At 38.4% G+C, this 144,179-nt stretch overlaps 4 protein-coding genes and 17 non-coding genes across 21 annotated transcripts; 7 read left to right on the top strand and 14 right to left on the bottom strand.

Moving 5' to 3' along the window:
* The first annotated feature begins 373 nt into the window (after positions 1 to 373).
* On the top strand, positions 374 to 446 carry Trnaa-agc (transfer RNA alanine (anticodon AGC)). Its single transcript has one exon. It is a non-coding gene; the product is annotated as a tRNA-Ala (tRNA).
* A 6,499-nt stretch (positions 447 to 6,945) lies between these two features.
* On the top strand, positions 6,946 to 7,018 carry Trnaa-agc (transfer RNA alanine (anticodon AGC)). The gene has a single exon. It is a non-coding gene; the product is annotated as a tRNA-Ala (tRNA).
* A 2,453-nt stretch (positions 7,019 to 9,471) lies between these two features.
* Positions 9,472 to 9,544, top strand: Trnaa-agc (transfer RNA alanine (anticodon AGC)). Its single transcript has one exon. It is a non-coding gene; the product is annotated as a tRNA-Ala (tRNA).
* A 10,197-nt stretch (positions 9,545 to 19,741) lies between these two features.
* LOC140162515 (melatonin receptor type 1A-like) lies at positions 19,742 to 23,308 on the top strand. The gene has a single exon (XM_072185763.1). The coding sequence runs from the start codon at positions 20,315 to 20,317 to the stop codon at positions 21,440 to 21,442; it is 1,128 nt and encodes a 375-aa protein (XP_072041864.1). The 5' UTR covers positions 19,742 to 20,314; the 3' UTR covers positions 21,443 to 23,308.
* A 59,686-nt stretch (positions 23,309 to 82,994) lies between these two features.
* Positions 82,995 to 83,067, bottom strand: Trnaa-agc (transfer RNA alanine (anticodon AGC)). Its single transcript has one exon. It is a non-coding gene; the product is annotated as a tRNA-Ala (tRNA).
* A 4,761-nt stretch (positions 83,068 to 87,828) lies between these two features.
* On the bottom strand, positions 87,829 to 88,305 carry LOC140161673 (toll-like receptor 2 type-2). Its single transcript, XM_072184974.1, has one exon. The coding sequence runs from the start codon at positions 88,303 to 88,305 to the stop codon at positions 87,829 to 87,831; it is 477 nt and encodes a 158-aa protein (XP_072041075.1).
* Positions 88,306 to 89,892: 1,587 nt separating this feature from the next.
* On the bottom strand, positions 89,893 to 89,965 carry Trnaa-agc (transfer RNA alanine (anticodon AGC)). The gene has a single exon. It is a non-coding gene; the product is annotated as a tRNA-Ala (tRNA).
* Positions 89,966 to 90,183: 218 nt separating this feature from the next.
* On the bottom strand, positions 90,184 to 90,256 carry Trnaa-agc (transfer RNA alanine (anticodon AGC)). Its single transcript has one exon. It is a non-coding gene; the product is annotated as a tRNA-Ala (tRNA).
* Positions 90,257 to 104,897: 14,641 nt separating this feature from the next.
* Positions 104,898 to 104,970, bottom strand: Trnaa-agc (transfer RNA alanine (anticodon AGC)). The gene has a single exon. It is a non-coding gene; the product is annotated as a tRNA-Ala (tRNA).
* Positions 104,971 to 105,466: 496 nt separating this feature from the next.
* Trnaa-agc (transfer RNA alanine (anticodon AGC)) lies at positions 105,467 to 105,539 on the bottom strand. The gene has a single exon. It is a non-coding gene; the product is annotated as a tRNA-Ala (tRNA).
* A 204-nt stretch (positions 105,540 to 105,743) lies between these two features.
* Trnaa-agc (transfer RNA alanine (anticodon AGC)) lies at positions 105,744 to 105,816 on the bottom strand. Its single transcript has one exon. It is a non-coding gene; the product is annotated as a tRNA-Ala (tRNA).
* A 502-nt stretch (positions 105,817 to 106,318) lies between these two features.
* Positions 106,319 to 106,391, bottom strand: Trnaa-agc (transfer RNA alanine (anticodon AGC)). The gene has a single exon. It is a non-coding gene; the product is annotated as a tRNA-Ala (tRNA).
* A 7,542-nt stretch (positions 106,392 to 113,933) lies between these two features.
* Positions 113,934 to 114,006, bottom strand: Trnaa-agc (transfer RNA alanine (anticodon AGC)). Its single transcript has one exon. It is a non-coding gene; the product is annotated as a tRNA-Ala (tRNA).
* A 217-nt stretch (positions 114,007 to 114,223) lies between these two features.
* On the bottom strand, positions 114,224 to 114,296 carry Trnaa-agc (transfer RNA alanine (anticodon AGC)). Its single transcript has one exon. It is a non-coding gene; the product is annotated as a tRNA-Ala (tRNA).
* Positions 114,297 to 114,775: 479 nt separating this feature from the next.
* Positions 114,776 to 114,848, bottom strand: Trnaa-agc (transfer RNA alanine (anticodon AGC)). The gene has a single exon. It is a non-coding gene; the product is annotated as a tRNA-Ala (tRNA).
* A 3,208-nt stretch (positions 114,849 to 118,056) lies between these two features.
* Positions 118,057 to 120,051, top strand: LOC140161672 (E3 ubiquitin-protein ligase TRIM45-like). The gene has a single exon (XM_072184973.1). It carries the CDS (start codon positions 118,057 to 118,059, stop codon positions 120,049 to 120,051), a length of 1,995 nt encoding a protein of 664 aa, XP_072041074.1.
* A 3,605-nt stretch (positions 120,052 to 123,656) lies between these two features.
* Positions 123,657 to 123,729, bottom strand: Trnaa-agc (transfer RNA alanine (anticodon AGC)). The gene has a single exon. It is a non-coding gene; the product is annotated as a tRNA-Ala (tRNA).
* Positions 123,730 to 124,640: 911 nt separating this feature from the next.
* Trnaa-agc (transfer RNA alanine (anticodon AGC)) lies at positions 124,641 to 124,713 on the bottom strand. The gene has a single exon. It is a non-coding gene; the product is annotated as a tRNA-Ala (tRNA).
* A 3,641-nt stretch (positions 124,714 to 128,354) lies between these two features.
* LOC140161671 (uncharacterized) lies at positions 128,355 to 130,835 on the top strand. Its single transcript, XM_072184972.1, has one exon. It carries the CDS (start codon positions 128,355 to 128,357, stop codon positions 130,833 to 130,835), a length of 2,481 nt encoding a protein of 826 aa, XP_072041073.1.
* A 3,350-nt stretch (positions 130,836 to 134,185) lies between these two features.
* Positions 134,186 to 134,258, top strand: Trnaa-agc (transfer RNA alanine (anticodon AGC)). The gene has a single exon. It is a non-coding gene; the product is annotated as a tRNA-Ala (tRNA).
* Positions 134,259 to 137,660: 3,402 nt separating this feature from the next.
* Positions 137,661 to 137,733, bottom strand: Trnaa-agc (transfer RNA alanine (anticodon AGC)). Its single transcript has one exon. It is a non-coding gene; the product is annotated as a tRNA-Ala (tRNA).
* Positions 137,734 to 144,179: the final 6,446 nt, after the last annotated feature.

Raw genomic sequence — 144,179 nt, 5'->3', positions numbered from 1 at the left:
TCTCATTTTATTAATTTTTCTTGCAACTTTTGAAGCAATAATCTCGCCCTCTGGTGCTCAATGCTCTCTCTGCACAAGCTAAACTGTCTTTTGCTTTCTTTTTTCTTTTGCCTTTATATTTCTCATTTTATTAATTTTTCTTGCAACTTTTGAAGCAATAATCTCGCCCTCTGGTGCTCAATGCTCTCTCTGCACAAGCTAAACTGTCTTTTGCTTTCTTTTTTCTTTTGCCTTTATATTTCTCATTTTATTAATTTTTCTTGCAACTTTTGAAGCAATAATCTCGCCCTCTGGTGCTCAATGCTCTCTCTGCACATGCATGTGCTCAGGCATTGGGGCTTTGGAAGCAAGTTCGTCGTAACACAGCTGAGCAGGGGAATTAGCTCAAATGGTAGAGCGCTCGCTTAGCATGCGAGAGGTACCGGGATCGATACCCGGATTCTCCACATTTCTGCTTAGGAAGTTCGTCGTTCGCGGTTTTTTTTGTTTTTCTTTCTCTCTTTTAATATTATATAATTATATTGCTTTTGTATTCCCGTGTTTCTTCCCTAAGCTGTCTTTACCTTTCCTTCTGTTTTGATAGTTTCCTTTTCCTATCACATTAGCACATCATTTACAATAATTGTGCTAAAGTGAAAATAATCTAAGTGAAGGCTCACTAGAAGTGCTATTATCGCTAATAGCGTATGATAGCACCATGGTCCCTATTAGCGCTAATATCACATTAGCACGTCGTTTGCAATTGTGCTAAAGTGAATTTATATTCTAAGTCTGTGAAGGCGCGCTAATAGCGTATGATAGCTATAAGCAAGTTCGTCGTAACAAATATTAAGAGGGGAATTTATAGCTCAAATAGTAGAGCGCTCTCTTAGCATGCGAGAGGTACCGGGATCGATACCCGGATTCTCCACATTTGCTTAGGAAGTTCGTTGTTTGTTTGTGTTTTTTTCCTCTCTTTTGATATTATATTGCTTTTGTATTCCTGTGTTTCTTCCCTAAGCTGTCTTTACCTTTCCTTTTGATTCCTTTCCCCTTTTCCTTGCCTGACACCAATTTCCTATAATACTTTTCATTTTTGTTAATTTTTCTTGACACTTTTGAAGCAGCAATGAGGACTTGGAGCCCAGACGCCCAATAAACTCAGCCTCTGATGCTCAGTGCTCTCTCTGCACAAGCGCAGCATGTGCTCAGGCATTGGGTTTTGGAAGCACGTTATAACACATATTAGGAGGGGAATTAGCTCAAATAGAAATGGTAGAGCGCTCGCTTAGCATGCGAGAGGTACCGTGATCGATACCCGGATTCTCCACATTTTTGCAGAGGAAATTCGATGGTTTTTTCTCTCTTTTGATATTTTTATATATTATCATATTGCTTTTGTATTCCTGTGTTTCTTCCCCAAGCTGTGTTTTCCTTTCCTTCTTTGTTGCGTCCTTTCTTTTTTTCCTTTTGCATATATACTTTTCATTTTATTCAACTTTCTTACAACATTTGAAGCAATAAAGAGGACTTTGAGTCTAGACCATACTGCAGTTACTGTCCGTTTTCCTATACACAATACACAGTGCTCTCACCATTGACGCGTGACCTCTACAAATGATGTACGTTGGAAGAATGGGCACTTGTCTAGTTAACATCACTGTGTGAAAAATAACCAGCAAATATTTTAGCTATTCTCCAAACTTCTAGCAAATATATTTCTCTAACATGACCTAAAATTACAGCTACGTTAGATGTTCAGAAATAGTCGCACTTTTGTAAAATATGAGTGAGGGCAAGGCATAGCTAGCCAACTCCCCGTGTTAATTGAATGGAGATTTGACCGAAAATATTGGTATCGGACCGCTCACTTCTGAAGGATGCCACAAAAAACGGTACAAGCTACATTTTAACTATTCTAAATAGGTTCTAGAAAATATAGTTTTGTAACATGTCCTAAATTTTTAGCTAATTTAGATGTTTGGAGAGGGTCGCACTTTTGTGTTTTAGGAAGGATATGTAAACGACAGATAACACCAAAAATATGAAGAAATTATTTCCAAACCGTGTTAAGTCAACAATCATTATGTTGCTCATTTTCAAGAATGCTGGTTTACAAAAAGCACGCCATTGTCTCATTTCGTTAACAAAGCCACACATACCATTGTTTCCTTTCGTTTCCTTTATAATCGGTTACCCAACTGAAGCTATGAATACCAGCTTTATTGCGATATCGCACATGAAAACAGACACTTGTGCACAACCAGAGAAGATCCGATTTAATCAGTTGAGCTGTTTCAATGAGTGTTATCTTGGTTTAATAGCTTTTAATGGGGTTAAGTCCTGCAAACGTCGAGATGATTTCTACTGTAGACATGACTGCATCATGCGCCCAATAAACTCAGCTAGTGCTCAGTGCTCTCTCTGCACAAGCATGTGCTCACGCATTTGAGGTTTGGAAGTAAGTTCGTCGTGACAATTAACACACACTAGCAGGGGAATGAGCTCAAATGGTACAAAATTATGTGGTAGAGAGCTCGCTTAGCATGCAAGAAAATTTGGAATTCTCTTTTGATATTTTTCTATGATAAATATATTGCTTTTGTATTCCAGTGTTCTTTCCTTACCAGTGCTAACCTGTCTTTTCCTTTCCTTCTTTATTGCTTCCTTTCTTTTAACTTTGGCCTATATAGCCTAGGCCTACTTTATTTTATTAATTTTTCTTCCCACTTTTGAACGGGCTTTTGAAGCAATTAAAAGGAGCCTAGACGCCCAATAAACTCAGCTAGCCTCTGATGCTCAGTGCTCTCTCTGCCCAAGCATGTGATCACGCATTAGGGTTTAAACTAAGTTCGTCGTAACATACTGGCAGGGGAATTAGCTCAAATGGTAGCGCGCTCGCTTAGCATGCGAGAGGTAACGGGATCGATACCCGGATTCTACATATTTTTGCTTAGAGAGTTCGTTTTCTTTTTCTCTCTTTTGATATTTTTATAATAATTATATTACTTTTGTATTCCTATGTTTCTTCCCTAAGCTGTCTTTTCCTTTCTTATTTTCTTTTGCCTTTACAGTTCTCATTTTATTAATTTTTCTTGCAACTTTTGAAGAAATAAATGCGCCCACTGATGCTCAGTGCTCTCTCTGCACAAGCATGACTTGATATTTTTATACGTTTTTCATTAAGGGTCATTTAAAAAAAATCCGCCTCCACAATCAGTTATCAGGTCATACAGTTTGAATAATTTTTTTTCACTTGACTCGCTAGTATTTTGGAGATAACTGAAAATGGTTCTTTCAAATATGTTTTTGTCTTTGAATGACAAATTGGTTGAAAGAACTACATGTTTCAGAAGGTAAAGGACCATTACATCTACATATCATTAAATTATTTGAAAAACTGTGAATTTAAATGGTAAAATGTGTAGTCGAAAATTAGCAAATTTTACTGAACTAAGTGAATAAAATTTCACCCCACCACAAAATAAAGGGTATCAGATGGAAGCTGAGCCTTTCAACTAAATAAAGTTCTGTGTACGGGAAGTCCAATTTGGCTTTAGAAAGTCAATACCACACAAAATATAAAGCTTCTCAATTATAAACAGCCAAACAACGGGTCGTCATATTGAAAACAACAGTACTCTTGACTGGTTTCCTGACAGCAAAATGCATACATTACCCTGTCCTTGTGTACTACGTGGCTGACAGGTTTAAATATGTTAAGGGGGTACTACACCCCTGCCCAATTTTGCGCATATTTTTGCATTTTTTCTCAAAAAATTATAGAGCATTGATGACAAGTAAGATATGTATATTATAGGGGCAAGGACTACCAGCACAGACAACAGTTGTGGAGTTACATTCAAAAATGAGGGAAAACCAATATTTAATCAATAAATCAATAACTACTTGCCTTGAGTTGCTGAATTTTCAGTGCAGTGGTTGTAGTCCTTGCCCCTATAATATACATATCTTACTTAATTTTTGTCACCAATGCGCTACATGTATAATTTGTGAGAAAAATGCAAAAATAGGCATAAAATTGGCCAGGGGCAGCGGAAAATAATTTCCTCTCTGGGAACGCGAACTGCTGTTTGGAATATTTTCTGCGAGCGCGGAGCCGGAGCGCGAGTACGAACGGGTGGGGTCTAGGGGTGAAGCCCCAGTGAGGGTCCAGGCAGCGGCCAGCCGTTGTACGAATTACAATCAGGTAAAACATTTTGCAAAATTTATACCAAACATCTAAAAATTCAAATATGAAAAAAAATATTCTAAGAAACGTGACCATAGTTTTCAGACTTTTGGGTGGGAAAATATGTGTTTTCGGCATGTTGCCAAGCTCACCAAGTCAACTTAATTTATGAAAACAGATAATTTGTTTAAAAAGAATATTGATCTAAGACTGTTATTTCTTATTTTTTATCTTGACCCTTGACTCTCGTTCCCTGTCAAACTTCGCGAGTCTCATCAGCAAACTGATATTTGTGACATCACTTTGTTTCTTAGATTATTCTTTATTGACACCGGTTCAAATCCTTTGTATGGAGGCAATCAATAATTAAATTATGAAATTTTCACACACATCCTCTATTATTGCCCAATTATTGCCCGGGGTGATTGCACACTGTAAAAGAGCTATTTTATAATGTTCGATGAAATTATGGTTGGCGTGTTTTTTTTATTTTTTTTTTTTTAATCAAAAAAATCGATTTATTTGATTTAAATCGGATTTTTTTGATTTAAATCGATTTTTTTTATTGATTTTTTATTCCAAGAACTGCTATACCCCCATAATAAAGTCAAAAGAGACCAGTGGAATGCTAGACATATGCACAATCCTATCAGGTATTTACAAAAAATCAAAACACATTTTTAGATGTGAACATTTCAATGGAAAAATTTGGTAAAATCATGCGAAAAAACCTGCGGAATTCTGCACCTTGAAAATTATTTTTTAGCAATAGATAAAATGACATCATAGAGGTATTTAATTGTATCCAAAAGGAGTAGAAGCATTACAAATGAAGTAAAACAGTCAATTGAAGATAGAAATTAACTTAAATTTATCAAAAATGGTAAAAACTGAAAAAGTTGATTTAAATCAGTGATTTAAAAAAAATCATTTGATTTAAATCGTGATTTAAATCATGATTTAAATCAATTGATATATACATATAGGGAATGTGTGTGAGTATTACCTAATTATAATAGGGGCGTATCCAAAAATGAACTCACGCCCCTTTCAAATGTCGAGACATACTGCTAGCCTTATGTTGGGTTTTGGAAGCAAGTTCGTCGTAACACATATTAGGAGGGGAATTAGCTCAAATGGTAGAGCGCTCGGGAGCGCTCGCTTAGCATGCGAGAGGTACCGTGAGCGTGATCGATACCCGGATTCTCCACATTTTTGCAGAGGAAATTCGATGGGTTTTTTTCTTTCTTTTGATATTTTTTATATAATCATATTGCTTTTGTATTCCTGTGTTTCTTCCCCAAGCTGTGTTTTCCTTTCCTTCTTTGTTGCGTCCTTTCTATTTTTCCTTTTGCATACTTTTCATTTTATTCAACTTTCTTGCAACATTTGAAGCAATACAGAGGACTTTGAGCATACTGCAGTTACTGTCCGTTTTCCTATACACAATACACAGTGCTCTCACCATTGACGCGTGACCTCTACAAACAGTGTATGTTATAGGTATATGGGCATTGCCTAGTTAACATCACTGTGTGAAAAATAACCAGCCAATATTTAAACTATTCTCCAAACTTCTAGCAAATATATTTCTCTAACATGACCTAAAATTACAGCTAGGTTAGATGTTCAGAAAGGGTCGCACTTTCGTGGAATATGAGTGAGGGCAAAGCATAGCTAGCTCATAGCTAGGCAACTCCCCGTGTTAATTGAATGGAGATTTGACCGAAAATATTGAGCTATATTGGTAACGGACCGCTCCGTTTTGAAGGATGCCACGAAAAACGGTACAAGCTACATTTAAACTATTCTATGAAATTCTAGAAAATATAGTTTTGTAACATGTCCTAAATTTTTAGCTAATTTAGGTGTTTGGAGAGGGTCGCACTTTTGTGTTTTAGGAAGGATATGTAAACGACAGATAACACCAAAAATATGAAGAAATTATTTCCAAACCGTGTTAAGTCAACAATCATTATGTTGCTCATTTTCAAGAATGCTGGTTTACAAAAAGCAGGCCATTGTCTCATTTCGTGAACAAAGGTACACATACCATTGTTTCCTTTCGTTTCCTTTATAATCGGTTACCCAACTGAAGCTATAATACCAGCTTTATTGCGATATCGCACATGAAAACAGACACATGTGCACAACCAGAGAAGATCCGATTTAATCAGTTGAGCTGTTTCAATGAGTGTTATCTTGGTTTAATAGCTTTTAATGGGGTTTAAGTCCTGCAAAGGTAGAGATGAATTCTACTGTAGACATGACTGCATCATGGTCTAGACGCCCAATAAACTCAGCCTCTGATGCTCAGTGCTCTCTCTGCACAAGCATGTGCTCACGCATTTGAAGTTTGGAACTAAGTTCGTCGTGACAATTAACACACACTAGCAGGGGAATGAGCTCAAATGGTACAATGTGGTAGAGAGCTCGCTTAGCATGCAAGAAAATTTGAAATTCTCTTTTTATATTTTTTCTATGATAATTATATTGCTTTTGTATTCCAGTGTTCTTTCCTTACCAGTGCTAACCTGTCTTTTCCTTTCCTTCTTTATTGCTTCCTTTCTTTTAACTTCGGCCTATATAGCCTAGGCCTACTTTATTTTATTAATTTTTCTTCCCACTTTTGAACGGGCTTTTGAAGCAATTAAAAGGACTAGAGTCTAGACGCCCAATAAACTCAGCTAGCCTCTGATGCTCAGTGCTCTCTCTGCACAAGCATGTGATCACGCATTAGGGTTTGAAACTAAGTTCGTCGTAACATACTGGCAGGGGAATTAGCTCAAATGGTAGAGCGCTCGCTTAGCATGCGAGAGGTACTGGGATCGATACCCGGATTCTCCATGTTTTTGCTTAGAGAGTTCGTTTTCTTTTTCTCTCTTTTGATATTTTTATAAATAATTATATTACTTTTGTATTCCTATGTTTCTTCCCTAAGCTGTCTTTACCTTTCTTTTTTTCTTTTGCCTTTACAGATCTCATTTTATTAATTTTTCTTGCAACTTTTGAAGAAATAAATGCGCCCACTGATGCTCAGTGCTCTCTCTGCACAAGCATGACTTGATATTTTTATACGTTTTTCATTGAGGGTCATTAAAAAATAATCTGCCTCCACAGTCAGTTATCAGGTCATACAGTTTGAATAATTTTTTTTCACTTGACTCGCTAGTATTTTGGAGATAACTGAAAATGGTTCTTTCAAATATGTTTTTGTCTTTGAATGACAAATTGGTTGAAAGAACTACATGTTTCAGAAGGTAAAGGACCATTACATCTACATATCATTAAATTATTTGAAAAACTGTGAATTTAAATGGTAAAATGTGTAGTCGAACAAGTAGAAAAGTGGTCGTACGTAGAACAGACCACAAAATAACTTTCCGTACATACAAAATAGGGGTCACGTTACTAGCCATAGCCATAAGTCGAGATACCTCCAACTTTGAAATATATAATGATGTCATTTTGATCAGAACAGAATTCTACATAACATATCTGAAAATGACTCAACATTTCAGGTCTACTTTTTGAGAAAATTAGCGCTCTATAAATCAGCTAGATTCTCCTGTGTGGTATCCGACTGCTAACCGTGTTTTGACATTGTGTGTTCATGCGCAAATAATCGTGTTTTCATTTCAAATTTGTAGAGATCACATTCACAAGTTCTAGCAAACACACAAAGTTCGCAGAAATATATTTTACAAGAGGTGGTGTTCACAGAATATTTTCAGATCTGCAAGCAATTGGTATTAAAAGATACGAATGTTTCAAAATATTTTTCCCGTCTTGGTTTTTTTCTGCGACTATGATTTTTTTTTCTGCATGATGCAGTCATGTCTACAGTAGAATTCATCTCGACCTTTGCAGGACTTAACCCCATTAAAAGCTATTAAACCAAGATAACACTCATTGAAACAGCTCAACTGATTAAATCGGATCTTCTCTGGTTGTGCACAAGTGTCTGTTTTCATGTGCGATATCGCAATAAAGCTGGTATTCATAGCTTCAGTTGGGTAACCGATTATAAAGGAAACGAAAGGAAACAATGGTATGTGTACCTTTGTTCACGAAATGAGACAATGGCGTGCTTTTTGTAAACCAGCATTCTTGAAAATGAGCAACATAATGATTTTGACTTAACTCGGTTTGGAAATAATTTCTTCATATTTTTGGTGTTATCTGTCGTTTACATGTCCTTCCTAAAACACAAAAGTACGACCCTCTCCAAACACCTAAATTAGCTAAAAATTTAGGACATGTTACAAAACTATATTGTCTAGAATTTTAGAAGAGTACTTTTAATATTGGCCGGTTATTTTTCACACAGCGACGTTACTAGGCAATGTACTATTACCTATAACATTAACTAAAACACCAAAGTACGAATATTTCCAAACATCTAAATTAGCTAAAATTTAGGACATGTTAAAAACTATATTTTCTAGAACTTTAGAAGAGTACTTTTAATAATGGTCGGTTATTTTTCACACAGCGACGTTAACTAGTCATATCCCCATACTTTTAACGTAGGGCTATTTGTAAAGGTCACGCGTCAATGGGAAAGAGTACTGTGTATTGTGTATAGGAAAACGGACAGTAACTGCAGTATGGGGAACGCCGGTACCACGATACCGTGTATTTCGTAGCCATGCCCCCTTAATATTAATGGTGCGGTTTCGGGCCCATTTCCATTACATTACGGAGTCCCTCAAGGTTCCGTACTTGGGCCGGTTTTATTCGCTCTTTATTCTCAGCATTTATCAGACATTATTACCAAGCACGAATGTGATTTCCACAAGTATGCCGACGACACGGAAGTCTCGCAATCTGACTCTCCCATGAACTTTGGGCTCACCCAAACAGAAATGAAAAAACAAAAAGGAAGCCTAAGAGCATTGAAGAGGGAGGGGGAGGAATATATATTGTAACTGGTTTATTAACGAATTGCTCATCTTATTTCCACGTAAAGATGCATCAATTGCTTAAAATAAGGGCGTATAGTTACGAATTACCCTTAAACACGTAGTCTAGTTGAAATCGGGCAATATTCACTAACATTTGTTTGCCTGTTGAACCTTTTTTTTTTTTTTCCTTTTGCTTATTATACTTTTCATTTTATCAATTTTTCTTGCAACCTTTGAAGCAATAACATGAATAAAGAGGACTTTGAGTCTAGATGCCCAATAAACTCAGCCTCTGAATGTTCACTGCTCTACCACTGCTCTCTCTGCACAAGCATATGCTCAGGCATTTGGGTATGGAAATAAGTTCGTCGTAACAGGTAACGCATATCAGCAGGGGAATTAGCTCAAATGGTAGAGCGCTCGCTTAGCATGCGAGAGGTACCGGGATCGATACCCGGATTCTCCACATTTTTGCCGAGAAAATTCGGTGTGTTTTTTTCTCTATTGCTTTTGTATTCATGATATTCCTTGGTTTTTTCTCTAAGCTGTCTTTTCCTTTCATTCGCCACTTGCACGGTTCCGCCATTATGCACTATATGCGGGAGAGCCTCGAACTGGCAGCATACATGAAAGGAAGAATTACGTAACCTTACACAGAATGTTATATGACTGGTTCAATTCCCATTCATGTATGCTGCCAGTTCGAGGCTCTCCCGCACATAGTGCATAATGGCGGAACCGTGCAAGTGGCGAATAGTGCAGTTTTGTCCACGGCAAATTCACCGTGACCTTTTCAGCCATATACCCGCTTAGTGAAGATTAAACCGAAATGTGCAGTACTAAACCATTATAGTAACCGATTGTCCAATGCACATTTCTTACCACGTGATAATATTAATCCAATGAGCGATCGAATTGTCCGCTACGGTCGACTAATCTAATCGATAATGACGCTATTGACATGTACGGGTGGAGCTCCACTGACTGAGTTTTGGGGATTTTCCACCGGTTTGCTATCATTTACTCATCAAGGCGCTCCGCCGTTATTATAAGGACTATGCTAATAATTTAAAGATTGACATGTAGACAATAAACCATACTTGATTGACAGAAAGTACTAAATTTGTACCTATTACGGTTTAGTGGCACTCCTCTTCCAAACGCGACCAAGTCAGGGCGGCCCGGTGAAGCAAAATGTGCATTGGATTAACACGGGAGTTTGGATAATATGGTAGATTTCCTTTTTCATACAAATGTATGCTCCCCCGTTATTAAAGCTTGTACCGGATTAAAAATTCAGATATTTCGAAAAGAATAAGTAATTGAAACATAGAGCAAGTACTAAAATCAGAGCTTTTATACTTTTTGATATATGACGCTAACTAGTTCGTCTCATATACCCACAGCACAGCGCTACTAGTACAATAACTGCATGATGTCCTTCTGTTTTGCTTCCTTTCTTTTTTCCTTTTGCCTATATACTTTTTATTTTATTTTTTTTCTTGCAACTTTTGAAGCAGCAGAGAGGACTTTGAGTCTAAACGCCCAATAAACTCAGCCTCTGATGCTTTGTGCTCTCTCTGCACTAGCTTGTGCTGAGGCAGTTGGGTGCAAAACTTTCAACATCATGGTCATCACACATAACACAAAAACAGTAGAATTTGCTCAAGGAAGTGCATTGCTCACCTAGCATGCATGCGAGAGGTACCGCGGTACCCGGATCGATATCCAGATTCTCGGTAGATTTTTTCGAGAAAATTCGGGTTTTTTCTCAGTCGACATAATTTTTGTTTAAAATATATATTTGGGGTTTTTTTTTCATATTCATACTCGTTTCTTTCCTTTAGTGTCCATTCCTTCGTTTTGCTTTGTTTTTAGGTGTGTTTTTGTTTGTTTGTTTGTTTGTTATTGGTGTTTGTTTTTGGTGTTTTTTTGTTGTTGTTTTGTTTTGTTTTTTGTTATAAATGCAGCACTTTTAAGTCTCTTAAATTGCCCGGTTGAATAAAACAAAAAAAGATTGAATTGTCAATCTTTTGCCGTCCCGGATGCTTAATTTCTTTCTGCAACCATAATGGGCCGCAATATATAACTAACCGCATAGTCCGATGGAAGTTCCATTATTGTTAGGGTAAGGGTCTTAGGGTTAGGGTCTTAGGGTTAGGATCTTAGGGTTAGGGTCTTAGGGTTAGGATCTTAGGGTTAGGGTTAGGATAAGGGTTTATGGTTAGGGTTAGGGTTTAAGGTTAGGGTTTAGGGTTAGGGTTATGGTTAGGATTAGGGTTATGGTTAGGGTTAGGGTTAGGGTTAGGGTTAGTGTTTAGGGTTAGGGTTAGGGTTTAGGGGTAGGGTCAAGGCGAACAAGTCATTTCTATGAGTGTAGAAATCAGAATTTTCAAAAATAATGAGGGCGTCGTCGGCAAATGTCACAATATTGCATTAAATAGATATATTTTACTGGTTATAAATAATGATAAATTATTGCTTTAATTTGGGATGAAAGTTAGCTGTGTATCAGGCTCCACAATTTGTCAAATCCAAGTTATTTCTGAGAACGATAATGAATTCCGAGACGTGACAACTATAATCAAATTATTTCTCGTTATCTTACTTAATATACTAGTATAGCTACCAATTAATCATTGTGTCATCTATTCGCGGTTATTTTTAAGAATCTTTTAACGTCACTCAAATGTGGGTGGTCAAACAATCAATCTTTTAAAATCGCCAGAAAAAGTGCATGACGTCAAAACCGAATAGAGCCAATCTAACATCCACACGATTATTAAAGCCATATTGTAACATTTGCTGAAGAGGACGCCCTCAATATTTTGTAAAATTCTGGTTTTTACACGATTCTAATGTACTTTAGTAAACAAAGATACCCTGCAAAAATCAAAACTTTAGATGCCGTAGTTTTGTCAAAATCCGAGATCTTGAATAAACTGTCTCAATAAGACGGTTTATTATTACGATGGAAATATTAGTCGAACACGTATGCGATGTTCATAGCACAGTACGTACACGTACATTGTGTGCGGGACGGTCATACACACACACATCAAAGGATCTTACCGTATTACGACCGCCGGAGTAACACGCATTGACGCTGGTAGTAAATTCCAATTTTCTTTGCTCTACCTCACTTGTTCGGCTCAAAATTAAAAGGGACATAATTATCTGACAGTTAAAGCTAAGATTTTATGGAAGAGAAATACTAATCTACTTTTATCATGTTTATATAGAAATGCTACAATATGGCTTCAAATCCACATGAGAGCTGATCCGCATCAATTCGCATCAATGTGATCTCCTGTGAAAGGCATCCATAATACCCGGGCACTACACGACACTCAGATCCGCACTTGACCTGCTTGTATTTGCGTTACAGAGACTTACAGTGCGTGTATGGCTATCATGACGCGTTATCATCATCGGTGATTGAAACGCTTCCAGGAGTGCGTCCGCATAAATGCTGATCCCGCTATACGGGGGGCAGGGGGGCCGGTGCCCCCCCCCGTCATGGCCGTCGGTTCATGTAAGGCCGTCGGTAGACGGAAGGCGTTGGAGGAAAAAAAAACCTAGGGTTTAACAATAGAGTATTTTTTACCCAGGGTGACAGAAAAAAGAAAAAGGGGAGAATTGTATAAAAAAAATTGTGAATGAAATTTAATTTTACATAAAAATTTTGCGTTTTTATGTTGGTAATGGTTATAATAATCCTTTTTTTTTTTTTTTTTCTTCACTTTTTCAAACCATGCAAAAACATTTTGGGTCAACAAATCACAACTTCCGTCGGCAAAAATATTTCCGTCGGTACATTTACAAGTTGTGCCCCTCGGTTCCAAGATCCTTGCTACGCCACTGGTTGACAGGACGTCATACGCAAACTAGTCTTTTTAATTCGATCTTCAATTATAATATGCAACTTCAACTTCAACTTTATTTTCCACAATCAAACAAACAGACAAATACTTATTAGGTGCATTATTACAAAGAAAGATTAAACGAAACGATTATGGAGGGAATGATCGAAAGGCTAATAAGGCCAGCATTGACCACCCTCTTTTATAAGACAGAAAAAAGAAAAGCAAAATGAGAGACTATCACACAAGTGTCTTGTGTGATAACTTGCTCCAAGAATTAAATGTTTGATGAGAAAAGATGCAATTTGGGTTTTTTTCGAAAGTTTTCAATGATTTAGCTTCTTTGACATTTTCGTTTAGGGAGTTCCACAGGATTGGGCCTGATTATTGTTGCTGTGGATATCAGAACGTTTTGTAAAAAGTTATTAAATGAGTTTTGTAATTGATTAAGACAGTATTTGTACAATACACCTAATTCTAGGTATCAAATACTTTTAAGGGGTACTACACCCCTGTGGTAAATTTGTGACTATTTTTGTATTTTTCTCAAAAACTAATAACACACTGGTAACAAAAGTTATATATATTATTGGGGCAAGCAATCCAATTACTACACTGAAATTTCAGTGACTCAAAACAAGCAGTTCAGTATATATGATAGGAAACGAGGTACATCCTAGCGGTACCTTATTTCTGATCATAAATAACAAACCGCTTGTCTTGGGTCACTGAAATCCCAGTGTAGTAATTGGATTCCTTGCCCCTATAATATACATAACTTTTGTTACCAGTGTGTTATTAGTTTTTGAGAAAAATACAAAAATAGTCACAAATTTATCGAGGGGTGTAGTACCCCCTTAAGAAATCATATTTATGAAAAAGTGGTCCAGAATGACTCAGCGCCTTGGTTTATGATGTACTGGTGATAGGTCCAAAGTACATCGCACCAACAATAATCATAATAATGTATTGGGGACTAATATTATTCAAGTCGTGTCTGCCATTCACGTTTATCATTCGTTTCTCAGAAAGATCTACTTTTTTTCCCAAAATAAGGCAGTCAGGAAACTACACACTATAGTATTGCACAATTTGCTCAAGTTTAATTGTAATTGATCATTCCCGGACGAACATGACGATCATTTATTTATTTATTTATTTATTAAAACCATATTTATACAGGGTTACCCTTCAGATAAATCTGCTATTACAGGGGCCCTGTGACATGTCATAAAATATAAAGTACATAGTAATTGGTATAATTATACATATTAGAATGATTAAACATCCAAATAGAACCATATATCAAAATACATCAAATATCAAAAGTCATTAAAGTCATAAAGTAAAAACTTTGGCTAGTACACTTCTTTGCGTCATAAAATATACATGTATACATAAAATAATTAATAACTCAAAACATCCAAACATACATCAAAATACATCAAATAATATCTCGACCTTGGCTAGTTATTTACATATTCACTGGGTCATAAAACATAATAATTATATGTAAAATAATTATTAACACTCAGCATTCAAAATATAGAAGCATACAAAATACATCAATCTTTAAAAGTCATAAAGTAAAACTTTGGCGCATTATTTACATTTTTCGCCAGCCCATTCGGGGCTGGTACCTGTTTCAGGTTTGGGGTCAGTTTACTCAAGAGATTATATTTTAGTGGTATTGGAATGATTTTTTTTTTTTACTTTTTGTGGTTAAATTTTTTTAAATATTTTAATTCGATTTGTTAGGAAAAGTAAGTATGTTTTGCCGTTTCAACGAACGAAAACGAGTGAGTATTACCAAAGTTATGTTTGAACTAATTAATTATGACTTTACAAGTTTAAAGGCTTAAATGTAACAATAATAGTTAATATATATAGCATCATATGGTCAGCAGAAGAAAATCTGACATCACCTATGATGTCATATCAGTGTCCTTGACCGGGGTCCTTACTCCTTGACCACTGAACAGCGTGATATCATGTTGATAACAGATCTATAGAATCAAAATCTTCATCATATCCTCGGATCATATCACAGATTCTCAACAATCTGTGATCATATGGACCATATTGATGTGAAAGTAGTTATCTATCATATCCTGTGTCGTTTTATGGATAAAAATGACTCAAAATGTTATTGATGAAATGGTTGCTATCATAAACATCAGTTTTGTCTTTTCAACGGGAAAAATCCGATGCAAAATAAAGTTTTTAGGGCCTAGCTATAATATGGGCATAATTTATGCATATAGTATTGAACAATGTACCCCATTTGACATGCACTTATAGATAAATAAATTGTCTTACTTTATTAATTTAATAACTTCTTTATTATAAATAAAATGACACATAACTATTTGATTCATAAAATTACATTCAACAAAATGATTGAAGAGAAAACACACAAGGCACTAGGCAGACTTATGTAAGATGCCATGTCCATAGCTTCGCAGGAGTTTCCGACTAGCAATCAACATGATCAGCACATTCAGAAAAACACAGTTTAAGAGTGAAGATTGTAGTGAGTAACCAGTCCTTTATAAATGTGCTGGCCACTATCTATTATAATATAGTAGGCTTAAACTATACATTGCGAATTAATTAAGTTATTTTAAAATAAAATGTACATGTAAGTTAACTCAAACCGGCAGTGTATATATCGAAAGCAGTGAAATCGGACATTCCTAAGCGAAGATATTGAGTTCGTAAGTTCTGGTATTACAAAATTGGAAATTGAGATATCGTGGGTAAAAAGCTGAAAAGACAAAAAAAACCAATGACAACAACAACAACAACAACAACAACAACAAAACAAACAGACCAGAACAATTTGGAGTACATGTAATGAATTAAAAGAGTTGACATGAGATTAGGAATTAATGTTTTCTGCTGTTTCAGTGTGCATGTTCTCATCGTTGATGGTTTGGTGGACTGTCATGTAGATGTAAGCGTGATCCTAAAAATGCCTTTCACATTGACCAAAACTAATTACAAGACCTCTTCTACATTGAGGCTGGCTTTCCTTTTAAAGGGAATTTTTATCATATATACATTTTACAAAGTATTAAAAATTCAGAAATTATTGTGAAGTGCCCGTTTGAACAAGTTTGAGTTGTAATTTATTAATCTTATATGTTGTGGCATCTCATTCCACGCTGTAACACCTCGCCATTCGCCATCTGAAATAGAATAATTTTACACATGCGAAATGAAAATCATAGATTTTACTTTAGAAACCTATGGTGCCCCCTGGCAATTTTTGATGGTCGGTCCTACTCCCGGGTATATTATTGCTGGGGTCGAAGACGCGCATTTTTTATGACAGATGAAACACTTTGGTACAAACCCCTGTCCCCCTGTGTTATAGCTAGTAACTGCTAGTTCTAGGATTTAATAAAGCAACAGTGCGCTGGCCTTTCTGACGCAACCTCTCTGGAAACGGCTTGTGCCCCCTCCCCCAATCATGCCCGGTGCCCCCTCCCCATCATGGTCGGTGTGCCCCCCCCCCAATATGATGACCCACGCTACGCCACCGAGTCAGTTCCTCAGTTCCACTATAACAGACTGATGGGATGGGGTAACCATGGTAACCAAGATGCAATTTGTATTTTTTTTCTCGAAAGTTTTCAATGATTTAGCTTCTTTGACATTTTCGTTTAGGGAGTTCCACAGGATTGGGCCTGTGGTTTCTGACTGCTTGATTAGTTTATTCCTTGTTTGATTATTGTTGCTGTGGATATCAGAACGTTTTGTATGAAAAAGTGGTCCAGAATGACTCAGCGCCTTCGTTTCTGATGTACTGGTGATAGGTCCAAACCGTCCAAAGTACATCGCACCAACAATAATCATAATAATGTATTGGGGACTAATATTATTCAAGTCGTGTCTGCCATTTACGTTTATCATTCGTTTCTCAGAAAGATCTACTTTTTTTTTCCTAAAATAAGGCAGTCAGTTTTGCTCAAGTTTAATTGTAATTGATCATTCCCGGACGATCATGACGATCATTCATTCGCCTCAGCATTTGTGTTTATCAGATCGATGGTCTAAAAGTTAAAGGGTACAAACAACTTGAAGTTTGATGACGTCCTAGATGTCCTATCTATGTCCTACGTCTGACACCTTACTGATCATGCTGACAGCGCTAACTAGGCAGTGAAGGAGAAGTAGAATAATAAACGTCAAAATGGTGTGTTTATTCATTTGTTTACATTAAAATAACAAACAAGATAATAATGTAGCCATTAATACGATGATGACATTGTACACGGTACACACCGACATCGCCTGGCTAATAATTATACTTTGTCAGCAGAGATACTAAAATAAATACCCGGGATCGATACACGTGAATTTGCTATGCACGAGTTTGATATGAGAAGAAAATCTTTGGATACCGGGGTAGAAAATGATGAATATCTACCGTAAATGATTTCGTATAAAGAAACCAGATGTGGTTCTTTGCACTTGAATATATATTTTGAACAGATATGATAGTCGTTAGCTTGCATCTTGAGAGAGTAGCTTGCGTCTTGAGTCAAAAACTGACAATAATTCTGATTTATATGTGCCGAATTATATAGCGCAGTGTATAGGCCAATCGTGGAGGTAATCGGGGGTATTGTCAGTAGCCTTAGTCAGATGTCCTTCGGCCCATTATGCGACTCAAAACTATTAAACAGGTCGATACAAAATGGCCATGCGTGGCGGTGGATTCAACCTACCATGGCGATTTCTGCCATGAAGATATCGGGGCGATGACACTGTGCGGCGGGAAATCTCAGGTTCGTAATGTTTTGTGCAAGCTTCGTGTAAGTTGACCGGTAAATACTTGAATCAAACATCATCATTTGGAATCAACTAAATATATTTCAGCAAATTATATAATTATGACAATATTCGTTCTTAGTATTTGAAACATGAATTTGAAATAGAATAATTTTACACATGAGAAATGAAAATCATAGATTTTACTGTAGAAACCTATGGTGCCCCCCCCAATTTTTGATGGTCGGTCCTACTCCATCCCGTGTATATTATTGCTGGGGTCGAAGTCGTTTGAGCGTAAAGACCGCATTTTTTATGACAGATAAAACACTTTAGGGGGTTGGTACAAACTCCTGTCCCCCTTTGTTAAAGCCAGTAACTGCTAGTTCTAGGGTTTAATAAAGCAACAGTGCGCTGGCCTTTCTGACGCAACCTCTCTGGAAAGTAGTACTAAAGCAGAGCCCGAAAAGTGTGGCTAGTCAGTCCAGTGGCGTAGCGTCATAGGGGCTCGGGGGGCACGTGCCCCCCAATCGATTGCAAAATTTAGAAAATCCCATAGGAAAATGGTCGAAAAACGGCTTGTGGCCCTCCCCTAATCATACCCGGTGCCCCCCCCATCATGGTCAGTGTGCCCCCCCATATGATGACCCACACTACGCCACGTCAGTTCCTCGGTTCCAATAACAGACTGATGGGATGGGGTAACCATGGTTACGTTGTAAAAAATATTTATACGAATAGGCCTACACGTCAAACAACTTGGCAATTCCCTTCGAGTTTATGCCACTTTCACAGTTCACTTAAGGGTCTATGCTATAAGTTGGCTTTCTCTGAAAACCGACGCTTTTCAAATTAGGCTACATAATTATTTGAATGTATTCAAACCAAACAAACCGGAGCTGATGGGCCCGGCTGACGGGGGAGCTGAGGGGATTCTTTTCAGTATAACTGTTGCAATAATGTTGAAATTCATATTTAGCATGATTCATTTGTAGCTCATTGCGGATTTACAACATTGTATAATTATGTTGTAACCTTTTCGATTTTCATAGCCGATACTTGTGTTTCCAACGTCGCTGTCTAACATCCAATTGGGCTACTTCTGTCCAGAAATATTATTCGTATTTTTAATATTTCTTAGGAACCCCTGTTCAGATCTCCAAAATTTCACCCCCCCTTTTTTTTTTTTTTTTTTTTTTTTTGACATGAAAAGTATCGGTCAATCCCATATAGAAAAGCATAAACTCAATGTTCCCAGGAAAATTGTTGGTCATTTTTTCAGGAGAGTGTCAAAACTTTTTGCTGCTCGCACTTATATGCCATTTTATGTTTAAAAATTAGGATCCCAAATATTTGGCATGAGCAAAGAGGGTAAGATTTTTTGGCAGGCCAAGACAAGAGGGGGCAAGCAATTGTTGGGCCGAAAGGGGGCAAGCTTTTTGTGCCACGCTGTTTAGAAATTTTGCGCCCCTCCCTCATAATTATTGTACAGCCCCTTAGGGCGCACCATTTGATTTCATGGGGTATGGGATTTTTGGAGAAAAAAAAAATTTCGCCCATAGGCGGCGAAAAAAAGTTCCCCCGAACCCCCCCCCCCTCTCGCATTCACATGGTGCGTCCCTTATCGTCGTCAATAAATGGTGCGCTGCGAACCCCCGCCTTGCATCTAATGAGAGAGAACTGGCAACACACGTCAAAATAATTGCCATTCAGAGTGTCCAGCACGCCGGAAACCATTGACTTGTGGTTGCTTGCCTGTACTTGTACTTCAGCCGGATAAATATTTTCAACATTTTGTCATGAAATAAAATATTTCTCTGACATCATTTTACATTTAGGATGCAGTCTAGCTCAGTATACTGGGAGTATATATTGGAGTGGTAGTGTATGTTTCATTAATACTTAAGATGTTTTGAAACCAGTTGATATCGCCAAGCGATTTACAAGTACGTGTTTATTGGCCACAATTATTATCGTCGTTGAGTGCACACTAGCTGACTAGTATTATAAACCAGCCTAGAGAAGCAATACCAGACAAATACACTTTGCATGCAGTGACCGTGGTTTTACCTTTAAAAGTTGTTCAACCTCAGATCGTATCGGTTATGTTATGCACATGTCACAAAAATAGCATGTGTTTCGATGTGCTTGCTTTTACATACAATGCCTGGTTTCAATGAAGTTCTTCAAGCACGGCATCAGAACGTTGAGAGAAAAGGCTGTTAGTAGCGTTTTGCACGAGATAAACTCAAGATAAAAGGGTATCTTCTACATTTGTATATAATCTAGTTTGCACGTCGATTTGTTCAAACAACTTATTCATAAAGTTCTCGCGACAGTTCGTCTTATCCTACATGCTATTGCTAGTGTATTGCTGTAGTAAATGTACACCATTGCTGGGGAGGATTACCCTACATAGTTCAAATCGGCATACAAATCGTGAACCGAGGATTTCCTGAGTCTTCTTTTGCTGTGAAAACCATTCCAGTTGTGCTTCAACCCCGACTATAAATATTGTTTTCGTCTCAGTTATAAGTTTCGTCGCAGGCTGATGGGTGTGTGATAAGCGTCTTTCTCAATTGCCAGAAATAATAATGCCGAATTCTCTGCCATACATGAACATGGGGACTCCAACATATGTACCCGATACAGACTTCAACAACACCATGACAATGACCATGTCCACCAACAACAACACTAAAGATGAATTTGTATTCGACGATATGACTCAAAGATACATAGTTGGAATCGCTGTACTTTGTACTTCTGTATTGGGCATATTAGGTAACAGTCTGGTTATCTTATCGGTGATTTTATCGAAAAAGCTACGGATTGTCAGTAATACTTTTGTCGTTAATTTGGCAATTTCGGACCTCTGCACCTCCCTCTGCACCCCATGGAATGCAGTGGCCTTATTAAGCCAAAATGGTTGGCCTATTCGTTTAGAGGTTTGTACAGTTGCAGCTGGAATTTTGTTTGTATGTGTTGGATGCAGCCTCTTTAACCTCGCCTCTATAGCTATTGACAGATATATCGTGATAACAAGGCTATACAGGGTAGACAAAACTGTTTATCCCAAGTGGGTGCTCGCAATTTGGGTCGCACTCACGTGGATTATACCATTTTGCGTGTTTATTTTACCACCAATACATGGAATTGGAGGTCTAGGGTACAACTCCAAGTATTTTAGCTGTAGTCAATTATCCTCAGTGAAAACTTCAAACACTTATGACATCATTTCATCTGTTGGATTATACCCAATACCTCTTATCATCATAATTACGTCATACACAACTATTTATTGTCATATCTATAAACATACCAAAAACTTAATGTCTTTATCAGGAGCTGAAAAGGGCAGTAAAGAATCAAAGGAAGTGACGTCACGATTAAAACACCGCCAAGTTCAAATTACGAAAACCATGTTCTATGTCGTCTGCGCGTTTTTCTTCTGCATTACACCATATGGGATATGCCTCATTGTGGATACCAGTGACCCAGCAGTCCCGTATGCAGCAACTTTGGTATTAATGAATAGTTGTATAAATCCGTTAATTTATGCAAAACATCCTCTTTTTAAGAATGTTTATGGTAAAATTTTAACTTGTATGTGGAAAGAGGTTATAAATGAAGAGACTGAAAGTCTAATGCGCATGCGAACAATAGCACAATCAAACAGACAGTATATTTCCCTTAGAAATAACAGTAGTAGAATAGTTTGAGTAAAAAGGCTATACTGTATGCATACAAAAAGTATTTTTACACTTAAAACAAAAAACGATTTCTTAAAGATACTTGACCCTTTAAATTACAAAATAAAGTGGTCAATAGATGGGGAATTTTGATGCCTCATTCGGCACTTATATTTAAATACCAATTCGAATGAAAAAGAGAGCATTTTAAAAAAAGACAACATTTGCAGACTATCAAAACACGCAGATTATGAACATTAACAGACGTAAAACGTGTAGATTGCATTGAGCGTTAATTTGTCGCTATGGTAATGGCGGCGGTAATTGGCGGGAGAACCAAAATAATGTCAGTTTTAGAATCTACCTTTTGTCATTCACATGGTATAACTTCGGGGTATAACGTCGCATCGTGCCAAATGAAGTATCAAACTACTTACAACGAAAGTTTCCATCGATCGACTATACTTTATTTTGTAATTTGTAAGTTCAGTGTCTTTTGAGAAATCACATTTTTTGTTTTTTTGAGTATTTAAAGATATATGTTTTGTGTGCAGTATAATGTACACCAAAGAGTTTAACTTTGATATCACTATCAGAATAATATTTTGAAAAGTAATAATATTTATGTTTTAACGTTGCTATTGCCTAAAGTCCTACGTGTAAAATCAGTTATATAACTTATCGTATATTTTGGTGATGAGAGTGTTTATTCGATCAGTTAAGTCAAACAGAATGTCATTTTTTTCAACAGAAATTCAACTTGAATTAATTGGCACGTTAAATCTTTTGAAATGGTGTCAAAAGCATAATACTTTTTTTTTCATTGATACAACGATGTTTAAAAAAATGCACTTGTTTAAACATATTTTTGTCTTTCAATAAAGTAGAAGTATTTATGAAAACATAACTACAGATGCATTGAACAACGTACTGCAAAAACAGCTTGGAGCAACCCTTCGTAAACACTTTAATACGTTAATGGCTATAAGGATTAAGGTATAATATAGGTAGTGTTCATGTATTAACACTTAAACGCGTGAAACAATACGGAAGATGTTAATGTTAGACATTAACACAACGTTTTAAAGCACTCCTTTAACACTATCTTGTGTTTATAAAAATGTACATGTAAACATCTTCGTATTTTCACGCGTTTTAGTGTTAACATTTAAAATGAACACTTCCTATACCTTCATGCTGGTTTCATACTTTTCTGCCGCACTGACGACGATTTTGTTTCAAAGCGCAGTCGCATCAGAAAGGCTAGCGGTGACCAGCGACAAGCCGATATATCGATCACTCCACCGCTTTCGGGACCGGTGCCGCTCTGACGTATGAGAGCAGGACACAATTTTTGGCGGTGCTGAGCACCACCAAAATTGGCTTTCACATGCCGCTGCAGCTCAGCGGCGTGCCGCTCCGCTTGCAGAAATGTACAAGCGGCATGATGAAGCGTCACACCGCAGCAGCAACATGAGGAAGCGGCAGAAAGTATGAACTCCATTGTTGTGCGAAAGTTTTTAGTCATACATAGGCTACTCCGAATACTTGCAAAATTTGGGAATTACTTCACAAAACAAATACATGTATTGCATATCGTCAGCCTACCACGCCAATTGCCTTTTGAGAACAAAGTACAAAATATGGTTCAAGCATGCATTTAAACACATTTATTCACCAATATTTGTACAAGGACAAATGATAATGAGACAAATGAAAGGGAATAATTAGAAATAATTAGGATGATTACGTAACTGATGCATGCTTGAACCATTTTTTGTACTTTGTTAATTGACGATATTGCATTTCTAAACAATGTATTTATTGAACAAGGATGAACTCTAAGCAGCGGTTATTAATCATGATTCAATCATGTTTCACCGTAGATGTCGTCTATATTTGTCGTCTATATTTGATCAACTCGTAATAGGCGGAAAATGTTAGGCTTTTACCACAACGCCGAAAAGTAGACCCACATTTAGACTATGCCATAGTCGAATTTTATTAAAAATATGTTATTATTAGTCATGATGAACCCATTTCGTTGAACTCAAAATTATACTGATGTTTATTAAAATGAAAGTATTCAATAGTAAAATGGTCATAAAGAGTTTAAAATATCAGACGATTAGTGACAATAAAAGTAATTGAATGCAACATTATCTTGCATAATTATAACGGCTCACTTTAATACTGAACAATTCTGATTTTGGAATCTACCAGTTTATTGATAGCGAACCCCGAAATTTGGGAAGCTAACAAACAGAGGGAGTAGGGTGACTGATCAGATGTGAAAATCTATCAATTGTGCACACATTAATTAAATCAGCGTTTTAAGCTTAAATACAATATCCAGAGTATGCAATGCATAATGGGCAAGTGGACTACGGGGTAGTCTAACCCACATTAAGAGTGCTATTAGTTTACCTGTCTGGTCTATATTTTGTGTGTTAAAGAAAATAGACAAAGTATAGGATTGAAATAATAATTCGTGATGCTTCTGGCATGATATCACAAGACAATTCTCAAAATAACATATTTTGATATTAATCCGCGATGTTTTTAGCAGTGATTTTGGGCAAAAGTGGGCCCTTTTTCACCAATCCGTTTTCGGGCAAAACATTTTTTTTAAAGTTATAAAACGCGCAAAGTGAAAAATTCTTTCATATTTATGACGATTCCGTCTTACATGCAATTGTACATAATATGCTGTAAGTCATAGCTTTAAAGAAATATATTTATAATTTAATTTTTTTTTTTGAAAGCACGGTACATACCACTGTGGGTATATTTTGTATTATTGTAATTGTATTAACATACTTGGTCTATCCACATGTTGGAAGTAAATAAATGTTTGTGTATACATATGGTTTATTCAATTGATCATCGGCTTTTCATACCAGCTACATTCACTTTAAAAGGGCATTTCGTGATCCACAGCATCATCCATCACTGGAAACCTCTGGCTACATAATGTTTATGTACAAACAATTTCTTGCAGATTAATTCGTTTAGCAAAGATATCGTGAAATTTGAATTACGTTCTGGTATACCAGAACGAAATTACAACACATCATACTGCAGATACTGTCCGTTTTCCTATACACAATACACAGTGCTCTCACCATTGACGCGCGACCTTTACAAATAGTGTATGAAGAAGTATATTGCATTTGCCTAGTTAACATCACTGTGTGAAAAATAACCGGCCAATATTTTAACTATTCTCCAAACTTCTAGCAAATATATTTCTTTAACATGACCTAAAATTACAGCTAGGTTAGATGTTCAGAAGGGGTCGCACTTTCGTAGAATATGAGTGAGGGCAAAGCATAGCTAGCTCATAGCTAGCCAACTCCCCGTGTTAATTGAATGGAGATTTGACCGAAAATATTGAGCTATATTGGTAACGGACCGCTCCGTTCTGAAGGATGCCACAAAAAAAACCGGTACAAGCTATATTTAAACTATTCTATGAAATTCTAGAAAATATAGTTCTGTAACATGTCCTAAATTTTTAGCTAATTTAGGTGTTTGGAGAGGGTCGCACTTTTGTGTTTTAGGAATAATATGTAAACGACAGATAACACCAAAAAATATGAAGAAATTATTTCCAAACCGTGTTAAGTCAACAATCATTATGTTGCTCATTTTCGAGAATGCTGGTTAACAAAAAGCAGGGCATTGTCTCATTTCGTGAACAAAGGTGCACATACCATTGTTTCCTTCCGTTTCCTTTATAATCGGTTACCCAACTGAAGCTGTAATACCAGCTTTATTGCGATATCGCACATTGAAAACAGACACATGTGCACAACCAGAGAAGATCCGATTTAATCAGTTGAGCTGTTTCAATGAGTGTTATCTTGGTTTAATAGCTTTTAATGGGGTTTAAGTCCTGCAAAGGTCGAGATGAATTCTACTGTAGACATGACTGCATCATGTTGTCTATGGAGCAGTGTAATACATATAATCATGCATAACTCACAAACGTAAAATCGCAATCAACTGAAATTTTGGGAATAAGCTTTTTTCGTGAATATCTATTGAAAAATGTCATAAAAAGAGGATGCTAGGATCACGAAATCCTCCTTTAAGTACGTACATATCATTAGATTTATAAGGTTTACTTCGAGGACTGTTATAAAAGCAAAAATTTTAAAAATATCAAATTTTAATAGTTTGTCATAAAATTTGTATTATATCGCGAATTAAAAAAAAAAATCAAAATTATTTGATACCAGAAGGACGTTCTTCATATTCAGAATGCAATTCGATATATATATGATGATGTGCTGTCATGTCCCACAAAAAATACTGTCCAAACGCTCATACCAGAGCCCTTAATTTGGGAGAAATCGCTGTACAGTATTTCCTAAACACCGCGTGTAAATTCGATGATTTAAAAAGGCTACTTAATATTATTGTATAACCTCATAATTATTCCGTGTTTTTGAGTTTCAAGTTGGATTTACGAAATAGCCATAACCCGTACTTGCCTGCGTGTATGAAGTATAGCACAATGTACATTGTCCATTACTTTTGCTTGATCAAATAATTTCAGTGCGGTCCAATAATTAATTTAAACTATGCGTAAAAACTGTGTCCCATATCCAATGGCATAGTTCGACAACTCCTAGTTACCGATCATTATTCAAAATTTGACCTTTACGTGTTGGGTATGAGTTTGACATGACAGGCCAGACATATTGGGGAATAACGAACAAATGCAGAATTCAATACTGTGACGTTGAAAGTGAGAGTGATTTTGTGTTTATGATTTTTACACGGTATGACAGACGGGATCCTCGATATCCGCATTAAAATTCCTGTTATGCGTTTCAGTGTTATCGCCTCATGCCCGAGCAGACGGAATCGTGTCATGACTCGACTGCCCTAAACGCACGCGGCATCGCACTATAAATGCCCTACAGTTTGTCCACTCTGAAATACAAAGTGACAACGCGCGCGTTAACAGTGCGTAGTGCTGCGTCTCTGTTGCAGGTATGCGCATAGACATATCACCTTCAAAGTTGGCAAAATGTGTGCGTCCGCGTCGGTACTTTGTACTTCAGAGTAGACTGAGTGTACGGCTGGTATACGCACTGTAGCGTACATACAAGAAACGCACTCAATACGCGATTATTTCTCGAATGAAGATTTGAGTACCAAGTAAACACTGTCTAGGCCTACTATTGGAAATTGCATTGAAACTTGTGGAGTGATTATTTAGTTAAGGTTTGTATACCATGTCTGGAAAACCGATACACTTGAAAATTGGTTTGAGAGTCGAACTTTGGTTACAAAATAATATTAAAGGAACGAAACATGTTTGTGCCTTTGAATATTAAAGGAACGAAATATGTTTTGTGTCTTTGAATATAGCCTACATGTACACTGCTGTAGCCTACACATAATTATTTCGGCGCGCGGCATTTATTGTATTTGCCATGAGGCTAAACTGTTTACTTTTTGAAACTTAAAGATCTTAAAAGGGCATTTCGTGATCCACAGCATCATTTCGCCACTTTTCTCAAAAAAAAGTTGAGATTTTTATATCACTGGAAACCTCTGGCTACATAATGTTTATGTACAAAAAATGTCTTGCATGTTAATTCGTTTAGCAAAAAAATCGTGAAATCCCGGGCGTGAAATTTGAATTTCGTTCTGGTATATAAATACCAGAACGAAATTACAACACATTGTCTATGGAGAAGTGTAATACACATAATCATGCATAACTCACAAACACAAAATCGGAATCAACTGAAATTTTGGGAGTAAACTGACAATGTCATAAAAAGAGGATGCTAGGATCACGAAATTAGGATTAGTTGCTTATTTAGCGTTGCAACTTTTCGCGCGAGTTTACTCTCAAGCGAGAACTTTAATCACAAAGTGATAAGCTTAACATTCTGAAGTTTTTATATACATTGTACGGTAACAAACCAAAAGCTCGACGACGTCCTATAAACAAAAGCCCGTTCGTTAGGAAGCTGACCCCCCCCTCCCCTGACACGTTAGTATCAAATGTTGAAAATTCCAACCCGAAAGGTATTGATATATATTGGACTCTTTGATCCCCTAGCCCCCCCCCCCCCTTAAGGACTTTCGTTTATACAGTGTGTCCCAGAAAAAAATACCTAATGGATTGATTTGGACATAGGTTGATAACTTGAATAGACATCAGAATCAAAACAATTAATATTTGGCGTATAGCCCATATTCATCTGCATCTTATACGCTAATTTGAATCAGTTGGTTAGTTGCAAAAAAAAACACACTAATTAATGCGCGATTTTTTTCTGGAGCACACTGTAGGCTGTCATCGAACTTTTGGATTGTTCCCTACACTGCAAATTTTCCCGAACACATGACGCTTCTCAGACGCGTCCGGGGTGTTCATAATTGTCTCTTTAGAACACTAGTGTTTTTGAAAATATGATAAGCCTAGCACATTAGTGTTCTTTTAGTATAATGTAGAACACACAGTATTGATCAGACGTGTCACAAGTGTTCTGAATGATTATATTGAATACTGGTGTTCAAAAATGGAACGCATGAGGCAATGATACCGATGTGGATGAGCAGATAGAGGCGTACATGGAGAGATGCGACGTGTCAGCGAGAAATACACGGTGCTCCTTTGAAGGAGGGATATAAGTGACTACAACAACAATGGCGATGCAACGTGGAAACGCTATTCCAAACTCTCTTTTTCAAGAAGGATTTAGGGAAGAATGAAATTTTGGGCAACTCTGGGAGTCCGTATATCTATTGACAGCGATGAACAAGTATCGGAGAGACACAAGAGGGCGAGATGGCCGAGCGGTACTTATAGGCGTTGCGCTGCAGCCGGGAGATACGATCGGCGAGGGTTCGAGCATTGGGCTTGCCTTAGGTGAAAACTCTCGGATTTCATCGGAATTCTTCTGAACACCGCCATTATCTTGTTTATACTACCATGCATTTGTTTATTGTCGAGTAATGAGATGTTGAAAATGTATAAATACAGGTTGAACACCAGCATTCTGAAAATCAATGTTTGAACACGTGTCATGTGTTAAAAAACCGTTACATTTCTTTAATGTGTCCGAGGTGTTCATAGACAGTAATTTTGAACACCAGTGTTTAAAGGATTAGAACACGTTACACTAGTGTTCTGAGGTAATTACACCTGTGTTCTCTACATTAACATTAGTGTTCTCTAAATAGGTTGAACACGTGTCATGTGTTAAAAAACCGTTACATTAATGAACGTGTTCCATGTGTTCTGGCCAATTTGCAGTGTAAGTAGGCATACTATTGTGCGTGATGAATTTTCATTCCGTCGCTGGGCGGAAAAAACCCTCATAATTATGCAATGCCAAAGGTCAAATGCAAAACCTCATATGTAAAAAGTGGGCCCCAATTACAAAACCTCATGCGATTTTGCCATTTTGTGCGAGACGCAAAAGACGGTTTAAAAACATTAACAGGATTTACATAGAACATGGTGCTCTTTTGGTTATTTACAGACACTTGTGCACATTACAGTTAAAAGGAAAACACCAGAAGGTGTGTTGGGACATTTTCTTCAAGTTGACACACAAAAATAAAATTTGAGCAAAATTGCACATAATGAGGTTTTGTAATTGGGGTCCACTTTTTACATATGAGGTTTTGCATTTGACCTTTGGAATTACATTATGAGGTTTTTCTCGGCCAGCGACGTTTCATATTTTTAATATTTGTGCTATCTTTCAGTCATTACAGTATTACATGTAGTTTTAAGTTAATAAAAATGATTATTCTTAACGGCAACTTTGGCAAGCGTTTTTCCCGAGAGACAGTTTTTGTGCTTTTAATAATTTCTAGTTGTAGAAATCGACTGTAACCCCCTGAGCAGTACTGTACCTGCCGATCTAACATTGCCTCTGATTGGTCACTTACATCATATTTTTACTTAAATTGCCAATCAGAATGGAACTTTGCAAATAATTCACCCCAATTGTTTTGTGTGGTGAAATTATTCTAACAATGTTGATGATTGGGCCAATTGATAATGAAACCTTTTTTGGGCCAATCGGCAGTTAGTTCTCATTGTTTTATACGTTTCAACTTGCAAACCGTCTTGAACAATAAAAACAGGTTTATATTTATTTATATTAAAAAAGGACATTTTTGTCTGTATATACTTTTTAGTCTGTTTTACTTTATTTTTGGTTCGTTTAGTTAAATCAAACATTAGCTTTAATATACGTTTTGGGCACCCTGTATACGTTATGCTGTACTCTTTTGTTTACCCACCAAGTCATGACATTTGGTATTCATGGTATTAAACTTTACTAAACTCTGCCGTCTGCACGCATAAAAAGATTGAATTATTGAATGGGCCTTTAAACCTTAATATACGATTTCGGTCAAATTTTAATTTAGTTCTCTTAGCAAAATATTATAAAATAATTTTAGTAGAAACTGACGATGTCAGGAAAGTTTTCTGGTGATTTTAAGGGATCTAAAATGAGCGTTTCGACAGTATTTTTTGTGGGACATGAGAGCACCTCAGACGTATCGAATTGCATTCTGAATACGAAGCATGTCTTTCTGATATCAAATAATTTTCATTTTTGAAATTCACGATATAATACAAATTTTATGACAAATTATTATTTGATATTTTTCAAATTTTTGATATATAACAGTAAATAAATTTTATAAATCTAATGATTAGTATTCTTAATGTGTATGTAGCTGGGAGGAAAAGCCGACGATCAATTGAAAATTTTGACCTTTTATATTGAAGATATGGATTTTTTCCCCAAAAGACCTTTTTTTTTTTTGGTGTTTTGGGAAAAAAATCCATATCTTCAATACGAAAGGTCAAAATTTTCAATTGATCGTCGGCTTTTTATCCCACCTACATACTTTAAGTATAAATCATCACATTTATAAAGTTTACTTCAAGTACTGTTAAATATCAAAAATATCAATTTTAATGATTTGCCATAAAATGTGTATTACATTGCGAATTTCAAAAAATCAAAATTATTTGATATCAGAAGGACATTCTTCGTATTCAGAATGCAATTCGATATAACATGTCTGATGTGCTCTAATGTCCCACAATAAATACTGTCCAAACGTCCATACCCCAGCCCTTAAGCCAAACTAATGAGGTAAAATGAAAGAAAACGCACTTAGCCCCTTTTCCTACATTAATTTAAAGCAAATATCGTGCGTGTTTTTAATTCCAATAATGGATTTGTCACTTATGCCTGGATTTATTAGGGGTGTAAGTTAAAACCCATTCAGTGATTTGCTCATCCGGACGATCGTAAAAATCATCCAAATTCAGATTTTGGTACCTTTGTCATTGTCATAGATGTGCTAGCATAGCCTGCTAGTGGTTCAGCCGAAAGCCGCGTATTTAAGACAAAAGATAAGGCGTTATATATGAATTGGTAATTTATATACCAGACAGTATATTAACTACATTATTTGAATGGGGCTTCAACTTTGTCAATTCTGCTGTTTTCTTCGTTTTTTGCCAACTTGTTCATTTCTAAAATACCAAATGACATTTTTTTAATGACTTATAGGGGGGGGGGCTACTTCACTTTTAAGCAATTTATGAATATTTTTATTATTTTTTACAATTTCGCTGGGATCACTGAATGGGACTTTAATGTAAATATAATGCAGGATATCCGTACACTATGGACTACAATGGCCTCATCCTATTGACATAGTTCAATAACCTCAATTAAACAATCACAGTGCAAAATTTGACCTCAAGTTTCAGAGTATGAATTTTTGTACCAAAATTTTCAAAGTTCATTCAATGAATGTGCAAATGTATTGGGGTTAAAGAACTGTACCTTGATAGATGAGCATGTTATGGATCCTAGTGGTATTGGTTCAAATCACAGATCATGTTGTTCAAAGCACAAAACTTAACTGTGATAGGAGCTGGTTCAGAAACATGATCAGGTTAAGATTGGCGGGGCATCGGGTCGGACGGAAGTTAAGTGGTTTTTAATTGCGCTTTCAAGTTCAAATTCAACCAAATGTCTCCCATTCGCGTGCTTGTTTAAATAGCCTTGTCCTAGGCAACGTAAAATCATAGGCCTTCAAGGCCTATGATAAAATGGATGTTTCGTTTTCGTTTTCCCCTTCCTCAATTTAAGGGATTAGTCATTTTTTCTTTCTAGATTTTTCAAAAATTGATCTTGAAAGGCTTTATAAAAACTTGATGCAGCTAGATGAATAAATTTATTAGAAAACACACTTGGATCCACAACATACTCATCATGCTCATCCGGCACAGTTCTTTAACCCTAATACATTTGCACATTCATTGAATGACCTTTGAAAATTTGGGTATACAAACTCTGCAACTTGAGGTCAAATTTTGCTCTATGATTCTTTATACTGCCATTGGGTTTTTTTGTGGTTCATAGTGACAAGGATCAATATTTCAAGTCTTTTGGGGGCACTGAATATAGGAGGTTTCTCTCTCAGAATCTCTCATTTGAAAAAAGGAAAAGGGGCTGCTCGTATTCCTCGATCTTGGAAAATACCGAAAACTACTAACAATGAGGTTTTTAGATGGAAGAAGAAAAAAACACATCCCTCCCGTAAACAATTTATAAAAGTAATCCGGACGAGAAACAAAACAATAATTTAACATGGCCTTAATATTCATATATTTACAAATTTGCATTTTGTTATGTTGCACATGCACTGAATACAGATAGATAAAGAAAAACAAAAACGATCAGTTATGTTTTCCGATGAATCTATAAATTTCGGTTGTGTTTTAAGAGACATCCTGTCTTAAATACATATAAGGGGTATTTAAAAACCTGAAAGCTTTGAACCTATAAAAATGATCAAGATAAAGATGGGGTTTCACCTTTTGTCATTTTATTTGTACATTATAGGTCTACACAATTGGTATAAGAGCGAAAATGTCAATATTAAAAAGAAATTCGAGTAACACGAACTTCGTGTATTGGTATATAACCATGATATTAGTTTCAGTTTTTAAAGGGTTTGAAATTTCACTCTTTTTGGTGTCACTCCAGACATGCCAGATCACTGCAAAAAGAATGCGTGGATTTAACTCTCTAAAGGTTGGTCTTAACCTTGGAATTATGGAAACTTTTGGCCCTCAAAACCATAAATTGTTGGTCTCAAGTATATTAGAATAGCAAAGACTTGATTAATCCATCTGTGAGGTCAAATTTGGGCAAAATCCCCCAAAACGGGGGGTCGGAAAATGTAACAAAAAAATTCTTGAGTAATTTCTTGAAATAAAGGCCCCGTTTTTTTGGGGGGTTGGGGTTTTTTTGACCATCTGTTTTCACCAAATGGTTAAAAATGCAAAATTTTGCTCCAAAATCATAAAAAGTCCTTGCTTTTCGCCCAAATTTCAAATATTTTTGGGAAGTTGATCAAAATTCAAAATAATAATAAAACGGGTACTAACTGAGAATTTTAGCCCAAATTCGACCTCACATTGTCATTCGCGATATAATACAAATGTTATGGCAAATTATTACAATCAATCAGAATTAAATCAAATGCACTATGTTTAATCATTTTACTTAACCGGCAGTCTTCTTCGTGGTGTTGATTTCAAAGTTCTGATGTATGTCCCGTTTCACTTTTCCTGCGAAGTTCACTGTACAGCGAAGTTCCCTGAAGACTTTTATATCCTTTGCTTAAACTCCTCGCACAGTTGACAATCTCCAAAATGGTGCTATTTTCACCTTTCACACATTTTCTTCAGGAAAACAGGGTTGTCTTGGATCCCCGGGCTTGGATCCTCCTGTTTCCACTTACATCGCAGATGTGTTGTTTCATAAACTAGACTTCAGCAAGTCGACAGGAGAATATAAGAAATAAATTCCTTTCTAGGAAGAGGTACGCACTTTGACTTATTCTAGATCTAGCTAGCTAGTGGCTAGTAGTATATTGACTACATTAAATATTCCCGGCTCGCAATTTCCTGAGTTTGAAGGCATGTGTACTGTAAGCACACTAACGAGTCCACAACAACAGTAAACTGTGTAGAATTGTGTTTACATTTGCTTATATACCAAACATCAGAAAAAATCCTATTATATTAATAGCCAATTACTACTTTCACAATATATGATGTAATTTGGGAATTTTCAAGATTAATTATGAATATTAACCTTTCACATTACAACACTTGTGGGTATTCCCAATATGATGTCATATCCACTCTTTATTCTTGGGGATTCCCCATCCATAGTCCTGACTTTGTTTACTGTGTGATTACATAGAAAAGGGGAATCCCAGCTTTCATGAAGTAGCTTTAAATCCCGCTTTAAATAATAATAAGCAAAGTTAAATAATGACATTAAATTACTCAGGGCACATCACAACATGTATAAGCACATTAATTTGCTTTAACAGCAAGTGTTTATGAACTATATAAATATTAAAACACTTATATTTAGTTCATAAGTAGGGTGTTTAGTTCATAAAACAAAGCTAATGTATATATATAATTTAGTGTTTAAATTTGTTAATTTAGTGTTTACCTATAACACTTAGCACTGTGTTTTTAAGTGTTTCAAAGTAGATATATTGTGTTAAACAAATAAGTGTCTCAAACCTTTATAACAAATTTATTTACAGTATTTGCCCACATGTATATTCAGGATTGCTTGGTTTTAAAGTACTTTGCAAACCTGAACCGTGTGAACTTGAACAGTCGGTTTATATTTAAGTGTAGCCTTTGACCTAGTGCAACATGTAATATCCATTTGTTAAACATTATTCACCTTGCGAATGTGACAATAAAGATAACCATGATAACAGGAGCAGCAATTTAGGGACCGTTCAATATTTACGCCAGGGGGTGGAATTATAGTTTTGAAAAGGTAGCGTAATCGCTACCAAGTCAAGTCAACTGGTTGCGATTTGACGCCAGGGCATGCTAGAGAATATTGATCAGATTTTGGCAATCGGTTTCCAGCTTTGTTAATGTTATCCTTAAAAAAGTGCTTTTAAAGGGACTGTCAGCTCGATTGTGGCACATTCCGGGCATTAAAGGCCTAACATCGTTGGCCAGGCCAACTGGTCAGTTTTATGCAGTAACTAAATACCCAGCCTGAATACCATTAATTAAAAATGTTTATACTATAGTCTGTCCACATAGAAGTACAAAGTAAGTAGACCTCGGAAACTGGAGGTATGAGAATAAATATTTCAGTGCAATGCTTCTTTGGCGCGCCAACTGCTGCGCGATTTGTGCACCACGCTCTTTATGCGTCGCCTCGCGCTCGCGTGTGACGCAAAGCATCGACCCCCGATGCCACAGATTTGGTTTGTACTGGACAGTGGACAGACTGTAGGATTTGGGTAGGTAACATGGGTAGGTATAACCTCAATGTTCTTTTACACTGGTCAGGACCTTGGCGAGTTTACACTTTTATTATCATGGATTATGTTTTGCCATAAAAATGTTGAGCTTGTGTAACATTTTATGAATAAATCCAGATGTGCTGTTTTAACTCTTTAAGCATTCCAGGAATAATGACGTTGGGTCGCAAGAGGTAAAATATTCAATACAGACTGCATCAAAATGATTGGTGCCCTTCATTCAGTGGTGGGCTAGACTACCATCTAAGCGCAACATTGAACCACCTAATTTGTAGATGAATAAATTGTATAATTTAGACCATGTATACGATCCACTTATAAGAACCAAGCCTCCGAGAGTTGAGAAAATCACCGGAAGCAGCGGCCAAAACCGCAGGAAAAGTGGACCCCAATGGTCATTTCTGAAGAAGCCATCAGCCGAGATGGCGAAAGTCTAAAACTAGTGACTACTAGCGGTCACCAGTCTTTCGCGGTCACAGTCTTTTGCGGTCACCGTCTTTTGCGGTACTGATATTTTATATTCTTTCAGTGTTTGAGTTTATTTTTTACACCCCACATTGAAAGTTATGGTGTAATTTCACCTGGTGCAGCAAAATTTGAAGTGCAGTCTCAGAATAATCAAAATAAATTTACAATTTTGTAGAACACCTGCTTTCAACATGGGCCAAAATATTGTGCACAGGCACTGATTACCTGTGAGTTACGGTACTCCTATGTGAGTGACACAATATCAGACAAACCCTCTGTCATTGTCTGAGCAGGGTTCATAATTAATTATTGCACAGTCCCTTTGTTGAATAAATGTAAGACATCCAAATGCTCAGCCTTACCAGACTTGCACAAACAAAAAAAAAAAGTCACCAATTTTTTTCTTAACCATCTGTCTCTATGGGACAGGAAATTGTCAAAAGTTGCGGGAAAAATCTTCAAAAGTCCCATTTTGGCTACCAAATCGATGTTTGGCAAACCTGATTAATTTGGGTGATTTTGGAGACTTCAAAATAGTTAAATTGGATATTCTTTCAATGGTCTTTCAACACAAAAGCATCAAACACTTGACCTAATTTCATAAACAAACACTTTACTGTTGACAATAGGTTCTCCATAAAAAGCACTGACATGATAAATAATACATGTTAATTACTCAAGTGAGGTTCTCATGTGTAGGGATGTGTAATGGTATTCTATGAGTGCCCAATATCAGACCAGATATAGGATTTGCGGGTGTTCATGTTAAACAGCATGACTGTATTGTAGTGTATTGTGACTGTTTACTCAGTGTTTACTCAGTGCCTAGCATGCAGGGAGCTTTCAGTGCTTTTGAAACTAATTAACTTAATTTGACCCCTTTAACGTAAACAAAAACAAAATTCGACGTTTTATTGAAGTACGCACGACCTTGTTCTTCGCATCGCAAAAGTTCATTTTCCGAGATTATGTAAACCGTAAAGGTTTTTAGCCTTACCAATTCGCCAAACTCAGTAATTTATTATAGATTTTATGGATTTGGCAATCATACAATTTAACCAAGTTTAGATTGTATACTATAATTGCAGTTAAGTGATAAAGTCCTCGTTTCCATGAAACATGATGAAAGATCCTCCAATTCATAATATATAAAATATTTGATATGCAAACTTGAACCTTGTCATGTCAATAGAATGCCATAGTAAATTGGTTGAACTTAAATATTAAAGTCATCCGAAGTGCCTCACGCTTATTGAAACTACACTATTCACTAATGTAAACACAATTAAAATCTGTGTAAACAATGATAAAAATGCGAGATATTTCAAAGCACGTCTATAAATCACAATGGTTGATAAATTAGTAAAATAAAGGAATTGAAAGATACCATGCAGTGTAGAGGCCATATAGCCAAAAGTGCTCTATTTAACGGTTTTGTAGAACAGGCGTTTCAAATGGACAAATCATATATCAAAATATTCAGAAGAGTCTGGAGAATCGATCTTTTTCTGCCATGTCAGCTGCCATGTTGGCATATTTGTAATCCGTGCGTTAACTATTACGTTCTCATGACAACATGTACGGTATTAACGGATTTTTGTCCAAAATGTCACATTTTAATATGAAGTATTGCCTAACCCTATTAATTTACGTGAAAAAATTGCAGAGTATGAGTTTTCGTACCCAATTTTAATATGAAGTATTGCCTAACCCTCTTAATTTACCCTAACATTTTAGATACAACTCCAATTTACGTATACGTTGGGTCAATTTACAGATATCTTGATTTATATAGGTGTCATATAGAAATTGAACAGCTAATCCATCGGATAGTTTACAGATTTTAATCAGAAATATACATAGTAATATATTTTCAAATATTGTTAATTAACTAGGTGTGGATTACATTTACAATGTTAAACATTTGATATGTGTGATGAAGTGACACTTTGAACTAGATTATATTAATATCATATCAGTCAATTTTAACCTGGGATGACACTCCTCATGTCCGAAACATGTAACAGTGGTATACTATACTGCCAAAGCTGAATATTGCACTGCAAATTTAAGCATTTCTTTGTATACTTAGATCAGGTAACTTCAAACAGGAATAATAGACAAAGGGATAGGCATCCCAAGTTACGTAACCAAACCGGAAGATGTAGCCTAGGTCTAGACAATAGGCGCCATATTGCAGGAGGGTTCATAGAGGAAACGTTCATGATGCAGTCATGTCTACAGTAGAATTCATCTCGACCTTTGCAGGACTTAACCCCATTAAAAGTTATTAAACCAAGATAACACTCATTGAAACAGCTCAACTGATTAAATCGGATCTTCTCTGGTTGTGCACAAGTGACTGTTTTCATGTGCGATATCGCAATAAAGCTGGTATTCATAGCTTCAGTTGGGTAACCGATTATAAAGGAAACGAAAGGAAACAATGTTATGTGTGGCTTTGTTCACGAAATCAGACAATGTCGTGCTTTTTGTAAACCAGCATTCTTGAAAATGAGCAACATAATGATTTTTGACTTAACACGGTTTGGAAATAATTTCTTCATATTTTTGGTGTTATCTGTCGTTTACATGTCCTTCCTAAAACACAAAAGTACGACCCTCTCCAAACACCAAAATTAGCTAAAAATTTAGGACATGTTACAAAACTTTATTTTCTAGAACCTATTTAGAATAATTTAAATGTAGCTTTTACCGTTTTTTGTGGCATCCTTCAGAAGTGAGCGGTCCGATACCAATATTTTCGGTCAAATCTCCATTCAATTAACACGGGGAGTTGGCTAGCTATGCCTTGCCCTCACTCATATTTTACAAAAGTACGACCATTTCTGAACATCTAACCTAGCTGTAATTTTAGGTCATGTTAGAGAAACATATTTGCTAGAAGTTTTGGAGAATAAATAAAATATTGGCTGGTTATTTTTCACACAGTGATGTTAACTAGGCAAGTGTCCATTCTCCCAACATACATCATTTGTACAGGTCACGCGTCAATGGTGAGAGCACTGTGTATTGTGTATAGGAAAACGGACAGTAACTGCAGTATGTAAAGGTTAATAGATTAGGTCACCCAGGCACATCACTAATGTGTTCCACGAGTTGTAATACCGACAGGTAAAAACATTGATTTCGTAAAATTCTCCCGATTTTCAATTACTAAATATAAGTATAGTACTTAACAAACCATTCTTTGGTGAATCTATGCAATATGACGGTAATTTTTGAAACATCTATGCATCAATCTTTAACATCTTCATGATATTATTTTTTTGCGCATGGTCAAAGCATGCTCTTACGCTATCCACAGACTATCCGGTGCAAACTTCAAAGCAACGATCATGCGTTAATATTTACAAAATGGCGAATGATGTAGCCTAGGTCGAACAATAGCGTGACGTAGTTCCCGACATTGTTCCTATGCACTTTCAACCTCCTGCTTCAAACCAAGTGACTATCTTTTTCACACGATTATATAACAAATTGAAAACCGAATCTCCTTGCTACGAATTTTAAGTTTCTAACAAAGGGTAGAAACAAAGATATCGATAATCATGTCAGTAAAGAGCTTAGGCAGAATAATAGGAAACCACGTGACCAAAATCAAAACTAAAACACAATATTTGAAATGAGGGATTGTCTATAAGACGTATTTTTTCTGGTGCCTTTTGAGTAATTTCTTACATAAATTTGTATCAAGGAATAAAAGAATAGTAATAATAAACACGCATCTCGCATCTCTAACGGGAAACAAACATATTTCTTTTTTTGACTTCTGTCATTTCTCTGATGTTGTATGTAATGTCAAATTGTGACGATTTTCCGGGGTTTTCTTTACCTTTTGTTCATTAAAAAGCGACAGCTTCAGGGCTTCGCCCTGACCCCCACCAATGGCCTCTGCCTCCCTGGAACTCCCGTTTATGCTTTTGCCCCCCTCCCCCTAATATTCAACCCTGGCGCCGCCCCTGCAGCTAGCTGTGAATCTGACCAGGAGGGGCTGTTTAGTCCGCAGTCTGTAGTTTTGGCCTATCTGTTTAGATAGATCGCCACGCCTCTCCCCAAATTTAGTATTAAGAAAAGAACTTTTGACGACGGGCTCGCCAGTCTCCCCAATATTTATTGAAAGGGGGTGGAGTAGGGAAGGGAAGGAGAAATGGGGGAAGCTTTTTACTTCTCATCAAACATACAGTTAACTTGCAGAGCGGCAACAGTGTTACTATAGTATTTTCAAAGTGTGCCATTACTATATATTTTTGCTTGATTTATCATTGTTTATAGAGGATTGGTTTAATGGCAAAATTTGACCGCGCGACATGAGCATTAGAAAGTGCAGCTTGATACTTGTAATAATACAAAAAGTGATAAAACATTAAAAGTCACGAATACCTCGTTTGGTTCAATTAGCATCCCGTTGATGGGTATACTCATTTGGGAAACGACGTGCTGAGTAATTATGTCTAGCTTTATGTTCAACTATACCATAGGCCAATTAGGTTGGATGTTAATACCATAAATGTCGGATTTTGTTACTCTTAGGAAATGTTTGCTCGGACAAGAGGGGGAAAGGAGAGAAATGGGGAAAAGGAAAGAGGAGAAAGGTGGGAGGGTAACGAATGGGTCAAGAGGGGAATCGAGGACGAATAAAACGAGAAAAATGGGAAATGAATAAAAAACAAACGGGAAGCCTAAAAAGGGGAACTTAAGTCGCTATTTGATGTCATTTTATTTTATTTTCTTGAAAGGAGTATTTCGTGATCCTAGCATCCTCTTTTTATGACATTTTTCGGTAGATATCCACGAAAAAGTTCATTCCCAAACTTTCAGTTGATCCAGTTTTGCGTTTGCGAGTTATGCATGATTATGTACATTACACTGCTCCATAGACAATGTGTTGTAATAATGTGTTGTAATTTTGTTCTGGTGTACCAAAACAATTATTACGTTATTTTTCCTAAACGAATATTAATCTGCTCGAATTTGTTGTACATAAATATTATGAGGTTTCCAGTGGCATAAAAAATCTCAACTTTTTTTGAGAAAAGTGAGGGATGATGCTGTGGATCACGAAATGCCCCTTTTAACTGATTAAGTTGGTATAAATAATGGGTCCCGTTTTTGTTGGCACCTGTGTCACTTGATGAACATCAACACACAATTTGACAGTAGGAGTTAGTTATTGGGTAGTCTAAATAAACATGATAAACCAAGATAAGTCATAGATCATTCACGTGGCTCGTTCGATTTGTTCATGTAATATAAGCAGTTGTTGTCGAGCAATTCTAAATATACATCCCAGCAAACACAATACGTTTGGGTTTGGATTTTGGTAAAAACGTTTTAATATTCATTAAATGTCGGATTATGTTAAAATGTTAATATTATTTAATATTTATGCAAACATTTTTCGCTTAAATGCATTATAGAAAAATTATTTGCAGCAAGTTATCAAAAATGTTTTTGAATATTATGACAACGTCTTATATATGGTTTATATAACCCGACATTTAATCGTTTTCTGGCAACCTTTTCTAACCTTTTGCGAATGATGTCAAGAACGTTTTGCGTTTGCTGGGCGCAGCTATTTAATATACATCATTGGTGTTGCGGGTGGTCATGAACTATAAAGAAGTTTGCACAAGTATTTTTTCAGATAATATCATCAGATCTATAAATGCGTTATATTAAAAGAGGACACTCCGGTTCAATCACATCCTGATTTAATATTAATTTGATACCCGCCATGCCCACTCCCCACCGGTGGAGTTTCAAACTAGTTTCCCTCAGGCTAATACACTGTTAGAACACATGAAGACCTGAGCGCAAGAAGACCGTAAGTCCACTTGGCCCCTCAACATGTATACACTAAAGTTACGTATAGTTTCTTAGGGTTTTATAATGTTTAATACATGTTCCAGGGTGAAAGATTCAGTGTTTTGGCCTCTGAACATGTATAAAACATTACCGAACTGTACGAAACTATACGCAACTTTAGTGTATACATGTTGAAGGGCCAAGTGGACTTACGGTCTTCTTGCGCTCAGGTCTTCACATGTTAAAATTTTACTAATACGGATTACTAGGTGAACCACACAAAGTTTTTATACCACCCCAGGGGGGTTTTACCACCCCACCCCACCAAGATTTTTTATCCATCGTAAAACAACGCGCGTGTTAACGCCCAAACGACCTATCATACTGCAGTTACTGTCCGTTTTCCTATACACAATACACAGTGCTCTTTCCCATTGACGCGTGACCTCTACAAATAGCCCTACGTTAAAAGTATGGGGATATGACTAGTTAACGTCGCTGTGTGAAAAATAACCGGCCAATATTAAAAGTACTCTTCTAAAGTTCTAGAAAATATAGTTTTTTAACATGTCCTAAATTTTTAGCTAATTTAGATGTTTGGAAATATTCGTACTTTGGTGTTTTAGTTAATGTTATAGGTAATAGTACATTGCCTAGTTAACGTCGCTGTGTGAAAAATAACCGGCCAATATTAAAAGTACTCTTCTAAAGTTCTAGAAAATATAGTTTTTTAACATGTCCTAAATTTTTAGCTAATTTAGATGTTTGGAAATATTCGTACTTTGGTGTTTTAGTTAATGTTATAGGTAATAGTACATTGCCTAGTTAACGTCGCTGTGTGAAAAATAACCGGCCAATATTAAAAGTACTCTTCTAAAATTCTAGACAATATAGTTTTGTAACATGTCCTAAATTTTTAGCTAATTTAGGTGTTTGGAGAGGGTCGTACTTTTGTGTTTTAGGAAGGATATGGAAACGACAGATAACACCAAAAATATGAAGAAATTATTTCCAAACCGTGTTAAGTCAACAATCATTATGTTGCTCATTTTCAAGAATGCTGGTTTACAAAAAGCACGCCATTGTCTCATTTCGTGAACAAAAGTACACATACCATTGTTTCCTTTCGTTTCCTTTATAATCGGTTGCCCAACTGAAGCTATAATACAAACTTTATTGCGATATCGCACATGAAAACAGTCACATGTGCGCAGCCAGAGAAGATCCGATTTAATCAGTTGAGCTGTTTCAATGAGTGTTATCTTGGTTTAATAGCTTTTAATGGGGTTAAGTCCTGCAAAGGTCGAGATGAATTCTACTGTAGACATGACTGCATCATGTGCTAACCGTAGATCCATTATCTTTTTAGCGCCACCAAGTTTCTATAAAAGAGACAGAAAACGTTTTCGAACCGCAGAAGAATGAACGGCTCTCCAGAGTCACCAGACTTTACAAACTACCGATATGATTGGTATAATAACATTTTTACTTAGATATTCACAATTTTGAATATTGTAAACTAAAAAGTATGACGTTGGTTGTATATAAATAATATAATAATAGTATATAAATAATACTTCTTTTTAGAAACCAAGATAAAGACTGTAAATATATAATTAAGAAATTCTCAGCAGAATAATTTCTAATTTAATAGAGCAAAGTTTAATTGAGTTTTTTACCAGGTTATTACTGAAAGCAGGTATACCGTCTGTGCCTTTTATTTTTTTATAATAATGTCCCATCTGGGTCATCGTCGTACGCAAGTCTTGTTTTAACCGAAGCGAATTAATTTTGTAAAATATGTTTGTATATAATTTTTTAAGCTTAGTGTGATTTGTTAGGGTCTTTTAACCTTTTCTAAAAAACAAGCAAAAATCAAACACCGACCGACCCTGAAAAAAAGACATCGTCAGTCCGTTAGGTTTAAATGGAAAATCCGTACGTACAGACAGCTTTTTATGTAATAATAAAACGGTATTTTGCCTGGGGTATTTTGTAACTCGATTGTGTTCATGTAATATGCATGGTAAATGAATGATACGTGATATAATAGCTATTATATCAATCACCTTAATCAAATTAATAAAGCATTATCTCCTGATTATTGGACCTGTTAACTTATTAAAGCCCGGGGATATACAATGCCTTAGAACTTGAGTGTCATCACTATGCACCTAATAGATTGGATTCAATACGAGAGTGTATAAAGTGCTCGCCATCATCTTCAGTCGGCTGCGGAGCAGGCGACTACAAGTTTCTTACGATCCTGGACTAGAGATATTATGTCTGGTTGGAACTATCCCCAAGCAGGCGCTGTATGATGTAAGAAATGTATGTATGCTGCACACTGACATCGCCTGGTTAATAATTACATTGTACAGCAGAGACACTAAAATGAATACACTGGATCGATACGCGTGAATGTGCTATGCACGATTTGATATTCAGACGATAAATCTTTGGATACCGGGGTAGAAAATGATGAATATCTCCGTAATTTTTTATTATAAAGAATCCATATTTGTTTCCTTGCACTTGAACATATGTGTTGAAAGGATATGATAGTCGTTAGCTTGCGTATTGAGAAAGAGGCGTGCGTATTGAGCTCAAAAACTGACAAAAATTCTGATTTTATATGTGCCAAACTATAGCGCAGCGTAGGCTAGCTGCACTCACTCCCCGGACTCACTCGTGGAGGCAGTCTAAAAGCAGATAACCTCATGGCGTATACATGCTCACTCTCACACAGAGAGGTCGGATGTTCCTCGGCTCATTATGCGTCTCAAAACTATTAAAGTAATTAAACAGGTCGGAACAAAGTGGCCATGCGTGGCTGTGGATTCAACCTACCATGGCGATTTCTGCCATGAAGATATCGGGGCGACGATACTGTGTGCTGCCGACCTGGTCTCTTTTCACCATGTTGTGGTGTATTATAGAGCATACAATATTTAACAGGTTCGTCATCTGACATGCAGAGCACTATGATGTGCCCAAGAAAAGCTGTCGACTTCTCGCACGTTCCACGTTCCACAAGAGACTTGGTGTCGGTCATGGCTAAGACAGAGGCATTTTGTTCCATTAAAGCAATATTGTAAGATATATGAAAGAGGACGCCATCAATTTGCCGATTTTCACATAAGGGACTTTGAAGGAAATTAAAGAAGCCAAAGTGTTACAATTAAAACTAAACAGCTTTAAAATAGGATTTTATACCATGACGCTCATCCACGCGATGCGATCAAGTCAATATGAAATAAGAGAACCACGTGTTATATGTTGCCTGTCATCTTTAATAACAAATTTCATATAACCATATTATTTTAAGATGAGTGCAATAAATCACATTAAAGTTTATCGTAGACGTGTCATAATACTAATAACCTATATGGGTTTATAAAATGTTCGTAAATGTTTATAAATGTCAAAATGTGGTTGTATTTTTTACCCATCTATATAAAATTTTCGTCTAGCTCTGTTGTTCACGTCCATGGCTTACTGTTGTTTTCTCAAAATGATATTATACAGCATGTCTCAAAAAATTGTACAAGTGAAAAGCACCCTCTTTGGCAATTAGAAAATACCGTTGTGACATGATGCTTACATCAACGTCAAGGGTCGTCTTAGCTCTCAAATGCCGTTTGTTCTGTTCAATTTGCTTGTTTTAATCTCGAGATTGTCACAACAGTATTTTCTAATTGCCAAAGAGGGCGCCTTTCATTTGCACTTTTTTTAGACAGGCTGTATTACATGATATTTTACATGCATTTTACATTAAACTTTCCCAACAATTCCTTGAAGTTTCGTGAACTCAGTTAAGAACCTATCAACATTCTGAAATGTTAATGCATTGTTTTAACGAAATATGTTGCATTTTGGTTCTCTAATGTCATGAACGTGATGCATCACCAATTGAGTCAGGTAAACCGGATACCAAAATCGCTATTAAAAAAAAGGACCACCAATTCGTGGAACATCCCCGTATACCTTCAACTGGGGAAGACCCTACCCGGGCCCTTAGGATTATCCCGAGGATTATACTTTTCTGACCCTAACAAATGCTGAAAGCCCAAATTTCAACTGTGCATGAATACGCGTATGTGTTCAAATGAAAAATAACAAAGATCTTCGAAATTGTAAAAAAAGAAAAACCAAACATCCCTGAATGCAGATAAATGAACAAATTTGTGTAAGCAAGTAAATCCTAACAGTTGTGTCGGTTTACATTCCCCAGATTGTATACATGATATATCATTATCCAATGGATGCCATTTCATTCGTTAATTTGCATTTGGTCAGCTGCGATTAGATTCCAAGCATTGCTGGTGTCAACTGCCAGAGGATGAACCTCCGTAGTCCCATAATACAATGCGGTTCACACTGCAGGTTTTAGATTGGAAAAATGCCGCATTTCACAAGTTTACCTGAGCTAATACATGAACAGGTACCGTCCATAAGTTGTCAATAATTTTCTTTTTCATTCAGGAAAACGCTGGTAGGTCTAATAAGCTAGTCAAATGTATACCAATGCAACATTTGTTTACAACTCGCCTTTCTGCCGTTATGAGTTTATCTCATCAAGATAAGTGGCACGTACATGCTTCCGTAGTACACTTAAAGCCTTATTATAACATTTGCTAAGGAGAACGCCCTCAAAAAAAATTAAATTCTGTTTTTTTACACAATTGTAATGTACTTTAGTCAATAAAGATACTCTGCAAAAATCAAGACTTTAGGTGTTGTAGTTTTAAAACGATGGAACCGGCGTTTTATTATTACGATGGAAATTATTAGTCGAACAAGCATGCACAATACGTACACGGCATGCGGGATACACATACACACACACACCAAGAGGATCGTACCGTATTACAACCGCGGGAGTAACATGCATGGGCGCTAGTAGTAAATTCCAATTTTCTATGCTAATATCTCACTTGTTCGGCTCAAATTTAAAAGGGGACATATCTGACAGTAAAATCTAACATTTTATGGAAAATAAATACAATAAAGAATAAAAAGTAGAAAAACACTGGTGATACGTCGTCTGAGGTAATTACAGAATAGCCCATAACCATTCATCATTCATCTCATGCCACTATTATTTTACAGCCTGTCATCACAGACCCTGGACGTGTGCGTTAATGCGGCATACGTTTTTTGTTTTTTGTTCTTTTTTTTTCAATTCTTGGGTTCTCTGCTAATTGACTATAAATCATCCGGAAAAGATAGTGGTTTCATTTACAAGTTCACTGCCGAACAGATAATACTTTTCAAATTGCATCATGGAAGTTGAATCAAGACAACCGTCGTGTTTGAACAAAATAGGACACAGTTGTGTGATTAACAGTGCTATTATACAGAATACAAACATATCGCCTTATGAACACGACATTGGTATTAGATGTCAAATACCGCGCTCGGCCTGTGTTTTGACAAGTCACAAATGGCAGTTGCGTGTATACAATATCGCCACGAATCGCTATCAACGTCTTATACTAGTTGATAGGAATATTTACCCATCCCTTTTTAAGTTCAATGCAATAGGTTCATCTTTGAATTTGACCAATAGAAATATTTACACAGTGTTTTAGATCAAATGTCTTCTTTCTTCTTCTGTCAATCACTGACCTAACTCTGGCGTACTTTGATCGATTTTGACTCTACTTAATGTTACGTGCCCCAAAAAATATTCTATAATATTAATTAAAGGTTATATAGTTTGTCATTAGACATTAGTTTTCACTTGTTCTTATATTTATCTCCATTTGTTTGTACATGGAATGTTCTAGAAATTCAATAGAAAATACTAGTAAACAATCATACAGGGTGTCCAAACAAAAAAGGGGGCCCTCATTGCGCCCTCTTTTTCTCCTATTTCTGAAAAGTTGATTAAATATATTTTGGTATGTAAAGAAACCTTCAATCGTTAGCTTTTATAAACCAAAACAATTATTTCAATCGGCTAACAACTTTTGAAGATATGTCCCTTTGAATAAAACTCTGTCCACGGATAGCAAACAGAGTGGTTGGGATGGCTCATGCTGTGGAGTAGCCTGCACGATCACCAGACCTCACACCACTTTTTTTCCTTTGTGGCAAAATCTAAGATCTTCGCAAACGTATTACTGAATGCATTCGCAAGTATCCGGCGCAAAAGGATGGTACGCAACGCAATTGATGCAATGAGGACCAGAGCTGAAACCTGTATTCGCCAAGGAGGCAGCCAGGTAGAGGGCAGAGCAGCACAGTAAACTCAGTTCAGAAGAAACAAAGACAAACAGCCTTTTAGGGCTACCTTTTATCCTAAAAAGAGAAATGACTTACGTTGTAAATAAAAAAGAAATCAAGAAACAAGAAAGTAAGAAACATAATAAAACAAAAAGGCATAAATAACCAAGAAAAAGTAAGTAATTGCAAGTAAGGCAAAAGAAGTCCCATTCGGCATTCATTTTACCCACAAATTAATGACACTAATAACAAAATCCATTGCCCATAAACCCACCGGTAAAGCCCATTCCATAAATAAAGTTATTTTATAAAGTTATCATTGAGGAATGTTTGATATTCATGCATGGTATGTGTATTCCTTTTCAATCTTTGCAGTAGCCCAATCTTCTCCGTGGACAGAGTGAAAAACGGGTACATTTCTTTAAAAGAGCATATCTTCAAAAGTTGTGAACCGATTGATAACATTGTTTTGGTTTATTAAAGCTAACGACTCAAGGTTTTTTTACATACCAAGATATATTTGATTATGTTTTCAGAAATAGGAGAAAAAGAGGGCGTAATGAGGGACCTCTTTTTTTGGGACACCCTGTACATAATGTAAACCACTTGAATGATCATGCTTTGCACAGGACGAAGTGTAGACAAAAGAAAAAAGCGTAGACAGGATCTTGGACATTGCCGAATCTTGGATCAAGAACTGAGACCATCGTATATAGGAATCTCATCAGAAAGTCAGCCAATCAAGATCTCCTTGCTTAGTTAAGTAACCATAGCAAAAAGAAATCTTTGTAGAAATTTTCAGTTTAACTCTACTATGATTTCGTATTGTTATTTGATTGTCAGCAATACTGCACTAATTAATAAATAATCATAAAGTTGTTCTATATAACAAACGGGATGTTCGCGTGTTTGATGTTGAGTGAACTCGGTAGCAGATGATGTTGGCCTGGGTCATTTTAGTGACCGTAACAAATTGGGGGGCTCGTCCGGGATTCACACTGTAACAGAGACAGTTGATATTGAGTTAGTGAGTCTCAAAGTGAAAGATCAGTTCAGTTCAGTTTTATTTCATCAAATTCCATCCATACAAATATTTACAATTTAAAAAAGACACCGTATAATATGGTGAAAATGATGAGGATGCCACTGAAACACAGAGCGTGTTGTTGTGGCACCCTTTACAAAAGTTAGTATTAAATAATATATGGTAAACAAAATTATAGAAGGATAATATACACATTTGTAAGATATGTGCCTTGGGTTAGGTATAAACTTATTATCACAAGATCTATGCTGAAAGTACAGTATGGCGTCTAATGCAGAAGAGTTTCTTGCAATTATAACTTGGGAGAACAGATGAGTTGAAGAAGCTTGGTTTACTGGAATTTGCGAAATACTATGATCTGAAACTAAATCAACCAATAGAAAACAAGTAATCAAAAATGCCTTGATTGATATTTTGGTTGAGGAAGAGGTTTTCAGGGAATCGCTTTTCGACAAGAAAGTTGAGGTGCAGACTGAAATTGGTGGGGATGCAGTTAAGTTGAGAGAGCTAGTAATTCAGTTAGCACTGAAGAAAATAGAAATGGGCCAAAACGAAAAATTGGAAATGATCAAGTTAGAGAATGAAAAACAACAGAACAACAAAAGCTAGAAATGGAAAACAATTGCAAAAGTGGAACTTGAGAAACAAAAGATAGCTAATGAACTTCAACAATTGGATATGGAAGAAAAATTGCAAAATGGCAAAATTGGAAATGGAAGAAAATGACAAACAAGCAAAGCTTAAGTAGGCTACATTTAAAAGAAAAATAAATCGGGGCAAAATACAAATTTGAACCTGAGAAATTAGCTAAACTAGGTGACAAATACTCGAGTTCCTCCTCAAAGTTGGGCTTTGATGTTACAAAATAATTTAAACTTGTGCCTAAATTCCAAGAAAAAGAGGTAGATAAGCATTTTCAACACTTGAACAGATTGCCACAAATTTGAAATGGCCTAAAGAGCATTGGACCCTGCTGTTACAAAGTAGTTTTGTGGGGAAGGCCAGGGAGATTTATTCATCTCTGTCAATAGAGAAGTGTAATGAGCATAAAGAAGTCAAACAGGTGGTCCTAAATAAGGCCTACGAGCTGGTGATTGAAGCTTACAGACAAATAATGGTAGGTTCAAGGAAGCAAGCAGACCAAACTAATATTCTAGAAATGCAATGGAAAATGCTAGTAAATAACCATACATAATGTAAACCACTGGAATGATCATGATTGTCACAGGGTGAAGTAGTGGCGCTATTACAGTAACCATGTACACAGGTGAATGGTTTTGATTGGTTTGTGTTGAGCATGTTGAGGTAATGAGCTATTTTTAGAAATGGTGTAATATGCTGTATGCCTAATATTGCTGTAATATGCCAGAAATAGTGATGACAATTCTAGAATGGTAACAGATTATATATAACGCCCAGCCTTTCTGAAAGGTCCCCACGAAAACATTGGATCAGTAAAAATACCCAGTAGTTTAAATAGCGCCGACGCGACATGGAGCTGGCCGGTCGCCGCAAACTCGCCGCTCTGTCGCCCCCCCACCCCCCCACCCCCCGTCGGCAAGGATTGTGAGTCATCTTTGACAAAGACTATATAACGGCCTGGAGAAAAATTAAACAAAAAGCAGCAGTTACAACAGGGAACTCTGTAAAACTAATGTCAGCCAGTAGTGGCCTGGGTCATTTTACTGACCGTATTAAACATTGATCACAATGACCAACTATGACCACGTATATGGAAGCATAAGTGTATCATTTTGAGCAAAACCCAAGAATCGGTCGCTATACCCGGGTTTCGCCAGCCCATTCTTAGGTTTTGCTCCCCAAACTAAGGAATAGCCCAGCAAAACTCAAATCGGGTAGCAATTCTAGGGTTTTGCTGTCCATTCCTAAGAATGGGCAGCAATACTATGGTATAGCCGCCGAATCTTGGGTTTAGCCAGGCAAAACTCAAATCCGGGTAGCTATTCTAAGGTTTTAAAGCCCATTCCTAGGAATAGCCCGCAAAACCAGGGTATAGCACCCGAATCTTAGGTTTAGCTCGGTAAAACTCAAATCGGGGAGCAATTTCAGAGTTTTGAAGCTCATTCCTAGGAATAGCCAGCAAAACCCAAGAATGGGCTGTTGAAACCCAGGTATAGCGACCAATTCTTGGGTTTTGCTCCCCAAACCAAGGAATGGGTAGCAATACCACGGTTTGGCTCGCTACATGATACACTTGTCCCGCTAAACCCAGGTTTTGATGGCGAATCCAGGGTTTCGTGGCTAAACCCAAGAATGGGCAGCAAAACCACAGTTTTGCTCGATAATGATACACTTGTGCCGCTAAACCCCGGATTCGCAGCTGAAAAGAAGTTTTGCTCGTAAAACCGAAGGACTTCTAATTATGTTAATACGAGATACGGTAAAATTCCGCAAATGTCATGAATTAACTAACCTTGTTGTAGTGACATGAATGTTATGACGTTTAATACCATAATATAATTATGTTTTAACACATGAAGTGAATTGTTGGATTGTTTTCACGATATTGTTTTTATCATGTTCATCACTGTATTCATGCCAAAACGGCCTGCTATTTATTTAAATTCCGTTCTTTTCTTTCTTTCTTTCTTATTTATTTACGTAATAAATAAATAAATAAATAAATAAATAAATAAATAAATAAATAAATAAATAAATAAATAAATACATAAATACATAAATAAATAAATAAATAAATAAATAAATAAATATATAAATAAATGAAAATGAATGAATGAATGAATGAAGGAATGAATGAATGAATTATTTAATTAATTAATATCTGTGCCATGGATTACACCCCTCCATATTTTCTAGTGTAAACAATATTTATTTTCAAAATAGGCCCTACACTTTTTAATAGACTATTTTATTTTTACTTCAGCTCAATTTATCAGTTGTATTTTATAATTGTAATTAGATACGCTGTGCGTGTAAAAACATGATTTTAAATATTTGTATATAAATTAATAATTTAATTTTCTCTGAGGACTTGCAGTAAATTGTTTGATCTGATTATTTGTTGGTGCGGTGGTGGTGCTATGAGGATGGTCGACGGATGATTCATGATGATGATGATGATTCATGATGATGATGATGATGATGATGATGATGATGATGATGATGATGATGATGATGATGATGATGATTCATGATGATGATGATGATGATGATGATGATGATGATGATGATGATGATGATGATGATGGTGATGATGATGATGATGATGAGGATGATGATGATGATGATGATGACGATGGTGATGATGATGATAATTAATACACTAACGACAAAGAGGAACAAACATGCATGCATGCCTAAACATGTCATAATATTTTGAACATAGAAAGGTCAAATGACCTCTTGTATCCTTGCAGAATATCCCCGGGCATATCATGCTGTTCGACCGTATAAAACAACGAATACCGTATCAAATTGCACCTGATTCAGTGTTTTCAGACCCGATTCAGGGTTTCCAAGCCCGATTCAAGGTTTCCATAGCTATTAAAACCCTGGAATGGGGAGCGAAACTAGGGTTTTGCGGCTAAACCCTGGTTTTGCTCCAGGCTCGCTATTCCTAGGAATAGCCAAAAACCATAGAATCGCTTATGCTTCCACACCGATTTGAGCATTTACAAAGCTAAACCTAAGAATCGGAGGCTATACCATGGTTTGCTAGCTATTCTAGGAATGGGCTTTAAAACTCTCAAATTGCTAAGGAATAGTTTCACCAAAACTCAAATCGGGGCTATACCCTGGTTTTGCAGGCTATTCCTAAGAATGGGCAGCAATACTATAGTATAGCTCCGAATTTGAGTTTAGCTAGCAAAACTCAAATTCGGAGTAGCTATTCTATAGGTTTTGAAGCCCATTCTAGGAATAGCCTGCAAAACCTAGGGTATACCCGATTTGAATCATAGGTTTAACACGGTGAATGGGCTGGCAAATCGGGGAGCAATTCTTAGAGTTTTGATTAAACAGAGCTCGCAGCAAATCGAGCCAGCAATTACAGGGTTTTGAAGCCCATTCCTAGGAATAGCTCGCGATACCATGGTATAGCCTCCGAATCTTAGGTTTAGCTCGGTAAAACTCAAATCGGGTAGCGATTCTATGGTTTTGGGCTATTCCTAAGAATAGCGAGCAAAACCAGGGTTTAGCCGCAAAACCCTAGTTTCGCTCCCCATTCCAGGGTTTAGCTATGGAAACATTGAATCGGGCTTGGAAACCCTGAATCGGGTCTGAAAACACTGAATCAGTTATGATTCCGCAATTTGATACGGTACCGTATACATTTTATCTTGTTTATACGGTGTCAGTGTCGAACAGCGTGTACTCGTGTATATATGATACTAATCTATTTTTACAGAAATGTTATAATATGGCTTTAATATACAAATATTTAAAATCATGTTTTTACACGCACAGTATCTAATTGCAATTACAAATACAACAGCTAAATTGAGCTGAAGTGAAAATAAAATAATATTAAAAAGTGTATTTTGAAAATAAATATTGTTTACAGTAGAAAATAGGGAGGGGTGTAGGCCTAATCATTTATGACACAGGTATTTCTTTATTTCTTTATTAAGAAAGAAAGAAAGAAAGAAAGAAAGAAAGAAAGAAAGAAAGAAAGAAAGAAAGAAAGAAAGAAAGAAAGAAAGAAAGAAAGAAAGAAAGAAAGAAAGAAAGAAAGAAAGAAAGAAAGAAAGAAAGAAAGAAAGAAAGAAAGAAAGAAAGAAAGAAAGAAAGAAAGAAAGAAAGAAAAATATAGCAGGCCGTCTTGGTAGTGATGAACATGATAAAACAATATCGTGAAGCCAATCCAACAATTCACTTTCATGTGTTTTAAAAACATGTATTTTACTTGATTATTTACTAGGCATGGCTTTTTAATACACTTTTTACCACATGGTAACATTTATGTCACTACAAGGTTAGTTAATTAACCCTCTCCACGCGGGTGTCGAGTCGACTTCAGACGACAGGTATATTAAAACAAATTTAAAAAAATTTCCGAACTGTAAATTTCCATGACCATATCAGCAATCAGCATGAAAAATGCATTGAAATGAGTACAAGCAAGTCTAGTATTGGTTCAGTGGTTCTTGAGATAGCTCTTGATATTTTGAGAAAATATCTCAAAACTTGGACTTTTTATGCGGAAGGCAATGGCCAGCACGCAGAGCATTAATTACATTTGCGGAATTTTACCATATCTCGTAAACTCGTATTAATATAATTAGAAGTCCTTCGGCATGTTCGGCTTTACGAGCAAAACTTCTTTTCAGCTGCGAATCCGGGGTTTAGCGGCACAAGTGTATCATTTACGAGCAAAACTGTGGTTTTGCTGCCTATTCTTGGGTTTAGCCACGAAACCCTAGATTCGCCACCAAAACCTGGGTTTAGCGACACAAGTGTATCATTTTCGAGCCAAACCGTGGTATTGCTACCTATTCCTTGGTTTGGGGAGCAAAACCCAAGAATTGGTCGCTATACCTGGGTTTCAATAGCCCATTCTTGGGTTTTGCTTGCTATTCCTAGGAATGGGCTTCAAAACTCTAAAATTGCTCCCCGATTTGAGTTTTACCGAGCCAAACCTAAGATTCAAATGTGTTGTTTTGCTGTTATTGTATTGTTGTATTTTGAATGAAATAAAGATTGATTGATTGATTGATTGATTCGGGTGCTATACCCTGGTTTTGCGGGCTATTCCTAGGAATGGGCTTCAAAACCTTAGAATAGCTACCCGGATTTGAGTTTTGCCTGGCTAAACCCAAGATTCGGCGGCTATACCATAGTATTGCTGCCCATTCTTAGGAATGGATAGCAAAACCCTAGAATCGCTACCCGATTTGAGTTTTGCTGAGCTATTCCTTAGTTTGGGGAGCAAAACCTAAGAATGGGCTGGCAAAACCAGGGTATAGCAACCGATTCTTGGGTTTTGCTCAAAATGATACACTTATGCTTCCATACACGTATGCCATTATGACCCTCGTTATTTCGAATTTTACAGAATGGTCACAGAGGTCAAAAACATGATTTGTCAGTCCAGTGGCACTTCCTTGGTCAGTCACTGCACAAAAATGTTTTTTACAAAAGTACAAAATATCAGGCCGCCCAGCATCGGAGGGAAAGGACTTCTCACAGTGAGCATCTGCCTCCCTTGTACCACTCCCCCTGGCGATGCCACTGTACTTCTCATCAGAGTTATACTAACATGGCAAAATGTCTTTATAAACTTTAGCTTGATACTTAGACTAATACAAAAAGCAATACAACATTTAAAGTCACGAATGCCTCGTTTGGTTCAATTAGCATCCCGTTGATGGCTTTACTCATTTGGGAAACGGCCTGCTGAGTAATAATGTCTTTCTTTAAATTAACAACTCAACATGCTCAACCAGGCCGGTCAGCTAGACCAATTAGGCTGGATGCTTTTTACTATGTTAATTATAATAGTTCTGTGACATACATAGTTACAAGGGCGTAAATCGGGTGGGGTACAGGGTGACACCCCCCCCCCCCACCCCTTCAACTTGAAGTGGGGGACACAATATTAAATCCCCACACACACATGCTCGCGGGCACATTTTTGGTCCATTATCAAGTCACAAGCACATGTTGTTTTGTAGAATTATTGTAGAATAACTAAATGTTTTTAAATCACCAGATTTCATATTTCTCCCTCAGATTTTACTTGAATTTATATTGATTTTTGGATGTGTTGGATGTGCAAAATGATTGATTGATAAGCGGTGGTCAAACGAAATCAATTCTTGCTTGTACGACTCCCTGACAGTCAAAGACCAAGAAGGGGTATCAACGTCAACTTCTTCGTCAATGGCATGCTGCATTGGTTTGTGACCCATTTTACTTCTTCGAAACAAACCATGGGCAGAGTGAAGAAGACTCCGTGCACTCAGTTCAAGTGAGAGGAAGCTTAGGAAAATAGGGGATATGTTTCTTCCATCACAGCTTGCTGTGGTCATGAAAACGGCCAGAAAGCAGTGCAAGGCAAAGAGTCCTGAGAAAAGACGTGATCCATACAAGGTCAAGGAAGTCTCCACTAATGACATAATACTGGACTGGAAACTTCCTTTCAGAGCAAGTGACAATGGCCGGCCCCCGGAGGGGGTTCTCCCTGGTTGATGGTTAACGGGGATGTGCCACGGTTTTGGGGTAGGCAGCAATTTCGGTATATCGATGGGTGCAAAACTTGGTATACTGATGGGTGGCAAAAACAGCAAAAGTAAAGTCAGCACCCGAAAGTCTGCGTGGTACATCCCCGTATTTTTTTCGAAGATAACCCCCCCCCCCCTCCCGGGGGCCAGCCAATCAACTGGAAGGATTTCATGGCAGTTATAAGGTACATTAAGCTAGTTAAACTAGCTCAAGGAAGGCATCACTTCATCAATTATGAAGATATGCCAGGTCTGTCATATGAGGGACCCACTCGTTCCAAGCTTTCCGAAGACAGATACACAGATCTCATGAAACTTGTTGAAGGTCGAAACCCTGTCATCAAACACCTAGAACATTGAAGCAATCTTCCTGATGCACTCAGCACCATGGTTACATAACTGATGACCAGCTACTGTACGGCTTTATTGTTAGTCTATTTAAATGAGTTGTGTCTTTGTAATATTGTGATTTGTCAGTGAACTTGTATAGGATGTATACATGTCTACTATTATTACAGCAGCACTGTACCAGATATTTGAACTGCTTATTATAATAATTATGACAATATCTTGTTTAATTACAGAAAACAGTCACCTCTCTTTAAAAAGTAATCATTGTCCGAAGTCTCTCGTGTTCTATTATGCATTGAGTGATATTTTAACACTACAACTTAAAACTTGCCATGTTTTGACATACCGTCGCATCATTATGTCGTACGAATAAAAATGAATAAGCAGTCAGATATTGCATGTTTTGACATAATGTCGTATCAGTGTCGTATGATACACTAAGCCAAAAAAGAAACTTATAATTTTTCACAAGGTCGTATCTGAAAATGCTGTCCATCAAAATTAATCAAAATTACACACAGGATTGCCTCAATAGTCTACTCTAAACACATGTCAGTAACCAATCAGTTGGCCAACTGACACAATAGCAAAATACACTGATATGGAACAGCTTCCTGGACCACATTCACAGCCCTATTGGCACCCAGTAAACGAAATCTGTGAGAATGGCATCTTGAATCACAGGTCAAAACTTACCAACAGATACAAACAGATCACAAACTTACCAGGATCATCATATCACATGTCCAAACAAATAATGAAGTCCTTTAGTAACGGGTATGTCCACCGTGCGCTTGCACGCATGTTGTGCATCTGCTTCTCATGCTTCCAACCAAGTGCCTGATGATATCCTGGGGAAGATTGCCCAGTGCTTCCCGTTAGTTAAGGACTTCATTATTTGTTGCCATTCTCACAGATTTCGTTTACTGGGTGCCAATAGGGCTGTGAATGTGGTTCAGGAAGTTGTTCCATATCAGTGCATTTTGCGGTTGTGTCAGTTGGCCAACTGATTGGTTACTGACATGTGTTTAGAGTAGAGTATTGAGGCAATCCTGTGTGTAATTTTAGTTAATTTCGATGGACAGGATTTTAAGATATGACCTTGTGAGAAATTATCAGTTTCTTTTTTTGGCTTAGTGTATTAATACATAGGTTGTCAAATTTTGCATGTTTTGGCATTCTGTCGTATGAGTTTGCCAATTAATTACTCATAATTAGTCAATGAATAAAAAGTTCGTATTATACTCAAAAATCTTCAAAAATTGGACAAATTTAAAATGTGATTTTCTCAAAACTGCATTTTTCGTCATACGACCATGTCAAACCACCGACGACACAAAGTATCTCTAATTGTAAGCACGATTTGATGCCATTTACATTAAGTTGGTATAGATAATAGGCCTAGTTTTTGATGGCACCTGTGCCACTTGATGATCAATATAGGCACACAGATTTAACAGCGGAAGTTTAATAGTTTATGGGGTCGTCCAAATAAACCAAGATAAACCGAAATAGTTCATCGGCTCGTGCGAGCTATTCATATCAGTGACTCCGTCGAGCATTCTGTATGTATAATTTTATGTACTTAGTTATCATCAAGATACAATGCAAAACTAGTGGCAAATGGTGGTCATAGACCACAAACCTAGCTGGGGCGTGTTGGTGTTGTGGAGGTATCTGACCCCTGCAAAATGTTCCCCTGGTCATGAGGTTTGTTGTCACCGAGTTTGAGTCCCGTACTTCTTACAGATGTTCAGAAAATGTTATTTTAAGATTTGACCCCAGATGACCTTTAACCTGACCCCTACAAAATGTTCCAAAAATGTTCCCCTGTTCATCTAGTTTGTTGTCACCGAGTTTGAGCCCCGTACCCCTTACAGATATCCAGAAAATGAAATTATAAGATTTGACCCCATATAACCTTTGACCTGACCCCTGCAAAGTGTTCCCTGATCATTAAGTTTGTTGTCACCAAGTTTGAGCCCCATACCCCTTACAGATGTCCAGGAAATGCATTTCTAAAATTTGACCTCTGGATGACCTTTGACCTGACCCCTGCAAAATGGTCCCCTGGTCATGAGATTTGTTGTCACCGAGTTTGAGCCCCATACCCCTTACAGATGTCCAGATAATGCAATTGTAAGATTTTACCCCTTTAATGACCTTTGACCCCAATTCTGTATGCAAGTTATAGGCGTGTAGTATAGCCGGTGCATATATGCAAATGACATCATTGTACTATATAATATGTGGTAGAAGAAGCATTTTGCAGGTATTTGGTTAAATACCAGAAATGCCCCCTTAATGACCTTTGACCCCAATTCTGTTTAGACACTATGGGCACTGGACATAGCCGATACATATGTGCAAGTTACGTAATTGTAGGGTGTAACATGTAGGAGAAGAAGCATTTTGAAGTTTGTTGGCAGAAGAAAGAAAGAACTAGTGGCAAATGGTGGTCATAGACCACAAACCTAGCTGGGGCATGTTGGTGTTGTGGAGGTATCTGACCCCTACAAAATGTTCCAAAAATGCTCCCCTGGTCATGGGGTTTGTTTTTCACCGAGTTGAGTCCCGTACTCCTAACAGATGTCCAAAAAATTCAATTCTAAGATTTGACCCCAGATGACCTTTGACCTGACCTATGCATGATGTTCCATAATGTTCCCCTGGTCTTGAGGTTTGTTGTCACCATGTTTGAGCCCCGTACCTCTTACAGATATCCAGAAAAGGAAAATCTACGATTTGACCCCAGATGACCTTTGACATGACCCTTGCACAGTGTTCCAAAATGTTCCCCAGGTCAGTAAGTTTGTTGTTGTGGAGTTTGAGCCCCGTACCCCTAACAGATGTCCAGAAAATGCATTTAGAAAATTTGACCTCTACATGACCTTTGACCTGACCCCTGCAAAATGTTCCCCTGGTCATGAGATTTATTGTATCGAGTTTGAGCCCCATACTCCTTACAGATGTCCAGATAATGCAATTGTAAGATTTTACCCCTTAATGACCTTTGACCCCAATTTTGTGTGCAAGGTATGGGCACTGGGTAAAGCCGATGCACATGTGTAAGTGACGGCATTGTGCTATGTAATATGTGGCAGAAGAAGCATTTTGAAGATATTTGGTTATATACCGAAAATGCCCCTTTAATGACCTTTGATCCCAATTCTGTTTGCACCATATGGGCACTGGATATAGGCGGTACATATGTGCAAGTTACGTAATTGTAGGGTGTAACATGTAGGAGGAGAAGCATTTTGAAATTTTTGTTGCCAGAAGAAAGAAAGAAAGAAAGAAAGAAAGAAGAATCGGAGAGCATTACAGTACCTAGCTGGGGTGTAAACCCCCAGCTAAAGAAATCGGAGAGCATTACAGTACCTAGCTGGGGGTGTAAACCCCCCAGCTAGGTAACAACGTCTAAATTTTTTCACTAAGAGTGGCCCTGCTAGCGTGCCCGGGAGCGTGCCCCCTTAAGAGGGCAAAATTATGATAATTTGAGACTAAAACAGGCCAAAGGGAAGAAAGCACATCGGAGAAATGTGTATATTTTCTTAACATGGACTGTCGGTAGACGCGGCCCGAGACCGTTGTGTACCGATGATATGATTACCGGGGCTCCAGCCCCAACCCCCCCCCCCCCCACCCCCACCCCAGCTCCCACACTGGCTACGCCACTGATCGTCAACAACCTATAGTTTAGCCTAAAGTAGCTCCGGTCCTTAACTGTAAAGACATTTGCACAAGTATATTATGTTACGGTAATATCATCAGATCTATAAATGCGTTATGTTAAAAGAGGACACTCCGATTCCATCACATCCTGATTTAATATTAATTTGAAACCCGCCATGCCCACTCCCCACCGGCAGAGTTTCAAACTCATTTCTCGGGCTGATAATGCCATCTTTATTTTTAGAGACAATATTGGAGGCTGCTAATTGCTTGACCTTCTCTCAGAGCATAAAAAGTAGGCTATGTATGTTTGCAAAAGGCCATCATCTGAAGATGACGATTCCTTGAAAGTACACGCATATTGTAGGTATCCCAGGCAAACCTTAGTTAACACATTTACTAGTCAGCGAAATTCGCCGAAACCGGGGCCCAAACACAACAATGCATATTTACATAGAAATTTGAATTTTTTTTGAGAATAGGTCGGTGAAGGAAACCTACATAAATATGTTTTCTATACTTCACTTGACCCAAATATATGATTTTTATGGTAATAATCAAGTCGCACATGGAATTTTAGAGGATTTTGATAGCAGTTCCATTAAAAAAGCTGCTATCGCCATGAGACTAAGATCTAGAAACACCCTAAATGCCGTTTGGGGAATTTTGCTAGCAGAATCTTTTTGATGAAAATCTATCTTGGACAAGATGTAACTTTGTTACGGAAAGTGCTATGACAAAAATGTTTTCAGTTTTGTCTTTCTTTACTCAAGGGCTTTAATTTGATATGTAAAATGATGCAGTTTGATGGCAAATTTGAATTCACCTAGCATACCTACATATTTGTTTGTACAAACATGACAAAAGTTTGTCTTTGCGATGTCATTGAACTGTAAGTACGATGGCATACTATCCGAGCTCAATACCTGCTGTCATTTAAGTTGTACCGACATTGAAGTTCATAGACATAAAACAAAATTGTATTGCACCATATCATGATAAGTTGTTGGTATCATGAAGCAACATGTCGGTTTGATAATGTAATGAGATGTCGTAAATTGGGCGTCATCTGTTCATGATGTTCGATACAGTATAATTTTTCTAGCGCTATTTCTGTAACTAAAAGGATGCACTTTAATACCATAATCATCATCTATACAAGACAACATACAATTATATCATGTATATAGGCTAAAGTAATTGCGCCTTATAAATCCGTGGTTGTTGGGTTTTTTTGGAGGTTTTTTTTTGTTTTGTTTTGTTTTGTTTTTTGTTTGTTTGTTTGTTTTTTGTTTGTTTTTTGTTTGTTTTTGTTGTGTTTTTTTTGGTTTTTTGTTTGTTTGTTTTTTTGTGTTGTTATTTTATTCTTATTTATTTATTTCTTTTATTTAAAATATAAATCCGTTGCTTTTTTAATTATTTTTATTTATTTTTTAATTCTAGGATTTTGTCAATTCCTGAAATTGGACTCACCAGCATTTTATAATTATCCAAAATTATCTTTCTTAGAATATTATGTCAAAATGTGGTGAACGTCACCTTTGAATAGATTTTCCAATCACGATAAAATAAAGTTCCTGGAATCAAAACAATTGATCAACACCGATCAACTAAATGCGATATGATGATGTACTAGTATATTTTGCAGAGTGTACATGGTGTTTTTGTGTAAGCAGATCCGACACAATCATGGTAATTGCGTCAAGTTAGAAATTTTAGACATTGTTTTGTATTGTATCTTTCAGATAGTCTCATTTCATGTGAAACAGATCTTAAAAATTGACCTGACGTACAGGAGGGAAAATGCCAAAATCCGCACCTATATTTTGTTATACTGCGTGGTTAAAAAGTTTTTCATGGTAAAATTGCATGAAAATCTCACTTGTTTTCCATACATTTTCGGCAATCCAATCTGTTGCCTTTCTCAATGGTGAATGCTAATTGATCCTTTGTTGGATGATATGACGTATGACGGATAAGGTTGTTTGCAATAGCCGACCATCAGAAAAAAATGACAGCGTTAATTTCAAGGTAAGTATCAACCGCATTGAAAACGCCAAAATGCAGTCACAAAATGTTTATTTATTAGTAAAGCACCAGAACGAATGGTAACATAGGTATGCGGAAAAGGTAAATAAACCCAAAAATATCAAATTTGGGAAAAACCCCGGGGGAAAAACAGCAAACAGGAACCTTCCACAATAAATAAACTACACATTCGCACTTGGTTGCCCAGTTATTACCTGACCCAACTTGTCGCTTTCCCTCTCCAGATAACTGTACTTATAAGTTTGCCCCTATCCCAGCCCTTAACGCTCATCCACGCGAATTCTCTGGAGTCAATTCGTCGTAGAAGTGACGTAATGAGAGATTTAGCTACCATAGCAATTATATGAATACAATTTTTGAAATTTGAACAGCACAAAAATTGACTCTATAGGATTTTAAAACAACTGTAAAAGTAACTGGGGTTGGAAAAAGACAGATGGGAACAAGTTTAATAACACGTTACATTAAACAATGTTAAAATTACGTGTCTGTCCGACATGTGTTTTATACAAAACATTAACATTGCATCATTGATTAAGGTTGGTCTGGACCCTGGAATTATGGAAACTTTCGGGCCTCATAACTTCTAAATTGTTGGTCTAAAGTATATAAAAGTATACATATTTAGAATGGCAAAGACTTGGCAAAAATTTGGGCCAAAATGCCATTTTTGGCCCAAAATCCCAAAAATAACGGTCTTTTAATAATTTTTAAAAACTAGATCAAAATATCTAGGACCCGTTTTTTTTCTTTCTTTTTTTAATTTTGACCAATTTCACCTAAAAAATATTTGAAATTTGGGCCAAAATCGGGCTTTTTTATGATTTTTTGTAAAATTTAGCATTTTTTTGACCAACAAATGTACAAATGTATTGGGGTAAAGAACTGTGCCGTGATAGATGAGCATGTTGTGGATCCTAGTGTATAATCCGAGCTCAATGCCTGCTGTCATTTAAGTTGTACCGAAACTGAAGTTCATAGACATCATAAAACAAAATTGTGTTGCACCATATCATGATAAGTTGTTGGTATAATCGGGCAACACGTTGGTTTGATAATGTAATGAGATATCGTAAATTGGACGTTATCTGTTCATGATGTTCAATGCAGTATTTCCAGCGCTATTTCTTTAAAAGGATGCACTTTAAAAGGATACCGTAGCCTATATTATCTATAAAAGGCAACATACAATTATATCATATATATAGGCGAAGTAATTGCGCCACTCAAATCCGTGGTTGTTGGTTTTGATGGGGTTTTTTGGGGGTGTTTTTTTTGTTTTTTGTTTTTTTTTTTGTTGTTGTTTTTTGTTTTTTGGGTTTTGTGTGTATGTGTGTGTTTGTTTGTTTTTTGTTTGTTTTTTGTTTTTTTTTGTTTTTTGTTGTTTTTTTTTGTTTTTGTTTTTTTTTTGTTTTTGTTTTAATCTTATTCATTTATTTCTTTTATTTATAATAAAAATCCGTTGCTTTTTTAATTATTATTATTTATTTTTTAATTCTTGGATTTTGTCTATTCCTGAAATTTGACAAATCACCAGCATTTTACAATTATTATAGACCATTTGACATGTGACGTCATTGACCGGCAGTATGCGCGCGAATTATGGCAATTTCCATTGTTCTTTGCCCTGTATCCCGCCCTGTAGTGAATTCGCATCGTGTAGCGGTTCGTTCAAGCATATCGATAGACCAGTCCCTCGTCTTTGTTGATAAACAATATCAAGTGGTCTATACCCAAAAATAACCTTTCTTAGAATATGTCAAAATGTGGTGAACGTCATCTTTTAATAGATTTTCCAATCGCGTTGAAATAAAGTTCCCGGAATCGAGACAATTGATCAACATTGATTAATTAAAGTAATGCGATGTGATGATGTATTATACAGTATATGTTGCAGCGTGTAAGTAGATCCGACACATCTCAGCTAATCATGGTGATTGCGTCAATTTGAGCTAATGTAGTCTCATTTCTTTGGAAACAGTCCTGTATTAAATTTCCATTCAACAGTATTGCTTAAAATTTGACCTGACGTACTGGAGAGAAAAATGCCAAAGTCCGAACCTATATACCTATTTGTCATCACCTATAGTTTTTCTTAGAAAATTCCAAGAAAAACTCACTTTTTCATATCACACAGATTCGGCAATCCAATCTGTTTCTTTTATAATGTCAATTGATTCTTTGTTGGATAATGTGACGTTGATTGGTATGGCGGGAATCTATGTGGATTCGGAGTAAATCACAGCCAAGCATGAATGAGAGCTTTATAGTGAACGCCGACGAGGGGGCATTCCAACTTAGTCACATTTATGACCAATTAATCCAGAGGGCGTCATCATCTTCCGATGACGTCATACCATCCAGCATAGGATAAATTGGCATATACCATTGATAAAGGCAACAGACTGGATTGTCAAAACTGTATAGAAAACAAGTGAGTTTTTCTTGGAGTTTTACTATAAAAACTTTTTAATCTTTTTAATTCCTTGGAATGAATCTCTTCAATAGACTGAAGCTGATTGAGTGATATTTTGTTACTCGATTGTGCTTGTGTAATAATGCACGGTAAATGAATGATATGTGATTTGATAGCGACTGTATCAATCACCTTAATCAAATTAATAAAGCATTATCTCTTGATTTATGGACCTGTTCACGGATTCGAGCCCGGGGATACATATCAATGCGATGCCTTAGAACTTGACCGTCATCATCCGCCTAATTGATTGGAACCAGTACGACAAACAATGAGCTATTCCAGAAAATAGATGCACACCCCCTATAGAGGAGTTCGGATATCCAGACTTTTTGTCCAGTCGTGACTGTTGGAAATCCAGACTTTTAAAGTGTCCGAAGGCGAAAAAATCCAGCAGAAAAATAACCCAAAGTCCGAAATCCTGAATTTGAGAGCTCATTTTAGACATTTCCGCGATTTCTCTTTTATTTAATTGGATTTCCAAGCTTTTTTAAGCAACATTGGCAACTGGAATTCCAGTCGTTTTCATAAAGCAGACTTGGAAATCCAGACATTTCCTTGACTAAAAAGTTACTCCTCTATAGGGGGTGTGCATTTATTTTCTGGAATAGCCCAATGTATAAGCGCTCTGCAACATCTTCAAGTTGCCCGTTTTCACACTGTTGTGAACTTTGATGAACTAAGGAACAAACTAGGTAATGGTGAATCCAACGAACGAGGACACAGAACACATCAAGGATCAATAAATAATACAAGTGTATACGAACAACTGAAGAGAAAAGAGCAAGGTACCAACTCGAAAACAAGTAAAATATAGACTAGACGGTACGTATGCATGGGGAAAAGAAAACAGCAAATGTATAGGTATATAAGCTACATTTGCTTCTCTTTTTTTTAATCTGTGCTGAACTAGCACTTGTTCAGTGCCTGTATGGGACCATGACAACCCCTCTCTGACATTACAAAATAAATCGCCTCGTTGGCCGCTTCGCGGCCATGCGCGCTTCACGCGCACCCCCCCCCCCTCGAGGAACTAGAACTAATTCTATGCTAAACGCATTGACGCATTGAACGTCACTGCCATATCCACATCAGAGTGAAAAATGGTATAGACATTTTAAAATGAGATTTTATGCCTACCCTGTACATTAGCGCGCATCCACGCTGCCCGTTCAAGTCGATGGAATAAGAAAGCCTCGTGTTGCATTGCCTGTCATCTTTAATTACAAATTTAATATAACCATATTATTTTGAGATGAGCCCAGTTAATCACATTAAAGTTTATGATAGATATGTCATAGTAACCTAATTTGGTTTATAAAACGTGGTTGTGTTTTTGCCATGTACTCGTTGGCTCACGTCTGTGACTTACAGTTTTCTTCTCAAAATGATAGTATGTTAGTTAATAGTACATAATATTTTGTTGTAAAACATGGTGCATGTATATGTATTGTACATTAAACTTTCCCGACATTCAAATTTCGTAAACTCAAATAAGTCCACCTGATTTGTTAATACATTGTTTTAACTTGCCAATTTTGAATTTTGTTACATTTTGGCATTAATGTGATGTATTTGAGAACAATCACAAATTGAGTCACGGAGTGGCGCACAAAGTGATAGCAGTACGTTAAAATGTGCCAATTAAAATTCGAAGGGAATTCAGAATGTGTTTTGAATTGTATGTTAGTAAAGGTTAGCAGTTAATCTATTAAATAACCCGATTATATTTAACAAATCTGAACTTAGATTACAAGTTAAACACGATAAAGAAATTCCGTAAAGTGTGATTTGGGGTTCAAACGTCACATGCAGATCAAACAATTTAATAAGCAAATTCATTGGTTGCCATTGGTTACATTCCCCAGATTGTATACATGATATCCATGATCCTATAGATGTCATTTCATTCGTTAATTTGCATTTGGTCAGCTGCGTTTGGATTCCAAGCATTGCTGGTGTCACAAGCAGAGGAGGAAACCCCGTAGTCCCATAATACAATGCGGTTCGCTCTGCAGTTTTTAGATTGGAAAATTTGCTGCATTCCAAAAATGTATCTGAGCTTACCTGGCGGTAGAACTTGTCAATCATTTCTTTCTTATAATAGACATCGAAACGTATTATTTACAATTTGTCTTTGGCCAAATGAGTTTATAACTCTTAATTCATTATTAACCAAATGGTATGGGCATGGCTAGATAATCATTAATCTCACTCGCCATGTCGAATCGACAGGGTCAGGAAGTCGACATGGTGAGATAAATCGTCTCGCCATGTCTATACTTGTCAAGAACATGATTTTTCTCGAAGTGGACCAGAAAAAGTTCATTTTTTAAGTTAAAAGTTAAAAAAAAAAAAAAAAAAAAATAGGAATCAGTGCACACATGCTATAATATTATACCATGGATCAGTGCACTACATCACAGTATATGCTGTATTGCTGTATAATATTATACCAGCATCAGTGCATGCACACATGCTATGCATGGGTGCTGTATAATATTTGTGTTGGGGTTCGGACATAGAGTTAGAGTTTATCGACGACGACGACGTCGTCGTCTACGGACGGGCGCACGGCGGCGCGGAAGCGGAACGATGGGAGTTATACGCGTTTCGTGATTTTTGCTGGACGCGTCTCTGTCGTCTCGCTTTCGACGTTATTCTAGACGTACGCTTTTGTCATTTCGCGACGTCGGGCGTCGACTTCAAAATTAGGTTAGGGTTTAGAATTAGGGACGGCTATACGTTAGAAGTACATATAGGATTTAGGGTTATTGCGATGGTTAGATTAGGGGTATGATTGTGGGTGTAATTTTGGGCACCCCCCCCCCCCCATTTATAAAACATTCTTCCATTTAGACAACATGGGATATTTTTAGCATGCAATAACAAGATCCATTGTGCAAAATCACAGGTCCATTGCAATGCAAACAGACAATGTAAACAGCTAGCCCTCATTTCATATTCATAACCTTGGATTAAGGGTGTAAATTACAAAAGGTGTTACATAACAAGCATCTATATGGCCATGCAGAATCATAGGTTATGTGTGTACTGTAGTACATTGTAGCATTGGGAAATTTGCCTACTGAATAGAATGCTAAAATGCACAAAAATTAAATGAACATCTGGGAAAAGTTAAATGATATTTTTTTTTAATTAAATGCAGGCTTTTTGCTAATCAATGGTTCGTTGGATGTGTTCGCCATCTCACGATGCGCCGCAAATTACAAATAATTGACGCGTCATTTCAAACGGCATGCGTATTTAGCCGATAAAATTCGGTATGCATAAAATTTCATTTTAAAAGGCTTAATCTTGTATATGTTGTTGCTACCCTATGGCGATTACAGATATGGCAATGGCATGCATGCGCTCAGCTACATGCAGTTTCGGTCAAAGAAGAACGGCGCTTGTTTACATTTTGAGAGCGTGCACAGTGTCAGTGTAAACACGGACGTGTGTTTCTGATCGGTGATTCAATCGTCTGACAATCATAACAACATACGCGGTAATCTGATTGGCCGATTAAGCGTCAAAATGTCGCTCATTAACAGGGCGCTTGCGTCAATCTGAGTAAGGGACTGCCGTTCTTCTCTGAAACTGAGTGTGGTTCAACATGCATGCACGTACATGCAAGGAGGTTAGATATAGAAAGGAGAAGAAATAGATTACGTAACGCATTAAAACCTTGTGCCGATTTGAAATCTGACAAGCTATTCATCGAAAGGTACCTTTTGTTTGGGACAAAGGGCTTCCGCCATAAAATCGGTAAGCTGACCCGACAGTGTATTAACGCTTTACCTAGCAGGCTACTGTCAATAAGTGATCAAATGCAAGTCGCGTGAAAGCGCTTAATGGAACGAAAAGTACCTATTGTTATACATAAACCCAAGGGTGTGATTGAGTAGCCGTAAGCACAAAAGGCACACATTAGCCGCTAATGCATAGTTCGTTGTCGCCCCACTGACATTAGGTGCTTCATTTAAATAAATTGAATGCGCCTGCTGAATGATTACACTGGAAGGCTGCCATGTCTATAGTACAATAATGGTATTAAATAGCTACGTCCCGGAAGCTACGTATGCATGTAACATATAATAAGTATACCGGTATAGGCCTATATAAAAGTTGTTTTACAAATTGAGATTTTATTTTATTTTATTTTATTTTATTTTAAGAAGGAGAATGTCATAATCAGTGGCGTACTGAAGGCGGGCAGCTCTTCTGTGAGAGGTCTTGGGAGGGATGAGGTTGGAGGAGGGATATGAAGAATGAGAGGGATTGGAGGAAGAGAGAAAGAGGAAGAAATAAAGAGAAAGAAATAAATAGACGTAAATAATAGAAAGGTAAGGAAAATGATAGGAATGAGAGGGGACAAAACGTAAGAGGGGATGGAGAAGGGAATTGAAGAGGGAGTGATGAATGACAAATAAATGTAGGCCTTATAATAATTATTATAGAAACTAAACACCCCCCCCACACACACACACACATCGGCCTAACACTAACAGCACTATAGGCAGCCATTCGATGATGCCAATGCCTTTATGCGTTACGTATTTAAAACGCCCAGTCAGATGTATTTTACACCTGCCAAGCACAAGTCACCCAATTTCGAAAATTGGACGTTGAATGTACACTCTCATGAATATTGATTGGCAACATTTTCCAATATGTCAGCGCTCAAATAGGACACAATAGAACAATAGACCATTCAGTGCGTTGCGTACATGTATGTCATGTATGTATGTGTACTGTGTAAGTAAGCTTAAACAAATTTTTGTGTACTCACTTCATCAAAATTGAATTCACTATAAATCCATTATAACTTGACTTCGACGAAAACATGTAATTGAATCAGGCCTTATAGTTAAATATATAGACCTAGCCTTTCAAGCACATGACACTGTTCACTTTCAAGTTTCAACTCTTATTATTGATAAAACCGCCACTTCGCAATAGATAGGATGTCGCCATTCTTATTTGATTTGTTTTCTTGTTGCACACCACTATACATGCAAAAATCCTCATTGAACGACATGTTCATATTGATGATTTTGTCAATGCTGATGGGAACTACAAATGAAATTTGGTATCAAAATAAAGCTATTCATAAGTGATAATGTTATTATATTATCTGTATACCATGCTAATCATCAACTTCTTTTAACCATCAACCTTACAACCCCTCCCCACCCCACCCCATTTTTTTCCATTAAATCAACCTGGTGTGGTTCTCAGAATAAAACACTGAGTTTGGAGTTTGATTCGAACCCGATTTGGTGGTGTGTAAAATCAAGATTTGTTCAAGTCTACTCACCACATACTCACAACAAGTATGCATTTCTCAATGGGCTAACTTTTAGCCTGATTACAAGTCTGTCCTTTTAAGCAACAATTTCTCATTCAATTAAAGCATCAAAATAAATTGCAATTTTTTTTTTTTTTTTTTTTTTTTAATGAAACAATATGGACTTTTCATAGTCCGTTTCGAAAAAAAATCCTCTTCAAGATATATTATCTCGCTATTTGATCATGCTCATCAAAATGGAGTGGCACTTAAATGCTTCCGTACACTCAACTCTGAGAATTAGAATACCCACTGAATAACACTCTTTTGCGGATCTAGCGATACGTCGTCTGAAGTAAAGAAGAGCTCATAACCATTCATTTCGTCATCGCCTATATGGATGCCTCTATATACATGTAGCAGTTGCAGCCCGCAGACCCTGGATGTGTGCTATAAAATAGCCGTGCGTTTTTCCAATTCTTGGATAGTAACTTACTATAAATCATCCGGAAAAGAGGATCATCACATTCCCGGGGGTTCATCGTATAAAACAAATGATAATTTTCAAATTGCATCATGGAACTTGAATCAAGACAACCGACGTGTCAGCTAGATGTGTAATAAACATTGATATTTACAGAATACAAACATAACGCCTTAATGAACTCGACATTGGTATTAGATGTCAAATACCTCGCTCGTTCTGTGTTTTGACAAGTCACAAATGGCAGTTGCGCGTAACAATATCGCCCCGAATCGCTACCACCGTCTTAAATACTAAAGTTGATAGGATATTTATATCCATAATGTTTGATATTTGCAAGACAATACCTAATATTCATTTTTGAATATGACTGATAAGAATAAATGTATTTACACAGCCGTCAACTTTGTTTTGGATCTTACTAATTTGTCAATCACTATTCCTAACTGATATATATTTTGAACGATTTTGACTATACTTTATCACAATAATGTCTACATATGCCACAAGACACTCGTTGGGTCAAATGTTACAGAATGGTCACAAAAGTAAAAATAACACACCAGTGTCTTAGCTTGTCTTTCGGGTTGACAGATTAAGGGTCAATGGTCAATGACCATTGGTCATACAGGGGTCATTTCCGATCTGAGACCAAATACCTTCAAAATTCCACTTGTAGGACAAACAAACTCTAACTCGACGGTCAAAGGTCGAAATGGACGTGTTCGTGGTCTGTGACCACAACTGCTATGTCTAGTTAAATATGCTTAACATGTTAATGGTTAATTAATTGTAGGAATCAATGTAAATAAATTGCTAATTATATTGAAATAATATTTTTAGTAGACTGATTTTACCATAACCTCAATGTGCTTTTTTGTACCCAACACATCAAAAGTCATTATTTGAGCGCTGAAACATATTGGGGTTAAGGAACTGTGCCCCAGAGATTGTCATGGTTGAGATCCCAGCGAGATAGAAGGATCAAATTTATCAACTGACGCGTGTGAGACCGTGTTTCCTTTCCTGCGTGCTGCGTCCTACCAGAGGTCCTATTTTAATATCTTTGGTCCTACAGTGCCAAGTTGAAACTCGCGTAAAAGATAATGTAATTTGACATTCTGTATGGATTGATTTCTAAATATCCACAGGGTGTTGGTATTCCAAAAATAGGCGAATAGACGTGTACTTGCAGGAGAAACACGTACCTATTCCCATGGTATTCCTTCTGTTATCGAGTGACCTTCCAATATTAATTGGTATATTCAATATATATACAAAAATCAAATTTGACTAGATTTTCTGATTGACAAATCGAAAATTACTCACTGTTTTTTAGACTTTCGCCATCTTGGCTAATGCCTTCTTTAGAATGACCACTGCAATTCACCGTTCCCGCGGGATTGACTGTTACTTCCGGCGATTTTGGCATCCCCCTCGGTTGCATGGTTCTTATTAGGGGTTCGTAAACATGGTCTAGAGAGGTGATTTGTTATTTGGTTTGTTAGCATTTGGCTTGTTAAATTCAAAATCAATAGAGGGCGTCATATTTTGGCTAGTTACATGTTGGTCGCCCATGCTAGTCATGCGCGTATTTTGTTGGGGGGGGGGGCTTTGGGGGCGCAGAAGGCAAAAAGAAGAATGGGATGTGTGCTATAAAATAGCCGTGCGTTTTTCCAATTCTTGGATCCTCCTGTAATTTACTATAAATCATCCGTAAAAAGAGGCTCATCCCGCGGGGTCGTCGTATAAAACAAATGATAATGTTCAAATTGAATCATGGAACTAGAATCAAGACAACCGACGCGTCAGATAGATGTGTAATAAACATTGATATTTACCGAATACAAACATAACGCCTTAATGAACTCGACATTGGTATTAGATAATCAAATTGATTGTCAAATACCTCGCCAGATCTGTGTTGTGAGAACTCACAAATGGCAGTTGCGTGTAAACAATATCGCCACGAATCGCGATAGGATTTTTTATGTAATAAATTCATTTTTGAATATGACCGAGAAGAAAACATACAATTTACACAGCCGTCGACTGTGTTTTGGATCTTACTAATTTGTCAATCACTCTTGTCCTAAACTCTGACATACTAGTATTTTGATTGATTTTGACTATACTTGATATCAATATTCTACAAAACCCTCGCGCCTCGTTGGGTCAACTGTCACAGAAATACAGAATGGTCACGCAATTAAAACAACACCAGTGTCTTTGGGGTTGATAGATTAAGGGTCAATAACCATTGGTCATACAGGGGTCATTTCCGATCTGAGACCAAATATCTTCAAAATTCCACTTCTGGGACAAAAATATATACCACTTTCACCTATTAATAGTCAACGTCTAACTCGAGGGTCAAAGGTCGAAAAGGACCTATCAAAATAGTTAATTAATGGTAGGAACCAATCTAAATAGATTGCAGTAGCGTAGCCAGTGGGGGGCAGGGGGCAGAGTGCCCCCACTGACAAAAAAATGAAAGAAAAAGTGCCCCTCTGACAAAAAATGAAAGAGAAAATCAGGAGGGCAAAGGAAAAGAAAAAGGGCAAGGAGCCCCTTTTCTAGCAAAATTCAGGGCCAAAATAGTGTAAAATATAAAATTTTTCCGCGCTGCGCGCGCACATTGTAACAATAAAGCCCTTTTTAGCCGGATAATAGGCGAAAATAGTGTAAAATAAATGAGATCTCAGGCAGGAAATCAGGCTGTTCAAGCTCTGGGTGCATCAAGGCAAAGAATGGTAATATGATGGTAGGGAAAGATGATGTAATGAAAAGATGGATTGAATATGTTGGGGAGTTATTTCACGATGTAAGGGATGGTTTGCCAAGCTTTCCCGATTCTATTGAGGGTCCAAAGATATTGCAGTAAGAGGTTCGATCAGCTATAAAAATGATGAGCAGAAAATTAAGGCTACTGGGCCAGATGGAATAGTTGTTGAAATGATTGAAGCATTAGAGGATTATGGAATTGAGAAACTGACAGGAGTCATCAACAGAATGTATGATGATGGGATATTTCCGGAAGACCTGAGCAAATCAATCTTTATTGCTCTTCCCAAGAAACCTGGCGCTGTGGATTGTGAACAACACCGTACAATTAGCCTTATGAGCCATGTTACAAAGATAATTCTAAGAATCCTGTTACTCCGTGCAAGTAGAATAAAACCTGAGATTGGTAAAGAGCAGTTCGGCTTTGTAGAAGATGCTGGTACCAGGAATGCAATTTACGTCTTGAGAATGATAACAGAGAGAGCGGTAGAGATGCAGAAGGATGTTTTCATGTGTTTCATTGACTACTCAAAAGCCTTTGACAAGGTGAGACATGATCAGCTTTTTGAAGATCTTGGCAGGCTAGACCTGCATGGAAAGGATCTACGACTGTTACAGAACCTTTATTGGAACCAAACAGCGTGCATAAGGGTGGATGGAGATTGTAGTGAATATACAAGCATTAAGAGAGGAGTCAGACAGGGATGTGTGATGTCACCAGATCTCTTCAATTATTACAGTGAGCTGATTCTAAGGGAGCTAGAAAAGGAAAATGGTCTCAGTATAGGTGGACATAACATCACGAACATAAGATACGCAGATGACACTGTCCTATTAGCTGAGTCTGAGGAGGATCTGCAAAGGCTTCTCGATGTGGTGGTTCAGGAAAGTGAGAGGAAAGGTTTATCGTTAAATTGCAAGAAGACAGAATGTATGGTGGTATGCATATTGAAGGTGAAAGATCAAAGAATTAAGCAAGTTTCCTCCTTCAACTACCTTGGCAGTCTAATCACAGAAGATGCCAGATGTATTAAGGAGATTAAGAGAAGGATTGCACTGGCTAAGTCTGCGTTCTCAAAGTTAGACAAGATCCTAAAAACAGTGCCCTCAGTATAGAGACCAGAATTCGGGTACTCAACTGCTATGTCGTCCCTGTATTAATGTATGGAAGTGAAGCATGGTCAATAACAACAGACATTAAAAGACGATTGGAGAGCTGCGAGATGTGGTTCCTTAGAAGAATGATGAAGATCCCGTGGACTGATAAAGTGTCTAATGACGATGTCCTAAGAAGAGCGAATGTGAACAGGAAGCTGTTACGTGAAATCAGAGTTAAGCAGCTCAAATTCCTTGGTCATATCCTCAGAAAGGATGGTTTCGAGAACCTAGTATTGACAGGAAGAATAGAAGGAACAAGGAGCAGAGGCAGGAAGAGAGTGATGTGGTTATCAAATCTGAAAGATTGGCTAAAAGAAAGGAGAGCTGAACATAAAGCGACAGAGCTTCTGGAGATGGCTTATAACAGAGAATTGTGGCATGACATGATCGCCAACGTCTTAGGATATGGCACCTAGAGAGAGAGAGAGAGAGAGAGAGTGTAAAATACCATTTTTTTGTGCTACGCGCGCACATCATCCCAATAAGGTCCTTTTCGGGAAGCTCGAAGACATACAGTCTCTATGTATTGTATGATGCAACTGCAATTTTTTCGTCTGTGCCCCAAACATTTTATTTTGCCCCCCCCCCCCGACCAAGAAAGCTGGCTACGCCCCTGATAGATTAAGAATTATATCAAAATAACATTTTGGATTAACTCACACTCTTTTATTTAGTAGACTGAACCCCATATGTTTTTTGTACCCAACACATCAAAGGTCATTCGTTGAGCGCTGAAACATATTGGGGTTAAGGAACTGTGCCCCAGGGATTGTCATGTTTGAGATCCTAGCGAGATAGTAGGATCAAATTTATCAACTGTACGCGTGTGATACCGGTGTTTCCTTTCCTGCGTGCTGCGTCCTACCAGAGGTCCTATTTTAATATCTTTGGTCCTACAGTGCCAAGTTGCAACTCGTGTAAAAGATAATGTAATTTGATATTCTGTATGGATTGATTTCTATCTCCACAGGGTCAGAGTGTTCCATAAATAGGTGAATAGGCGTGTACTTGCAAGAGAACCATACTAATTCCCATGGCGTTTCTTCTGTTATCGAGTGACCTTCCAAAATTAATTGCATGGTCTATTCCACAGTTCAATTTATATACAATAATCAAATTTGACTAGATTTTCTGATTGACAAAAAAAATCCAAAATTACTCACTGTTTTTTAGATTTTAGCCAGCTTGGCTAATGTCTTCTTTAGAATGACCACTGCGATTCACCTTTCCCGGATGATAGACCGTTACTTCCGGTGATTTTAGCATCCCTGGTTCGTAAACATGGTCCAGAGAGATTATTTGTTATTTGGCTTGTTAGCATTTGGCTAGTTAAACCTATTTTGGTTAGTTACATGTTAGTCGCCCATGCTAGTTAAATTTTAGTCTCTCAGTAGGGATGTCACCGTGGCTGCTCAATTATTCTGCCACACTGTACATGCAAGCATAACAGTAAATTGAAAAGCGCGCGCATCAAAGTTGTTCAATTTTGGCACACATCCATGTCGAAAAATTAATTTCCTCATATGTGCTATTTATGCCAATTGTTTGAATTTTTAATATATGGTGTGTGAAACATTTCTTTGACTACAGTCGGGTCTTTTAAAAATAAATTTTGCTTCGTTTAAAGGAGTATTTCGTGATCCTAGCATCCTCTATTTATGTCATTTTTCATTAGATATCCACGAAAAAAACCTATTCCCAAAATTTCAGTTGAATCATATTTTGCGTTCGCGAGTTATGCATGATTATATGTATTACACTGCTCCATAGACAATGCGTTGTAATTTCAAATTTCACGATATCTTTGCTAAATGAATTAATCTGCAAGAAATATTTTGTACATAAACATTATGTAGCCAGAGGTTTCCAGTGATATAAAAATCTCAACTTTTTTTGAGAAAAGTGAGGGGATCAGGCTGTGGATCACGAAATGCCCCTTTAAGAGCTACTACCTGTTTTTTATGGATTGTTGAAGATCCCTCATAAATCAATAAATATAGACCTTTTGAAATAAAAAAAAAACCTACCACCATTTAGCTGAAATACTAATCTTTCTTAGCATGTAAATTATTTCCGTCGACAACGAATGCACACTTGAGGAAAACGAGTTGAAACATAATATATCTAAGTGAATTTAGAGGGAGTAATATTATAAACCACAATAGCTCTAAGCCATTGTGTGTGTCCAAGGCCACACCATTTTTGTACACACGGTATAGTGGAATGGCGGTTCCTTTTTCCATTTACCCTCCCAATGTTAATCCAGATAACAAAATGTAATTTAAAGTCTCATTGCAAGTGAATTTTTATATTTACTTTTCGGATTTGGCTTTGAGCAATGGTAACACATACCATGTTTACAGAAAAATGAAAATTCTATTCCAGACACCGTCAAAATGTCAAACGTTGCATTTTTTGTATTATATTAAAGTAATTAACTGCCGTTTCTTTATTCAACATCATAAAAGGTTCAGAATAACCACATGAACAGCAATTTTTTTTTTTTTAATTATTATTTATTTATTCATTTATTTATTTATTTATTTATTTATTTATTTATTTATTTATTTATTTATTTATTTATTTATTTATTTATTTATTTATTTAATAATAATCAATACCTTCATACGGCTCCTAAAATGAAATGTAATTTATTTTTGTGGTAGTTAAACACCTCAAATTTTCTTGGCGATCTGACACCTGAAGTGTGTCCACACGGTCATTATCTGAATCAGAACCATTGAATTATCCCTTGCATTTTTCTGACACCAAAATAATGCACTCACACTGTCGTGATATTGAGTGATTATACCTAAATGTCAGCACTATGTCAGTTTTCATCCGATATTGATCTTTAAGTGCCTCTTAGTATGGAATTAACTGTAAAAACAGTATCCAATCGAACTCATTAAACTCAAAATAATGGCCATGTTCAATGTAACATAATTATGATGTAAGAGATGTATAGCCATTACCGCCATTATCTTTCCCAAGTGATGTTGCTTGGTGAGTTCCCCAAATGAAACCTGTTATGGGCGCATAACACTGCGCAAAAGGTGCAATGGTAATAAGTTCAGGCGAAAGGAATATATGCCTACTGGAGACAATCATACTGCAGTTACTGTCCGTATACACAATACACAGTGCTCTCACCATTGACGCGTGACCTCTACAAATGATGTATGTTGGAAGAATGGACACTTGCCTAGTTAACATCACTGTGTGATGAATAACCAGCCAATATTTTATTTATTCTCCAAAACTTCTAGCAAATATATTTCTCTAACATGACCTAAAATTACAGCTAGGTTAGATGTTCAGAAATGGTCGCACTTTTGTAAAATATGAGTGAGGGCAAGGCATAGCTAGCCAACTCCCCGTGTTAATTGAATGGAGATTTGACCGAAAATATTGGTATCGGACCGCTCACTTCTGAAGGATGCCACAAAAAACGGTAAAAGCTACATTTAAACTATTCTAAATAGGTTCTAGAAAATATAGTTTTGTAACATGTCCTAAATTTTTAGCTAATTTAGATGTTTGGAGAGGGTCGCACTTTTGTGTTTTAGGAAGGATATGTAAACGACAGATAACACCAAAAATATGAAGAAATTATTTCCAAACCGTGTTAAGTCAACAATCATTATGTTGCTCATTTTGAAGAATGCTGGTTAACAAAAAGCAGGTCTTTGTCTCATTTCGTTAACAAAGGTACACATACCATTGTTTCCTTTCGGTTACCCAACTGAAGCTATAATACCAGCTTTATTGCGATGTCGCACATTGAAAACAGACACTTGTGCACAACCAGAGAAGATCTGATTTAATCAGTTGAGCTGCTTCAATGAGTGTTATCTTGGTTTAATAGCTTTTAATGGGGTTGACTGCATCATGTTTGGCGTCCTTTGGAACCTAGTTTTCGAAGCGATTGGAACTTTTTTATTATGAAGATATCTGATAGCACTTTAAAAATCGATATTACGAGAATGTTTTAGTAAAAACTGAATCTGTGAAGATATTAAAAATTGCTCAAATGACAATTTGGTTCTTGATAATTAACCCTAACCCTACCCGTGGTTTTTTTGCTATCGGAAGGGAAAGAAGAAACGAAAAAGGAGAGAAGATGAAGAGAAAAGTCACTTGGCACCCCCGGGATTCGAACCTCGGACCCCTCGCATGCCACGCAGAAGATCCCCAGCATGTAGCCACACAGGTGACGTTGGCCCGGCCAACGATTCCCTGGGCATATATGACTTCGTCTGATTGCGTCATCAAGTCCCGTGGAATGCATGCACGCAGAGTAGTTTTAATAGTGAGCTTTAGTGAGTCCTAGTTGGGTTAGGGTTAAGCAGGCATACGCCTAGGAAAAACACGCATATTAACCCTAACCCTACCCGTGGTTTGTTTGCTATGGGAAGGGAAAGAAGAAACGAAAAAGGAGAGAAGATGAAGAGAAAAGTCACTTGGCACCCCCGAGATTCGAACCTCGGACCCCTCGCATGCCACGCAGAAGATCCCCAGCATGTAGCCACACAGGTGACGTTGGCCCGGCCAACGATTCCCTGGGCATATATGACTTCGTCTGATTGCGTCATCAAGTCCCGTGGAATGCATGCACGCAGAGTAGTTTTAATAGTGAGCTTTAGTGAGTCCTAGTTGGGTTAGGGTTAAGCAGGCATACGCCTAGGAAAAACACGCATATTAACCCTAACCCTACCCGTGGTTTGTTTGCTATGGGAAGGGAAAGAAGAAACGAAAAAGGAGAGAAGATGAAGAGAAAAGTCACTTGGCACCCCCGAGATTCGAACCTCGGACCCCTCGCATGCCACGCAGAAGATCCCCAGCATGTAGCCACACAGGTGACGTTGGCCCGGCCAACGATTCCCTGGGCATATATGACTTCGTCTGATTGCGTCATCAAGTCCCGTGGAATGCATGCACGCAGAGTGGTTTTAATAGTGAGCTTTAGTGAGTCCTAGTTGGGTTAGGGTTAAGCAGGCATACGCCTAGGAAAAACACGCATATTAACCCTAACCCTACCCGTGGTTTTTTTGCTATGGGAAGGGAAAGAAGAAACGAAAAAGGAGAGAAGATGAAGAGAAAAGTCACTTGGCACCCCCGAGATTCGAACCTCGGACCCCTCGCATGCCACGCAGAAGATCCCCAGCATGTAGCCACACAGGTGACGTTGGCCCGGCCAACGATTCCCTGGGCATATATGACTTCGTCTGATTGCGTCATCAAGTCCCGTGGAATGCATGCACGCAGAGTGGTTTTAATAGTGAGCTTTAGTGAGTCCTAGTTGGGTTAGGGTTAATCCATTAATTGCGAAAGTAAGGCAAAAATATTGTCACGTGCTTTTCAATGGATAATTTATTGCACTTTTCGTTTATGGCGTCAGTACAGCGCCATCACCTAAATCATAGTTATAGGTGCATTTGTGTGGTTCGATGGCGCAATTGTAAATATTTCAACTTGGACCCTGCTTGGTTCATGATAGGTAAGCCCGATAGATGAGGCGGGTTTTTACCACGCCTCGCCAGATCATAACGCTAGTAGAGCTTCATGGCATCAGATCCAGCCCTTTCTGTAGACATGAAGAGGGTAGCATGGCCTAGCAGTGAATCACCCCCCCCCCCCTAAAATTTTCATCCATCATAAAAAAAAACAATGCGCGTCTTTACGCCCAAACGACTTAAGCTAATCGTAAATCCATCATTTACGCTCATTTTAGTGATAACATTATACCCCACCACCTTACCCGGGGGTAGGACCGACCATCAAAGATGCCCATATTCTATAGTAAAATCCATGATTTTCATTTCCCTCTTGTAAAATATTGCAAGAGATATTGATTTTTTACTTGTTTGTTAGTTTGAAATAGTCATTTCCTTTTATATAGAAGAAAATGCAGTGAAAATCGCATGTTCATAGAGTTTTTTATACCGTGTTTGAACAAAATATCAAAAATGTATAGTCAACAGTGCATCTAATTTTAATTAGTGCAATACAATGACACATATGTCTCCTACTTATTCTCTGACTTTCATGGAAATAGCTTGATTCATTTTGGCGTGACATTGCTATACTGCAAATCACAACTGCAAATGGACGAAAACTGCATGTGTGTAATTTACAGCGCAAAATGGCTTCATAACACCATAGACTATTTATTTATCACCATCGTCCAGCCGCACTGTGCAATAAATTCTTTTATATGAAATACACCCAATTTTACACAGATGTAGATCTGCCAACGCTAAATACTTCTTGATATAGGATTAAGTGAAACATTTCAATATGACTTCAGATATTTGGGTTGAAAAACGTACTTTTTATGTGATTTTTACAACAATTTTTACTCAAAAATGTCATTATTACAGAGGATATAACTTCCTCAAGGATCCTCCGCAATAAATTTTAATCTTCTTTGTTACGTAGCTGTGGGTTTGCCCATATACTGTGGACATAAATACATGCTGTGACACTAAGGACGAACCTTCTCTATACTTTTATGAAAATTCCATCTTTGCCGGCTTTTCAAATGATGAAACTCACACAATGTAGTAATTGTCTTCAAAACTGCCGCCAAAGAAAGATTAGTTTAAGGTCACTCAAGCGTAACAAATCCTTTATTCCATACAAGAATTGCTTCGTAACATCATAAATAATCGATAGATATCGAATATTTAGTAGAAGTAAGAACAGGACACAACAAATATACTGCATAACATTTTCCAAATAATTTTGTGCTGAACAGTTAGTAATTTTATAGGTTTTTAAAATAGGTAGTTTTGTCAAAACTTGGAATTCAGTAATTTTTCGCAATATCCTGTAACTTCTATTAGAAACGTCCAATTTCTAAAATCTAAAATTTCTAAGAAAGCTAAGTATATGTAAATTCTAGAATTTAAAATAATACTACTGCCCTTCATACCTAAAAAATACAACTTTCCCAGTATAAATCATTCTGGTACACCCTGTACATCGTGTTTGTTTGATATGATGAAGATGCTACTGAACATCAGAGGGCAAGTTAATTGGTGGTCGTATGTGTTCAATAGTCCTCTTTGTTAGTTTAAAATCATAGTCGATGACACCCGCCTAAATTTTCCATGGGGGAACATCCTGCCCCAAATCTCCTAATAGAATTTTTTTTTAAGCAATAAATTGTCCTGTGCATCTTCCATTTTAAGCTATTTTAGCCCATCGTGTTTTGGGCCAAAATAGGGCAACATTGTAAACTAGCCCATCAAATACCTAAATTCACCTTTATTTTAGGCTAGTATAGTCTGAAATTGAATATTTTTTCGCGCACTTCCCGCGCAATGTCAAAATAAAACCGGCACAAAATACAGTCGTCCCCTTAAATATTTTAATGCCTCCGCTACCACTGTGCAAAGGTTGTCAGGTAAATAATGAGAAGTATATAGAAGAAGGAAACAAAGAAAGGAAGAAAAAAGAAGGAAACGAAATTACGGGAAAGAAATTAATTGGAATGAAACATGCATTGAAGTGAAATTATCTTTACAAAATATCAGGTAACAAAAATGAGAATCCGGGTATATCGATCACGCTACCTCTCGCATGCTAAGCGAGCGCTCTACCATTTGAGCTAATTCCCCTGCTTGTGAGGGTTATGACGAAAATAGCTTCAAACCCCAAATGTTAGAAATAGTACTTAGTATATCTTCATTTTGATGCCCGATTTTGTCTCTCTCCGATTGGTTTCACGTTTGCCATTATTTTGTCTGCCCTCAATGATCATGTATTTAAATGAGGCTTATGAATAATTAAGGTCGTTTTTTATTTGCATAATTTGACTATGAAAAACTATATCCTAAATCATAAAATGAAGAGCTTGGTTCCAAACCATGTTAAGTCCACAAACACATGTTTCTGATTTACCTGTGCGATATTGCCATGGTTTGTGATGCTACAGTGCAACAGAGCATTAATGCCCAAAATTTAAAAGCTATATAATTTATGAACAATATACACTACACATAAAAATACTACTACATGGGATTTTCAACATATAAGAATCCTAACAATCAAGTACCAACATGCACAGTTTTGTCCTTATATCACTTTTGGTTTTTTAACAAAATGTTATCAAACCTCTACTGTGATTGGCAGCTGCATAAGGCATCTCTTTGATAGTTGATAATGCCCAGCCATTCAGCAAGTTGCTATTAAATGGCCTTGATAGGCTTGAATGAGCACTGTCATCTGCTACAAAAGACTCATTATTGATTAGGCGCGGATTTTAAAAGAACAGCTCCTGTGCGTGTATAGCCAAAAATTGGAATAGAATGTTTGGAATTTTGTAACTAAAATACTAAATGCATTTTGCAAAAATGCTCTGACAAATCTATAAAGCATTACATTAGCTTTAATTTGACATATTGCTTGACATGTTTGGAATTATGGTAAATCATAAAAAATATATTTATTATCGCAAATTAATTAATCAATATCATGTCCATTAATTAAAAAAATAAATACAAATATGCAATTTTTCTCTGACAGAATTGTAGGATTTGACAAGAGTCAATCTTTCCTGTAAGTTTGATTTTTATAACATATTTACTTTTGACGAAAAAAAAATAAATTCATTTTTTTCATACATTTCTTTTATTATGCTACTTATATGAAAATGAACGAAAACGTGTCAAATTTTGCAACCTTATTAAAGATCAGAGTTTGATCAAAATATGTTGTAAGTGACATCTTTCACTTTAATCTAGATTTTAAATTATGTGTCAATCTGTCCAAAATTCAGTTTTGGGCATTTATGCTCTGTTGCACTGTATAGACGAATCCAACGAGCCAAGTCATGGTCAGGATTTGGTCGGCCATTATTGGGTCCCCGCAGCACCAAATATTTTTTCGCGCGCTTCCCGCGCAATGTCAAAATAAAACCGGCACATAATACAGTCGTCCCCCTAAATATTTTAATGCTTCCGCTACCACTGTGCAAAGGTTGTCAGGTAAATAATGAGAAGTATATCGAAGAAGGAAAAAAAAGAAAGGAAGAAAAAAGAAGGAATCAAAATTACGGGAAAGAAATGAATTGGAATGAAACATGCATTGAAGTGAAATTATCTTTACAAAATATCAAGTAACAAAAATGTGGAGAATCCGGGTATCGATCCCGGTACCTCTCGCATGCTAAGCGAGCGCTCTACCATTTGAGCTAATTCCCCTGCTTGTGAGTGTTATGACGAAAATAGCTTCAAACCCCAAATGTTAGAAAGAGTACTACGTATATCTTCATTTTGATGCCCGATTTTGTCTCTATCCGATTGGTTTCACGTTTGCCATTATTTTGTCTGCCCTCAATGATCATGTATTTAAATGAGGCTTATGAATAATTAAGGTCGTTTTTTATTTGCATAGTTTGGCTATGAATGACTATATCCTAAATCATAAAATGAAGCGCTTGGTTCCAAACCATGTTAAGTCCACAAACACATGATTCTGATTTACCTGTGCGATATTGCAATGGGTTGTGATGCTATAGACGAATCCAACGAGCCAAGTCATGGTCAGGATTTGGTCGGCCATTATTTGGTCCCCGCAGCACCAAACTGGTGTTGTAACTGCCCAGTTGGGTGGATTAAAGCCGCTTAAAAATCGATGTTAGATTCTTTTGTGTTGTAAACTGTCATCATTCTTTTGTCTACGTGTAACATGTGTGATAGAATCCAGTTTAAAATACCCTCCAAGGCCGCATCATTTCACATTTTAGGTGAGATGGAGCCGACGGGGACCCAGCTTTGGCTTCCATTGAGGTGTAGGAATGCGTGAAATTGGATTCCTATAGGTATAATAATTTCACATCATGCAGTTATTGTTAACTACATGTATGCACACAACACAGGGGCACTCACTATAGGCAATTGAACCCTACTGGTAGCGCTGTGTTGTAGCTATATGGGATGAACTAGTTAGCATCATATATCAAAAAGTATAAAAGCTATCATTTTAGTACTTGCTCTATGTTTCAATTACTTATTGTTTTCCAAATATCTGAATCTTCAACCCGGTACATGCTTTAATAACGGGGGAACATACACTTTTATTAAAAAGAAATCCTACCATCTATCCAAACTCGCCGTGTTATTCCAATGCACATTTTGCTGCACCGGGCAGCCATTTTTTGATCGTATTTGGAAGATTGATGTCATAAAACCGTCATATAGGTACAAATTAAGTACTTTCTGTCAATCAATTATGGCTTATTCTCTACATGTCAATCTTTAAATAATTGGCATAGTCCTTATAATAACGGTGGTCCGCCTTGATGAGTAAATGACAGCAAACAACTGCAACATACTGCAGTTACTGTCCGTTTTCCTATACACAATACACAGTGCTCTTACCATTGACGCGTGACCTCTACAAATAGCGTACGTTAAAAGTATGGGGATTTGCCTAGTTAACGTCGCTGTGTGAAAAATAACCGGCCAATATTAAAAGTACTCTTCTAAAATTCTAGAAAATATAGTTTTGTAACATGTCCTAAATTTTAGCTAATTTAGATGTTTAGAAATATTCGTACTTTGGTGTTTTAGTGTATGTTATAGGTAATAGTACATTGCCTAGTTAACGTCGCTGTGTGAAAAATAACCGGCCGATATTAAAAGTACTCTTCTAAAATTCTAGAAAATATAGTTTTGTTACATGTCCTAAATTTTTAGCTAATTTAGATGTTTGGAAATATGCGTACTTTGGTGTTTTAGGAAGGATATGTAAACGATAGATAACACCAAAAAATATGAAGAAATTATTTCCAAACCGTGTTAAGTCAACAATCATCATGTTGCTCATTTTCAAGAATGCTGGTTAACAAAAAGCAGACCATTGTCTCATTTCGTGAACAAAGGTCCACATACCATTGTTTCCTTGCGTTTCCTTTATAATCGGTTACCCAACTGAAGCTATAATACCAGCTAATTGCGATACCGCACATATAAAACAGACACATGTGCACAACCAGACAAGATCTGATTTATTCAGTTGAGCTGTTTTCAATGAGTGTTATCTTGGTTTAATAGCTTTTAATGGGGTTTAAGTCCTGCAAAGTTCGTGGTGAATTCTACTGTAGACATGACTGCATCATGAACCAGTGAAAAATACCCCCAAAACTCGGTCAGTGGAGCTCCGCTCGTACATGTCAATAGCGTCATTATCGATTGGATAAGTCGTCCGTAGCGGACAATTCGGTCGCTCATTGGATCAATATTATCAGGTGGTAATAAATTTGCATTGGACAATAGATTACTATATAATGGTTTAGTACTGCATATATCGGTTTAATCTTCAATAAGCGGCTTTGTGGCTGGAAAAGTCACGGTGAATATGCCGTGGACGACACTGCACTATGAGTTGGATGCACCATTACAAAGCAAACAGTGGATGGATGCACAGGAACAATACTGTGTGATGCCTTTGGTCCCCAAATGAGAACAATAGTCTGCATATTGTTAAAGGCACATATAAAATTAACAGATGTGGAAATAGGAGATAAAGTGACCTGTAGATACCAGTTGTAGTCCTACTAATTCATGGCATATTGGATGGCCTAGGGGAAAGTTAGCCCATATTAGCAAGACTATCCTTGCCTTCAAGGTGAAACAAACCTACTCATGTTACCCTCTGGCCATGGGCTGGCCTGTTGTCAGATCTTACCCAGGGAAAGATGACATTCCAATATATGCCTTTAAGCAGGATTGTTGTGGTAAATAATGGCTTGTTGATGGCACAACTCATTGTTGCTAATGTCAATTTTGTCAACGTAATTGTGATTGTACAAGTAAATGAGAAACATGTGGTTGTGGACTTAACATGGTATGGAAACAAACTCTTCAAATATTGAGAATTTAATTGATGATCGTTATTGCATAACAATAAACAAGCGACTAAAACAGACAAATAGCAGCTCGGTGGGTGATAAAGTGAGAATTTTGGTTATTTTCTAACTGCAAATAATGCTGATGTAAAAAGAGGCCAAATATTTCTCTTTTTATTCTAAAATGAATGCGTTAAATGTTGTAGTAATGTTGCACCTACCTTGGTTTGAAATAAACTAATAATTGCCGACTGTAAAACGTATTTTACCATAGTTTACTCGCTGCAAATGCCATTGTTTTCCATCTTGCCACTCACTCAACACGTTCATTCACAATGTATAAATGTCACTCCAATATTGTAAGTAGGAGATATTAATATCGTAGTGACTATGAACATTTTTGCTGATGCAAAAGTAAACATAATTATTTAAAAATTCAAATCCAATTCTTTTTTTTTACTTCTCAGCATGCTCAGAAAAGCACTTTTGCATTTTAAAAGAATTCCTTGTTGAGCTATACAAAATGGCATAGTATTGTGTTTTAGGATAAACAAAATTTAAAAATAAATGTTGAAAAAAATGCTTCTGAAAAATAATGGTTGTGAAACTTTCTTATTGGAGATGCCTGCTGCTAATTGATATCCGTTTAAAAATACGAACAAACATTATTGATTGGTTCACAGTGGTTTAAGTGATTTTCTCGACGCTTTAAATTCATATCACCTTGGATAAAAAATTTAAAAAATCTTAACGATTGCAATCAGGACAAATACAAAACTGGGTTAGAATAGAATTTGATTGAATTCTAATCTATACCTAATTTTAACTAATAGATTGTAATCAAATCTAATTTTATTTAAATGTTTTAATCCAATTTGGATTTGTTCCTGACCTTAATCGTTTACACTGTTTTTAAATCTATGGGATTAAAAATGACTTGATTGATTTTTAATCTATGAATTTTTTTTAATAATTACAATTCAATCTAATTTAAAAGTTTAATCTAAAAACATCCCTTATTTTCTAATCTATTTGATTGAATATTTCTAATAGATTATAAATAGATATAATTTTATTTATATGTTTTGAATTTTGTATCTGTCCCTGAACGCAACCGCTTTTGATTTTTGGATCTAAGGAATTAACCAAAACGCATATTATATATTATTATTATTTAAATTACAAACTGGTGGGAAAATATACCATTATTCAGAGACAAAACAACAAGTAACCAAAGCAGACATATATTGTTTTTATCTTTATTCATATTGTTTTACTTCAAGATTTGCTGTCGTACATTATCCATACCAATATTAATCCATGTTACAGGGTGTCCCTGAAAGAACTGTATCGTCGGAAACTGAATTTTTGAGGTATCTTAACGCGTAAACCAGAGATAACTAAATAACCGGCATGATTGAGGTATATTTCAGCTATCACATACTTTTTGAATTTTGACAAAACCGCTCCGTTTTTGAAATAAAATAATTTTACGAAGCTACCTCATCTTTAGCCTGTTCCACGTAGTCAAATATCTATCAATGACAATAGACGCCTCATACGCTGATTATACGCAGTGATTAGCACTCCGAATACAGATCATCGATTGATATTTGAACCTGTGGGAAGGTTTGAAAGTTTCGTAAAATTCTTATATTTCACGAACGGTGTGGTCAATTGTCAAAAAAGTATGTGGTAGCTGATTTATTCATCAACTACACCAGTTATTTAGTTATGTTCAGTTGTGGCGATAAAATACCAAAACAATTAAGTTTCCGACGATACAGTTCTTTCAGGGACACCCTGTATTGTTGATACAAAAAAAGTATGATAATAAAAAGAATGACTACATACAAATTTACATAATGCAAGCGCGACGGACGGCGCTGTCGCGCTGCATTAATATTCTTCAACATTTTGAAATTGCATCGCCCCCCCTATCAAAATACCCTGGCGCCGCCCCTGCATCTGCTATGCTATGATTTTTAAACTGCAGAAATCAAGGTACCGGAAATGAAATTGACTGTTATATAACGCCCATTTTTTGGAAAATACGAGTCTCAAGGGGGAAAAAGGCAAAAATACAAAACAAAACTATGTAACATTTGTTGCCTTATCGAGCCTCGTCAAATCTACGATCCACTCGTACAGGTTTCCGTAGTTTCATCTTCAACTGATTCCAGAACAAATGTTGTCCATCCGGATCTTCAGGCCACTTCAACACTTCCTTGTAACATAATAACTGACGAAGCAACAATGTCTTTTTATGATCAGGAATTTCCCCAATCTGTACAAGAATGAGTACATCAACATTGTCTGTTACCATTCGCATTTGTGCAAAATGTAGCTGATAATGACACCATCCATCATCCATGAAATTCTCTGATAAAACTGCGATAGTTTTGCGACTTTGCTGAATACCATGACATATGGCATTGAGAATATAATGCCCTGCTGGAATGTCACCTCTTTCTTTAAGGCAAAGCCGGAACCGTTCTTGTCCATCTTCAATGTTTGCAATGAGTTGATCATTTATCCATGCTTCGTTGTCTTTGTGGTAGGCAACATGAGCATGATATCGGCGTCGCATGATTGGTGCTTCATATGGGGCATCAACATCATCACTATTGATATCAGCATCATCATCATTATTTAGATATCGTTGATATCTTCTCTGACAACACAAAATCCAGCATTTGTAATGTAGGCGCCATCGACATTTATAAATTACAGAAACTATTATACCCATAACAAATAAACTTGACACGCTTGGGGCAATGTAAAATTCAAGATGCAGACCGCAGTCTAAACTAAATTCAGTAATACCAAGATTCTCTCTGCTTGCGGGAGACTTACACATGTATGTAGGATGTGGATCTATAGACCACTTGACATGTGACGTCATTGCCCGGCAGTATGCGCACGCATTATGGTACTTTCCATTGTTCTTTTTTGTTCCCATTAAAAGCTATTAAACCAAGATAACACTCATTGAAACAGCTCAACTGATTAAATCATATCTTCTCTGGTTAAATACACACAACATATGTTTCTGTTTTACACGTACAATGGAGCAATGAGCTGGGATTATACTTTCAGTTGGGTGAACGATTATAAAGCGAGCGCTAGAGAACAATTGTGGTGGTCTTTGTTTACGAAATGAGACAATACGTGCTTATTGTTAACCAGCGTTCTTGAAAATGAGAAACATGGTGGTTTGCAGACTTAACACGGTTTGGAAATAATTTCTTCATATTTTTTGGTGTTATCTGTCGTTTACATATCCTTCCTAAAACACAAAAGTACGCATATTTCCAAACATCTAAATTAGCTAAAAATTTAGGACATGTTACAAAACTATATTGTCTAGAATTTTAGAAGAGTACTTTTAATATTGGCCGGTTATTTTTCACACAGCGACGTTAACTAGGCAATGTACTACTACCTATAACATTAACTAAAACACCAAAGTGCGAATATTTCCAAACATTTAAATTAGCTAAAAATTTAGGACATGTTACAAAACTATATTTTCTAGAACATTAGAAGAGTACTTTTAATATTGGCCGGTTATTTTTCATACAGCGACGTTAACTAGGCATATCCCCATACTTTTAACGTAGGCTATTTGTAGAGGTCACGCGTCAATGGGAAAGAGCACTGTGTATTGTGTATAGGAAAACGGACAGTAACTGCAGTATGGAGAGATACAATAGTGTTCCATATTAGCATGTGTTTGTGTTACGGTATAAAGGTCACTAAAAGCCAAACTGGAGTCAGGGTGACTCTAAAAGCAGTCCAACCACTCTACGACTCAATGTCTAAAATGACACCATATTGGGAGGCACCTGACTCCCTTGAAGAGTCATAATTTGTTGACTCCGCTAAAGAGTCGCCGGAGTCATTTGACTCCCAATATGGAGTCATTTTAGACATAAATTCAAGCAGTGGCTGGACTCTGCTTCTAGAGTAATCCAGACTCCATTTATAGAGTCACCCGGCTCTATTACAGCAAGGTCACTTCGACAGTCCGACTCCATGTAGGAAAGCTTACTATTATCAATTTTATCTCATGCATCCTCAGGTTAAATATTTTCCTGAAAGAAATTAATTGAAATTAACAAAAAAAATTAAATTATCTTCACAAAATATCAAAAGAGTTTTCCGGAGAAAAATGTGGAGAATCCGGGTATCGATCCCGGTACCTCTCGCATGCTAAGCGAGCGCTCTACCATTTGAGCTAATTCCCCTGCCTGTATTTTGTTATGACAAAAATAATTTCAAATCCTAAAAGCTCGAGCACATTTTTGTGGGGAGCACTGAGCATCAAAGAGTTAGTTTTTAGGAAAATGGATAAAATGCGAAGTAGACTAGACAAAAGTAAAAAGGAGAGGAAAGAACTTAATTGAAATGAACAAAAAATTGAAATTATCTTCACAAAATATCAAAAGAGTGCCAGAGAAAAATGTGGAGAATCCGGGTATCGATCCCGGTACCTCTCGCATGCTAAGCGAGCGCTCTACCATTTGAGCTAATTCCCCTGCCTGTATTTGTTATGACAAAAATAATTTCAAATCCCAAAAGCTCGAGCACATTTTTGTGGGGAGCACTGCAGAGCATCAAAGAGTTAGTTTTTAGGAAAATGGATAAAATACGAAATAGACTAGACAAAAGGAAAAAGGAGAGGAAAGAACTTAAAATGAACAAATAATTGAAAATATCAAAACAGTTTCACATACAAAAATGTGGAGAATCCGGGTATCGATTCCGGTAACTCTCGCATGCTAAGCGAGCGCTCTACGATTTGAGCTAATTCCCCTGCCTGTATTTGTAATTGCAAAAATAATTTCAAATCCCAAAAGCTCGAGCACATTAATTTTTTGTGGGGAGCACTGAGTATCAAAGAGTTAGTTTTTAGGAAAATGGATAAAATGCGAAGTAGACTAGACAAAAGGAAAAGGGAGAGGAAAGAATTTAATTGAAATGAACAAAAAATTGAAATTATCTTCACAAAATATCAAAACAGTTTCCCATACAAAAATGTGGAGAATCCGGGTATCGATCCCTGTAACTCTCGCATGCTAAGCGAGCGCTCTACCATTTGAGCTAATTCCCCTGCCCGTATTTGTTATGACAAAAATAATTTCAAATCCCAAAAGCTCGAGCAGATTTTTGATAAAGGTGCGATGATGGTTATTTAGCGCGTTAGCGCTGCTCACTAGCAAAATTGCAAATTGCGCGGTATTTGCAATTTTCTGGTTTTTTTCACGTTAATAGCGCTAATGTCGCCGATAGCGTGATAATAGCAAACCTGTGCTATTTCGTGCTAATTGTGGTGAACCAATTGCGCGCTATTACCAAAACTGCTAAAATGTTCTCGGCATGGTAAGCGATATTAGCGCTAATATCATTAATAGCTGTCATTACCGTAATGCGTGCTATTAGCGCTATTAGCATGAGTCGTGCTATTTTCATCACTAACGCTATTAGCACTCATTAGCATATCACTTTCAAAAGTTCTAAAAATAGCGCTAATAGCATTCATTAGCGCGAGGTGTGCTATTAGCGCTAATGCTGCGCTAATAGCGTAGTGTGTGCTAATAGCGATATTAGCGCTCATTAGTGTATCGTTTGCAAATTTCAAAATTGATCATTTTCTACGGATGGTAGGTGCTATAAGCGCTATTAGCGCTAATAGCACTCATTAGCGTAAGATGCGCTATAAGCGCTAATAGCGTAAGGCGTGCTATTAGCGCTATTACCGACAGGTATGCTGATAACGATATTATAACTCATTGTATTATGTGCCAAATTGTTCATTTTCTGCAAATGGTAGACGCTATTAGCGCTAATAGCGTAAGGTGTGCTACTAGCGCTATTAGCGCTAATATCGTAGTGTGTGCTAATACCGATATTAGCGCTCATTAGTATATCGTTTGCAAAATTTAATATTTATCATTTTCTACGGATGGTAGGTGCTATTAGCGCTGATAGCACTCATTAGCGTGAGATGCGCTATTAGCGCTAATCGCGTAAGGCGTGCTATTAGCGCTATTGAGCGCTAAACACTCCAAGTGAGTTCCAAAATAAAAGGGCCCCGCAGGGCAAAAAAGCTAGTGTGACCGCTGTCCCTACCATCAACAAAAAATATCAATGCCACAGGGCCGGCAGGCCCTAGGCCGGAGACTCCCATACGACAACTAAACACACCAAGTGAGTTCCAATATAAATGGGCACCGCAGGGCAAGAAACTTAGTGTGACCGCTGTCCCCAACATCAACAAAAACATCAAGGCCGCAGGGCCGGCAGGCCCTGAGGCCGGTGACTCCATACGACAACTAAACACTCCAAGTGAGTTCCAATATAAAAGGGCCCCGCAGGGCAACAAAGCTAGTGTGACCAATGTCTCCACCATCAACAAAAAAACATCAAGGCCGCAGGGCCAGCACGCCTGGGGCCGGAGGCTCCTATACGACAACTTAAAACTCCAAGTGAGTTCCAATATAAATGGGCCCCGCAGGTCAAGAAACTTAGTGTGATTGCTGTCCCCAACATCAACAAAAAAAAAAAGGCCGCATGGCCGGCAGGCCCGAGGCCGGTGACTCCCATACGACAACTAAACACTCCAAGTGAGTTCCAATATAAAAGGGCCCCGCAGGGCAACAAAGCTAGTGTGACCAATGTCCCCACCATCAACAAAAAACATCAAAGCCGCAGGGCCAGCAGGCCCGAGGCCGGAGACTCCCATACGACAACTAAACACTCCAAGTGAGTTCCAATATAAAAGGGCCCCGCAAGGCAAGAAATTTAGTGTGACCGCTGTCCCCAACATCAACAAAAAACATCAAGGCCGCAGGGCCGGCAGGCCTGAGGCCGGTGACTCCATACGACAACTAAACACTCCAAGTGAGTTCCAATATAACTGGGCCCCTTAGTGCTTCATGACACGGCGACCCCCTGTCCCCACCATCAACAAAAATATTAAGGCCGCAGGTCCGGCAGGGCCGAGGCCGGGGACTCCCATACGACAACTAAACACTCCAAGTGAGTTCCGATATAAAAGGGCCCCGCAGGGCAAGAAATTTTGTGTGACCTCTGTCCCCACCATCAGCAAAAAACATCAAGGCCTCAGGGCCGGCAGGCCCGAGGCCGGTGACTCCCATACGATAACTAAACACTCCAAGTACGTTCCAATATAAAAGGGCCCCGCAGGGCAAGAAAGCTAGTGTAACCGCTGTCCCCACCATCAACAAAAATATCAAGGCCGCACGGCCGGCAGGCCTGAGGCCGGAGGCTCACATACGACAACTAAACACTCCAAGTGAGTTCCAATATAAATGGGCCCCGCAGGGCAAGAAACTTAGTGTGACCGCTGTCCCCAACATCAACAAAAACATCAAGGCCGCACGGCCCGCAGGCCCGAGGCCGGTGACTCCCATACGACAACTAAACACTCCAAGTGAGTTCCAACATAAAAGGGCCCCGCAGGGCAAGAAAGCTAGTGTGACCTCTGTCCCCACCATCAACAAAAAACATCAAGGTCGCAGGGCCGGCAGGCCCCAGGCTGTTGACTCCCATACGACAACTAAACACTCCAAGTGAGTTCCAATATAAAACGGCCCCCGCAGGACAAGAAACTTAGTGTGACTGCTGTCCCCACCATCAGCAAAAACATCAAGGCCGCAGGGCCGGCAGGCCTGAGGCCGGTGACTCCATACGACAACTAAACACTCCAAGTGAGTTCCAATATAAATGGGCCCTGCAGGTCAAGAAACTTAGTGTGTTTGCTGTCCCCAACATCAACAAAAACATCAAGGCCGCAGGGCCGGCAGGCCCTGAGGCCGGTGACTCCATACGACAACTAAACACTCCAAGTGAGTTCCAATATAAAAGGGCCCCGCAGGGCATGAACATTAGTGTGACCGCTGTCCCCAACATCAACAAAAAACATCAAGGCCACAGGGCCGGCAGGCCCGAGGCCGGTGACTTCCATACGACAACTAAACACTCCAAGTGAGTTCCAATATAAAAGGGCCCCGCAGGGCATGAACATTAGTGTGACCGCTGTCCCCAACATCAACAAAAAACATCAAGGCCGCGGGGCCGGCAGGCCCGAGGCCGGTGACTTCCATACGACAACTAAACACTCCAAGTGAGTTCCAATATAAAAGGGCCCCACAGGGCAAGACATTTTGTGTGACCGCTGTCCCCACCATCAGCAAAAAACATCAAGGCCGCAGGGCCGGCAGGCCCGAGGCCGGTGACTCCCATACGATAACTAAACACTCCAAGTGAGTTCCAATATAAAATGGCCCCGCAGGGCAAGAAAGCTAGTGTAACCGCTGTCCCCACCATCAACAAAAATATCAAGGCCGCACGGCCGGCAGGCCTGAGGCCGGAGACTCACATACGACAACTAAACACTCCAAGTGAGTTCCAATATAAATGGGCCCCGCAGGGCAAGAAACTTAGTGTGACCGCTGTCCCCAACATCAACAAAAAACATCAAGGTCGCAGGGCCGGCAGGCCCCAGGCTGTTGACTCCCATACGACATCTAAACACTCCAAGTGAGTTCCAATATAAAAGACCACCGCAGGGCAAGAAACTTAGTGTGACCGCTGTCCCCACCATCAGCAAAAAACATCAAGGCCGCAGGGCCGGCAGGCCTGAGGCCGGTGACTCCATACGACAACTAAACACTCCAAGTGAGTTCAAATATAAAAAGGGCCCTGCAGGTCAAGAAACTTAGTATGGCCGCTGTCCCCACCATCAGGAACAAACATCAAGGCCGCAGGGCCGCCAGGCCGAGGCCGGTGACTCCATACGACAACTAAACACTCCAAGTGAGTTCCAATATAAAAAGGCCCCGCAGGCCAACAAAGCTAGTGTGACCGCTGTCCCCACCATCAACAAAAAACATCAAGGCCGCAAGACTCCCATACGACAACTAAACACTCCAAGTGAGCTCAAATATAAAAGGGCCCGCAGGTCAAGAAACTTAGTATGACCACTGTCCACGCCATCAGCAACAAACATCAAGGCCGCAGGGCCGGCAGGCTGAGGCCGGTGACTCCATACGACAACTAAACACTCCAAGTGAGTTCCAATATAAAAGGGCCCCGCAGGTCAACAAAGCTAGTGTGACCCCTCGCCCCACCATCAACAACAAACATCAAGGCCGCAGGGCCGGCAGGCCCCAGGCCGGTGACTCCCATACGACAACTAAACACTCCAAGTGAGTTGCAATATAAAAGGGTCCCGCAGGGCAAAAAAGCTAGTGAGACCTCTGTCCCCACCATCAACAAAAAACATCAAGGCCGCACATTTAGCACAATTGCATATGACGTGCTATTAATTGCTATTAGCGCTAATAGCGATATTAGCGCCAATATCACGCTTTCCCTAGACTTACAAACTTTTTAGATTTAGCAAAATTGCATATGACGTGCTATTATTTGCTATTAGCGCTAATAGCGCTATTAGCGCTAATAGCATGCTTTCCCTAGACTTAGAATCTTTTTAGATTTAGCACAATTGCATATGACGTGCTTTTATTTGCTATTAGCGCTAATAGCGCTATTAGCGCTAATAGCACGCTTTCCTAGACTTAGAATCTTTTAGATTTAGCACAATTGCATATGACGTGCTATTAATTGCTATTAGCGCTAATAGCGCTATTAGCGCTAATAGCACGCTATCCCTAGACTTAGAATCTTTTTAGATTTAGCACAATTGCATATGACGTGCTATTAATTGCAGGGCCGGCAGGCCTGAGGCCGGTGACTCCCATACGACAACTAAACACTCCAAGTGAGTTCCAATATAAAAAGGGCCCCGCAAATCAAGAAAGCTAGTGTGACCGCTGTCCCCACCATCAACAAAAATATTAAGGCCGCAGGTCCGGCAGGGCCGAGGCCGGGGACTCCCATACGACAACTAAACACTCCAAGTGAGTTCCGATATAAAAAAGGGCCCCGCAGGACAAGAAATATTGTGTGACCGCTGTCCCCACCATCAGCAAAAACATCAAGGCCTCAGGGCCGGCAGGCCCGAGGCCGGTGACTCCCATACGATAACTAAACACTCCAAGTACGTTCCAATATAAAGGGGCCCCGCAGTGCAAGAAAGCTAGTGTAACCGCTGTCCCCACCATCAACAAAAATATCAAGGCCGCACGGCCGGCAGGCCTGAGGCCGGAGGCTCACATACGACAACTAAACACTCCAAGTGAGTTCCAATATAAATGGGCCCCGCAGGGCAAGAAACTTAGTGTGACCGCTGTCCCCAACATCAACAAAAAATCAAGGCCGCAGGGCCGACAGGCCCGAGGCCGGTGACTCCCATACGACAACTAAACACTCCAAGTGAGTTCCAACATAAAAGGGCCCCGCAGGGCAAGAAACTAGTGTGACCTCTGTCCCCACCATCAACAAAAACATCAAGGTCGCAGGGCCGGCAGGCACGAGGGCGGTGACTCCCATACGACAACTAAACACTCCAAGTGAGTTCCAATATAAAAGGCCCCCGCAGGGCAAGAAACTTAGTGTGACTGCTGTCCCCACCATCAGCAAAAAACATCAAGGCCGCAGGGCCGGCAGGCCCGAGGCCGGTGACTCCCATACGACAACTAAACACTCCAAGTGAGTTCCAATATAAATGGGCCCTGCAAATCAAGAAACTTAGTGTGTTTGCTGTCCCCAACATCAACAAAAAACATCAAGGCCGCAGGGCCGGCAGGCCTGAGGCCGGTGACTCCATACGACAACTAAACACTCCAAGTGAGTTCCAATATAAAAGGGGCCCCCGCAGGGCATGAACATTAGTGTGACCGCTGTCCCCAACATCAACAAAAACATCAAGGCCGCAGGGCCGGCAGGCCTGAGGCCGGTGACTTCCATACGACAACTAAACACTCCAAGTGAGTTCCAATATAAAAGGGCCCCGCGTGGCAAGAAAGCTAGTGTGACCGCTGTCTCCACCATCAACAAAAATATTAAGGCCGCAGGTCCGGCAGGGCCGAGGCCGGAGACTCCCATACGACAACTAAACACTCCAAGTGAGTTCCAATATAAAAGGGCCCCGCAGGGCATGAACATTAGTGTGACCGCTGTCCCCAACATCAACAAAAAACATCAAGGCCGCGGGGCCGGCAGGCCCGAGGCCGGTGACTTCCATACGACAACTAAACACTCCAAGTGAGTTCCAATATAAAAGGGCCCCGCAGGGCAAGACATTTTGTGTGACCGCTGTCCCCACCATCAGCAAAAACATCAAGGCCGCAGGGCCGGCAGGCCTGAGGCCGGTGACTCCATACGATAACTAAACACTCCAAGTGAGTTCCAATATAAAATGGCCCCGCAGGGCAAGAAAGCTAGTGTAACCGCTGTCCCTACCATCAACAAAAATATCAAGGCCGCACGGCCGGCAGGCCTGAGGCCGGAGACTCACATACGACAACTAAACACTCCAAGTGAGTTCCAATATAAATGGGCCCCGCAGGTCAAGAAACTTAGTGTGACCGCTGTCCCCAACATCAACAAAAAACATCAAGGTCGCAGGGCCGGCAGGCCCCAGGCTGTTGACTCCCATACGACATCTAAACACGCCAAGTGAGTTCCAATATAAAAGACCCCCGCAGGGCAAGAAACTTAGTGTGACCGCTGTCCCCACCATCAGCAAAAACATCAAGGCCGCAGGGCCGGCAGGCCTGAGGCCGGTGACTCCATACGACAACTAAACACTCCAAGTGAGTTCAAATATAAAAAGGGCCCCGCAGGGCAAGAAACTTAGTATGGCCGCTGTCCCCACCATCAGGAACAAACATCAAGGCCGCAGGGCCGCCAGGCCCGAGGCCGGTGACTCCCATACGACAACTAAACACTCCAAGTGAGTTCCAATATAAAAGGGCCCCGCAGGGCAACAAAGCTAGTGTGACCGCTGTCCCCACCATCAACAAAAAACATCAAGGCCGCAGACTCCCATACGACAACTAAACACTCCAAGTGAGCTCAAATATAAAAGGGCCCGCAGGTCAAGAAACTTAGTATGACCACTGTCCACGCCATCAGCAACAAACATCAAGGCCGCAGGGCCGGCAGGCCTGAGGCCGGTGACTCCATACGACAACTAAACACTCCAAGTGAGTTCCAATATAAAAGGGCCCCGCTGCAGGGCAACAAAGCTAGTGTGACCGCTGTCCCCACCATCAACAACAAACATCAAGGCCGCAGGGCCGGCAGGCCCCAGGCCGGTGACTCCATACGACAACTAAACACTCCAAGTGAGTTGCAATATAAAAGGGTCCCGCAGGGCAAAAAAGCTAGTGAGACCTCTGTCCCCACCATCAACAAAAAACATCAAGGCCGCACATTTAGCACAATTGCATATGACGTGCTATTAATTGCTATTAGCGCTAATAGCGATATTAGCGCCAATATCACGCTTTCCCTAGACTTACAAACTTTTTAGATTTAGCAAAATTGCATATGACGTGCTATTATTTGCTATTAGCGCTAATAGCGCTATTAGCGCTAATAGCATGCTTTCCCTAGACTTAGAATCTTTTTAGATTTAGCACAATTGCATATGACGTGCTTTTATTTGCTATTAGCGCTAATAGCGCTATTAGCGCTAATAGCACGCTTTCCCTAGACTTAGAATCTTTTTAGATTTAGCACAATTGCATATGACGTGCTATTAATTGCTATTAGCGCTAATAGCGCTATTAGCGCTAATAGCACGCTATCCCTAGACTTAGAATCTTTTAGATTTAGCACAATTGCATATGACGTGCTATTAATTGCTAATAGCGCTATTAGCGCTAATAGCACGCTTTCCCTAGACTTACAAACTTTTTAGATTTAGCACAATTGCATATGACGTGCTATTAATTGCTATTAGCGCTAATAACGCGTTTAGCTCTAATAGCACGCTTTCCCTAGACTTAGAATCTTTTTAGATTTAGCACAATTGCATATGACGTGCTATTATTCGCTATTAGCGCTAATAGCGCTATTAGCGCTAATAGCACGCTTTCCCTAGACTTAGAATCTTTTACATTGAGCACAATTGCATATGACGTGCTATTATTTGCTATTAGCGCTAATAGCGCTATTAGCGCTAATAGCACGTTGTCTCTAGACTTAGAATCTTTTTACATTTAGCACAATTGCATATGACGTGCTATTAATTGCTATTAGCGCTATTGACATATTTGCAAATGAGGCACTTATAACTGCTAAAACGCTAAAAGTGGTTTGGTAATAGCAGTTTTAACGGATTTTTCATTAGCGTTGCTATTAGCGCTATAATGCATAGAGATAGCATACTAATTAAATGCTAATAGCATCTGTAGCATAATAGCGCTAATTCTGCTATACCTCTACCTCTACCTCTACGTAAATACTTGGCAAGGTCCATAAGTTTGGATGTAGTGCCAAGGAAGAAAACTTGTTGCTCCCGTGCAGTGCAGGTAATGAAGGTGCCGATATATACAAAGTGCGAGTAAAAATGGACCTGGAATTACATTGAACCAGTAACTGCTCCCCTGAACACCTCGTAAGTTGGAGAAGACAAGGTGCTCACTGGTAGAGAATTCCACCAGGCGACTGTACGCGGGAAAAACGAAGCTTTGAAGAGCTGGATACGGGCTGGTAGTGGATTGAATTTACTGGGATGGTAGGCTCTTGTAGAGGATGGAAGCATTGGAGTCATGTAGAGAGCTGGGTTGACTGCCACAAGGTTGTTACATATCTTGTACATGAGGATGAGACTGGATGTTTTTCGCCTTTGCTCGAGGGAGACCCATTGTAATTCTTGAAGCATTGATGAAACACTGTCTTGCCGTCTGTATCGGTGGAGGACGAATCTTGCAGCCTGCCTCTGTATGTTTTCAATTTTATTGATGTCTTTTTGATGGTATGGAGACCAGACTGGACATGTGTATTCAAGATGTGGTCGGACCAGCGACATGTAGGCTTGTTCCTTCAACTTGCGAGAGCAACCTCTCAGATTTCTGCGGATGAGCCCCAGGATTTTATTTGCACGAGCTGTCACACCGCTGATGTGTTTGGACCATGACAGATTGGAGGTGAATGTCAAGCCAAGATATGGATAGTCGTCAACAGATGTCAGAGCACTATTCCTAAATGATATCGGCCGTCAATAATATTGCGACGTAGGGTGAATCTCATAGAATGACATTTGTCAGTGTTAAATTTCATTTGCCAAATAGATGTCCACTGGTGAAGCATGTCAAGATCTTTTTGCAATGCTAGTGTGTCTTCTGAATTGTTGATAGGTCTGTACAAGAGGCAGTCGTCTGCGAAGAGCCGGATATTTGAAGTAATGCCTGATGGAAGGTCATTTATGAATGATAAGAACAGCAGAGGACCAAGCACTGTGCCCTGGGGCACTCCTGAGAGGTGACGGGGACCCATTCCGATGCCTGGCCATCGATGACGACTCGTTGCGTGCGTTGTGTTAAGAAGTTGTCTACCCAAGCGAGTAATGAACCTCGAACTCCGTAATGTTGTAGTTTCAGGAGGAGGCGCTGGTGGGGAACGCGGTCGAACGCCTTGGAAAAATCCAACACAATGGCGTCAACTTGGCCTTTATTGTTGAGGGCACTGGCTAGATCGTGTGTGGTTATCAGAAGCTGGGACTCACAGGAGCGGCCTGGGCGGAACCCGTGCTGGGCGTCTGTAAGGATGTTGAAGGTGTCATAGTGGTCCATCACCTGACTGAAGATAATGTGCTCAATTAGCTTGCTACATATGCTCGTGATTGAAACAGGGCGGTAGTTAGAAGCTGTACTCCTGTCCCCTTTCTTGTATATGGGAGATATGTTGGCTATTCTCCAAGCATTGGGTACAGTACCAGTGTCTAATGACTGTTGGAATATAGCAGTTAATACTGGAGCAGTTTCAACAGCCAATTCCTTCAAAAAACGGGCAGGGATAAGATCAGGCCCAGTCGCTTTCTTGACCTGTAAGGACTTGAGCAGCTTTAACACCCCTTCGGTTGAGACGACAATGTTGTTGATAGATGGGTAAGCAGAGCCAGTCATCTTAGGCAAGTTAGATGTTTCCTCAGTTGTAAAAACTGACCTGAACTGGTTGTTGAAGGTGTTTGCTTTCCCCTTGCTGTCGAATATGACCTTGGAGCCTTGCTTGAGAGAAGAAACACCTGTAGAATCTTGCTTCTTGGACTTGATAAATCTCCAGAAAGCCTTGTTAGATTTATCCTCTGGATTATTGAGCATGTTATTTTGGAAGGACCAATAGTTCTGACGGACTTTCTTTTGGGTCAACTTCCTGTAATCCTTGTATGCTTCCCAATCAGATTGTTTTTGAGTCATTATAGCCTTATTGTAGAGGCGCTGTTTTTTTCTGCTCATCTTCCGCACCCCTTTAGTGATCCAAGGGTTTGTATGACGGGTAGCAGACATCTTGGATGGGATATGATTCTCCATAAGCTCAAGAATTTTGGAAGTAAACCTGTCCCAATTTGACTCCACAGATCTTGAGTTAGGGTCGCTAGATAGGAACACTTGCTGAAAATTAAGCATGTCAGCTTTCAGGTTGTTAATGTCGGCTTTATCAAACATGAACACTTTGCGGGGAATTTTCCTGTTGTCAGAGCACTATTCCCTAAATGATATCGGCCGTCAATAATATTGCGACGTAGGGTGAATCTCATAGAATGACATTTGTCAGTGTTAAATTTCATTTGCCAAATAGATGTCCACTGGTGAAGCATGTCAAGATCTTTTTGCAATGCTAGTGTGTCTTCTGAATTGTTGATAGGTCTGTACAAGAGGCAGTCGTCTGCGAAGAGCCGGATATTTGAAGTAATGCCTGATGGAAGGTCATTTATGAATGATAAGAACAGCAGAGGACCAAGCACTGTGCCCTGGGGCACTCCTGAGGTGACGGGGACCCATTCCGATGCCTGGCCATCGATGACGACTCGTTGCGTGCGTTGTGTTAAGAAGTTGTCTACCCAAGCGAGTAATGAACCTCGAACTCCGTAATGTTGTAGTTTCAGGAGGAGGCGCTGGTGGGGAACGCGGTCGAACGCCTTGGAAAAATCCAACACAATGGCGTCAACTTGGCCTTTATTGTTGAGGGCACTGGCTAGATCGTGTGTGGTTATCAGAAGCTGGGACTCACAGGAGCGGCCTGGGCGGAACCCGTGCTGGGCGTCTGTAAGGATGTTGAAGGTGTCATAGTGGTCCATCACCTGACTGAAGATAATGTGCTCAATTAGCTTGCTACATATGCTCGTGATTGAAACAGGGCGGTAGTTAGAAGCTGTACTCCTGTCCCCTTTCTTGTATATGGGAGATATGTTGGCTATTCTCCAAGCATTGGGTACAGTACCAGTGTCTAATGACTGTTGGAATATAGCAGTTAATACTGGAGCAGTTTCAACAGCCAATTCCTTCAAAAAACGGGCAGGGATAAGATCAGGCCCAGTCGCTTTCTTGACCTGTAAGGACTTGAGCAGCTTTAACACCCCTTCGGTTGAGACGACAATGTTGTTGATAGATGGGTAAGCAGAGCCAGTCATCTTAGGCAAGTTAGATGTTTCCTCAGTTGTAAAAACTGACCTGAACTGGTTGTTGAAGGTGTTTGCTTTCCCCTTGCTGTCGAATATGACCTTGGAGCCTTGCTTGAGAGAAGAAACACCTGTAGAATCTTGCTTCTTGGACTTGATAAATCTCCAGAAAGCCTTGTTAGATTTATCCTCTGGATTATTGAGCATGTTATTTTGGAAGGACCAATAGTTCTGACGGACTTTCTTTGGGTCAACTTCCTGTAATCCTTGTATGCTTCCCAATCAGATTGTTTTTGAGTCATTATAGCCTTATTGTAGAGGCGCTGTTTTTTTCTGCTCATCTTCCGCACCCCTTTAGTGATCCAAGGGTTTGTATGACGGGTAGCAGACATCTTGGATGGGATATGATTCTCCATAAGCTCAAGAATTTTGGAAGTAAACCTGTCCCAATTTGACTCCACAGATCTTGAGTTAGGGTCGCTAGATAGGAACACTTGCTGAAAATTAAGCATGTCAGCTTTCAGGTTGTTAATGTCGGCTTTATCAAACATGAACACTTTGCGGGGAATTTTCCTGTTCAGCTTTGGCTTAGTGTTCAATGTGAAACAGACTAACTCATGGTCACTGATCCCGGAATACACCTTACACTGCTCAATGAATGCGGGATGGGTGGTGAGAACGAGATCAAGGATGTTTTTGGTTGCACCCGAAATGCGTGTTGGTTCCTTTACCATTTGGTCCATAAAAAATTCATTGCACATATCAAGGAGAAAAGCACATTTTGAAGGTTCTATGGCATAAGGTTTTACCACTCGGTCGATCCAATCGATATCGGCTAAATTTATGTCACCAGCAACGACGATGATTGCGTCCTTGAATTTAGATTGGATATCGGACAGAGAGTTTGCAAGTTGTTCAAGATTGGAAACAGGAGATTTTGGTGGACGATAAAAGGAGCCCAGAATTAACGGCTTCTGATGCTGGATGTGGATCTCGATCCATGTCAGTTCAGCCTCAGATTCTATAATGTTACACTCAGTGGCAATTATGTCGTCTTTGATCATGATAAAGACACCGCCTTTCCTCCCATGGGCTCGATCTTTCCTATAAGTAATGAAGCCAGGAGGGGTAATTTCTGTGGTGAGGATAGCACTACTGAGGTGAGACTCAGTTCCAATGACAATGTCTGCATTATGATGCTGAATCATGTTCTCAAGCTGGGGAACTTTTTCGTATAAACCATCACAATTCACCACTAACACTTTAAGTTTCTGATGACCTTTGTGGTGAGATTGACTGGAAACCTGTTTGGAACGGTGAGGATTGGTTGAAGGGGAAGATGATGCAATCGGTAACCCAATGTCCTCAGAAAGGGATAAGGTAGTGTCATCCAGGCAACTGAAGGAGTTTGATAACGAAATGCTGGAAAGCGTGTGGAATATTGTGGGGCTGATGTTAGGCAGGCCACACTGGCAACAAATCCACGCTGCACTACTATGTGCATTGGCCTCATATAGAGTTTCTGGCATGTTCATACACTCGATGTGGTACCAGCCGTCACATTGATCGCACTGGAGACATTGCTGGCCCCATTTAGCTGGTTTTTGGCAGATAAGGCATGGGTATTTCACCGGGCGTGGCCCAGGATTAACCTCAGTATCACCTGCTAACAGGAGAAGAGCCATGGCTAAGGACACATTTCTTTTGGGGCTGAAATTCATTTTCAGCTTCTTGTATGTAAGTTTCAGTGAAGTAAACGTGGTTGATGGGCCATAATTGTTTGACTCATAATCAAGAACAGAAAACAATGAGCACGTGTAGTCATCAAAGTTCAGACCCATTTCTTCCAACCAGAACACAAATATGTTGGGAAGGTCAGCTTGCCTCCGTAGTACTTTGTGATTGATTGAAGCACTAATATCATCTGTGCGGCCATTGGTCAAATTGTTCGGCCTGTGGGAGATTTGAAGAACACTCAGAGTTATTATAACTAAGTAGAGGGTGAACTGGTATGACTGCATTGTTCAGTAACAGTAGTACTACCACTAGTACCAGCAAGTAAGCAGCCAAAGTCGGATAGTTAAGCTTATAGAATTATTTGCAAATTGAAGGCAGAATTGATGCAGAACAATAGGAACAATCTCACCATGTTTTGAAGAGATGAAATACAACATAGCATGAGAGAACATGAAGTCCAATTTCTTGTCCATGCAATGGGCGTGGCATGACCATTGTGGTAGCTGTGTACAACCATAGGTAATGGGTGCAGAATTCTGAAGTCATGCGGCCATCTTGGTGGTCTGATAAAATTTTCTGGCAAAGATCGAAAAAAAAAACTGCCAAAGTTGGATGCTGGAAGGATGAAAATATTTCCTCAAGGGTGGAAGGAAACTTGAGGATCCAGGTAGTAAAGTTGAATACTATAATGGAAAACTGTGAGGTGAATTAATGAATGAAAAATCCAGAGCTGGCATAAACACCACCAGCACTGCACAAGAGCAATAAGCCATCATCGCACCTTCCTCACATTTTTGTGGGGAGCACTCAGCATCAAAGAGCTAGTTTTTAGGAAAATGGATAAAATGCGAAGTATTATCAAAAAAGTTTCCCATACAAAAATGTGGAGAATCCGGGTATCGATCCCGGTACCTCTCGCATGCTAAGCGAGCGCTCTACCATTTGAGCTAATTCCCCTGCCTGTATTTGTTATGACAAAAATAATTTCAAATCACAAAAGCTCGAGCACATTTTTGTGGGGAGCACTGAGCATCAAAGAGTTAGTTTTTAGGAAAATGGATAAAATGCGAAGTAGACTAGACAAAAGGAAAAGGGAGAGGAGAGAATTTAATTGAAATGAACAAAAAATTGAAATTATCTTCACAAAATATCAAAACAGTTTCCCATACAAAAATGTGGAGAATCCGGGTATCGATCCCTGTAACTCTCGCATGCTAAGCGAGCGCTCTACCATTTGAGCTAATTCCCCCGCCTGTATTTGTTATGACAAACATAATTTCAAATCCCAAAAGCTCGAGCACATTTTTGTGGGGAGCACTGCAGAGCATCAAAGAGTTAGTTTTTAGGAAAATGGATAAAATACGAAATAGACTAGACAAAAGGAAAAAGGAGAGGAAAGAACTTAAAATGAACAAATAATTGAAAATATCAAAACAGTTTCACATAAAAAATGTGGAGAATCCGGGTATCGATCCCGGTACCTCTCGCATGCTAAGCGAGCGCTCTACCATTTGAGCTAATTCCCTGCCTGTATTTGTTATGACAAAAATAATTTCAAATCCCAAAAGCTCGAGCACATTTTTGTGGGGAGCACTGCAGAGCATCAAAGAGTTAGTTTTTAGGAAAATGGATAAAATACGAAATAGACTAGACAAAAGGAAAAAGGAGAGGAAAGAACTTAAAATGAACAAATAATTGAAAATATCAAAACAGTTTCACATAAAAAAATGTGGAGAATCCGGGTATCGATCCCGGTACCTCTCGCATGCTAAGCGAGCGCTCTACCATTTGAGCTAATTCCCCTGCCTGTATTTGTTATGACAAAAATAATTTCAAATCCCAAAAGCTCGAGCACATTTTTGTGGGGAGCACTGAGCATCAAAGAGTTAGTTTTTAGGAAAATGGATAAAATGCGAAGTAGACTAGACAAAAGGAAAAAGGAAAGAACTTAATTGAAATGAACAAAAAATTTAAATTATCTTCACAAAATATCAAAACAGTTTCCCATACAAAAATGTGGAGAATCCGGGTATCGATCCCTGTAACTCTCGCATGCTAAGCGAGCGCTCTACCATTTGAGCTAATTCCCCTGCCTGTATTTGTTATGACAAAAATAATTTCAAATCCCAAAAGCTCGAGCACATTTTTGTGGGGAGCACTGAGCATCAAAGAGTCAGTTTTAGGAAAATGGAAAAAGAGCGAAGTACAATATAAAAAAGGAAAAAGGAGAGGAAAGAATTTAATTGAAATGAACAAAAATTGAAATTATCTTCACAAAATATCAAAAGAGTTCCAGAGAAAAATGTGGAGAATCCGGGTATCGATCCCGGTACCTCTCGCATGCTAAGCGAGCGCTCTACCATTTGAGCTAATTCCCCTGCCTGTATTTGTTATGACAAAAATAATTTCAAATCCCAAAAGCTCGAGCACATTTTTGATAAAGGTGCGATAATGGTTATTTAGCGCGTTAGCGCTGCTCACTAGCAAAATTGCAAATTGCGCGGTATTTGCAATTTTCTGGGGTTTTTTTTCACGTTAATAGCGCTAATGTCGCCGATAGCGTGATAATAGCAAACCTGTGCTATTTCGTGCTAATTGTGGTGAACCAATTGCGCGCTATTACCAAAACTGCTAAAAATGTTCTCGGCATGGTAAGCGATATTAGCGCTAATATCATTAATAGCGGTCATTACCGTAATGCGTGCTATTAGCGCTATTAGCATGAGTCGTGCTATTTTCATCACTAACGCTATTAGCACTCATTAGCATATCACTTGCAAAAGTTCTAAAAATAGCGCTAATAGCATTCATTAGCGCGAGGTGTGATATTAGCGCTAATGCTGCGCTAATAGCGTAGTGTGTGCTAATAGCGATATTAGCGCTCATTAGTGTATCGTTTGCAAATTTTAAAATTGATCATTTTCTACGGATGGTAGGTGCTATTAGCGCTATTAGCGCTAATAGCACTCATTAGCGTAAGATGCGCTATTAGCGCTAATAGCGTAAGGCATTAGCGCTAATACCGACAGGTATGCTAATAACGATATTATAACTCATTGTATTATGTGCCAAATTGTTCATTTTCTGCAAATGGTAGACGCTATTAGCGCTAATAGCACTAATATCACTCATTAGCGCGAGGTGCGCTATTAGCGCGAGGTGCGCTATTAGCGCTAATAGCGTAAGGTGTGCTACTAGCGCTATTATCGCTAATAGCGTAGTGTGTGCTAATACCGATATTAGCGCTCATTAGTATATCGTTTGCAAAATTTAAAATTTATCATTTTCTACGGATGGTAGGTGCTATTAGCGCTGATAGCACTCATTAGCGTGAGATGCGCTATTAGCGCTAATCGCGTAAGGCGTGCTATTAGCGCTATTGAGCGCTAAACACTCCAAGTGAGTTCCAAAATAAAAGGGCCCCGCAGGGCAACAAAGCTAGTGTGACCGCTGTCCCTACCATCAACAAAAAACATCAAGGCCACAGGGCCGGCAGGCCCGAGGCCGGAGACTCCCATACGACAACTAAACACACCAAGTGAGTTCCAATATAAATGGGCCCCGCAGGGCAAGAAACTTAGTGTGACCGCTGTCCCCAACATCAACAAAAACATCAAGGCCGCAGGGCCGGCAGGCCTGAGGCCGGTGACTCCATACGACAACTAAACACTCCAAGTGAGTTCCAATATAAAAAGGGCCTGCAGGGCAATCAACAAAGCTAGTGTGACCAATGTCCCCACCATCAACAAAAACATCAAGGCCGCAGGGCCAGCAGGCCCGAGGCCGGAGACTCCCATACGACAACTTAAAACTCCAAGTGAGTTCCAATATAAATGGGCCCCGCAGGGCAAGAAACTTAGTGTGATTGCTGTCCCCAACATCAACAAAAAACATCAAGGCCGCAGGGCCGGCAGGCCCGAGGCCGGTGACTCCCATACGACAACTAAACACTCCAAGTGAGTTCCAATATAAAAGGGCCCCGCAGGGCAACAAAGCTAGTGTGACCAATGTCCCCACCATCAACAAAAAACATCAAAGCCGCAGGGCCAGCAGGCCCGAGGCCGGAGACTCCCATACGACAACTAAACACTCCAAGTGAGTTCCAATATAAAAGGGCCCCGCAGGGCAAGAAATTTAGTGTGACCGCTGTCCCCAACATCAACAAAAAACATCAAGGCCGCAGGGCCGGCAAGCCCGAGGCCGGAGACTCACATACGACAACTAAACACTCCAAGTGAGTTCCAATATAAAAGGGCCCCGCAGGGCAAGAAAGCTAGTGTGACCGCTGTCCCCACCATCAACAAAAATATCAAGGCCGCAGGTCCGGCAGGGCCGAGGCCGGAGACTCCCATACGACAACTAAACACTCCAAGTGAGTTCCAATATAAAAGGGCCCCGCAGGGCAAGAAATTTTGTGTGACCTCTGTCCCCACCATCAGCAAAAAACATCAAGGCCGCAGGGCCGGCAGGCCCAAGGCCGGTGACTCCCATACGACAACTAAACACTCCAAGTAAGTTCCAATATAAAAGGGCCCCGCAGGGCAACAAAGCTAGTGTAACCGCTGTCCCCACCATCAACAAAAATATCAAGGCCGCACGGCCGGCAGGCCTGAGGCCGGAGGCTCACATACGACAACTAAACACTCCAAGTGAGTTCCAATATAAATGGGCCCTGCAGGGCAAGAAACTTAGTGTGACCGCTGTCTCCAACATCAACAAAAAACATCAAGGCCGCAGGGCCGGCAGGCCTGAGGCCGGTGACTCCATACGACAACTAAACACTCCAAGTGAGTTCCAATATAAAAGGGCCCTGCAAATCAAGAAAGCTAGTGTGACCTCTGTCCCCACCATCAACAAAAAACATCAAGGTCGCAGGGCCGGCAGGCCCCAGGCTGTTGACTCCCATACGACAACTAAACACTCCAAGTGAGTTCCAATATAAAAGGCCCCCGCAGGGCAAGAAACTTAGTGTGACCGCTGTCCTCACCATCAGCAACAAACATCAAGGCCGCAGGGCCGGCAGGCCCGAGGCCGGTGACTCCCATACGACAACTAAACACTCCAAGTGAGTTCCAATATAAAAGGGCCCTGCAGGGCAACAAAGCTAGTGTGACCAATGTCCCCACCATCAACAAAAACATCAAGGCCGCAGGGCCAGCAGGCCCGAGGCCGGAGACTCCCATACGACAACTTAAACCTCCAAGTGAGTTCCAATATAAATGGGCCCCGCAGGGCAAGAAACTTAGTGTGTTTGCTGTCCCCAACATTAACAAAAAACATCAAGGCCGCAGGGCCGGCAGGCCCGAGGCCGGTGACTCCCATACGATAACTAAACACTCCAAGTGAGTTCCAATATAAAAGGGCCCCGCAGGGCAAGAAATTTAGTGTGACCGCTGTCCCCAACATCAACAAAAAACATCAAGGCCGCAGGGCCAGCAGGCCTGAGGCCGGAGACTCCATACGACAACTAAACACTCCAAGTGAGTTCCAATATAAAAGGGCCCGCAGGACAAGAAATTTAGTGTGACCGCTGTCCCCAACATCAACAAAAAACATCAAGGCCGCAGGGCCGGCAGGCCCGAGGACGGTGACTCCCATACGACAACTAAACACTCCAAGTGAGTTCCAATATAAAAGGGCCCCTGCAGGGCAAGAAAAACTAGTGTGACCGCTGACCCCACCATCAACAAAAATATCAAGGCCGCAGGTCCGGCAGGGCCGAGGCCGGAGACTCCCATACGACAACTAAACACTCCAAGTGAGTTCCAATATAAAAGGGCCCCGCAGGTCAAGAAATTTTGTGTGACCTCTGTCCCCACCATCAGCAAAAAAACATCAAGGCCGCAGGGCCGGCAGGCCTGAGGCCGGTGACTCCCATACGATAACTAAACACTCCAAGTAAGTTCCAATATAAAGGGGCCCCGCAGGGCAACAAAGCTAGTGTAACCGCTGTCCCCACCATCAACAAAAATATCAAGGCCGCACGGCCGGCAGGCCTGAGGCCGGAGGCTCACATACGACAACTAAACACTCCAAGTGAGTTCCAATATAAATGGGCCCCGCAGGGCAAGAAACTTAGTGTGACCGCTGTCTCCAACATCAACAAAAAACATCAAGGCCGCAGGGCCGCGGCGGCCGGTGACCCATACGACAACTACACACTCCAAGAGAGTTCCAATATAAAAGGGCCCCGCAGGGCAAGAAAGCTAGTGTGACCTCTGTCCCCACCATCAACAAAAAACATCAAGGTCGCAGGGCCGGCAGGCCCCAGGCTGTTGACTCCCATACGACAACTAAACACTCCAAGTGAGTTCCAATATAAAAGGCCCCTGCAGGTCAAGAAACTTAGTGTGACCGCTGTCCTCACCATCAGCAAAAAACATCAAGGCCGCAGGGCCGGCAGGCCCGAGGCCGGTGACTCCCATACGACAACTAAACACTCCAAGTGAGTTCCAATATAAAAGGGCCCCGCAGGGCAACAAAGCTAGTGTGACCAATGTCCCCACCATCAACAAAAAACATCAAGGCCGCAGGGCCAGCAGGCCCGAGGCCGGAGACCCCCATACGACAACTTAAACCTCCAAGTGAGTTCCAATATAAATGGGCCCCGCAGGGCAAGAAACTGTGTGTTTGCTGTCCCCAACATTAACAAAAACATCAGGCCGCAGGGCCGGCAGGCCTGAGGCCGGTGACTCCCATACGACAACTAAACACTCCAAGTGAGTTCCAATATAAAAGGGCCCCTGCAAATCATGCACATTAGTGTGACCGCTGTCCCCAACATCAACAAAAAACATCAAGGCCGCAGGGCCGGCAGGCCCGAGGCCGGTGACTCCCATACGACAACTAAACACTCCAAGTGAGTTCCAATATAAAAAGGGCCCCGCAGGGTCAAGAAAGCTAGTGTGACCGCTGTCCCCCCCCCTCAACAAAAAATATTAAGGCCACAGGTCCGGCAGGGCCGAGGCAGGAGACTCCCATACGACAACTAAACACTCCAAGTGAGTTCCAATATAAAAGGCCCCCGCAGGGCAAGAAACTTAGTGTGACCGCTGTCCTCACCATCAGCAAAAAACATCAAGGCCGCCGGGCCCGCAGGCCCGAGGCAGGTGACACATACGACAACTAAACACTCCAAGTGAGTTCCAATATAAAAAGGGCCCTGCAGGGCAACAAAGCTAGTGTGACCAATGTCCCCACCATCAACAAAAAACATCAAGGCCGCAGGGCCAGCAGGCCCGAGGCCGGAGACTCCCATACGACAACTTAAACCTCCAAGTGAGTTCCAATATAAATGGGCCCCGCAGGGCAAGAAACTTAGTGTGTTTGCTGTCCCCAACATCAACAAAAAACATCAAGGCCGCAGGGCCGGCAGGCCCGAGGCCGGTGACTCCCATACGACAACTAAACACTCCAAATGAGTTCCAATATAAAAGGCAACCGCAGGGCAAGAAACTTAGTGTGACCGCTGTCCCCACCATCAGCAAAAAACATCAAGGCCGCAGGGCCGGCAGGCCCGAGGCCGGTGACTCCCATACGATAACTAAACACTCCAAGTGAGTTCCAATATAAAAGGCCCCGCAGGGCAAGAAAGCTAGTGTGACCGCTGTCCCCCCCATCAACAAAAAATATTAAGGCCACAGGTCCGGCAGGGCCGAGGCAGGAGACTCCCATACGACAACTAAATACTCCAAGTGAGTTCCAATATAAAAGGGCCCCGCAGGGCAAGACATTTTGTGTGACCGCTGTCCCCACCATCAGCAAAAAACATCAAGGCCGCAGGACCGGCAGGCCCGAGGCCGGTGACTCCCATACGATAACTAAACACTCCAAGTGAGTTCCAATATAAAATGGCCCCGCAGGGCAAGAAAGCTAGTGTAACCGCTGTCCCCACCATCAACAAAAATATCAAAGCCGCACGGCCGGCAGGCCTGAGGCCGGAGACTCACATACGACAACTAAACACTCCAAGTGAGTTCCAATATAAATGGGCCTTGCAGGGCAAGAAACTTAGTGTGACCGCTGTCCCCAACATCAACAAAAAACATCAAGGTCGCAGGGCCGGCAGGCCCCAGGCTGTTGACTCCCATACGACAACTAAACACTCCAAATGAGTTCCAATATAAAAGGCAACCGCAGGGCAAGAAACTTAGTGTGACCGCTGTCCCCACCATCAGCAAAAAACATCAAGGCCGCAGGGCCGGCAGGCCCGAGGCCGGTGACTCCCATACGACAACTAAACACTCCAAGTGAGTTCAAATATAAAAGGGCCCCGCAGGGCAAGAAACTTAGTATGACCGCTGTCCCCACCATCAGCAACAAACATCAAGGCCGCTGTTCCCCTACGCGCCGCTCTGGCGACCTAGTCGTGGTTATCACGGGCAGTAAATGAGTTCCAATATAAAAGGGCCCCGCAGGGCAACAAAGCTAGTGTGACCGCTGTCCCCACCATCAACAAAAAACATCAAGGCCGAAGACTCCCATACGACAACTAAACACTCCAAGTGAGCTCAAATATAAAAGGGCCCCGCAGGTCAAGAAACTTAGTATGACCACTGTCCACGCCATCAGCAACAAACATCAAGGCCGCAGGGCCGGTAGGCCCGAGGCCGGTGACTCCCATACGGCCACACACCACGCCAGGTGAGTTCCAATATAAAAGGGCTCCGCAGGGCAACACAGCTAGTGTGACCGCTGTCCCCACCATCAGCAACAAACATCAAGGCCGCACATTTAGCACAATTGCATATGACGTGCTATTAACTGGTATTAGCGCTAATAGCGATATTAGCGCCAATAGCACGCTTTCCCTAGACTTACAAACTTTTTAGATTTAGCACAATTGCATATGACGTGCTATTATTTGCTATTAGCGCTAATAGCACTATTAGCGCTAATAGCATGCTTTCCCTAGACTTAAAATCTTTTTAGATTTAGCACAATTGCATATGACGTGCTATTATTTGCTATTAGCGCTAATAGCACGCTTTCCCTAGACTTAGAATCTTTTTAGATTTAGCACAATTGCATATGACGTGCTATTAATTGCTATTAGCGCTAATAGCGCTATTAGCGCTAATAGCACGCTATCCCTAGACTTAGAATCTTTTTAGATTTAGCACAATTGCATATGACGTGCTATTAATTGCTAATAGCGCTAATAGCGCTATTAGCGCTAATAGCACGCTTTCCCTAGACTTACAAACTTTTTAGATTTAGCACAATTGCATATGACGTGCTATTAATTGCTATTAGCGCTAATAGCGCTATTAGCGCTAATAGCACGCTATCCCTAGACTTAGAATCTTATGAGATTTAGCACAATTAGCATATGACGTGCTATTATTCGCTATTAGCGCTAATAGCGCTATTAGCGCTAATAGCACGCTTTCCCTAGACTTAGAATCTTTTTACATTTAGCACAATTGCATATGACGTGCTATTATTTGCTATTAGCGCTAATAGCGCTATTAGCGCTAATAGCACGCTGTCTCTAGACTTAGAATCTTTTTACATTTAGCACAATTGCATATGACGTGCTAGTAATTGCTATTAGCGCTATTGACATATTTGCAAATGAGGCACTAATAACTGCTAAAACGCTAAAAGTGGTTTGGTAATAGCAGTTTTAACGGATTTTTCATTAGCGTTGCTATTAGCGCTATAATGCATAGAGATAGCATACTAATTAAATACTAATAGCATCTGTAGCATAATAGCGCTAATTCTGCTATAAGCCATCATCGCACCTTCCTCACATTTTTGTGGGGAGCACTCAGCATCAAAGAGTTAGTTTTTAGGAAAATGGATAAAATGCGAAGTAGACTAGACAAAAGGAAAAAGGAAAGAAGTTAATTGAAATGAACAAAAAATTGAAATTATCTTCACAAAATATCAAAACAGTTTCCCATACAAAAATGTGGAGAATCCGGGTATCGATCCCGGTACCTCTCGCATGCTAAGCGAGCGCTCTACCATTTGAGCTAATTCCCCTGCCTGTATTTGTTATGACAAAAATAATTTCAAATCCCAAAAGCTCGAGCACATTTTTGTGGGGAGCACTGAGCATCAAAGAGAAAGTTTTTAGGAAAATGGATAAAATGCGAAGTAGACTAGACAAAAGCAAAAAGGAGAGGAAAGAACTTAATTGAAATGAACAAAAAATTGAAATTATCTTCACAAAGTATCAAAAGAGTTCCAGAGAAAAATGTGGAGAATCCGGGTATCGATCCCGGTACCTCTCGCATGCTAAGCGAGCGCTCTACCATTTGAGCTAATTCCCCTGCCTGTATTTGTTATGACAAAAATAATTTCAAATCCCAAAAGCTCGAGCACATTTTTGTGGGGAGCACTGCAGAGCATCAAAGAGTTAGTTTTTAGGAAAATGGATAAAATGCGAAAAAGACTAGACAACGGAAAAAGGAGAGGAAAGAACTTAAAATGAACAAGTAATTGAAAATATCAAAACAGTTTCACAAACAAAAATGTGGAGAATCCGGGTATCGATCCCTGTAACTCTCGCATGCTAAGCGAGCGCTCTACCATTTGAGCTAATTTCCCTGCCTGTATTTGTTATGACAAAAATAATTTCAAATCCCAAAAGCTCGAGCACATTTTTGTGGGGAGCACTGAGCATCAAAGAGTTAGTTTTTAGGAAAATGGATAAAATGCGAAGTAGACTAGACAAAAGGAAAAAGGAGAGGAAAGAACTTAAAATGAACAACTAATTGAAAATATCAAAACAGTTTCCCATACAAAAATGTGGAGAATCCGGGTATCGATCCCGGTACCTCTCGCATGCTAAGCGAGCGCTCTACCATTTGAGCTAATTCCCCTGCCTGTTTGTCTTATAACGAAAATTGTTTCAAAACCCAAATGAGAGCACTGGGCATCTCATAGTTTTTAGGAAAATAGATAAAATAATAAGTATAGCCAAAAGGAAGAAAAAAAGAAGGAGATGAAGTTTTAGTAGTGGTTTTGTACAAAATCTGTTCAATTTCGGAATTAGACCCCTGTATGACCTTGAGGAAGCATTAACTCTTCTTTTTTTCGGGTGCAATATGCATTTTTGCCACCAATGTTTTTCTGGTCATACTGCAGTTACTGTCCGTTTTCCTATACACAATACACAGTGCTCTTACCATTAACGCGTGACCTCTACCAATAGCGTACGTTAGAAGTATGGGGATTTGCCTAGTTAACGTCGCTGTGTGAAGAATAACCGGCCAATATTAAAAGTACTCTTCTAAAATTCTAGAAAATATAGTTTTGTAACATGTCCTAAATTTTTAGCTAATTTAGATGTTTGGAAATATTCGTACTTTGGTGTTTTCGTGTATGTTGTAGGTAATAGTATATTGCCTAGTTTTAACTAGTTTTAAAACGTCGCTGTGTGAAAAATAACCGGCCAATATTAAAAGTACTCTTCTCTTTTTAGCTAATTTAGATGTTTGGAAATATTCGTACTTTGGTGTTTTAGGAAGGATATGTAAACGACAGATAACACCAAAAAATATGAAGAAATTATTTCCAAACCGTGTTAAGTCAACAATCATTATGTTGCCCATTTTCAAGAATGCTGGTTAACAAAAAGCAGACCATTGTCTCATTTCGTGAACAAAGGTCCACATACCATTGTTTCCTTGCGTTTCCTTTATAATCGGTTACCCAACTGAAGCTATAATACCAGCTCATTGCGATACGGCACATATAAAACAGACACATGTGCACAACCAGAGAAAATATGATTTAATCAGTTGAGCTGTTTTCAATTAGTGTTATCTTGGTTTAATAGCTTTTAATGGGGTTTAAGTCCCGCAAAGGTCGTGGTGAATTCTTCTGTAGACATTACTGCATCGTGTATTTCAAGGTCATCATTAGAGTTATAACTTAGTTCCAAGCTTCACTCGCAAAAAATAAAAATGCACAACCTTTACTAACATACTGTTCTTTATTTTCGCGTGCCCCGGGTCGAGTACCCTGCTGAACATATTGCAGTTACTGTCCTTTGACTTTGACTTTGACTAAATACTTCGCAACGCCTCCGCTGAAGCCAAACCCAAAGGAATGTGAGAGCGCTGAGAGAGCTATTAATCATGGAGTTTTTGCTGTTTCCTTAGGTGGTTTGTTACTTCTTGCTTAAATACTTCTGCTGTTTCGATGTTGATGATGTTGTTAGGCAGAGAATTCCATTCGTTAATTGTTCTTGGGAAAAATGAGTCTCTTAGACAGTTCTTGTTGGCTCTTGGTCTGTTAAATGCTTTGGCGTTGTTACGGCGAGTGGGGCGGGTGACTGGTATGAGAAATTTTGAGCCGGTATGGCAACCTGACCTGTTGTGGTTTTGTGTAGCAGAGTGAGGCGATTTGCTTGTCGACGCAGTTGTAGTGAGTCCCATTCCAGTCGTGCCAACATTTTAGTGACACTACTATATTGGTCATAATCTCTGCAGGCAAATCTTGCAGCTTTGTGTTGAACCGCCTCCAATTTAAGTATGTGTTCTTTAGTTGCCGGATCCCATACGGTTCCGCAATACTCCAGGTGCGGTCGCACTAATGCCTTATAGGCAGTTGATTTGAGTTCAGTGGTACACGGATGCAAATTTCTGCGCACCACCCCTAGAACTCGATTGGCTTTTGAGATGGCATGATTGATGTGGTTAGTGCAATCTTCCCTGTGTAAATCGAATGCAACTTTTAATGACTATCACTCATTTTGTAGCTTTTTCCGAAGGGCATTAACACTAAATCACTTGACGGATATTTTTTGTACTTGCTGTCAATCAAGAATAATGTATGCATTACATGTAGGCTAAAAACTGAGTAGGGGGGCATCTGCAAATGGTCGTACCTCCCTGATATGTAAATGACAGATAACAGCAAAACAACTCCCAAATCTGTCCATAACTTTGGTCAGTGGAGAGTGTTAGGGGATTTCAAGTGGGTGATTATTGATCGGCAAGTGACATATTTGGGCATAAGTGCAGCCCACCTTTCAATGTGGAGGATGGACTAGACTTTGTTGATTGATTTTGCTGGAGTAATTTCCTGTTAACCAGGGTTAAGTACTGCAAAGGTCGAATCATATTTGCTCTGCAGCATAACTGCATTATGACTAAAAACATCGCGTTTTATCGGCTAGCGTTAAAAGCGGTTGAAGCTTAGCTTAGCCCTACTAGGGGCACATTTTAATGTATGTATTGTACACCTGGATTGTACATCCCTTCCCTCTAGGTTCTGTGCTCTGCTTCTACTTCTGCTTCTGCTTAGATACTCCTGAACGCCACTATTGTAACCAGACTCTGTGGTCGAAGCCAAGCATGAATGTGGTCATGGTGGTTGGTATTAAACTTCTTACCATTGAGCTACAGATTGTTTATCACGAATCACGGTAGGTAATTAAAGGACAAAGTACCGGCGAAGTTATCTATCCCGGTTATCTATGACCTTGACTTTGACTTTGATAACTTGTACAATCAAACCCACACAGTATAAGTATTGAGCTTCCAGACGTGATTTATGCTTATCAATAAATATCAGTGATAATTTCCAGTATATAGGCCCAAGTCTATTTTAATCACCAAAACGCTGTTCCGGAACAATTATTCAATTAATTTCCATCATTTTGAAACAAAATTTCTAACGTTTTCATATACTTTTACGGCGTCTGACAATTAGATGACGCATAATATACTCATATCTACGGGTCAAATGGCCAAAAGTGTGACAGAAATCACCTGAAATAGCTCAATTTTACTACTAAGCAGTATTGGCAACACCGGGTAAGATTTCAATGTGCCACATGATAGTCTTTACCACAGGCTTGTCACAAAGTCTGGGTTCAGAAGTACACATTATGGCGCTTGATCAGGTTGATAATACCCACACGTGGATAATACCCGTCATATCGAATCTTCGTAAAAACCCGTCATGTCAATCTTCGTGATCAGTTTGAAGTCGTAGTCCATTGTTGTAGTAGCTCGTAGTAGCCAACGCATATCAGCAAACACGGAGTTGTTTACGATAGATGATACATGCGGAAATAAAATGGCCGATTCCAAGCCAAGCAACACAGAAGAACCACCAAAACCAACACTACTTCACTGCGGAATTTGCTCTGCCATCGTGGATAAGCTTAAAGTACTACCATGTCTTCACGCCTTTTGTCTGAAATGTCTATTAAATTGGTCAGAGACTGCTGCTGAGAAAGACCCAAGCAAATACACGAAAACGATTTCGTGCCCAACCTGTCATGAAGATTCTCCGTTGCCGGAAGGTGGTGTGAAAGAGCTCATGACCATTGTCCCTGTTGGGAATGTGAAAGAGCAGGAATCAGTTCAGAAAACTGAAAATGAAAATGACCACATCACGTGTTCATCTTGTGATGGTGACAACGAAGCTGTTGGGCGCTGTGCCGATTGTGGAGAATTTTTATGCGAGAGCTGTTCTGAAAGTCACAAACGGTTACGCAAATTTAAATCTCATGACGTTACCTTGTTAGGAGACCTTTCTGCTGACTCACTTACCTTTACAAAAGCCAATATGTGTCCGAAACATGCTGGAAAGGTCTTGAAACTCTACTGTGAAACATGTGCGGAACCAGCTTGCCAGCACTGTGTTGTTACAGAGCATGTATTTTCAAACCACATACTGGTAGATTTAAACACGGTTCTGCAAAAGAGAAAGACTTACCTTGAAACATTGCACCAACAATCTAAAGATATTCCAGAAGCTGTAGATGCTATCATATCAGAAGATGATAAATTGATAATTGAGTTAGACGCCAATGTCGAAGACGCTATTGATCGATATAAGAAAACGGCAGAGTTGGCTGAAGCTGATTTTATGAAGGACATTCAACAGTTACAGGCTTCAAGAAGACTGGAGATCGAGAGTCATAAACAGACTGTACAAAATCAAAAGTCCCGCGTTTGTGCCGCCTTAGATATGAGTAGAGAAGTCACGCAAGTAGGTACGGGCAATGACTTTAGCCAACTGTACGCGACTTTGTCTAAGGCAATTGTCTCCAGTGATGATTTGAAGCCAAATTCATTGCGGAAAAGTATAACTGGTGTTGACTTCTTACCCAATAAGGATCCTATCAGCGATCTTGGTATCCTCAGTGGTTACAAGCAATGGAAGTTAATTAAGACTATCAAATCAGAATCATGGGAATACAAGAATCCTAAGAGCATCGCTTATTGCAAGAGCGGTGACATAATGGTCGCTGTAAACTATGCCCCTAACTCCAATTTGAAGAAGGACGGTGATGTGGCGCTCCTTGATCATGACGGACACATAAAGAGAAACCTTTCTACTAAAGTTCCACGGCCGAGTTTCGAAAGAACCCGTCAAGATCTGCCCTACTACTTTTCCAAACTTAAAGCGAATCCATGGGGAGTTGCAATTGGACGAAACGGATTAGTCTACGTCACAGATCAATCAAAATTCATTGAAGTCTTCAATGAGAATGGGGATCGACAAAGCAAACTTGAGATTAGCTGCGATATAGGTGCGCACACGTTTCGGGGTTTGGCAAGCGATTCAAAGGGCTTGTTATTTGTTGGTAATAAGTCTGGATATATTACCACAATGTTTGAGGAAGGAAGAGAATCACTGCGTTTCAGCACAAATGAAAGCATTTCTCCAGAGTTCATAGCTGTGACCTCAGAGGGTTACATAATCTACAGCGGCACAAAGGTCACTGGCGGTCAAGAATCATCTCGTGTTATTTTACATAAACACAAGACAACTGAGACTTCGCATTCTGGTAGAGAACACGCACTTCCACCTCCCGCGATAGATGTGGCCAATTTCCGACCAACTGGGATCTGTGCCCATGAAGGCCATCAAGCGATCTTTGTTGCCAATGCAGGAGAAGCACCTGGTGTGTATTGTTACTCGCTCACTGGGGACTACGTTGGAATTGTCACTAAGGAAGTGACGTCACCACAGGGAATAGCTCTTAGTGGGGATGAACATGAACTAGCTGTTTGCGATGGAAATGGAATCAAATTGTTTCATCCGCAATTTGTAAAGTAAAATGCGTATGACTGAACCTAGAAACAGATTGTAGCCGACTACACTATACACATAGTGACATGCCATGCACTGGGCATTTTACAGAGATTTTGTTTTTACTTGTGGGACGAGCTTTTAACAAGAATAGACCACCTTTTCATCTCTCAATGAGGTTTCACTATTGTCAAGATGAAAGATTTTATTGAGATTTACGATTTAGGCTATTTTGACGTCTGACGATGTCAGACGTGAGATTTTTGTGTGGTGGATTTGAAAAAAATAAATAAAACAGCGGAAAAAACTACTAATACTCTTTGAGACAAACTTTTGAATGGGGTCTTTTTCATTCAAAGGGTCACCATGGCAACTAATGTTGGGCTATTAGACAAATGAAACATCAAAATTTGCAAACCAAAACTGGGCTTCCTTTTGGTATTTCAGTTTTAAATTTTGATGTATAGATTTTGAGTTATAATCTCATATAAAGGGATGTAATTGCTTTGTGGTAGATGTATATACCGTGCATATCTCGCAAACGTAAAATCAGAATTAACTGAAATTTTTGGAATAAGTTTTTCTCGTGGATATCTAACACTGAAACATTATAAAAAGAATTATAAAAAGAAGACGCTAGAATCACGTAATACTCCTTTAAAAAAGGTGATACGACAGGGACGAAACAAACAACTTCTTATCTCTGATCATTAATCTCACAGTTAAAGAAATAGACCTAAATAAATGAATGCCAACATTATCACAGGATGCCAGCTATCTTTGCTTGTGTGTTATGGTAGCCCCTTGGACTAATTAATTAAACATTTAAAGTCCAATATACTTTAATAAAACATGCTTTTCTCTGTGCGCTAATTCGTTGTTTACCAAAATTGATAAATGATGTTTGCATGTTACTATTTTTATTAAATGCACGAGTCGTTTATAACCTAAGCAAAGTGCCATAGCTCGCTAGAAGTTGTATCATGTACCACTTTGAGTTTAAATGAGGATACGGGCGGGGATGTGCAGCAGATTCGGGGTGCATTTTCAACCTTTTATAGTCTAGACTCGGGGTGCATTTTCAGCCATTTTGGTTTATTGATGGCTCTCAGTAGTTTTTAAAGAAATTTCTCGAAAACGTACCAAATTGTCATTGTTTTTAAACAAAATATGTGAAAAGTTTTCAAAACTTGGTGTAAACTCTGGTCTGTGTTTCGTCAAATTTAGTTTAAAGTGGTGTAGTTTTTTCTGAATCCCAACCTTACATGTCCAAATCCCGACCATACACCATTAGGACGTATGCCTGCTCTATATCTAAACATGGGGCTGAGGGGGCAAAATATTAAATTATTCATATGAAAAGGTTTGGCTACAAAAACGATTCTCTTATAAATGCATGCATCTACACACAGTTTCCACCTCGATACACTCGAATACACAGATATTTCCAGCACAGCGAGTCTAGTCTCCACGCAGTCTGTGTTATACTAGACATGGTTGAGTGCATAGCATCATAAGACCTGTGTGAGATCTAGTGGAAAATAGACGTCTGTGATTGGTTTTTGTCAAAACCTCAAGTACCCCACTGTGAGTATGTTGTTTTTCAATTTGTAGCTACTCCCAGGTAAGCTCAGGTAGCTACTAGGCTATCTACGTCTATTTTGAACGGGCTTTCAGCCTTGCGTAGTTTCATCACTCTTGTATGTCACTTGTCGCGGCCCTACCGCCTGTTTACGTCCAGACGATGGTGGACTACATTATTCACTGTGGCAACAGCCAATATCGTAAACAAAACAGACAATATGACGGCAACACTGCCTGGACATTGGACGCCCCGTGCTGAGTTGTGTTTTTAGCTCTATTGGCCCCGTTACAGAAAAAAAAATGCACAAAATTTCTCAGTGAATGTATAAATTTTCCCATAAAAATAAATATTTTTGGATTCAAAATAAATGTGAAGAAAAAAAAAAAATTATAGCCGGGAGTGAGCGGGACTCGATCTCGGTACCCTATGCACCGCAGGCGAGACCCGTTACCATTAGACCAAGCGAACCGTGATACACAATGGGGGAAATTTTAGGTATATATCATAAACATACCGTGCGTTATTCATACAAAACATTCAAAAAACAGTACTTACAATGAGGTTCACTGGCGAACCTCAACGGATTTAGACTGATAAAATAGTGCTTAATACATGAATAACATACGTACAGTTTTGGAATAATTTGAGACATTTTTGTGTTTACGTGTAAAACCAATGACAACGTCAAAATTCAGCCAATCTTGGCCGGCCCCCCCTGTTTACGTCCGAATCATTTCAGAGTAGCGTCATTAACGACAAGTTTTTGGTGCACTTTATGCACGATGGCGCAATTGTAAATGTGGCTCGCCCTTTCAAGGGGGACAATCTGACGAAAATAATCAAATAATTATGGGCTTAAAGTGCAGAATATGTCTAAAAACTTAAATAGCAAAATTTATAATCTCATTTTAAGAATTTGGATTTAAGACAATTCAGTTATTCATTTTTATAGAACACTAGCTAATTCCCCTGCTTGCATGTATTATGTTATGATGAAATTATATAGCTCCATTGCTAAAATACCTGAGCACATGCTTGTGCAGAGAGAGCATCGAACATCGGAGGGTGAGATTATTTGACGTCTGAATTCAACAGTCCTTTTTATTGCTTCAAAAAGAAAGGAATGAAATGAATGGGAAGAGGGACGTGAAAGAAACAAATGGGAATGCAGAAGAAATAAAACAGGGTATGAAAATGATCAAAGAGAGAAAAACATTTCTTGAAAAAATATGGAGAATCCGGGTATCGATCTCGGTACCTCTAGCATGCTAAGCGAGCGCTCTACCATTTGAGCTAATTCCCCTGTTGTATTGTTATGTGTATTGTTGTGTATTGTTAGCTCAACAATTGTTAGGAAAGTTTATCAAATGAAAAGTATAGACAAAAAGGAAAGACCAAAGGAAGAAAAAAAATAAATGAAAAATAAATATATTAATTATTTCAAAATATCAGAAGAGAATCAAAGAATTTTATAGACAAAAAATGGAAAATCCTGGTACCTAAAGCGAGCGCTCTACCATTTGAGCTAATTCCCTGGCTCGTGTGTTAGCATGGTTAGGACAAGAATAGCTTCAAAATCTAAACCCTTGAGAACATGCTTGTGTGGAGAGAGGAGTGCGCATGATATGGCAAGTTTATTGGTTCTTTGGTCTCAAGGTTCTTTTTGTTGGTTCAAAGCTTGTAAGAAAAATTAGACAAGGTAGATGAAGAAAAAAGCGAAAAGAAAGGAAATAAATAAAAAATTAAATATAGACATGATTATCTAAATAAAGTCTTTAATATCTTATACATGTATGAGAAGTAGAACAGTGAAGTAAACAATTACCTAAGACCCAAGGGAGAACAGTGCCAGTGCATTGATTGGTCACCCCAGGTTAAATAAATAAATAAATAAATAAATAAATAAATAAATAAGAAATTGTGAAAAAATAAAGGAAGGATATGAATGGAAAGAGGAACGTGAAAGATACGAAGAGGAATGCAAAAGAAATAAAAATAGGGTATGAAAATTATCAAAGAAAAAAAAACGAATTTCCTCAAAAAAATGTGGAGAATCCGGGTATCGATCCCGGTACCTCTCGCATGCTAAGCGAGCGCTCTACCATTTGAGCTAATTCCCCTGATTATAATGCCATTCATAATATTGACTCAACAATGTTAAGAAAGTTTATCAAATGAGAAGTATAAACAAAAACGGAAAGAAGAAAAAACGAAGAAAAGGGCGGAAAAGAAAGGGATGAAAAATAAATAATTTATCTTTCAAAATATCAAAAGAGAATCAAAGACTTTTCTAGACAAAAAGAGATGTAAATTCCTGGTACCTTTCGCTGCTGAGCGAGCGCTCTACCATTTGAGTTTGTTATGTGTATTATTGGCTCAACATTTGTTAGGAAAATTGATCGAATGAAAAGCATAGGCAACAAAGAAAAACGAAAGGAAGAAAAAAAAAGAAGGAAAGGGTAGAAAAGAAAGGGGTGAAAAATAAATATATTTTTCAAAATATCTGAGAATCAAAGAAATAATTATTTTCTAGACAAAAAAGTGGTAAATCCTAGTACCTTTCTCTGCTAAGCGAGTGCTCTACCGTTTGAGCTAATTCCCCGGCTCGTGTGTTACGATAAAAATCGCTTCAAAATCAAATCCCTGAGCAAATACTTGTATAAAGAGAGGGGTGCGAATGAGATGGCAAGTTTATTGATTCTCTGGACTCAAGGCCCTTTTTGTTGGTCTAAAGAAACTTTAGACAACATGAAAAAAGATATGAAAAAAAGCTGAATAAAATGAAAGAAATAAAAATGAAATATAGACCTGATTATCTTTTTTTTAAAAAGGTCTGTATTATCCTCCTTTTTAGTTCAAAAATTGACGAAAAATTTTTTTAATGAGAAGAAAAACAGTGGAGTAAACAATTGAAAAAAAGGAAGGAAAAGAATGGAAAGAGAACGTGAAAGAAACGAACAGGAATGCAAAAGAAATAAAATAAGGTGTGAAAATTATCAAAGAGAAAAAACAAATTTCCTCAACAACAAAATGGAGAATCCGGGTATCGATCCCGGTACCTCTCGCATGCTAAGCGAGCGCTCTACCATTTGAGCTAATTCCCCTCATTGTATTGTTATGTGTATTACTTGCTCAAAATGTATCAAATGAAAAGTATAGACAAAAAGGAAAAGCGACAAAAAAATGGAAAATCCTAGTACCTTTTGCTGCTAAACGAGTGATCTATCCATACTGCAGTTACTGTCCGTTTTCCTATACACAATACACAGTGCTCTCACCATTGACGCGTGACCTCTACAAACAGTGTATGTTATAGGTATATGGGTATTGCCTAGTTAACATCACTGTGTGAAAAATAACCGGCCAATATTTAAAGTATTCTCCAAACTTCTAGCAAATATATTTCTCTAACATTACCTAAAATTACAGCTAGGTTAGATGTTCAGAAGGGGTCGCACTTTCGTAGAATATGAGTGAGGGCAAAGCATAGCTACAACCATGGCCAAAATGTGTTGGGACACTTATGGAAAACGTACACTATAGTATGACCTTATTTCCGTTATTATTAACGTGATAAAGTGGAGGTTTCTTTGGTGTCAAGCCTAAACACTTTCCTAACGCCTCAACCCTCCCCCTTCCCCACCAATCAATGTTGGGTGCCACAGGCTCGTGTGACCAAAAAGTCGAATTCAACATTGATCGGGGGAGTGGGGGGCTTATTTACATTACCGTATCAAACCGTCCCAACACTTATGGCCAGCATTGTCTCTAAGGTACAAAAAATCAAATTTTAAAATGTGTGTTTTGGCCCATATCTCCTCAACCATAGCTTGGATTTTCATCAAATTTTACATGAAAACGGAGAAACTATTTATCTTTTCACTTATATAAAAATTATTGCATTTTCCTCATGTGATTTAGGGATACGGTCACGTTTTATACGCAATATCATGTATTTTACAGTGCGTTCTGAACATTATTAGCCTATGCCAACTACGTATTTTGCGTAAAATGACGTTTTATTTTGAAAGAGTAGTGATGTAATCGCCAGAAATACATGATATTTGTTGACAGGAATTGATTGAAGTCTTTTAAAAGAGTGATTTTGGGAAAAAATACTTAAAATTTTAAAAAAAAAGCTAATTTTAGAAAAAACAACAACAAACTTTAATCATTTTCATCGTTTGCATCAAAAACGTATGTGGTATTTGCAACGAGTATATCGTGTAAATATAATCATAGTCGGCAGGAGTAGGCTTAAATTACATTTTATGACTGAAATTTATTAAAGCGCTTTCAAAGAAACTTATAGTAAGTATAGAAAGTAAAATATAGGTAGACATACAGAAAAAAAAGAAGGACGGACATTGGCAAAAATTAATAGAACGACGAATATAATATGATGAAGGATATTGTAAAATAATAACACGGGACAAAAAAGAAAAGAAAAGGAAATCTAAATAAATTCAGGGGCTCGAACCCGTGTCCACTGCGCCTGTGGCAGATGCCGTATCCATTGCGCCACAGAGCTGTGTAACTTCAACAGACTTAAACTATAATATAATGCTATTCAACATGCATGTATATAAATATACGCTCTACACGATATACAGTCCAAAAAATACATTTTTACGGCATTTGTTTCATTAACTGAATATTTATCATATAGCAGGTGTTGGCTGACATTGTGCTCCACATTTAGTTCAGTTTTGTCCGGGATAAATGACTACAGGACAAAATCGGACGGTATACACGTCTTTAAAGAGTAAAGAATTTTAATATAATATTACTTTCTTTTTCTTTTTACAAACGTGTATATCGTTCGTTTTGTCCCAAAATCATTTACCCCGGCCCAAAACTGAAATATATGAGCACAAATGTCAGCCAACACCTGCTATATGATAAATATTCAGTTAATGAAACAAATTAAAAGTGCGATTTGTTTGACTGTTTATCGTCCGTAAACGTATATTTATATACATGCATCTTGTATATTATATTACAGTTTAAGCCTGTTAAATAATACAGAAATGTGGTGCAATGGATACGGCATCTGCCACAGGCACAGTGGACACGGGTTCGAGCCCTGAATTTATTTATTATCTTTTTTTTTTTCATATTATATTCGTCGTTCTATTAATTGCCAATGTCCGTCCTTCTTTTTTCATTTGTGGTAGACTGCGGTAAATTGGGAAAACAAGTGTGCATGGGTTCGATTCCTTTATTTGTTTTTTGATCACGAGATGTTGTGATAACTTTTATTTTCTTCTATAGCTGTAATGTAACATTTTAATTGGTGGAAACAATAATTTTCCATTTTAAAACCCAAGTTTTTGACAGTTAAAGTGACGAATAGTGAACTTAGACAGGGCCAAAATATCGTTGTAAGACATTTTAAGTGACCAGTCCCTAAATGTCAAATGTAGCCATCCAAAATTTTTTTGGTAAAGCCACATGATAAGATCTCTAACTGCTCCAAATTTGGTGTCAATATCATATTTACTTTTTGAGTTATAAGCAAAAACTGAAATTAGATGATTTTTTTCAACTTTTCAAATACAACCATGGCCAAAATGTGTTGGGACACTTATGGAAAACGTACACTATAGTATGACCTTATTTCCGTTATTATTAACGTGATAAAGTGGAGGTTTCTTTGGTGTCAAGCCTAAACACTTTCCTAACGCCCCAACCCTCCCCCCTTCCCCACCAATCAATGTTGGGTGCCACAAGGCTCGTGTGACCAAAAAAGTCGAATTCAACATTGATCGGGGGAGTGGGGGGCTTATTTACATTACCGTATCAAACCGTCCCAACACTTATGGCCAGCATTGTAGCTCATAGCTAGCCAACTCCCCGTAAGATTAATTGAGTAGAGATTTGACCGAAAATATTGAGCTATATTGGTAACGGACCGCTCCGTTCTGAAGGATGCCACAAAAAAATCAACTCAGTTCATACTGCAGTTACTGTCCGTTTTCCTATACACAATACACAGTGCTCTTTCCCATTGACGCGTGACCTCTACAAATAGCCCTACGTAAAAAGTATGGGGATATGACTAATTAACGTCGCTGTGTGAAAAATAACCGGCCAATATTAAAAGTACTCTTCTAAAGTTCTAGAAAATCTAGTTTTTAACATGTCCTAAATTTTAGCTAATTTAGATGTTTGGAAATATTCGTACTTTGGTGTTTTAGTTAATGTTATAGGTAATAGTACATTGCCTAGTTAACGTCGCTGAGTGAAAAATAACCGGCCAATATTAAAAGTAATCTTCTAAAATTCTAGACAATATAGTTTTGTAACATGTCCTAAATTTTTAGCTAATTTAGGTGTTTGGAGAGGGTCGTACTTTTGTGTTTTAGGAAGGATATGTAAACGACAGATAACACCAAAAATATGAAGAAATTATTTCCAAACCGTGTTAAGTCAACAATCATTATGTTGCTCATTTTCAAGAATGCTGGTTTACAAAAAGCACGCCATTGTCTCATTTCGTGAACAAAAGTACACATACCATTGTTTCCTTTCGTTTCCTTTATAATCGGTTACCCAACTGAAGCTATAATACGCAAACTTTATTGCGATATCGCACATGAAAACAGTCACATGTGCACAGCCAGAGAAGATCCGATTTAATCAGTTGAGCTGTTTCAATGAGTGTTATCTTGGTTTAATAGCTTTTAATGGGGTTAAGTCCTGCAAAGGTCGAGATGAATTCTACTGTAGACATGACTGCATCATGTTCCGCATGTTTCTGGATGAATTCTCCACACTTCTTGAGTCGTTGGTTGTAATTCAAAATCTCCTGATCATTGGTGATCTTAACGTCCATGTTGACGATACAGATGATCGCGAAGCTGCCTTGTTTTCCAATCTACTCGAACTATCAGGTCTTCAACAACATATCACTGGACCTACCCATGAGAAAGGACATACGTTGGATCTAATCATATCAAGAAAGGATGACGATCTCGTGATGTCCCCCTCAACGCACCATGATTTGCCATCGGATCACTCAGCAATTAAATGCTTTGTCAACATGTTACGACCAGCGCCAAGTGTTAAACGTGTTGAAACCCGAAGAATTCGCAGTATCGATACTGAAACATTCACCAAAGACATACACGAGTCAGTTTTGTTAACTTCTCCGTCAGATGAACTAGAAGATCTTGCACATCAGTTTTCGACAACTCTGTCAGATATTTTGGACACACATGCTCCGTTACTTCAGCGTTCTGTAATACTCAGACCTCATGCTCCATGGTACACGGACACTCTCCGTGCTGCTAAACAAGAGAAACGTCGTCTTCAGCGAAAGTGGCTGAAATCGAAACTGGTTGTTGATAAAGAACAGTTTAAGCAACAATGTATTCAGTACAAAGACCTTCTGAATAAAGCGAAGAATAAATTTCATCGTTCTCAGATAACTGACTCAGAGCCTAAAGATCTGTTCAGAGTCGTCGACAAGCTATCTAGTCCTAAGTCCGAAGAAACCTTGCCGTCATATGATTGTCCTAAGGCACTTGCTGACAGCTTCGCACAGTTCTTCGTTGACAAGGTGAAAAAACTTCGTGATAGCTTAGACAATGATGTTGACCTGCCAATTTCGACTGAAATACCGGAAATCTGCTCTCATTCATTCTCCGAGTTCTTGACTGTTTCAGAGAAAGATGTGCTAAAGATCATAATGTCTGCTTCAATTACATCATGTCGCCTAGATCCCCTTCCAGCTTCGCTTTTAAAGTTGTGCTTACATGACCTGCTGTCGACCATTACTACCATCGTAAATGAATCTCTTTCCACTGGCGTCGTACCCTCGTCCCTTAAGCATGCTAGCATCCGTCCGCTGCTAAAGAAACCTGGCCTGGACAGAGACGTGTACGCCAACTATCGTCCAATCTCCAATTTGCCATATTTAGGCAAAGTTATTGAGAGAGTCGCCGTTCTGCAGCTACAATCTTATCTTACGGACAACCACTTACATTCCCGCATTCAATCCGCTTACAGACGTCATCATAGTACGGAAACTGCTTTATTACGTGTCCAGAATGACATCTTAAGTGCCCTTGATCAGCGCCAAGAGGCTTTTCTAGTCCTCTTGGATTTCTCGGCGGCATTTGATACAATTGATCATGGACTCCTGTTTCGCCGCCTTGCCACACGCTATGGAATACAAGATACTGCCTTCAGCTGGATCCAGTCGTACATGAGTGGACGTACTCAGTCTGTTAGCATCAAAAATGTTCTCTCTGACGCACTGCCATTAACCTACGGTGTCCCCCAGGAATCGGTTGCTGGGCCGCTGTTATTTACACTCTATAGTGCGCCCCTTCATGACCTCATACAATCGCATGGTGTCAGTAGCATAGTATACGCAGATGACACTCAGCTATACTTGACATTCAATCCTGAAGATCGAGAGTCCGCAATAAAGAAGATTGAAACCTGCATTGCTGATATACGATTTTGGTGTTCAACCAATAAGTTGGTTCTCAATGATAAGAAGACTGAGTTTATCCATTTCTCCTCTCAGTTCAGCAAGTCACCTGCAGTGCATTCCCAATTATCCATCGGTGAAACCGTGATTCAATCTTCACCACGAGCTCGTAATCTCGGAGCTGTTATGGATTCTTCACTTCGTATGACAAATCACGTGGATAATCTTTGTAGATCTGCTATGTGTGCCATCAGAAAAATCGGTCAGATACGACAATATCTGGATAACAACACGACTTGCAGACTGGTACATGCTTTCGTTACATCGCGGCTGGACTCCGTCAATTCCCTCTTGTATGGCTTATCTCAATCTGAAATCGCGAAGATCCAACGTGTTCAAAACACCGCCGCTCGTCTTGTTTCGTGTGCATCTCGCCGTGAGCACATTACACCTCTGCTCTGTCAACTGCATTGGTTACCTGTTGAATACAGATCTATGTTTAAGATCCTGTTGCTCACATACAAAGCCATGAATGAAATGGCGCCTGCGTTTATTTGTGATCTTGTTAATCTGTATGTTCCTACAAGACCGTTGCGATCGTCATGTGCAACACGTCTACAACTCGCTCGCTCAAACACGAAGTTCTATGGTGATAGATCATTTGTAGTCGCTGCAGCAACTCTGTGGAATCGCCTGCCTGCAGATGTCCGTCAAGCTACATCTCTGCCAATGTTCAAGTCAAGATTAAAGACACATCTTTTTCGCCAATGTTTTCATGCTTGATATGTTTTTGCTTTTCGCGAATTTACAATTGGAGCTCTTTCATGCATTATTTAGTGTGCCACACCAGGGTGAAGTGCTAGTAACCTCTCCCCTGGTGGTTTTTGTCTGTGATTTCGTCATCTGTTGCTCACAGTTTTGTGTGGATTAACCATCATCACAACACTTGGGTGACGTGCTAGTAACCTCTCCCCTTGTGTCACTTATCGCTTCATTTTGCATACAGTATATCATTTCATCTGCTTCTGTTTAATTTTTTTGCAATATTATTCTGAATTAACTAGAGTGAAGTGCTAGTAACCTCTCCTCTAGTTAATAACGTCAATGTTCTGCATCATGTTTGCATTGCCATCATTTTCTGTGCTTCATGTAACTCCGTGTTACTCGCGAATTTCTCATCATTTGGATTTTGTATACTCATTGCCTGAACAATTACATCGTATTTTGATATTATTGTATTATGAATTATTATGCATTATTGTTGATATGAATTATGTTTAAAAAAGTGTGCAATATGTTTCGCATAATATTTTGTCTACACCTCGTATAAGTTATTTTTCTTGGTTGCTCTCGTGGTGTGTCTTGCTCTTTTCATTTTGAGCATTATACCTGGTGTAGATATGTTTGCTTCGCTCGCTACTGTGGTATTGTTTGTTGATATTTTGATATTATTGTATTATTGATTATTATTATTATGCAATTTTTGTTATCAATTATGTTTGGTTTTTTTAATGTGCATTATGTTTCGCATAATATTTTGTCTACATCTCGTATAAGTTATTTTTTCTTGGTTGCTCTCGTGATGTGTCTTTATACCTGGTGTAGACATGGTAGATATGTTTGCTTCGATATTATTGTATTATTATAATTGTGCAATTTTGGTTATTAATTATGTTTATAAAAGTGTGCAATATGTCTCGCATAATATTTTGCCTATACACCTCGTATTTAACTCAAGTTATTTTCTTGGTTGTTCTCGTGATTGCTCTTTTCATTTGAGTATTATACCTGGTGTAAATATGTTTGCTTCGCCACTTTGGTATTATTTGCGTTAAAAGTATCCTTATTTGTTTAGAATTTTTCATATTCAATTTGATACTGTGTTTTGCCATTTTTGATATTACATTGAATTGATCATATGTTATATTGCTTCGCTGTATACTTCATTTTCTTTTTTTTGTTTTCTACTCACGTGTTATCTATGTAGTGTATAGCTTGGCTTAAAAAAAAATGATTCTAATTTCATCTTCTGTTTGATATTTGTAAGCAGTATATTGCTGTTTTTTATTCAAAATTGTTGTCTGGTTAAACTTATTTTGCTTTATTGCTTATGCCGTCACTTTGAACATTTCACTTAGTTGTTTCTTTGCTCATTTTGCATGTATTTTCTGTGCAATACCTTTTGTGCAATGTTCATCGTGTGCCTATTTCATTTGTTTCTTATTTCTTAATGATGTATATTTATTTTTTAATGGGTATTTTGTTTTTACGTACACATGTTTTAATTGTAAAGCGCCTTGTGGTCTTTGATGTAATGCGCTATATAAGAATAAATTATTATTATATTAAAAACGGTACAAGCTACATTTAAAGTATTCTATGAAATTCTAGAAAATACAGTTTTGTAACATGCCCTAAATTTTTAGCTAATTTAGGTGTTTGGAGAGGGTCGCACTTTTGTGTTTTAGGAAGGATATGTAAACGAAAGATAACACCAAAAATATGAAGAAATTATTTCAAAACCGTGTTAACTTAAGTCAACAATCATTATGTTGCTCATTTTCAAGAATGCTGGTTAACAAAAAGCAGGCCATTGTCTCATTTCGTGAACAAAGGTCCACATACCATTGTTTCCTTTCGTTTCCTTTATAATCGGTTACCCAACTGAAGCTATAATACCAGCTTTATTGCGATATCGCACATGTAAAACAGACACATGTGCACAACCAGAGAAGATCCGATTTAATCAGTTGAGCTGTTTCAATGAGTGTTATCTTGGTTTAATAGCTTTTAATGGGGTTTAAGTCCTGCAAAGGTCGAGATGAATTCTACTGTAGACATGACTGCATCATGCATTTGATCTAATGCCCCGGCTCGCTCGTGTGTTAGGACAAAAATAGTTTCAAAATCCAAATCCCTGTGCAGGGGGTGTGTACAGAGAGGTGTGAGAGAGGATTATTGCAGAATTAGCGCTATTGTGCTACTGACGCTATTAGCGTTTAAATAGTATGCTACCTCTATGCATTATAGCGCTAATAGCAACGCTAATGAAAAATCCGATAAAACTGATATTACCAAACCACTTTTAGCGTTTTATCAGTTATGAGTGCCTCATTTGCAATAATGTCAAAATTGAAAATATTTTAAATCTAGGGAAAGCACGCTATTAGCCCCCATAACGCTATTAGCGCTAAATTTGAAAATATTATATTAGGCGCGCTATTAGCGTTAATATCGTTTAATAGCACCATGGCGCTATTAGCGCTAATATAGTACTACGTAAGCAATTGCGCTAAATTTGAAAATATTCTAAGTCTAGGGAAAACGCGATATTAGCGCTAATAGCGTTTAATAGCACCATTAGCGCTAATATCACATTATCACGTCAGATGTAATTGTGCTAAATTGGAAAATATTCTAAGTGTAGGGAAGTTTTGATTTGATTTGAATGCATTCTGAATACGAAGAATGTCCTTCTGATATCAAATAATTTTTGATTTTTTGAAATTCGCAATGTAATACACATTTTATGGCAAATGATTAAAAATTGATATTTTTGATATTTAACAGTACGAAGTAAACTTTATAAATCTGATGATTTATACTAAAAGTGTATGTAGGTGGGATGAAAAGCCGACGATCAATTGAAAATTTTGACCTTTCGTATTGAAGATATGGATTTTTTTTCCAAAACACCAAAAAAATTAGGTCTTTTTGGGAAAAGAATCCATATCTTCAATATGAAAGGTAAAAATTTTCAATTGATCGTCGGCTTTTCCTACCAGCTACATACACTTTACGAACATGTCATTAGATATATAAAATTTACTTCGAGGACTGTTATATATCAAAAATGTGAAAAATATCAAGTTTTAATAATTTGTCATAAAAATTGTGTTATATCGTAAATTTCAATTAATGAAAATTATTTGATATTATTAGAATGACATTCTTCGTATTCAGAATGCAATTCGATATGTCTGATGTGCTCTCATGTCCCACAAAAAATACTGTCGAAACGCTCAAAACGCTCATTCCAGATCCCTTAATATGCTAATATGAAAATATATCTATCTATATACTTTTCATTTGATAACTTTTCCTAAAAATTGTGCCAGTGATACAATCAATCCGGGGAATTAGCTCAAATGGTAGAGCGCTCGCTTAGCATGCGAGAGGTACCGGGATCGATACCCGGATTCTCCACATTTTTTGTTGACGGAAAATAAATCTACCAAAAAACGTTGACAACGTAAAGAAATCAGCAAGTTTAAAAAACCACCACCTCGGCTAAATTTTTGAAACTTAGTCCCATTTGTAAAAGATACTGATTTAAACTTTATCATATTTATATAAATTTAAAACATTTCCAGTAGTGTTATATGTATCTTTAATGTGCAAATGCGATTCTAATTTGTAAGCTTTCTGAAACGGCTTGAAAGGTTATTATCTTGTTCTTGCATGTTAAACCAATATCCTATTGTGTTTTGTTTTATAATAATCATGATTAATGATTAAATTAAACGAATAACAAGTAGGCTTGTAATCTTGTTGGAAACGCTGTATTCTGTTGAAATAAAATAAAAACAGTGATTTGGTGTTGGTGTTCAAAATGGGACCAAATTTCAAAAAGTGAGCCGAGGTGGGTTTTTTAAACTTGCTGATTTCTTTACGTTGTCAACGTTTTTTGGTAGATTTTTTTTTTTATGAATGTAGCCAATCAGCTCCAAGCTTGGAAAGTCATCAAGTTACGAAGTGCTCCATAAAACGAATAAAACGAAAAATAGATGTTTGAGATTGCTATTCTTGATTCATGACAGTCGTTTTATCAGTCGTTTATTTTTAAAACTTGCTCGTCACGCGTGACTGTAATGTTAAGAGGCGTACACAATGATCAATATACATTTTAATATACTTTAATTATTCAAGGCAACGTAAATTTTAATACACGTAAATATGTAAAGAAAATGTAAATATGAACAACACACACCCAATGTTAACAATGCCAGAGAGACACAGAGAGTAAGTCCGATTTAGGCCTACTTCAAGTCGGAACTGGTTAATGCGCATATATTTAAGCCTATACTACGGAAGCGTCTAAATGCCCCGACTAGGCAAGATAGTCGTGTTTTAATGTTTGTGGTTCTTTGTAGCCCTGCGGGGCAATTTACTTGGCTATCCGAATTTCGCGGTTTGTGGTTCTTTGTATGGGATATTCCGGTTGTCGGCGATCTTTCGTGGTTTGTTGTTTTCAGCAAGCCCTGTCCTCTATCGGGAGCTAATTTATAGTTTAAGCTTGTTGGATATCCACATTTTGCGGTTTGTGGTTCTTTGTAGCCCTGCGGGGCAATCTAGTTGCATATCCAACTTTCGCGGTTTGTGGTTCTTTATAGCCCTGCGGGCAATCTAGTTGGATATCAATATTGAGCGGCAGTTGTTGCTGATCTTTCGCGGTTTGTGGTCTTAATTTGTTGGATATCCATATTTCATGGCTTGTGGTTCTTTATAATCGATATGCCTGCGGGCAATCTAGTTGGATATCCAAATTTCGCGGTTTGTAGTTCTTTGTAGCCTGCGGGGCAATCTAGTTGGATATCCCTATTAAGCGGCTGTTATCGGCGATCTTTTGTGGTTTGTGGTTTGAATTTACCTCATCAAGCCCTGCCCTCTATCGGGAGCCAATTTATAGTTTAAGCTTGTTGGATATCCATATTTCGTGGTTTGTGGTTCTTTGAAGCCCTGTGGGGCAATAGTTGCATATCCAAATTTCGCGGTTCGGGGTTCTTTATAGCCCTGCGGGCAATCTAGTTGGATATCAATATTGAGCGGCAGTTGTTGGCGATCTTTCGCGGTTTGTGGTCTCAATTTGTTGGATATCCATATTTCGCGGTTTGTGGTTCTTTATAATCGATAGGCCTACGGGCAATCTGGTTGGATATCCAAATTTCGCGGTTTGTGGTTCTTTGTAGCCCTGCGGGGCAATCTAGTTGGATATCACTATTAAAAGGCAGCGATCTTTCGCGGTTTGTGATTTGAATTTATCTTATCAAGCCCAGCCCTCTATCGGGAGCTAATTTATAATGTAGGCCTAAACTTGTTGGATATATCCATATTTCGTGGTGTGTGATTGTTTGTAGCCCTGCGGGGCAATGTAGTTGGATATCCAAATTCGCGGTTTGTGGTTTGTAGTTGGATATCAATATCTAGCGGCAGTTGTTGGTGATCTTTCGCGGTTTGTGATTTTAATTTGTGACAATTTATAATATTTATTCCAAATATAATTTCAGTCTGAGCTGTGAACAGAGCCACTGATAAATTGTTTGTTTGATGAAAAAATAATATCACCATACCAATGGGTGTTCAAAATGGTGTTATTCTTGATTTATGACAATAAATTGGTTAATAAAACATTGAAAAAAAAAGGTGGTGGGAAGTTTCGAACTTGAGCAAAAAGTCATAAATGGATAAGAAGTCCATGGCCTTAACCGCTTCACCACGGGGACGTCTCGATATAACGACGTGCAAAAGTGGAGTATTTATTAATATGAATGTATGCTGTGGTCCGGAAAGAATAAAAGAATTGTGAAAAACTTGATTTTTTGGCGAATGGGATCCAGAATTTGTATGGGGGTATCCAGGAAAATGCTAGGGTATATTTGGAAGTGAATCTCAAAAGGTAGTGCGACAGTGACAGCCATGTATGGCTGTAGCAGTGTCGAAAGATTCTGGATATCAGTATGATTAGCTATGATTTGCCACTAATTTTGGCTATAAAATACCGCGTGAAATGAAGCAAGAATGTTTGTTTATTATCAAACAATCGGATTGACTGTAAGATTGGTGTAACATTTTGAATTAATGAGTTATTAAAATATTACACTTTGGACAGTAAATAAGATTTAGCATGGTTTTAGATATATTTTGTACCCAGCGAAAAATATCATAGAACAATAGCGTTTTGTTTCGTGTAAATAGAGTCCCGCGGTGCATCTGTTTATTCTTCTTTATCAGTCGTTTTTTTTTAAAACTTGCTGGTCAAGCTACCGCGTGACTCTAATATATATTTCAAAATATCAAAAATAATTTTCAAGACAAAACAAATGGTAAATCCTAGTACCTTTCGCTGCTAAACAAGCGCTCTTGAGCTAATTCTCCGACTCGTGTGTTAGGACAAAAATAGCTTCAAAATATATACAAATCTCTGAGCACATGCTTGTGTAGGAAGAGGAGTGCGCATAAGATGGTAAGTTTATTGGTTCTCTGGACTCAAGGTCCTTTTTGTTGGTTCAAAGCTTGTAAGAAAATTTAGACAAAGTAGACAAAAGAAATGAAGAAAAAAGCGAAGTAAAGGAAGGAAATAAAAATGAAATATAGACCTGATTATCTAAAAAAGGGGCTTTATTCTTATTATCATCCTTTTTTGGTTCAAAAGTTGTACGAAAAAAAAAGTTTTAGAATGAGTAGTAGAATAGTGGAGTAAACAATTGGAAAAAAGAAAGGTAAGAAATGAATGGAAAAGGGAACATGAAAGAAACGAATAAGAATGCAAACGAAAAAATTGGTATGAAAATTATCAAAGAGAGAAAACGAATTTCCTCAACAAAAATGTGGAGAATCCGGGTATCGATCCCGGTACCTCTCGCATGCTAAGCGAGCGCTCTACCATTTGAGCTAATTCCCCTGCTCGTCTGCGGTGTGACGAAAGCGGTGAGAAAACCCAAATGCTTGTGCATTGCATGGTTGTTGCTAATCGTCTGGATTTTTCAGGCGGCATAGGAAGCGCAACACGTGACGTACGAGGCTGGCCAAGATACAGGACTGACAGCCTCATTCAAAATACACGGTTAGCAATTACAAATCTGCGGCAATAATTACAAATTAACATACTTGCAGTGGGGTATTTTGTCGAACCCCGACGGTTTTAGAGTAAGAAAATTTTGCTTTGACACCACATAACAAATTTAGAATTGTTTGTGAAGATTTCATGATTATGTGTTAATCCAATGGCGACCTCAAAATTGGCGATATCGCTTCCATTATTCACCGCCTGGGATTTTTAGTTGTTATATTTATCCTGATTTATTTATATAGTACACAGTATTTCAAAAGCTGTAATAATAAAAAAAACCTTTAAAAAGGGATGTACCGGGACAGGAATGATTTCATGTGAAGATTATATAACAAAAAGTAGATTACATTGAGTAACAACCATTTTCTTTTTTTAAATATAAATATACAGTAAAAATAATTTTTAAGTGTAAAGATTGTGGTTGTTTGAACATTTTGAGCCAAGTTCCATTTGTTGCTATTCTTTCAACATCAGTCTTTACGTTGTTACATAAATTTGAAAAAGATGGAATAGATTCCAAACATTTGGTACCAAATGTGATCCTTCTACATCCTCAAGAATTTCGGAAGCTAATTAATTGGCGATTTTGCCCAATAGTTTATGTTACACTCTGTTTTGTATTCTCTCTCACACTATACTTACGTCAAAACTGTCTATATAGTATAATTGTGATTGCACAAATGAAATTTGTAAAAGCAAACAACATTCGCATCTTTTAGTATAGATTAATTCATAACAATCTGGTTTGAAAATTTAAACACACAGAATGTTAAACACTATATCGAGAATAATTATTTTTGGAATATATAAACAACAAATATATTATAGGCCTACACATACTGAAACCCAATGCTATTGTATTAATTTTGTTTATAGCATGGTTAAAGACTAGTGATATACGTAGGAACATAATTCGTTATATCTGCACCAAAGATACATTTTACTGATTTCTGATTTTTACATCTGCACCAAAGCTACATTTTACTGTTTTCTGATTTTTCTGTATATCATCATAATATTATAGACAAAAATATATGAAGTTAATCAACTTATCCAAAAGAAGGTAATTGTTTATCATGTGTGCAAATAGCTTTTGATACCAGACTTTTGATTAAGGGCATAACATACACCCTCTTCTATCCTAACATATTATTATTATCATGTGAAACTCCTAAATGTAGAACCAATTGTCCTGCCAATTATTCTCTATCTCCCACCAACTGCCAATTAATTTTCATGTGTAAGTTTTCTGGAATAGATGTGTAATGACATCAAAACATTTTCATTAACCTATAGCAAGATCGCTGCTAGATAACCTTGACCCTGCTTGAAAAGCACTATGACATGATGACCACACACTGACACATTTACCATGTTTACTGAGTATTTTATTGTCCCCTGCACTTTATACTCTAATAAGGTCAATGTGCATGGTAAGAGGACCAGCGAATTTGCCCAATTTTCAATTTAGAAAGAAGTTCCTAAAATATATACTGATTTTACCTTAGTCATGCAAAATCAACACAAAACTTCTGCTTTCTTCACACACCAATTTTGGTATTTCTATTTGCTATGACAACTTGATCATTTTTTGACAATATTTTCTGTTTTATTCATAAACTATCAAACAGAAAGTTAGAAACAACAACAAACTTGATCAAATTAATAAGTACCGTGGCCAGCTTTGCTGGCCCCGGTACAAAAACATTATGAGGAAGTAATCAAAGTAAGGAAAAAAGAAAGAAAGGGAAGGGAGAAAAATGGCCCGAAAAATGGATTTGAAAGGAAAGAAAGATAATAACAAATTAACAATATCAAAAGGGGAACGTTATTTGACAAAAACTGGAGAATCGTGCAGTGGTCCGCTCGTGGACTCGGAATCTCACACCCTCCTCCAGAACACGATTTGCATAAATATATAGATGTGTTACAGTACCTCTTAACAAAAAACAAAAAAGAACCGGTGAATATGGTGATTATTCTCGGAATGTTTTTGGTTAATAAAGCCGGAAGATTTTGACAGTAATCATGATGATTGGGCATTATATAAATCCTTTCGTGGTTTGCATGATGCCCTGCATGATGCCGTTTTTAACTTTTTACACGTCATGCATGGAACAAGTGTTGGTGTAGATTAAAAATACAATGAATTATAAACCGCCAAAGTTTGTTTTATGTCAATGTTATTTGATGATATCCAAATATAACTTAATTACAAAATGACTAAAAAATAGGCAACATATTTAAAGCCCAGGTTTGTTTCATGTAGTTATTATTTGTTGATGTCCCAATATAAATTAATAAAATGACTCAAAAAATTGCCAACGCGTCACGCATTTAAAGCTTAACGGCAGTGGCGTAGATTTCTTTTTGACATTTGGGGGGATGGGTTGGAAAAAAATCTTGAAGTATAGTGAATCCAGCACCTTTTGGCGACAAAATAAGTTTATGGTACGAATGCTCTTATGAAGCTAAACGGACTGGAAAATGGTGTAAAAGTGTAATAAATGCGCGTGAAGCGCGCGAAAATTTGCACATTTGGGGCTAAAATGGGCAAATATGAGGTTAATTTGGTTAGAAACCGATATTCAGGCGTCAACATTCGGGGATGATTGTATGGACCACCCCCTGGCAAAATATTGGGGGATTTATCCCCTACCCATCCCTCCCACCTTCCCCGGATCTACGCCTATGCTTAACGGCACAATAACGAGACAATAGGTTGTCATCCGATTTTTTTAGAAAACTGAGTAAAAAAGTTGAGTTGATTATTATTAGCTATTTTCAATTCTCATCTGCATCCATTTCCTTCTATTATTTATTTGAGCTTGTAACAACATTTCGTGGTCAAGGTGATTGGCACTGCTTTCCAAGCAAGCCTTGAATTTTGTTTTGATTTGACAGGGTGTATCAAAATAAAGTAAACAGTTCGAAAAATGCCACTAGATTAAAACAATAATAGGTTTTTGGTTAAAATGCTCTAGTTGATAGCCGAATCAACATCTTGTACTCCCACTGTAAAATCACTGGTCTCAGTGGTTATTTTTGTAAACCGAGTAAAAATGCAGTTGCGCAAAGTCAATTAAAATCAACATTTATAAAATCACGTGTTTCACCACTTTCTTTACAGTAATTGAAGCTAATTGACAGGCTTAGTCTTCCACATGGCCAACATTCCTATGTATGCAAATTTCAGCTCTCCTCAACATGGTACTCACACCACGTCTAATGAGAGGTCTGTCCTGCCTGCCTGAGGATGTCAACTTGTGTTGCGTCACGTGCCTGGTGGTCTGCAGGAGGACTCGATTTCAGATAGCCCCACAAAAAGAAATCCACTAGATGATTCAAAGTAATCACACCATTGCCAAACAATTCTGTAAGGTATTTTGTCGCCAGCCCATCGGGCTGGTACCTGTTTCTGGGATGGGGTCAGTTTGCTCAAGAGATTAATTTTTATTGGTATTGGAATGACTTTCTGTTAAAACTTTTTGTGGTTGAATTTAAAAAAAAATATTTTAATTCGATGTGTAAGGAAAAGTAAGTATGTTTTGCCGTTTCAACGAATGAAAACGAGTGAGTATTACCAAAGTTATGTTTGAATTAATATGACTTTAAAAGTTTTAGGTATAGGCCTAAAATGTAACAATAATAGTTAATATACAGCATCATATGGTCAGCAGAAGAAAAGTATGTCATTTCAGTGTCTTTGACCCGGGGTCCTTGACCACTGAACAGCGTGATATCATGTTGATAACAGATCTAAGAATCAAAATCTTCATCATATGGACCATATTGATGTCAAAGTAATTATCTATCCTATCCTGTGTCGTTTTATGGATAAAAATGACTCAAAATGCTATTGATGAAATAGCTGCTCTCATGAACATCAGTTTTGCCTTTTCAACGGGAAAAATCCGATGCAAAATAAAGTTTTTAGGGCCTAGCTGTAATATGGGCATAATTTATGCATGTAGGCCTATAGTATTGAACAATGTACCCATTTGACATGCACTTATAGATAAATAAATTGTCTTACTTTATTAATTTAATAACTTCTATGTTATAAATAAAATGACACATAACGTAAGTGAAGCTACTTTCTATCTTTTTTATTTGATTCATAAACTTACAGTCAAAACACACAAGAGTGAAGATTGCAGTGAGTAATCAGTTCTTTATAAATGTTCTTGCCACCATCTATCATATTGTAAACTATACATTGCGAATTAATATCAAATTATTTTAAAATAAAAAATGTACATGTAAGGTGAGTTTATATTATGTTATATGGCGAATTTAAGGAGTATTTTGTGATCCTAGCATCCTCTTTTTATGACATTTTTCAGTAAATAAACAAAAAAAAAGCTTATTCTAAAAAAATTCAGTTGATTCCGATTTTGCCTTTACGAGTTATGCATGGTTATGTGTACACAATGTGTTGCAATTTTGTTCTGGTATACCAGAACGAAATTCAAATTTCACGATTACTTTGCTAACGAATTAATCTGCAAGAAATATTTTGTACATAAACATTATGTAGCCAGAGGTTTCCAGTGATATAAAAATCTCAACTTTTTTGAGAAAAGTTAGGGGATGATGCTGTGGATCACGAAATGCCCTTTTAACTCAAACCTGCAGTCAGTGCAGTGTAGTATTTGTGACGTGGTATATCGAAAGCAGACACTTTTGGGCAGGATCGTAAATGGAGAAATAGCCAAAAATCTACCCGGGGTGATTTTTTCACGATTTGGGTTTATGATGTTATTAATGTTTAAAATATTGTCTGATCGTTTCAGACCGGAATATAACTGGCATGTTGTATTTTTGAGACATTTTTCAAGGTAATTCCTACTCTCAACATTGTCAATAATATTTTTAAAGGCAGCTTATCTATTATTAATATTAAAGGCCCATTCAGTGATTTGCTCATCCGGACGATCGTAAAAATCATCAAAATTTTGGTACCGTACCTTTGTTATTACATAGATGTGCTAAGTCTGCGAATGGTTCAGCCAAAAGCCATGTAGGCCTATTTAAGACAAAATAAGACATTTTACACGAATCTGTATTTTTAGATACTGACAGTATCTAAAATTAGCTACAAGTATTTGAATGGCGGGGCTTGAACTTCGTCAGTACTGCTGTTTTCTTCATTTTTTGCCAAATTTGGCATTTCAAAAATACCAAATGACAATTTGAATGACTTAGGCCTATCCTTCTCTTTTAAGCAATTTATAAACAATTTTAATTTTTTACTCTTGCACTGGGATCACTGAATGGGTCTTTAAGAAATGTGGCGTATCATGTCAAAAACAGACATCTTTTGGACAGCTTATAAATTTGGAGGCTTTCACATAAAGAGCTATTTTGCTCCACAACGCCGTTTTCCCCAATAAAATCGGACATTCCTAAGCGAAGAAATTGAGTTCGTAAGTTATGGTATTAAAAATTGGAAATTGAAATATCGTGGGTAAAAAGCTGAAAAGACAAATAAAACCAGAACAGAACAATTTAGAGAACAATAATGAATTAATAATAATGAACAATAATGAATTAAAGAGTTGACAGGAGATTAGGAGTTAATGTTTTCTGCAGTTTCAGTGTACATCTTCTCACCGTTGATGGTTTGGTGGACTGTCATGTAACATGGATGTAGTAAGCCGTGATCCTAAAAATGCCTTTCACATTGACCAAAACTAATTACAAGACCTCTTCTACATTGAGGCTGGCTTTCCCTTTTAAAGGGAATTTTTATCAATTACTGTAAAGACAGTGGTGAAACATGTGATTTTCATGTTGTTTTGGTTTGTTTAAATTAAAATTGACATTGCGTGACTGCCGTGTTTCTCGGCTCACAAAAATAGCCGCTGTGTCCTTATTAATGGTCACGCGCCAGTGATTTTACTGTCGTGGGAGGACAAGATGTTGATTCAGCTATTAACTACAGCATTTTGACGAAATACCTCACACATTGTAATCTAGTGGCATTTTTCAAACTGTTTACTTTATTTTGATCCACGCGTTATTTCAGTATCGTGACAAACAATAAACAGTGAAAACAAATAAAGAGACAAACAAACATGACTATTCAACATATTTAAATGCCAGGGCCATGTCACATCCTCCATGTCCCTTGAATCTTAAAAAAAAAGTTTTGTTAAGAGCAAAAATGATATTTTCAAGCAAAAATTTTTTTTAAAGTTTTTCTTCTCATACATTTTGTTAACAAACAATATGATTTAAATCCTATACAACCAATTATAGGTTAATGAACGCGT

The sequence above is a fragment of the Amphiura filiformis genome, chromosome 10, assembly GCF_039555335.1.
Source record: "Amphiura filiformis chromosome 10, Afil_fr2py, whole genome shotgun sequence".
Classification (NCBI taxonomy): domain Eukaryota; kingdom Metazoa; phylum Echinodermata; class Ophiuroidea; order Amphilepidida; family Amphiuridae; genus Amphiura; species Amphiura filiformis.
This window is presented reverse-complemented; position numbering and strand designations above follow the sequence as displayed.

Excerpts from the sequence above, each read along its gene's own strand:
- LOC140162515 (XM_072185763.1), top strand. The coding sequence starts at position 20,315 with ATGCCGAATTCTCTGCCATACATGAACATGGGGACTCCAACATATGTA.
- LOC140161673 (XM_072184974.1), bottom strand. The coding sequence starts at position 88,305 with ATGCGACGCCGATATCATGCTCATGTTGCCTACCACAAAGACAACGAA.
- LOC140161671 (XM_072184972.1), top strand. The coding sequence starts at position 128,355 with ATGTTCCGCATGTTTCTGGATGAATTCTCCACACTTCTTGAGTCGTTG.
- LOC140161672 (XM_072184973.1), top strand. The coding sequence starts at position 118,057 with ATGGCCGATTCCAAGCCAAGCAACACAGAAGAACCACCAAAACCAACA.